Source organism: Notechis scutatus, chromosome 3 (genome assembly GCF_049901735.1).
Source record: "Notechis scutatus isolate UNSWTSFEM ecotype Mainland chromosome 3, rNotScu1.2, whole genome shotgun sequence".
In the NCBI taxonomy this organism is placed as follows: Eukaryota; Metazoa; Chordata; class Lepidosauria; order Squamata; family Elapidae; genus Notechis; species Notechis scutatus.
In genome coordinates this window covers 173248141-173392319 of record NC_142011.1, presented here as the reverse complement: position 1 = coordinate 173392319, position 144179 = coordinate 173248141, and the positions used below count along the sequence as shown (strand labels likewise).

Here is a 144179-nt window from a genome sequence, read left to right as displayed (position 1 = left end):
TTGTCTTTAGTCTAAAGATTTTAATGCACACAAATGCCATGCAATGAACAGGCATGAAGAATGCCTGGTTCCTGGACTGAATAAACTGTATAATCAGATAAAATTTCTCAACTAGTTTATACCAGGAGTATCCAACCTTGGCTTTGCTTTGCTGGCTGGGGAATTCTGGGAGTTGGGAGTCCTCCAGGCTTAAAGTGGCCAAGGTTGGAGACCCCTGGTTTATACCATTAAGAGATATTCTTTGTTCATTAACTTCAGCAAAAATGACATAAGGACATAGAATATAGAATAATAGAGTTGGAAGGGTCCTCAGAAGTCTTTGAGTCCAATCCCCATCTCAAACAGGAGATCCTATACCATTTCATACAAGTGGTTATTCAATTTCTCCCTAAAAACGTCCTATGTTGGAGCTACCACAATTTCTGGAGGCAAGTTGTTCCACTGGTTAATTGTTCTCACTGTTAGGAAGTTTTTCCTCAAGTGAGGTACTAATACCACTCTATAAAGCCTTAGAAAGTCTATACCTAGAGCAGGGGTCACCAACCTTTTGGACCTTAGGGACCGCCAACCTCATAATTTTAAATCCCAGAGACCACTAACCAGTTCTGTGAGCATGGCCTAATTTGTGGGTGTGACATGGTGGTCATGTGACTGGCTGGACATGGCATATATGTAAATATTATAAATATTTATATAAATATTGATTTTTTATTAAAAAAGAGCAACTTTTATCCAAAATCAGGCAAAGCAGGCAGGCAGATTAAGTTGCTCACAGAATCACAGATTCATTCAGGGATCTATCTATCTGCTATTGGCTAGTTCAGTCTGTCACATAAAATTTGCTTGCCCTGAGTCTGCACTGAATAATAGAACCTTCAGTCCTAAGGGAGGTTCGGCTGTGTTTAAAAGCAGAGCCAAAGATCTAAAAACTAGCTAGAAAACAAGAAGTCCAACCATTTCCTGCTTCCTATCTAATCTAAATCTTCCAGAACAGCAGAACAGCTGATGGTTGGAAAAAAAAGGAAAAATAGCAACTTAGCAGGCAAGTTTGCTGGATATGGAGTGAGTGGGTGGGAGGGTTCCTGCAGACCATGTGGGCGGTGCAGCCTTGTGTTTCTGCGCAGCCTGGATTAATTGCTTTAGGGGGTGCTCTGGGGGTGACATTTCTCCGTGGCCCACCAAACTTTTCTCGCAGCCTACCAGTGGGCCATGGCTCACCAGTTGACAACTGCTGACCTAGAGTATTGCATCCAGTTTTGGTCACCATACTATAAAAAAGATGTTGAGACTCTAGAAAAAGTACAGAGAAGGCAACCAGGATGATTAGGAGACTGGAAAACAGAGGTGGCATTCAGCAGGTTCTGACCAGTTCTGGAGAACTGGTAGTGGAAATTTTGAATAGTTTGGAGAACCGGCAAATACCAGTATCCTTCCCCTGCCATGACCACCAAGCCACACCCACAGAACCAGTAGTAAAAAAATTTGAATCCCATCTCTGCTGGAGACTAAAACATATGAAGAATGGTTACAGGAACTGGGCATGGCTAGTCTAGTGAAGGACCAGGGGAGACATGATAGCAGTGTTCAAATATTTGAGGGGATGCCACAGAGAGGAAGGGGTCAAGCTATTTTCTAAAGCACCCGAAGGCCAGACAAAGAATAATGGATGGAAACTGAACAAGGAGAGATTTAACCTGGAAATAAGGAGAAACTTTTTGACAGTGAGAACAATCAACCAATGGAATAGCTTGCCCTCAGAAGTTGTGGGAGCGCCATCACTTGAGACTTTCAAGAAAAGATTGGACTCCCATCTGCCAGAAATGGTGTAGGGTCTCCTGCTTGGACAAGGGGTTGGATTAGATGACCTACAAGGTCCCTTCCAACTCTGATTATCTGTTATCTGTTATGTCTCTCCTAGTCCTTCTTTTCACTAGATTAGCCATGCCCAGTTCCTGCAACTGTTCATTGTATATTTTAGCCTCCAGCCCCTAATCATTTTTATTACTCTTTTCTGCACTCTTTCCAAAGTCTCAACATCTTTTTTATATTGTGGTAACCAGATTTGGATGCAGCATTCCCAGTATGGTCTTACTTAGGCTTTGTAAAGCAGTACTAGAAGTTCATGTGATCTTGATTCTATCCCTCTATTAATGCAGCCTAATATTGCATTGGCTGTTTGGCTGTTGCCACACACTGTTCTCATATTTAAGTGATTGTCCATTAGGACTGCAACATCCATCTCAGAGTTACTAGTATTGAGCTAAGTTTCACCTCGTCTATTCTTATACAGTTGGTTTTTCTTGCCTGAGTATTAACCTTATGTTTATCTACACTGAATTTAATTTTGTTAGAAAGGGCCCTGTGTTCAAGTCTATCAAGATCTTTTTGGATCTTGAGTCTGTCTTCTGGGATGTTGGATATTCCTGCCAGCTTAGTGTTGTCTGCAAATTTGATGAATTCCCCTTCTATTCCCTTGTCTAGCCAGTTACAAACCTATAGCTGGCTATAGCCAGCTACAAACCGATCCATGAATCAGAGACAGAAATAATATTTCGGCTAAACATTGAGCAACAAGTATTTAATTTTCTGTTGTACAGAGATGATGAACAACAGAGATTATGTTAACACTTTTTAAAACATTATTGGGAAATCTATATTTTCAGTGTTTTTTAACTATTCTGATTCTCTGAAAGCTACAGTATATAACTGTAATCTAGTTACATAAAAAATATATTCTAAAGAGGGAGCAGTTTGGGATAAGTAAGCTCTTGGGACAAAAAAAAACATAACATGAAAACTGCCAATTTGGATCTTTGAGATGGCTCTACTGTTGGCTGTAGATCATTTAGTTCAGTTATCCCACTGGTTAAGATTTAAATGCTCATCAACCAAAACCTTGGAACCAAGAACCTGAAGCAATCACGGTTACTGTTCACTAGTTATAATGCTATTACCAGCAGAGTCTGTGTTTCAGGGTCTAGACTTGGTTTTTTATTCTAAAATATTTGTTGTAGAACATTTTTAGCCAGATGGATTGTCTCATTAGGGATTGTGTGAACATTTGAGGAAGGAGGCAAATTGGAAAGTGTTTAGGCTTAAGTATGGGCATTATTCATACTTTTAATATACATATACGTATTCATATAGCATAAGTATTTCAAGTCTGAACATCTTGTTCCTCAGGCATGGTCTGGCCTGCTTGATATATGTACGAATGCATACATCTGTGCATTGAAGATTTCCAGTTAAGGAGAAGCCAGAACTGATACTGGTAACTGATACCTTGCTTTAGTTACCCAGAGGTGGCATTCAGCAGGTTCTGACCAGTTCTGGAGGACCGGGTAGCAGAAATTTTGAGTAGTTCGGAGAATTGGCAAATGCCACCTCTGACTGGAGATTTTACAGTATCCTTCCCTGCCACGTCCACAGAACCAGTAGTAAAAAAATTTGAATTCCACCATTGTAGTTACTTTATATCCATCCTTATAATCATCCCAAATCAACCTTGTTATATAGAACTTTAGATTTAAAAAAAATCTTTTTGAGAGCAGAGAATAGATCTTTTCCCTTTTGTATATGACAGCTTTTGAGGCTGAAAAAGATACCATTCTTATTCAAGCATTCACCTGGGATAAACATCCAGTTCTTCAACATTTCCTTGTAGTTTTTGTTTTCTATAATGCTGATTTATTTTTTTTAAAAAAAATTCTGAACCTGTCTTACAGAATTGCAGAATAACAGCGTTGGAGGGACCTTTGAGGGCTTCTAGTTCAACCCCTTGCTTACTTCTTATTTTGCCTTTAGGTACTTTGGATATTAGGTTGTCCCCATCTTCGTGATAGCCTCTCCAATATTGGAAGACTGATATCATGTCATCCTTAGATCTTCTCTTTGTTAGACTAGACCAGGTGTGTCAAACTCACATTGTCATGATGGTGTCACGTGATGTATTGGGACTCCCCCCCCCTTTGCTAAACCAAGTGGGGACAGGGCCAGCATGTGATGCATTTGGCCCATGGGTCATGAGTTTGACACCCCTGGACTAGACATACAAACTGTTCATCATATGTTTTAGCCTCCAGTCCCCTAATCCTCTTTGTTGCTCTTCTCTGCATTCTTTCTAGAGTGTCAACATATTTTCTGTTTCATGATGACTACAACTGGACACAGTATTGCAAGTGTGGTTTTAGCAACTCAGCATACATCAGTACTAATGTTTCACATGATCTTGATACTATTCCTCTATTGATGCAGCCTAGGACTGCATTGGCTTTGATTGGCAGCTGCAGCACACCTCTGGCTTATACTTAAGTTATTCTGTATTAGGAGTCCTGGATCTCTCTCACAGACACTGCTTTTGAGCCAGATACCACCTATTCTATACCTGTACATTTGGTTTTTCTTATCTAAGTGTAAAACCTTACGTTTCTCACCAATGAACTGCATTTTGTTGAATAGGGCCCAGTGTTCAAGTATGCAATAAGATTTTGTTTGGCATGATCTGTTTTTGACAAACCCATGCTGGTTTCTAGTAATAGCTTTGCTAGCTTCTAGATGTGTTGTAAATTGATGTAAGGCTGATTTGTCTGTAGTTTCTTGGATCCATTTTTTTTCTTTTTGAACCTATTTCCCAGTCCTCTATAGTTCTTCAATGATCCGGGATCTTTGAAACATATGGGTCAGTGGTTCTGAAATCACGTCTGCAAGCTCCTTCAGAACTCTGGGGTTCATCTGGTCCTTGTGATTTGAACTAGTCTAGAGTGGACAGGTGTCACCTTATCATTTTCTTGCCTATTTTTACTTGCATTCCTAGCCTGTCTTTTACTATTCTGGTTTGGTAGTTGACTTTTGACTTCCAGGACATAGGCAACCTCCACTATCAAGGTCTTCTGGAAGCTTAAAGAAAATAGCGTTCCAGAGACCTTTGAGTCTTTGTTGGTGTCAGAAGTAGTAATGTCAGAAGTGTATGACTGTTTTGACTGATCACTTTCACTTAGAGGCTGCCCAACTCCAGAATGGCTCTGGGTGGATCCAAATTTTAAAAAGACAGAAAACAATTAAAAATTATCACATATATCAATTAAAATATAATGGTATATAATTGTAAGTTTCTATACTGTTATATGTTTATTATTTTTCACTAGTTCAATTCTGTTGTTGCTGTGCATACACCTTAAGGCTGAATAGTTTATATTTAAAAAAAACTAAATGAAAAAATAAATAATTTTAATTTAGTTTGGGGACTAAATCAAAGTTATAGGCTCCTGTTTGTTAGGTAATAAATATTCTAATGGCAGGCGTATTGTAGAACTTAATAAGTATAATATTTAAACCAGGATTTGTAGCATAGCACAAGTGTAAACCCATTCATTTGTGCTTAGTAATATTCAGATTAGTGTATTATATATACTCAAACAGCAAGAGCATAATATATTGGTTTTTTAAATCTTATTCATGAAACAATTCATACATACATTTCATAGACAGGGTCTTACAGCTAGCTAAGCAATAGTCATTTGGTCACCTTACACATAGGTTTCAAATTCACCTAAAACTAAATGGGTTTGCTAATCTAGAATTATGCCTACAGTGGTTTCATTATTATATTCTGTCCCCTGCTATTTTCTAACTGATGCTTGGCTGGTTAAGAACTTTTTTTCCTTTTTTTCCCAAGAATTAAAAAAATAAACAACATTTGCTGATGAAGTGGTTTCATTTAACCGAAATGATCCCTGTTAGTTACATGAAAGATCGAATGCTTGTTCTCTTTTGCTGGTATGCAGAGTCTGCTAAGTACAAAATACACATCAAGGGCCAATTACACATGAAAAACCATCGATAGTATGAGAGCTGGTTAATATTTCTGAATTATTAAGTCTGACAGCATAATCATGCTTGTTTGTTGTTTAGCCTGTTGATACCAGATGTTGAATGCACAGCAGAATGTAAGAGCATAATCGGAGATATTTTAAGGTAGCTTTATTCTGCAGAATGGAACCAACATTGCTTTGGGCTATTTCAAATGTAGAAAAGCAGATGCTGTGTTCCAATAAAGTGGGTAGTACCGTGTGGTCAACATCTTTATAGTTTACTTTTCTCTGGTTAAATCAGAGCCAGGCAAGATATATTTATTTATCAAATCTGTGCACCACCCATCTCACTAAGTGACTTTGAGTGATTTATAATTTTAAAAAAATCATAAAACCCAATAAAATTTTTACAAAGATAAAATTAAAAAGACAGAGAGAGTGGCATCAAGCCACCAATCACCCCCAATGCTGTGTATCACTCTTGGATGCCTGTGCCAGTTGACAGAGTCAGGTTTTAATGTTCTTCAGAAGGCCAGAAGAGTAGAGCAAGCCTCACCCAGAGGGCAAGATAAGATACTCTTCCTAGACCATGCCAGTTGGAAAGCTTTAACCAACAGGGTCTGTAACATGTCGTTTCTGCTTAACCAAGTAGAATGGGTCAATTTAATTGTGATGAAACAGTACCTGGGTAACTGGGACCTATGTCATGAAGGGCTTTAAAGGTCATAACCAATATCCCAAATTGGACCTGGAAGCAAATCACACCCAATGCAGTCAGTTCATGCAGCAGAGGTATTACATATGCAGTTCTAGGGATACCCAGAACTGCCCACATCGTTATATTCTGCACGGTTGTAGTTTTCAGATGCTCTTCAAGGATAGCCTAATGTAGAACATTGCAGTATATGTGATAACATTGATATTTACAAAGTTCAGAATCCAGTAGGTCTCTACCTATTGAATGATTATGGTTGTAAGTAGTGAACTGTGGTAAGTAGCTATATTATGATGCACAAATAAAATTGTCAGAGATTGAACTGTATTGCTACTATTACCTCTTATCAGCCCTTCAAGGTAGACCACATTAGAAAATCAACTCCACAGGAAGACTGATATTAAAGTTTATTAAAGTGGGGCATGAAACAGAATTTTGCAAACTTAATTGTGTTTTACTTCTCTTCCTTCATATACCCTATAAAATCAGAAAGGAGGCTGCCTGGGTCAATTCCAGATACTACCTTGCTTCCCAGAACTAAAATAATATTTCAGATCTCTTTATTTATGTAATAGTTCTTGAACATTTCCATCAAGTTTCATTAGTCACCCTTGCTCTCTATGGCTTTATTATTATTCACTTATTATTCAAAATTGGGATTACATTTGTTGTCTTATGCCATTGAAATTATATCCTGATAAAAGACAATCATAAACAATTCTGTGTTTTTTATCACTATGCCATACATAGAATTATGTAAATAAGGATGGATAGTTTTTGGCTGGAACAAACTTTATCTAACTTTGTGGAATGGTAAGTGAAGTTTGACAAAGAAATGCAAAACATCACATATGTAAATTTGGTTTGAGATTTTCTTTTATTTTTTTCATGTTGATATGCTTTTATGGCATATAATTTCCATTGGGTAAGCTGCTTTTCCAAAACATTTTTTTGGACGTATCTTAAACACAAACAGAGTCCCAATACATTGGGCAAAAATGCCAGATGCATTTTCTAGGGGCTGAATGTGGCCTGGGGACATAATTTACTTACAGTTCACCTTCAGTTGATTTAGTGAAGTTCAAGATTCTATCATATTCACTAAATTAACATTAATTTGCAGAGAGAACAATAGGATAGGACCAGATGCTTCAACTGCACAGCAGCATGTATTTATTTCCAAATTGTAAAATGAGCTCTATAAACATTCTTACATGTTGCAAAACTCTTCTTCCTGTGAGTTTGCATGGCCCTACAATAGGACTTTCCTTTTTATACAGTTGATAATGCAATGTGATGATCTGAATAGACTTTAAAATCTATCAAGATGTAATTAAAACAGTAATATATATTTATTAATAGAACATCATTAAAACAAGTAAAAAGTTACTCAAGAATAATATACTATATGATTCTTATAACTGATTCAACACCTTAGATATCACCAGATCTCAAATTTCAGTTCAGGTTTCTGCTTTTCCATTCAGAATTCCAGTCAATCAGCTATCTTTGCTAGCAAATTGACACTAACTTTACACATCCTTTCCATGCTGTTGGTCATTCTTACTCAGTGTACTGTTGTAAGCGCATATAATTATTCATCAAGATTATTCATCTGTTGCCAGCTTGCTGAGGGCAAAATCTGATGTGCTTTAATTTCATGAATGCAATTAACTTTCACATAATTTTTATGCTAATAGCAGCAGCTGAGAAATCTGAGAAGCTTCAGGACCATAAGGGGGTAGAGAAGGAAGTTTAACACTTTCTAATTCTGCAATGATTTCAAGAACAATTGATTTTTGGAAGTCCCTGTTTGCATGTTAGTAGAAATTCTATTGGTACCAGGAGATCCTAAAATGCATCTCACACATACATCAGCAAGTTTTTCTGCTCTGGACTTATCTGCAGGATTAGTAACAGTTACATTCCCTATTTTCACTGGTTTGAACTGAGGCTTCTTTGATTTTCAAGCTATCAATCCATGACTTGTATGATGAAGTATCACCATGCCATCATACCAACGAGATGTATTCATGAAGACTAGAATCTTTAGAATTCTTTTTTTAATGACCATTTACATTAAGTTGTTCTACCATCCACTATTTTTTTTTAAAAAAAAAACTCTAAAAAGTGTAGGAGTCCATCTTAGATACATTGAGCTTCCACAGTGTAAAATATTATGGAGTTACAGGGTCCATCCTAAGAAGCAACTTATGTAATATCCAGTGGAAAACAGAATCCAGTATAGCCCTACAGATTGATTAGAATGATCAGAAGGACATAATACAAACCACTAAGACATTGTTGCAATTATACTACCTAGGCAAATCTACGTATAGCTTATTTTTGTTGCCTTGCTGAAAATGCAATGACAACATGCATCTAAATTGAGCCAGTCCTTTGGATCAGTGGCCCCCAACCTTTTTTGTGCCGTGGCCCGGTACCGGCATCACAAAATGATCCGCGGCCCGGTACCGGCATCAGCACGCATGACAAGGCAAGGCGAGCCGAGCGACCGGCCAGCCAGCTGTTCCCCGCTTCTCCCTGCCACCTTCAACTCCTCCTTTGTACCTTTGTCGATGGGCTTCGCTTCGGGACGGCTTCGGGACGGTCGCTCGGCTCGCCTTGCCTTGGGTGCTGAAAGAATCCTCGCGCCTTAGTTTCGTTCGAAGCCCCCCCCCTTCGATGAAACTAAGGCGCGAGGATTCCTTCAGGACCCAAACACTGCTTTCCAACCGGAAAAGCTCACCCGGAAGCACTTTCTCATCAGACAAGATGGCGGCACCCAGCAAACCAGCGGCCCGGTAGGAAATGTTCCATGGACCGGTACCGGTCCACGGCCTGGTGGTTGGGGACCCCTGCTTTGGATGATATGCCACATATTTGCTTATAAAAATACTTCTGGTAAAAACGTATGAATACTGATTAAAAAAAGGGCTGATGTGATTTAAAAGTTGTTCATTAAATATTTTTATTGTTTTATGAAAACGGAACATTGGTGAGAAATGAATATCAAGAGCTATTTGCATGTGAAATATTACGGATGGTTATGATAGCTGATTAATATTTCTAAATTATTGAGTCTGACAATATAATCATGCATTTTTTCTTGTTGCTTCTGTTAGCACCAGATGTTTAATGCAGAGTAAAAATGAGACTGTAATATACTCTGTAATTAATGGCTAGAAAGTACAAAAGTATATATTTCAAATTTATATGGCTGTGAAGATACTGTACAGTTAACAAAACTAAACAGATGTTCGTTTGCAGAATTTTCATTTGATGTGCCTGGAAAATCCCCTGAGAAGTAAGGATTTTAGGAAATTTTCCATTACAAAAGAACTGCATTTGTAGCTAAACAGCATTCACATTCGTGGTTAGGCAGCCTTGTAACACAGGGAAAACAGGAAAATAGAAGAACAAACTGAATGTGAACCCACTATATAACTGCAACAGCAGAGAAAGTTCTTTAAGAACTAGCTTTACCCCCCCACCCCACACCCCCACACCCTTTTAACTGTGGAAAATAAAATAAAATGAAACAGTTCCAAAAAGATCTGTCCTAAATTTTTAAAAATTAAACACAAGCAGATAAATATTTTGTTGTGTCCCCATCCTTCATTTCTCCTTTGTGTAAACATAAATAGTATCTTGATTCAGCAAACCACTTGAAAATTCCTTTGACTAAAGAGTGAGGATATGCTAATTGGTTCCACCATTTGAAATGTTATGCGCATGTATCCATTCTCTAATTTGATGATGCAAATTACATAGTTTGCAATATGTATATGATGAAATCATGATAAATATGATATTAGTTGTGCCCCTGCACAATTGAGACCATTCCAGTTTGCTGTTTTCATTAAGGTTTTTGAAGGAAGGAATAGAGCACATGGGGCCAAAGTTATTAAAAGGAAAAAATAATCATGACTTTAAAAACTTAACCAAAATAAGGTAATACAAAACCATAAATGCACAAATAAAAGCTTGATACATGGCCCAGCTATGATTACCAATTCCCAATGAAACTGGTCCTTGACTGTCTTGCCTCCCACTGCACCCCCAATTTGTGCATATGACATATCTACATGTTCAAAAAATGACAGGATTAAATATTTCAATATTAATTTTGATGAAAGATACTCTGCTATCCCAGGAGGGAGGGGCTGTATTCCAGAGGAATAAGAGGCAATTCAGTTCAGATAATTCGTGTGAAAGAAAGAAGAAGACCATCCCCTCATTAATTCCTAGAGTAAATATTTCATATAGATAGCAATTTGCTTCAGTTTGGCAAGATTTTGTCAATAGGTCTGGAACAATAAAGAATGCTTGGAAGAATCACTACATGTCTTTCTTGTTTTCTGAAATCTGATATTACATTGATGAATAATACTACTATTCATTTTCTGTAAAATGAGCAATTTATCAGTAGACTAATTTGACCACTTATATTTACATAAATTATGGCATATTTCGTAAACTGCTCCTTCATATACCAACATATGCAGGGCTGGGCTTCAAATTTTTAGCAAGGGACTCTGTGCCCTAATGACTGGCTGGGTGGGCATGGCTGGGTGATGTGATTGGGTGGGTGAGGCCAACTCGACGTCAATTCTTTGCCCTAATTACCTAAAAAATGATATATACCAAAAAGTTGTTTATTATTTCATGCATTTAATATTTAAATAAAAGACTGGATGAAACCAGGCTTAATAGCAGTGACTGTGAGAGGGATCTTGGAGTCTTAATGGAGTTTCTGGTGAATTACGTGATTCTTATTATTTGGGAATTAAACCCCTCAGAGGCTAGTGGCTATGTTATCTGATTTTCTCAATGGCTCTCCCTCTCAAGCGCTGAGTGGATTGTTTATGTAGCTTGCAACACTTTTATGAGATATGAAATGTTCTTGGCTGAATGCCCAGAAATTCAATTAAGCCTATTAAGAGCTTTCCCTTGCTGCTTATCTTTCTGAGCCCCAGCTAGGGGCTCTTCCGAACCCCTGTGAGCCCTCAGAAGCCCAACCCTGAACATATACAAATATACCTTAATTCAGAGAGAAAGTCTAGAAATCCAAGTTCAGCAAGCATAAATTTTACTTATTTTGTAAATAAACTTTATTAACAACTGTCTCTTTAACCTCTGATACCCTTGCAAAGGCTGTTAGTATGCTGGAAATGGACTACTTGGTTTAATTTATCCATAGGCTGGGGAGAGTGCACTCTGGGAATGAGATCATAGGGATATCGTGCCTCATTTATTCTATGTGCAAAAAGGAAACAGATTAAAAGTCATGGATCCAGAGATACAAGAACTGATTCTGTTGAGGTAATTCCCCATTAGGAGAATGAGCACATACAGGGAGACGTATAGAGAGTAGTGTTTGAATAATACACATACAGCATACAGATACACTGTACAGTAAATGTAGGGTTTTACTTTCAATAAAGGTTTAGGCAAAGTTCAAAATAATCAGTCCAAAATCATTCACAGGTAAGATCAGTCAGTTTTCAATCCAGGAGTAATCCAGTAACAAAGTCCAGTGTCAAAAACAGTTCAGTATCAGGCTTACATCAAATCCAGTAATATCAGTCAATTAGAAGAATGGGGGAACGGCAATACTTTCCAACAGAAGGAAACAGAGATACACTCACACTCTCTTCTGAGACTCAGACTAAACAACCCAGGTTTCTGGCTCCATCTTATGGCCGTTTGAAAAAACACACCCAATTGCAGTTTTTGCAATCTCTTAAAGACACAGTACTAAAATGTCTATCCTGGCTTATATATTTCTAACCCAAATACCTGTTAGGTGACTTATCTTCCTAACAGATTCATGTATATTCTTGAGCAGATCCCATTTCATTAAAAAAAAAAAAAACCAGTGCAGGAATACTATACTTTACCCATGGAAATTTTCCTGGCATCCTTTCCTCCACTAAAAAGATTTCTCTTTCATCAATTGAATTACAGCTGAAAGGGGAAAAAATGCAGGAGGTTTAATAGGGTTAAAGAGGGTTTAGTACTGGTTTTAATATTAGCTAAATAAAATGAACAAACAGAAGCAGTAGGCACTGATTATACTGGTCAGGCACACATGTGATTATTTGATAAGCTAGAACGCTGACACGGGAACGCAAGACCGATATACATATGCATTTTTATGAAGTTCTTGTGGTGGTTTGAATGATTGCCCATGTGTGTGAGTGAAAAGTCATGCTAGCTAACTCTGTTCCCACTGACTACAGGTATCTGAAATCATCCTATGACATAACGTTTTCAATAAACAAAAAAAAAATGTCTTTCACCTTCTGTCTTTAATAATTCCAGCTTGCTAACTTTGTCTACATTTAAATAGCTCTTCCAACCCTTTATTGCACAAGCTGCTAATGGGATGGGGTGGGGGGTGGTAACAGCTGTTTGGTAGACAGCTGTTTCATTTAACAAACAACTGAGAAAACTGCTCTCTTGGATGCAGTAAACAAACAGGAAAATTTTTGATTTAAAATTGTTGGGACTTGCGCAATTGCACTGCTGTGAATGCCGTGATGAGGCATGGGAGCAAGGGTAGGCTCGTTCCCTTCCTGTTGTGTCCTAAAGCATTTTTCTCAGCAATATCTTTTTTTGCCTAGCTTTGTAACTCACTGACTTTATGAATTAGGCTTCCCACTTGAAAGGCTTTGACTAAAAGTGTTTTTTTGTTTTTGTTTTTTGGTACCCCATGCAAATCTGACATGTATGAAATCAGAAAAAAAGAATGGCTGCCTCAAATCTAGTTGAAAGAGTGTGGTAAATTCTCTTATCTCATTACAAATCTTGCCTTTGTGGAGCAAAATATTCCTGAGATCCTCTTATTCTAAGATTAGGATAAGCAAATGATTTGCTTCCTAATTGCAGACAGAGTTAATCTCCGTCCCTCCCTCCCTCCCTCTCTCTTTGTATACATTCAAATTAAATACACATCCCTGTCTCTCCAAGATCTTAAGCAAAATTATTGAAAGCACAGAGCTCTTTCCTTCATAGTTATTCTTCCACAAGTCACTATTCGAAGCAAGCAGATTGTTACAGACATGGGTCTGGATCAGGGGTGAAATTCAACCACCTCACACTGATGATTTGAATCAATTCAAAGAAGTGCTAGAGATGATTTGAATCAGTTGGCCCCACCCATGCCCGCCTGCATTCTTCCTTTTAGAGACTGAGTCCCACCAAGCCATGCCCACAGAGCCGGGAGGGAAACATTTTTGAATTTCACCCCTGGTCTGGATCCACTTTACATCTACTAGGGAGTATGCATCCCACTAATATTTCTATAATCAACTTATTAGCCACTCCAGTTCTTGAAGCCGTGTATGCCAGTTGTGCAGCACTGCCATAAAATTGTTACTTTCCTTGCATATTTTGGACAAATAGTGCTACCCTTTAGATTTTCCATGCCCTTCAGCAACTTGCTTAATTTATGGATTGGAGTAATTAGGGGTTTTGATTTTTTTTCCAATCTCATTTGTAAAAAAACCCTTCTCTCCACCCATTATACCAATTTTCATGGATATTGTGCTCACTAGTCTTTAATAGTTGACTGAAAGGATACCTGAATTATCATTAGACTGTGCCACCATATGGTCGAGATTAAAAATGAATACAACTACAGCACATCTGTCAAAAGCAACTTATTATTTAATGAGAAACAAGAACTCTGAGATAAAAAGTCTTTGTTTCCCTTGTTGCAATACAGATTTATTTCTCTTGACCATCTGGACAAATAGTATATTGTTTTAATTCAAACGTGATTGACAGAGTATCAAGGCATTAACACTGAAACACAATCCTTACATTTTGTTGGATTACACATTGTTTAAAAATACCTACATTTTAAATCAGACCAAGACCAGTGATTTTTGTTCTTGATATTATTGCAAAAATTACTGGAGATAATTTCCAATTTAGTTCAATTAATCCCAGAAACCAGACTAGAGCAAACATACCCACCAAAGTTGACTTTGGCTATCAAACATGTAGCTTGATGTTTATTTTTATTATACATCAGTAATAATAAAAAAGCTAATTGGGAAAAATGAGACAAAAGATAACAAAATACAGAGAAAGAAGGAGATGTGAACAATAATCTATCTATCTATCTATCTATCTATCTATCTATCTATCTATCTATCTATCTATCTATCTATCTATGGTTGTCTCCAAAGGCACAGAATTTTCAGAACTGTTATTGTGGATAATTAGCATGCACAATTCAAAAGGGAGTGGCTTTTGGTTATTCCAGCTTTAACCCCTTTATGTATATAATAGCAGCAGAACAAAACTGGAAAGTTGGACACCAAATGACCCTTCCTGTCTTCTGTATCTGTACAATGAAAGAAATAATTTGGTGCACAGGAATGTTATGTTTAGCACTAAGAAATGTGTAGAGAACAGTAAAAAAGGAAAGTCCTGTACAGAATAAAAAGGGATTCTTGCACATTTATAGGAAATAATTAAGTTTTATATATGCATTATGCATCATTTTGTGGATATCAGTGCATGTATTCCACAGTGAGCACCTATGCATCTATAACTTACTATAGAGGTAATATAAAAGCCACTTAAACCGATTTATATATTTATAATCTTTTGAGGGATCCTCCTATCTCTTCTGTTGATATCCCTTTGAATGTTTACACTGTGGGTAGTTCTTGATTTACAATGTCAATGGAACCTGCTCATTATGGTCCTAAGTTGTGATGGTTGTAAAGCAGATCATCACATGGCTAACCCAATTTTATTATCTTTTTTATGGCAGTCATTAAGCAAACAGAGCAGGCATAAAGCAAATATAGCAGGCATAAAGTGAACACAACGTCATTAAATGAATGCCATAGTCATTAAGCAAATGCCAGGGTTAGAATATCCAATTATTCTCTATGGGCCATGGTCTATGTTCTCTATAGCTTTTGCTGATTTCCAGAAGTAAATGCCAGTTTTCTGCAAAAATGCCATAAAACACTCTTTGTCCTACTCTGTTATAAAATCTGAAGAGGGCTTGCATCCGGACAAATACCCCTAGTATGAAAATGTTACAAGTCAAGATGATTAAACATTGCAAATATTGTTGCTATACTAAGATCCTCTCTGCTTTCCGAAAGCCTTTTGTGTATTACTACTTAATAAGCTTAACCTATCTTTTTTCCTGTAATCGATTCTGAAACTTTAAAATAAAATGTTAGAATTAGCTAAAAGTGTTATTCATTATTTTGTCTTCTCTGTGAGCTTGAAAACATGATGCAGTTGTTGTAAAAATACCATTCATTTTAATGTATGCATTTTTCAAGGTACCTAAGAAGAGTACACTGGTTCTTCAGTCATTTGAATCGCAAAACATTTCTTTCAAATAATTATCAATTTGCACACAGCCATATTGGACAATCCATTAATACAAATGAAATAAACACGTGGAACAAAATGACGTCAAACATTCTTCTCTGTTGCATTGTTTAAGGGCACATATTGTATTCTTATTAGCTGATATTATGTATGGCATAGAAAATGTTCACCTCACTTCTCAGACATCCTGGGGCTTCAAGGTATCTTGATTCGCTTTGCTAGATAGATATGCTAGAAGATATGCATTTAAAAATATGCTTAAAGTGGAAATTTATAGCTCTTCTGTTATGAACTAAGCCTTCAGTGAAAAGTTAGGCTTATCAACTTGACTGCTCTTGTGTTATTAAATAAGCAGATTGTTTACTTCATCAATTGATAATTGAAGCCAATTTCATCCAATTGGAGCTTACTTTTTTTTACTGAAGAACACTTTTTAATCATATATAGATTATGCTAATCACCTATTGGGATACTTATGTGATGGAAGAAAAATTAAAGTCTTAACTTCTCTCAAAGATTATTGATACTCTTACTGTTTACAGTGATAATGGTTAAACATATAGAAACCCTTTGTAGAATTATTCATGCTGTTCATGACTAAAAATGAAATCTACAGGTGATACTGGGGTAGCAATATTGGACTGAATATGCCCCTGCTCTGACAAACTTGGCCAAAATAGGAGCTGGTGAATGATCAGTTTCTTAGACTTCCTCTCTGGATTAAGGACAGGAAAGATTGCCCATGTTTGCCTCCATACAGATTCTCCCTGCAAAGAGGTAGTAAAATAGTGTTATCCCACAGATTTGAGAAGTTTGCAAATATTTATCATGTTTTGCTACCTTTCAAGGATACACTAGGTTTCCTTACTTCATATTTTCCTCTTCATCAGTTCCTCTTACTTTAGGAACTGATTGCTAATTACTTTGGAGTTAAGAAGCTTCCAAAGGACAAGCTGTATTATGTCACCAGAAAAGCCTCCTTCTCTCCTGGATGAAAAAAAGCTCTAATATAAGTCTAAGAATTTAGAAAAGAAAAAGAAAAACTTTATTTTTTGGAAAACAGCAAAAGTGGATCTAAGACAGTGTGGATCTTTGAAAAGCTAAAGAGCTAAATGAATTTGAAAAAATATTTTCTGTGCAGTGTTTACAAATGATTGTATGAAGTCTTTGAAATTAATTGTAAGAAATCTTCCTATGGGAAAGTTTTGTTAATTGAAAAATAAGCAGATGACAGGAGAAGAGCTGAAGGAGAGAATAAAAGATTACTCTTAAAAGAGAACAGATCTATTAATGTAATGGAGCAACACTATTTGACCATAAAAGAAATTAAGGCTGTTTGGGAACAATCTGCACAAAAATTACTTACAAGATTGTTTGATACTACAGCAGAGAATATAGAAGAGCAACAGATTTTATTTCATAAATTTATTTATTTATTTGATAAAACAGACTGAGACTGATCGGAATTTAGATTTGGAGTTTTTAAAATGCTAGATTATACAAGTTATATGAAAAAAAGATGTGGACCTGAAAATAGATTTTAAAATCTTAAAATATAGGAATGATATGTAAAACAATGTTAACATGGATTTATAAATGAAACCAGTTGTTTTAGTATTTAAAGAGGGCAGACAAATAATAAATCAGAAGAATGGCTTGGAAAGCCCTCTTATTTTAGATTTACAAAAGCAATGCGTGGAACCAAGGAAACTTACTCTGAGAAGAGACAAACAACTACTCAAGCTGTTCCAGCAAGGAAACAAAGAGAAACTACTAAGAAATCAACTTGTGGGACACTAGATGAGACTAAAGATTAAGCTTCTTAAAAATGAAAATATTATTTATAAAGTGAATCAAAAGGGTTAAGATATATATATATGTGTGTGTGTGTTATGGTTTCTAGTAGATTTTAATGGGATTTCTTTTTGAGCAGGATTGCATGACAAGGCTTTAAAGATTTGTTTGTAAGTGGGAAGACATTCGGATTATAAAACTTATTATACATATGTGTGTGTATGTGTGTACACACACACAAACATCTTTTTGATAGCTTTAATAGATTTATGTTGATCTATTCCATTGTTTTTGCAGTTTGGTTAATAATAAGAGATGAGATATGGGAACATTTTTTTTAAAGTACTAGAAAAGGTGTTAAGTTATCCAAATTGTTTATACCCTAAGGAAAGGGAGGGAAGAGGAATCTTTTATATACGGTATCTTCATTTTCTTTTTTTCTATCTCTTTGATTTTTTATTTTTATTTGCTTTTTATATTTTCTTTAGTTGTATTAATTTTTACTTTTCTATCTGTAGATTTTAATAAAATTATTATATTTTGAAAAGAGGAAATATACAGATGATGTCTTTAATTTGGATACCCTATTATAAATATAGAAAATGTTATAAACTTATATCTCTTTATATTGTTGGAAGAAATATCCTTCTGGGTTCAGTTCCAAGTGGGGAAAAAGACAATGGAAACATGGAGGCTATTTGGAAGGTTTAATGGTAGACAGGACCACATGGCCTGGAGCTCCAGAGTAAAAAGGAAGGATGATCACATGCTTCAAGCTGAAGGAAGAGATCAAGAAAAAAGGACTGAGGTGCTGAGACCGTCTGTTGGGATTTGAATTTGAGCTTGTATTCTGATTGGTTGTCAGACCCCATGGGGCCATGCAGGGGCAACTCTGTAGGCTGTCCTGAGTTCCAGGCTTGGTTGAGCCTTGCTGGATGATGCACTGAAAGGGCTTTTGAGCAATTGATATAGCTTTACCTGGAGATCCTTGTTATGTAAAGTATTCTGGCCCAGGCCTTAATGGCCCACGCATTAACAAAAGGGGGTGAGATTAATAAAGGTGGAGGTGAGTTTCTGCTTCTGAGTTTCTACTCTTTTTAAGGGAAATATTCTGCCTTTTTAATATTTCCCAGGATATTTCAATTTTCTAGGAGAGGGGTGGGTGCTAACTTCCTACAATATCCTTTTATATAAATCACTTGTTTATTTTAAGAATTCAATCTATTGCATATTTGCAAGAAGCAAGTAAAAAAAATTGAAAATACAATATGACTTCCACATCCTTTTGGCTCTTGTTCATTCTCATTTGCAGCCTATGAGAATAAGGGAATGGGGCAAATTCAAAGATTGGTGATAAAGCAGAAAGACTGGTCCTTGAGGTTAGTCATTAGCAAAGAATATATTACATTTTTAGACAACACTTTTGCTGAACTTGCTAGGCCATCTGCTCTTGAGGTTTTTAGTTTCATTTCAGGCACAACTGGCTCCAGATCATTTCTAGCAGTGGATAAAAAACAGAGTTCCTCAGAATGAATGAGTGTCTCAAAACACAAATCACTTTTTTGCAAATTTTGTGATAAACTTTCAAAAGAGCATAAAGGGAGAAACATTATGCATTCAGTCACCCTAGGAGGATACAGATATCTATTGTAACTTACTGATTCCCACCATGCAAAATTTCATCTGAATACTTCAAACTAACACTGATCACTTTTAGAAGGCAACTTCTTTAATTCTCAAATCTAATGTTACTAACCTAAAAACTCTTTGTTTGGCAGGTTTCCAAGGCTGTTGATGAGATTTTGGCAGCACAAGTAGTTTTAGGAGAACAGCCAGAATGCAGAGTTTTTGGAGGGTTGTAATTCAAAGTCACAAACAATTTACATGTTGCAATTAAAAATAGGCACAAAATGTCAGGAAGTGGTGAAGCTCAAATGAAGAAGTACAGAAAAAACTAAACTGCCTATGATTATGCTATGTGTTCAAGTCATTGCATTCATGCACAACATAGAATTAGACTTACTTTTAGTATTAAGAAAGGTTTACAGGTAAAGTGTTTCCAACTTTCTGGCTTCTGAAAAGTATCAGGTAAGTAAAATCTATTTTGTATATTTTTTTTTCTTTTCCTATCCTTTTATGCAGATTTAGGAATAGGCAACAATTCTCTTCCCACAAGGATTTGGGGCAGAAGTCTACCAATTTGTAATTCCATATATTATGCTTGATTACTCCCAGTTCTTCATTGTCATGTTACCATTTTGGGATCTGTATGGCTTTGGATATAATCTTCTAAATAAATTCCAGTGGAAAGAATGGGAGCTGTAGAATACAGGTGGCCACTTCAAATTGCCTTCTCTGCTACAATGCTAAGGTTATTTTAATCAAGTAAGTTATACTCCTCTGAGGTTAGACAAAGAGGAAGTAGAGGAGTTTCCTTCAATGATCTGTTCATATTAAAGTGTATTGTTCTCCAAAAGACTTCTTCACTTTCCTCTAACAGGAACGGTCAGTCGCTCATAAATAATGTCTTTCTTAAAAATAGTTAAAAATAAATAAATTAGGAAATGAATTTTGCATCCAGTTTGAAAGTCATTTGATATCACTGACCACAAAGTTCTATGTGTATCAATTCCAAAATGTAACTGAAACTCGTAAATTTTGCTCCCGTATAAAGGAATTTAAGGATGCAGCAATATTCCTTCTATGGCATAAATGGTTTGTGTAGAATAAAGTGTACTTTGAACTAAATAACTGTGATAATGGGTCATACTTTCTCTCATTTATTTCCCTAAGGACCATTGGTAGCTTGTTAAAATATTAAGCAAACCACAAACATTGTAATGAGCTGCAAATTTTCAAAAACTGCTCCTTCCAGCAGCTTTCACATGCTGTAGTTGCAGTTCTAATGCATGGGTAGGCAGTGCATAGAAGAGAGGTGCCAAATATGTGTAATACATTTATTAAAAAGGGGAGTTGAAGTTGAACTGAAACGAAGTCATTATCAAACTTGGGGATAATCTCTTCATCAAATTTACCTTGGCAAGAGACTGGGAGGCTCAAGATCTCCAAGTGTGATGAGATGGGTTTGCCTTAGAAGATGCAGGTAGCTGCCAAAAGAGGCATGGAATAATTTCATAATCATTATAGCTGAAGTCATAAAGATAGTCTGTTGGAGGACTCTAAATTTGCAAAATGAAAAAGTAATATTCAGCAAACCCAAATCCTCCAACCATTCTTCATATGTTTTAGTCTCCAGACCCTTTAATTGTCTTAGTTGCTCTTCTTTGTCCTTTTTCACAAAGTCTCAACATCTTTTTTGTAATGTGGTGAACAAAACTGGATGCAGTATTCCAGGTGTGGTTTTATTAAGCAATAGCAATAGCACTTAGACTTATATACCACCTTACAGTGCTTTATAGCCTTCTCTAAGCAGTTTACAGAATCAGCATATTGCCCCCAACAATTTGGCTCCTCATTTTACCCACGTTGGAAGGATGGAATGCTGAGTCAACCTTGAGCCTGGTGAGATTTGAACTGCCAAATTGCAGGCAGCCAAGAGTCAGCAGAAGTAGCCTGAAGTACTGCACTCTAACCACTGCACCACCGTGGCTCATATATAATTTAGAATTTTTACCTTTATAAGGTATAGACTTTATAATTTACTTCTTCAAAAGAAGTAGGGGAATCAAACCATAATGAGGGGATGAAGACCCAAAAGGAGGGACCCAGCAGGATGGGAAACTATACAAGTTGTGGCCCATGGGGTGGCGGAGGCTTGAGGAAGTCCACATGAAAGCCCTTCAGGACCTCCCATCCCTGGGGCACCCCATACTTCACTTAATGACCCGCAAGGTCATTTAATGACCACAACAGGAAGAACTGGGATTGTAGAACTGGGTAGTTAAGCAAGGTGTTCATGTGGGTGCCCAACTTAATGACTGTCATTAATTGCATGACCATAATTTCATGCTCAGTTATGGTCGTAGTCTGACCTACTTTTCCCCATATTAAACAATGCCCTCTTATATAAACCAGGAAGCCTGCTTCCTCTATTACCAGTGAGGTCTGGATGACCTCAAACCTGTTGTCCTTCAAGAAAGCCTTAAAAACTTGGTTTTTCCCTAGTGTGATGGAGCCACTGGTTCAAGGGAAGTGGCTCCCATCAGAGAGAGTAGAGAGATATTGCATTTGGGTGAGGAAACATCTGAGATCAAGGTCCTCGCTCTGTATTTGTCACTTCACAAGGGAAGCCAGAGAATCTGGTGAGATTTTTGTAATACACAGTAGGCGATCAACAATAAAACATCTGTTCGAACCTATTGATGAGTAGTTCTGGATGCTTTCACCTGACACATGGGCCATAAATTCTGATTGTCAGTCCTGCCTCAACTTGAACTCTTATGCAAAAATGATCCTTGACTCCATTTGTTGAGAAAGGTATAGTTTACTAAAGGTCAAGTGAAATACAGTAAAGCAAAGTGAGAACTGAAATTCATGCACCAAATCTTCAAGTGAAAATTTTCCCTCCTTAGGCTTTTCCCATTGGTGCTATCCCATTGTACAATCAATTTCCAAGAAGGTGTTTTTGAAACAGTCACTCTGAACATAGGCTGGCTTCAGTTGCATTCTTTTCATAGCAGAGAAACCTTGAAACACTTTCTTGGAAAGACACCTTCACTTTCATGACTTTCGCTTTCCCCCAAACACTTCCCTTGCCCCCAGGGTTCAAGGCAGACTGATGCCAAACAATCCTAGAGTCCAGGCATGAGGTGGTAGTTCTGACACTGATACTATCTGTTTTTTAACTATGGATCCCCCCTCCCCCATACACACAGCAATATCAGTTTGATTATTTTGTCAGTTGACTACATTAGCTGCTTTTAATCCAATGAAAATGGGTGCAATAAATTTATCAAGAAGGTGGTAATACTTGAACACTAATTTAACTATTTAGCAATACTTTTATGGGTTACCTGGTTGGTAATAACATATATAACATTGCTTTTAAGTTAGTAGAGGCTAAGGCACTTTTCTACAAATCTGATTTTTATTCTCCTTCTTTTCATCCTGCTGTGAGTTAAGAATTGGATATCATTTTTAAAGTCTGCTTTTTATTTTAGATGCTTTAATCCCACCTTTGTTATTATCTCTTATAAATAACTCAAGGTAGTGAAAATACCTAATATACCTTCTTCCTCCTGTTTTCCACCTGACAATCCTGGGAGATGAGTTGGGCTGAAATAAAATGACTGGCCCAGCTAGCTTTCGTGCCTAAGGTAGGTTTAATTTTATACAGTTAGTCCTCAATTTACGACTGTTTGTTCAGCAACTGTATTAAATTGTGATGGCACTGAGTGAAGGGATTCACAATGCCAGCCCAACGTTCTGACCATTGCAGTGCCTCGTTAATGGGATCAAAATTTGAATGCCTGGCAGTGTACCCATCCTTACAACCATTTGAAACCCCGCCTCCCCACTGTAGGATAGGAAGCCTTGCCAGCTAGGCCCACTGGCAGCTGGAAAGAATTACAGATACAGATAATCAGAGTTGGAAGGGACCTTGTAGGTCATCTAGTCCAACCCCCTGCCCAAGCGGGAGACCCTACACCATTTCTGACAAATGGCAGTCCAATCTCTTCTTGAAAGTCTCAACTGGTGGCGCGCCCACAACTTCCGAGGGCAAGCTGTTCCATTTGTTGATTGTTCTCACTGTCAGAAAGTTTCTCCTTTTTTCCAGGTTAAATCTCTCCTTGTTCAGTTTCCATCCATTATTCCTTGTCTGGCCGACAGGAGCTTTAGAAAATAGCTTGACCCCTTCCTCCCTGTGGCAGCCCCTCAAATATTGGAAGACCGCTATCATGTCTCCCCTGGTCCTTCTATTTACTAGCCAAGCCCAGTTCCTGCAACCGTTCATTGTATGTTTTAGTCTCCAGTCCCCTAATAATCCTGGTTGCTCTTCTCTGTACTTTTTCTAGAGTCTCAACATCTTTATAATGTGGTGACCAAAATTGGATGCAGTACTCTAGGTGTGGTCTTACTAAGGCTTTATAGAGTGGTATTAGTATTTCCCTTGATCTTGACTGTATCCCTGTTAACACAACTTAGGATTGCATTAGCTTTTTTGGCAGCTGCTGCACACTGCTGGCTCATATTTAGCTGGTTGTCCACTAAGACTCCAAGATCCCTCTCACAGTTACTGCTATTGAGCCTGGTTTCACCCAGTCTATATGTGTACTTTTGGTTTTTCTTGCCTAAGTGTAGGACTTTACTTTTCTCTATATTGAATTTCATTTTATTAGATATAGCCCAGTGTTCTAGTCTGTCAAGATCCATCTGGATCTTGAGCCTTTCTTCTTGGGTGTTAGCTATTCCTGCCAGCTTAGTATCATCTGCAAATTTGGTAACTTCTATTCCCCTGTCTAAGTCGTTAATGAAGATATTGAAGAGTACTGGGCCTAAGACGGAACCTTGTGGCACCCCACTGCTTACCTCCCTCCATGTAGACTTAGACCCATTAAGGACTACTCGTTCAATATGGTTTGCCAGCCAGTTGCGAATCCATCTAGTGGTGGTGCTATCTATTCCACATTTTTCTAGCTTACTAAGAAATAGGTTGTGGTCTACTTTATCGAATGCCTTGCTGAAATCTAAATATATTATGTCCACAGTATTTTGCTGGTCTACTAATTTAGTGACTGTGTTGAAGAATGAAATAAGATTGGTTTGGCATGATCTGTTCTTAACAAACCTGTGCTGACTGCTAGTTATTACTTTACTTGTTTCTAGATGTTGACAGATCTGTTTTTTTATTATCTTTTCCAGTATCTTCCCGGGTATTGATGTTAGGCTGATTGGTCTATAGTTTCCTGGCTCTGTTTTTTTCTTCCTTTTTTGAAGATGGGAACCACATCAGCTCTTTTCAAGTCCTCTGGTAGTTCCCTGGTGCTCCAGGATTTTTGAAAGATATGGTGCAGTGGTTCTGAGATGACTTCTGCCAGCTCCTTTAAAACTCTGGGATGTAATCCATCAGGCCCCGGTGATTTGTTTTCATCAAGATCAGACAGAGTATTTTTTTTGCTTATTTTAACTTTTATTTCTGGTCTGTCTATTACAGTTATGTTTTTTGTGGGTTGAGCTATATTTTCTTTTTGCGTGAAGACAGAGGCAAAGAATGAGTTAAGCAGTTATGCTTTCTCTCTGTTGCCTATTACTTCCTTGCAATCTTCTCTCTTTAGTGGACCGACTGTTTCCTTGATTTTTTTCTTGTTATTTATATGTTGGAAGAAATTTTATTATCTTTGACTTTTGTTGCAAGTCTTTGTTCGTTCTGAGCCTTTGCTATCCTGACTTTGTCTTTGCAGATTCTGGCTATCTGCTGATATTCTGCCTTAGTTGTATGTCCTTCTTTCCATTTTTTGTACTTGTCCTTTTTTTCTTTCAATTTGCCAGAGATCTTTGTGTAGCCATGCTGATTTCTTCTTGGATTTCTTGTTTTTCTTTCTCAGTGGTATTGTGCTGGTCTGGGCTTCTATGATCATACTTTTTAGAGTTTCCCAAGATTCTTGAGTTGTTTTCCCCTTTAGGATTTTCATCCATGGAATCTTTCCCAAGTTCTCTCTGAGTTTATTGAAATCAGCTCTTTTAAAATCCAAGACTCTGGTGTCATTATGTTCTGTTGCGTGTGTTTGTGTTATGTTGAATTCTAGTATGACATGGTCACTCTCACCCAAGGTTCCTGCCATTTCAACTCCCTCTATCACTTCTTCTCTGTTCGTAAGAATTAAGTCCAGTATGGCTGTCCCTCTAGTTTCACCCTCTACCTTTTGGACAACAAAGTTGTCAGCTAGGTTGGTAAGGAACTTATTTGATTTCTCACTTGGTGCAGAATTAGTTTTCCAATTGATATCAGGATAATTGAAGTCTCCCATTACTATTGTTGTGTGTTTCCTGCATATGTTTGTTAGTTGGCTGGCAAAAAGGACATCTATTTTTTCTGCTTGATTGGGTGGCCTATAATATACGCCTATGGCCATGTCATTCTTTTTTTCTTTTACATTGACCCATATGCATTCTAGGAGGTTTTCATCTTTGGTTTCATGCATTTCTGTAGCAATATAGTGGTCCTTTACATAGAGTGCAACTCCACCTCCTCTTTTATGGGGTCTGTTTTTTCTGAATAATTTATATCCTTCTACCAGTATATTCCAGTCATGGGTTTCATCCCACCAAGTTTCTGTTATTCCAACTATATCATATTTACCTTCATGTATTCGTAGTTCGAGTTCACCCTGCTTGTTCCCCAGACTTCGTGCATTTGTATATAGGCACTTGAGATCTTTATGTCTGACACTGTGTTTCCTGTCTACATAACCTGTGTTGTGCCTGCCTGCCACTACTTTCTTGCCACCTGTTTGATTAGTGCACATGGTATGGCACTCACTATTAAGTGCTTGGTTTTGGTTGGCATCAAGGTTGATAATCTTACCTGCACAAACATCTATTTTGCATGCACTGGTATCCTTATCAGTTTTAGGTTGCTGGGGACAGAGATGTTCTGAATCCATTAATTCTCTGTCCCCACTGTTCAGTTTAAATGTTTATTCAGGAAATATGTGAATTTAGTGCCAAGTAACTCAATCCCTTTCTTTGATGGATGCAAACCATCTCTTTTGTACAGTTTTTCATTGGACCAGCTGCAGACATCATGACTAATAAAACCAAAGCCTTCCCTTTTGCACCACTCCTTTAGCCACACATTAAACTCTGCTATACACTTCCCTTTCCCTTTTTGTTCCTTGTATACTGGTAGAACCTCTGAAAAGATAAGCCTACAGTCCATATTACTAAGTTAATACCCCAAGCTCTGGAAGTCTTTCTGAACAGAAAGTACATCCTTCTGGGACAGATCATTTGTACCAAGATGTATAATCGCATTAACATCACAGCATACACACAAAGAATTGGTTCTTTAATCTTCAGAAAGCTTGGTTACCTTTGCTAAGCTTTCTAGCTGAGCTCTGCATTGGTGAGAGTGCCTGTCACCAATTGCAGGGAAAGGGAAAAGAAAGTGCACCTGGGCATGGTAGGTAGAGAAAAGGCCAGACTTTTCAGGAATAGTGGTGGGGAGGGAGAAGGCCAGTGGTGGTGGGAAAGGAGTAAGCCAGGCTTTTTAGGAATGCAGATAGAGGTGGTATTCAGCAGGTTCTGACCAGTTCTGGAGAACCAGTAGCAGAAATTTTGAGTAGTTTGGAGAACTGCCAAATACCTCTATTATCTGTCTCACAAGTCCCAGCTGATTGGCTGGGTCTTCTTTTGTTGCCCTGCACAGGAGAATGGAGCTGGAAAGTAGGTTAGTGGTGTGGGGAGGAAATGGGATTTTTTTGTAACCTTCCCCCAGGAGTGGAAAAGGAATAGGCATTTTGCAGTATCCTTCCCCTGCCACGTCCAACAAGCTACGCCCACCAAGCCACACCCACAGAATGGGTAGTAAAATGTTTTGAATCCCACCACTGAGTGCAGAGGAAGAGGCAGGAGGACCATGTGCTGTTGGGCCTAATCTACTGAGGACTTCTGGGAGTGGTGAGGCAAGAGGAAGAAGGCCAGGTTCTTGGGAGAACTGGGGTCGGGGGAGAGAGAGAAAGAGGCTTTTCAGTCTGTGACAGGTTTCCACATGCTGGCAGGCACTGGGCCTCCCAATGCCTCCCCCACTGCTGGCACCGCTGCATGGTTGCTTAAGGATTGCAGCACAAAGAGTTGGGATGGTGGTTGTTGAGCAAGGCAGCCACATGTATGCATCACTTAATGACCACAACAACTTACAACCAAATTTCAGTAGTGGTCATAAGTCGAGAATTACCTGCACAGATATGAAACATTAATTGGATTCACGCAACCTGTTTAATTCGGATTATGAATTAAGCTATCTGAAGCTATTTGCACAACATATGGAATGATAAATTAATCAAACAGGCTTGGTTGCATAAAATGCTGAACCACCCAAAGAAATGTAACTAGGGTTAAAACAAAGCAAATTTACTATGTTATGTGAATGCAGCCATTAGGTCTTTAATTGGCCTGGTTAAGAATGTAATGAAAATGTACAAAAATGTTTCATATTACAAATAGCTTATATTTTTAGAAATGCAGTTTGCACCTTGCCAAATTGAAGCACATATGGTAGTTTATGGCAGCTTTCTGTCCATATACTAAAATTAAATATCAGTGCTAGACATTTAGATGTTGCTCCAGGCAAGACAGAATTGTGAGTGAAGGTTAACTTCCCCCAAATCTAAAATCCTAGAAATTAAACACTGATAACACAATGGAAAATACCTATAGTGGAGCCGAAAAGCTGCATTTGGCCATTGTCTGCTATATTTTGGTTAATAATCTATCCAACATTTTAATGACAAAATCAATTTCCCCCCCGCAGCTATAAGAATGAAGGGCTATGAGAAACTTGTTTTTCACGCTTAAATAATAACCATCTTCTGCTTGTTTGGTCCTTCTGGAAAAGCAAGCCTTGCTTTATCAAAAGGAGCTTCTGCTAATGTGCAGAAAAACTCCCTTTAAAGATAAAGAAGTGCCCCAAGGATCCACAAGGATCTAGTACTGTTAGCACTGCTCCACATCATGTCCATGAGGTGTTTACACCACCCAAATAGGTAAACCATCCAGATTTGAATGAGGATTAAGTCTTCTTCTGTTTCAGCTTTTAGTTATACAGAATGACTATCTCAAGGTTATGCAAACAATGAATAAATAATGCAAACAATGAATAAATAATAAATCTTACTGTGACAACTGCACTTTACCCTTTACTGAGGAGATATGTTGTGCATACACATTTTGGGTTAAAAGAGAGCATTATCCTTCTGACCTTATGATTTCTGATGGCTTATGAAACTTATATCTCGAGAAATGGAATGCTCCTAGCTATTACAACATAACTAGTGGGGAAAAAAGTTGTCACTCCAAGTCATGATTGTGGATTTCCTGGAGAAGGCTAATGTTTAATGGCAGAATGATAAACTTGAAGGACTAAAACATCTAAGACAGTGTTTCTTAACACTGGCAACTTTAGATGCATAAACTTCAAATCCCAGAATGCTGGCTGGGGAATTTTAGCAGTTGAAATCCACACATCCTAAAAATGTCAAGGTTGAAAAAATCTCTTCTAGGAAATCTTTACATATTTTATGTAATACGTCTATAATCTCAGTTTAGCTAATAAACTTCTATTGGTCTACTTTCCATATAAATTTCTTGAATAAATTATCTATCCAAAGAAACAATTATTTTGCATTAACATAACTCTTAATATATGGATTACCTTTGAGCAGTATTCATTTTAATGAAATTAATTTTATGCCACCAACCCAGTGAAATTTTGATCCAGATCAATATCTATGGCAATGTTCTCTAAACAATATCTAATTCACCATACATAGAAATATTGTTAGGAATAGAAAGTCCTTGATACTAAATATAAACTATATGAATTACAAACTCAAATATTTACATTGTGCTAATGACATTTATCAACTAATAAAAAACAACTCAATATGATTTTCTGTGGCCTATATTTTATGATATTTTTAATATTAGGCAATCAATCCCCCCAGCCTGGTAGATTTATATATTTGATTGACATTTAATTAATATATAATATATATCAATAGTTTCTCCTTTTTTCTGTTCTTTTTTTGTTTGTTTGCTTGCTTTGTTTTTATAGTTTACATAGTTTTGTAAAACTTGTTAAAAATAAGTGATAATAATTAAACTGCAGCTAAAATACCGCAATATAAATTCTGAGGCAGAGGTTAGCATTTCTAGTTTATAATTTTAAAAGTGGATTATCTGATCTTACTACAGTTTTGATTGTTGGACAATATCTTTCTTTTTAGCAATTTAACCTCATATTATACCATCATCAAAAAAATGAATGAGAATGATGAAATTGAGGGAATTTAAACAAGCTAACAGATGCCTATATTACGTATTACATGTTATATCCTATGGATAGACAGTTGAATTACCAATATGATACATAGCGTATCATATATTAGAATAGGTGATGACTATGGTGAGCCTACAGCACAACCATATTTAGTCTTTTCCTGAATCCATAGGGAAACTCATATTGCTGGAATGTGTGTATCATTGATAACAAAAAATTCTGGATGTGTGTATGAATGAATAGGTGATGCTACCAGGAGGAACATTAGTGGGCGTAAGGAATGCAGTGCACTTTTCATTGAGTCATGGAACAGAGAGTAAGAATGTGAAGTGCCAGGCAAGACCAGGGCACCATACACATGGATTCTGACTAAACAAGCTGGGTATAAAGAGAAGACTGGAATGAATCCAGACCCCTGAAGTGTGAGACAACTCTCGTTAGAGCAGGGGATGCCCTGAGTCTGCTTTCCAGTCCACTCTGACACAGCCTGATCACCTGTGTTGAGTGTATATGTGAGCATTGTTTGGTTGTGTAGCCTGGTTGGACAACAATACATACAGCAACTGTACTTACAGCAACAATACTTACAGCAATTTACAAACCGACCATGGGAAGCTTGGTTTCCAGAGGAGTGAATCAGCAGAACAATGTCGACCTTTCTCATCTTTTGAAAGGTTCTGGGAAATTCCTATGGGATACTGGAACTCTGCCAGGCCAAATCCCTAGCAAAGCCACAGAGCCCATCCCTAGCAAAACTCAAAATAACAAATAAAATGTCTCTCTCCTACACATTAGTTTAAAAAAACCCAGTACACCAAATACAAGCTAGGTCGAAATGACTTCGTTTAGGACCCTCACTCTGTCAAGGACCTTGGAGTACTCATATCAAATGATCAAAGCACCAGAGCTCACTGAAACAGCATTGCCAAAAAGGCATTAAGAGTTGTAAATCTAATCTTACAAAGCTTCTCCTCTAGTAATATTGAATTGCGAACTAGGGCATACAAAACCTTTGCTAGACCAATACTCGAATACAGCTCATCTGTCTGGAATCTGCACTGTATATCGGACATTAATACAATTGAGCGAGTCCAGAAGTATTTCACGAGAAGAGTTGTCCACTCCTCTGCACACAACAGAATATCCTAATCACCGGCTTGAAATTTGGGGCTTGGATAACTTAGAACTACGTTGCCTATGGGGGTTGGACTTAAGCATAGCACACAAAATTATCTGTTACAGTGTCCTACTAGTCAATGACTACTTCAGCTTCAACTGCAACAATACAAGAGCACACAACAGATACAAACCCAATGTAAACTGCTCCAAACTTGATTGCAGAAAGTAGGACTTCAGCAAGAGAGGGGTCAATGCCTGGAATGCACTACCTGACTCTATTGTTACATCCTCTTTTAACCTCAAACTATCCACTACTGACCATTCCTAAGAAGTCTGTAAGGGGGTGTGCATAAGTGCACAATGGTGCCTACCGTCCCTGTCCTATGGTCCCCATTTATTCGTACCTATTTCTTGTATTCTTACTCGTGTTTATACTTATTCCTATTATCTTGTAAGAACTTGTCAAATCAAAATAAACAAATAAATAAAAATAAATTCGAGCGCGTAAGGATGGATTAAGGTTTTAAGACCTTGTGACTTTTCCAGCGGGAAACTTTCTTCCAACTTTGGGAAACTGATTCGGACCTGGCCACCTTTCCTAAAAAGAACAATCCGTTCTTTCATTTCGCGCGGAAAGGGGCGGGGAAGGGAGGGGGAGCAGGCCTCACCCTTTCCCTTTTCCTGTGTCAACTCTTTCGGCCGATCCCAAGAGGAGGGGCCGGGAACTCCCGTACTCCAGTCGGAGCGCGGTTGCTCACTGGAGTTTGGCTTTGTTGACGTCGAGCTCCAAACTTCCCAGCACGCAGCTATTTGATTAAGCGACCGTGAGGGCGAAAGGAAGGAGCGGCTGCCCCGCAGAAACTTAGCCGAGCGCAGGAACGACCTTCGCTTTCGGTAGCTGGTGAGGAAAAAGGCTCTCCCCAACATGGGCCTCCTGGAGTGGCTGCCTGGTGGCGCGTACGGTCTGGCGCTCGCTACCGCTCTGGCTTTCGGGGCGTTGTGTGCTTTCGGCAGGAGGAAAAGGTAAGGGAAGAGTCGCTTGCCTGCGGTCTCGTAGCTCTTGCCTTTAGCTAATCGGGAGAGTAAGGCATGGTTCCGCAGTGAGCATCGTACAGAAGAAGCTCGGGCTGGAGGTGGGGGGGATATAGGAGCTTGTCCTATCTTGTAGCGGATGGTTTTTACGGAATCGCGAAGGGAAAACTACGGAAGAAGAAGAAAAAAGTTTTTCTGAGGTGCCGTCCGATATAAATGAAGACTGGTCTCCAGAGAGGAAGACAGGATATAGGTAGAACAACTCACCATTGTGCTCCAATCTGATGACAACTTACCGAGAGGTTCTAAACTAGCATTTCCTAGTTTAGGACGCCTCGGTTGGTCCTAATAAAGATATATGGATTTATAATCGAGTGAACCCAGCTATCTTCTGTACAGGTACACACATGTAAACAGATTATTGAAATCTTACTGAATTCAAATTTCAAGCTTTTAACGTGGCACAAAATTACCACTCGAACGTGAGCCTTATTTGTTCGCACAGGTATCTGGTAAACTTTAGATTAATAATCCAAATTGGACAATTATTATGACCAATCAGAACACCAGAAAGTGATGAGCCAGCTTCCTGCTCTACAAGTTGTCATCAGATTCTATATAGAAAAAGTAATGGATAAAGGATGGTTTGATTTGAAACCCAGAATGCATGTAGACTAGAATCTGATGGCTTAGACTTCAGTGCCAAGTGACAGAAATGAACATGAGCATGACTAGAAACCAAGAGACTGGGGGAATTGTAGTCCAAAGCACTAACATGTACAGCTTGTACAGTAGTACTCTTACTGTTAATTTTACTATCTTTTTCCTCAACCCACTTTCTTAGATTTGCAGAGTACACTGAACTATGTGGGTTGAATTTATATAACATGCTGTATAAAACATATTTGGCTAGTTTGTGATTCATTATGTTATGCAAACACATCATGTTCTTCAAACACAGTGCAACAATGATCCTGCAACAAACATTGTCTTCATATGAAAGTAAATAAAAAACATTATTGTTCTAGTACATTTGTGTATTTCTTGTTATCCCTTAATTGTTGAGAAGTCAGTCAGACACTTAATATATATGTTTATACTAGGGCTACCAGTTCTGTAAAATCTACACTACAGTAGGTTAAAATCTATACTACAGTAAAGAAATACAGATAATTATCCTTTTTGCTGCTATCTAGTAGTCATCTGAATTTTTGCAACCTGGATAGATAAGTACTATTAACCACCATTTAACTCAGTCTCTCTCTCCCCTCCCTCTCTCCCTTCCTCCCTCTCTCTTTCTCTCTCTCTCTTTCTCTCCCTCTTGTTTTCAGTATTTGACATATTGACCCTTAAATTTAATTATATTAATTAGACTTGGTTTATATAACTAACTAGACTAAATTGTATTAATCTACTTTGTGGATTAGTGCAGACCCAACTAATGGTTCACCCACTGCTTCCCCATAATGAAAATATAAATCCAGCAGTTATCACAATTTGTCTTCTGTCATAATTTAAATATACTTGCTCCTTGTTAAGTAGCAAACAGAAATAAGTTGGATATTCACTTCTGGTAGTCTTAACAGGACATTCTTATTATCTCATGAACTTTTGAACCAGGAGTGAATGGACAAACCTTCACTCTATTGGAGTTAGACTCTAAACTACCATGGCTGTGACTGAACTGGCATTAGATGGCATCTTCTCTGGCAGCAGGAATCTTCCAGTGAGTTCTGCATTAAAGAGCTTTATATTTTGAGCTGTTTGCTCTTTCTTACTCTTTATTGGAGAACTCACTAGGTGGCAGTTTAGGGCAATTTCACTTCACTTTTGACTTGGTTACATGAGGATACTTTAGTTTAAATAAACACAGGGTTCTCTTCTGCCTCTCTGTTGGCTGTTTTAGTTCACATAACATGTTTAGCCAGTTCTTGACTTGGTTCAATGTATTGTATGAATCTAGCTATTTCTTCCAGCAACCTATCTCAGGATTGGATTGAATCCAGAAAGGCCTATAATTTCTACCCTGTTGCTTGGAAATGGGAAAGAATACAGTACCTGATGTCTCTCATTAGGGGAGAAGTAGTTTGTGTGTGGGAACCCTGTGATTACTGCACATCCAACAAGAATCATGTCTGATACTAATTAGAAGTTAGTATTTAGGATTCAGAAGACTGAAACTCCATCTTCAAACCACAGTTGTATTGTTTTGAAAGCTATTGGTGGGACTGAAAAATTCAGCAGAAAATTAAAGAACAATGTTTTTGAAATCAATAGATGTTCTGTATTCTGTACAGTGGTAGATTTTGTCTTCTGTACAGATGCAGATAGATAAACTCAACAAAAAATTCATACAAAGTCTTTATTATTGGTTCATCAGGTGTCCTCATCTCACATTTGTGACAAAGTTTTTCTTAATGTCCAATCCTTTGCATATCTGTCTTGTAGGTTAAAAAATGGTTATCTCCTTATTCCTTTCCTCCCATCTTGTAGCGGTAGAGGTAGAGCAGCTACCATGAGTCCGTGAGTTCAGGCAAGAGTGAAGAAACCTCCCCCAACCCATCGAGGGTCAATTTAGTGACCAGTCAGGATTACAGATGTGGTCACGTGACATGGACTACATTTCCCAGGATACAGCTCACAATTGCTATCTAACTATCCAATTTCCATACACTGGCTGGACAGCACAATAGACCATGAGTTCTAGTCCAGCCTTGGGCATGAAAGTGAGCTGGATGACTTTGAGCAGGTCACTCTCAGTTGTGGAGAAAATAGGAGAAGGAAGGAGTATTAGGTATATTTGCTATCTTGAATTATTTATAAAAATAATAAAGGTGGGATATAAATAAATAAAATTAATTATACTTCAAAATGCACACACACATGCACATATTTATACATGTACTCCTCAGTAGTGATTGTCTTGTTCAATAATTGTTTAAATTTATCCCAAAAGATGGTGAATTCAAGTCCCATCTTAGCCATGAAAGCCAGTCTTGGATTAGTCATTCCCTCTCAGCCAAAGCCACCTCACAAGGTTGTTGTTGTGGGGAAAATAGGATATGTAAATATGATGGATATGTTCCCCACTCTGAGGTTTTTGTAAAAATAATAAAGGGAGAATAATCAATCAATTAAATAAATAAATAAGTTGCATGTTCTTCTATCAGATAGATAGATAGATAGATTGATTGATAGATAGATAGATAGATAGATAGATAGATAGACAGACAGACAGACAGACAGACAGACAGACAGACAGACAGACAGACAGACAGATGGCATGTTCTTCTATCAGATCCAGATACTGAATTTCAGAAAATTTCAATCATTGTTTTAGTCACCCTTACCCATCAATTTGTCTAGGCATGTAATATTAAGGCCTTTGATGTTGTAGGTCATCAAATTTCTGGATTATATATATATATATATCTGTGTGTGTATGTATGTATGTATGTATGTGTACATATATGTATATGTATATATGTGTATACCTTAGGCTAACTTTAAAAAAAAGCTTGGCTATCTCGCAATAGGGAGCAATTATTTTATCAATTCCCCATGACAGTGCCTCAAGAAAATCAAAGACCTAAAATAGAAGAGGAAATTATAATTTCATTTGAAGTTACAGTATTCTTTACATTCATAGATCCAGAAGTAAAGAATCCATGGCAGTAATACTACATAACACCTCCAACGTAGCCAAATACATTTAAGACCAAAAGACCTAGAATCATGGACCTCATCCACTTCTACTTCACTGCTTACTTTCAGTTTGATGGACAAATACAGTGGTGGGATTCAAATTTTTTTTACTACCAGTTCTGTGGGCATGGTTTGGTGGGCATAGCAGGGGACTGTAAAATCTCCACTCAGAGGTGGTATTTGCTGGTTCTCTGAACTACTAAAAATTTCCACTACTGGTTCTCCAGAACTGGTCAGAACCTGCTGAATACCACCTCTGGACAAGTATACCAGTAAATCAGAGGAACAACCATGGGATCACAGCTTCTAGAAACTACAGCACCCATGAAATAACAATATAATAACAATAACAACAACAATAACAACAACAACAATAATAATGTCTTCAAAGGGATTAAATTCTCTTTCATCCTATCCTTATCCTTATCCTAGAAGATGCCTCGTTTTATCTGAAAATTCAGTTAGAGAGCCACAGACATTAGCACGTCTTCTATTAATGTCTGTTATTTAAAATTATTGTCTGGAAAATGAATGTTTCTACAGGCTAGTAAAAAAGCTATATTCAAATATTACTCATTATTACATGCTGTATGAGATCTCAGTGATTCTGAAAGTAATGTGAGAACTTTAGAAAATAAATCATCTCATTACATGCATGTTTTTTTTAATACAGAATTCCAGGTTTTGATATTGCTTCTGGATGTGAGAAAAGAGAATGGAAGGGCAGACAGGGGAAAGTATTCTCTGGGTTAGACTTAGTGGGATAGAGGTATAAAAACATACTGTAAAAATCAAAAGGAAAATTGAAATACTGTGGTATCTTAACTACTATGGTGCTTTACTAGTACAGTAAAATGTTTGTATTCTCTTGCTGTGGGAGATAAATTACTACCATTTGTGGCCTATTACTACCATTTGTGGCCTATTATACAGCGCATAAGTCGAGGAAAAATGCAACAACATCTTTAAAAAAAAAACAGTGTTCTTTTATTTTGGTGAAAACTTTTCCTAAAAAACTTATATCAAATTCCCTACATCATTTTAAGGCAAAAAAAAAAAAATGTGCTAAAACTTTTTACCAAGAAAAAATTAAAATTGTTCTATGCACCTTTTCCTGGGAGATGTACTGCATGTGAAAGTTTCTCCATTAACGAATATCTTGAACATAAACTTCTTTTCTGTTCTCTTGAAAAGTATTCTGTGTGTGTGTGTGTGTGTGTGTGTGTGTTTGCAGAAAACCATCTTGTGCAGACAAAAGGACATTGTACATTAACATTCTGGGCAGAACTTCAACTTTTGGAAACATACAGTGTTCTAGGATTTCGCAAGAGTTTTGCTGCAGTACAAATGAGGAGGATGGTGAAATAGACAGGGTAGTCATCCAACAGTATGAACAAGCCATAGAGTTTGTTAGAAAAATTGAATTGCCTGAAGCTAAAGGGGAATTTCCAAATCTCTTGTTTTTCCCATGAACATGATGAAAATAGTCAATACGTAATATTAACAATTCAGTCACTGGATGCCTCCTACAGAATGGGAACACAGCCTTGGTGGTAGCAGGGAAATAGCCATTTTTAAATTGTCTTAATGCTTTTTCCAATCAGTGGGGCTGCAGCTTTTTGGCGAAGAGATACGATGAGTACAAAAGATCATACATTTAATCACACATGTAATATCTCATCTCTGAAATCCTGGAGAGCTGACAGCTTGATTTATTATAAGACAGTTACTCATATTTATTATGTCTGCATCATCTCATTAAGGTGGCTGCCCAAAGAAGTCTGAATGTCAACTGGACAGTGAGTGTAAAAAATGGAAATGAAGATAGTGGTATCTAAATTCACTAGTTAATCTGCTTGGAGCCAGTGGTATGGTGCAGGTTGGACAAGAAGCAGAGAAACGGAGGTTCAAGTCTACTCTCAGCCATGGAGTCTTGCTGGTACCTCTAGAACAGTCACTCTCAGCCAGGGGTGGGATTCAAATTTTTTAACAACTGGTTCTGTGGGCATGGCTTAGGTGGTGGACATGGCTTGGTGGTCATGTTATTAGCTGGGCTCAACTCAACATCACTCACATTGAGGCACGCATCTCCTCGCCTGGCCTCTCATGACTGTGGGGATGCTGCAACAGTGGTAAGTGTGAAAAATGGTCATAGATCACTTTTTTCAGTGCCATTGTAACGTTAAATGGTCACTCCACACAAGCAAAGTACCTGCAAAGGAGGAGGAAAAACTCCAGAGAAGTTCCTGAGACAGGAAGTCTAGTCCTGCCAAGAATGTAATAAGGGTTAACAGAGAGGCAGTTTCTGTAAACAACACCAGGATGTTTCCTTCCTGCCTTCCTTACAGGATTAGGCCAGTAATTTCTTCTAACAACCGGTTCTCCAAACTGCTTAGAATGTTAACAATAGGTTCTAGCAAATAGGTGCAAACTGGTAGAATCCCACCCCTGCTCTCAACCCAATTGTGTCTCATAAGAAGAAGGACTGCTGTTTACTGTTTTCAGGTCTTAAATGAGAAATGGGATATAAATCTAATAAATAGTAATAAATTAAAGGACGGCCTGGTTTATATAACATGTTGAAGCCAAACTATGCAACTAAATTATGACCAAAACTGGACACCACACTGTAAAAAAGATGTTGAGACTCTAGAAAGAGTGCAGAGAAGAGCAACCAGGATGATTAAATGTAGCTTGCCATCTTTCTACTGGCTGTGGAATTTTTTGGTGCTGTAACTATCCTGAAAAATTACAGTGGCCGTTGTTTCTCAGTTGAACAGCAGAGGGCATATACTAATCCAGAATTTCTCTCCTGGTCTATTTTGTCCCCAGGCTTAATAATTGAACATTCTCTGTGGTCACATCACCAGTTATAATTGAAAAGGACATTGTCATCCTCTTCAAAGAGCTTACTGTCACTTTTAGGCCAATTTGAGAATATGACTGTGGGAATTAAATGTCTACGTTTAGATTGTAAAACCCATGGCATAAAAAAAAAAGACTGTTTGAACTGCTACTTCTACATAAGGATTATTATATCTGTTGAATTCTGTATGGGACAACCATTCTCTTTTTGGTGAACTACTGTTATAGTTGAGGTGTACTCCAAAGATCCATATTTTTTTAAAAAAATCTTAAACTCAAGTGGAGAAACAGTTTAGGGTTCTAAGATCACAATTCTCTCTATCTATAAGAACTCACTTCCATATACATACATACAGCTGAAACTTTATTTTCACATGAAGGAAGTTGGTATCTCTCTAAGACATACCTGCCTCCTGCAATAGTTGAAACAGTGTATTTCAGCTGGACAGAATCCTTAACAGGTTCTGAAATAGGCTGGAATCATTGTCACATGTGATTAACTCAGTAGGATAAAATGGTGAAGATTAAAAGAAACATTCTTTTTAATTTCCCTCACTTCCTTCTTCCTGAAATACATGCAAGATCAAAAAGAGACAGTTCTGACTTTTAAAAAAATCTTGGATTATTTATATTGATGATCACATTTTTTTACTTCTAAACTGAGTTACTTTATCATTATGTAAATCAAACTTTCTTCTGGTTAACAATGGTAAGTCTGAGTCATATGAATAAATGTGAGAAATGAATTACTCATGAGTTCTGCAAGATTTTATAATGGCATTTTCACTGCCAATTTTATCTAGTAATTTTTAATTACTAAAAATAATCCTAGGTTTTGAATGGTTCAGATGAATGGTTCTAGGAGTAATTTCTTTTCAATATACAAGAAAGTATTTGAATTCAGAATGACACTGATACTGAATTTACTAATTTTAGCATTCTGACCTTTGAGAAGCTATTCCAACAGGTTTGGTGACTGAATTTGTACATTGCTCTAAACCAGGGCTGGCAAATTTGCAGCCTGCGGGCCAGAAGCGTCAAGCGCTGGCCACGCCCATGCCTGGTTTAGCGAAGGGGGGAAAAGTCATGTTATGTCACGTGACGATGCCATGATGACGCAAGTTTGACACCCCTGCTCTAAACCATGATGAAGTTTGTTTGGTTTAGCTTAGAATGTTCAGTGCAATATGGAAAGTTGTGATCTTTTGTGGGGGGAAATGTTTTACTTATGTTCTAAAGACTCATCTCTGTTCTTGTCTTGTAGTGGTTAAGGCAGCAGTCTAGAAACCAGGAGACTAAATTCTAGCCATGCTTTAGGCCGAAAGCCAGCAGGATCACTTTGACCAAGTCACTCACTCTCGGCCCTAGGAAGGAGACAATGGCAATCCATTTTTGAAAAACCTTGCCAATAAAATTGCGGGGATTAGTGCAGGAAGTCCTCAGGAGTCAAAAACTAACTTGAAGGTACCAAAGAACACCCCCCCACAACCCCAACCCCCAAATTGCTTCTTTAAATGTCCTTTCTCATAATAGTACATTTGCCTATGAAGAATTAATAATAGAAAAAAATGTGAAAAATTAATGAAGTTTCTTGGTTTAGAGGAAGCATATGATAAACTGCATAGATCTGAATTTTAGAATGTTCTGCCTGAAGATGAAATGGAAAGTTGTCTTTTGAATGCAACATGAGCAGTATGAGTTAGAAATAAAGTATGTGGAAGAATGAATGAAATGTTTGTTGAATGTTTCCACATGGAATAGAGACTAAGACCTGTGCAATGTTCCTTTGTGTTAGAATGCATTCTCTAACTAATAAAAGTTGTAATAAATGATGTAAATATGCTGTAAGGCAGCCATAGATGGTTTTCTATTTTTATGCCCTCCTATCCCCACTTCCAGCTGTTGATGAAGAGATGGGAGGAGATTCAGCACAATCAGACTTGCAAGAACTGTTATTATAGCCAACTCAATAAAAGTAGTTTTAGCCTTCCTGCTGAGCTGATTCCATGGTCTGGAACTGACAGTGACATAACTATAAAGTAATGCTTGAAAGAAGATGTACTGGTTGCAATTCTTGTGGTGTCACCTTAGCTTGTTTTGTAATAAATCTAACTAATCAGGCCTCCAGTGTGATTTGTTACTACAGGGTTTGACACCTTGGTTGTTTATCAACTTTATGGATAAATATATAAGGAATGCCTGTGAGGTTGGAAATATGTTGGTGTATTCTTAATGCCCTGCTATGGATGAGAATATGAATGATTTGCAGAGAATGTTGGATAGATTGTACAATAAAACAAGGAATATGGAACTGAAAATTAAAATCTTAAAACACCAAGATAAGTGTGCTTAACAAGAAAAATTGAATGAACAATTGTAATTTACACATGCACATGGCAAACAGCTAGAACAAAATAATGAAGCTGTGTACTATGGTAAACCAATCACTACAAATGAAGAAATTGAGGTATTCTAAGATATGAAAATAATGGTGGTAGGTAGATTAGTGGCTGCAAGGAATGACTTTTTGTCAAAAGGAGCAAAAAAGGATATGCCCACTTTATTATATGAAAGTGAGAGTTGGAAATATTAAGAGAAACATAAAAGTACGTTGAATTCAAAGAGGATGGAGTAAAACAAGAAACAGGGTAAAAATACATGTCTAATTAATTAATAGGGACTGAAAGTGAGGAACTGAAAGTTATGGAAGAAGTACTCAGCAAAACAAATATATGAAGTAAATTGCATCAGACTGATTGTCTGCATTAAGATATGGGGAAAAGTGGGTATTATGTGTATGAAGACATCATAACAAAATGTTATCCTATACTATATGTCATTCATGTTATGGTGCAACTAATATAAGTTACATAATTATCATTTGCACAACAGTCATGATACCAATGTTTCTTCCAGATGGGCAAGAAGAAGAGAAAGAGTAAGAAAGTTGTGTTGAATAGAATTGATAAGATCCTATAAAAGAGACAGGAAAGAGAATTTTATAGAACAAACATGTTAACCTTTTTTTTTTTGCTTAGTCTATTTTGCACTCTACATAAGTTTACTTTGAAAGAGAATAGTATATGTTAATACTTGTAGAAGTATTAACATAGCATGTTAATACTTCAGTATTTAGTATGATTTATATCTTACTCTTTTAAACATATATTACTTATCGTGCTTTAAGATAATAGAGACAATAGAAAAACAATTTAACAGATTGTGTGAACCTAGCCAGACAGAAGACAGAGGAGCAGAGGTATGTGCTCATGTCACACTAATCTGTACATCTGAATCTCTAGTGTCTGGAAAGTCTGCAAAAGGCATTCACACTTAGGTATCCCACCAATGAATAAATAATCTGTTTTCAAACCTTCCAAATAACAGAAAGAGGTCAGAAGATAGACTTAATTCTGAAGGCAACTTCTGAAAGGAACTGCAGATCATCAGTGGCGCTGAAATATCTACATCTCTGAAAGACCAAAGCTGAGTGTGGATCTGTGGATACTAAGATGTAAGAGCCAAAAATATAAACAAGATAGATGGAACAGTAACAAAATATTAGATGTTATTGTGTGGACCATTCATATTTTATGTAGATATCAAAGCTGAATCAATATAATAAAACTTCACTAGGAGACTGAAACCTGAAATATAGGGCTCCCTATGCAGTTTTCTTATTTCTCGGTTTACTCCAATAAGATAAGATGGGTATCTTTTTCTCCCTAAATGCCACATGTATGTTGAATTATATGCTAGATTTGGACAGGACTAACATCCCTCCGTACCCATACAAATCCTCCCCTCATTCTGTCTTATCTGATTTGCACACTGATATGCTCACAAACACCAAGAGGACATGTGATAAGATAACTAACTCTTGTTGGATGATATTCCAGCATTATATTCCTGCTAGCGTGTTTGATGGACTATGACAAAGAGCAGTACTCACTAGAATTATGTATCTTTATATTAATATTTACATTTAGCATTATTTCTGAATATTAGCTTGCTGTTGTGTGATTTTAGTAGTAGAGAAAAAGTCATGGGTGTCTGGGCAATATGAATCACAGTGAAGGCAATTCAGGTGCTTGGCAATTGGCTTGCATTTATGACAGGTTGCAGCATCATGCGATCATGTGATCATGATTTGTTACCTTTTTGCCAATTTCTTCCCCATTGGGGAAGTTGGATTCACGTAATGACTTCATTGCATTAATGACTGTGTGATTGACGCAATGATTTGCATAATTACCACTGTAAAAATTGTAACATTCAGTCTGACTTGACTTAGATCACAATAACCTATCCCAATTGTGGTTGTAAGTTGAGGATTACTTGTATTTCTTGCTAAAGCATTCTGAAGTGGTACAGCTTACAAAGCCTGAAACTGCTGTGAAATCAGAACTATTATCAGATTTTTATGTAAAATTGTAAGCTTCCAAGAGTCTCATTTTGATTGTGGTAGGATAGAAATGTGTTTAAATAAAATAAATATTTTTTAAAAATAATGCCTTTGATATAAACAATGAAGATAAATAGAATTTTTAAATGATTTTTGAGGGACTAACAATATTAATTGGCACTTATACCTGTCCTTTGTATTGACATCTAAGTAGTTGGCTTGAGTATGGCTTTACATGCTAGTTGTATGACAGAACTAGAAACCATAGGAAGAGTGGTGTGTGACACAGAATGATTCAAGCACACAAGATAGGATGAAGTAAAGGAGATAAAAAGAATGGCAAAGCAAAATATAATAAAAGAAAGAAAATTTCAAAATGCTGAAAAGATGAGGGGTGTTTATTGTTTGAGTGATCTCAATAAAACTATTGTCTTCCTATTGCATTTTATCCCAAAGCAGCTTTAAGCAGCATAAAGTAGACAATAAGGGTTAAAAACTTCTTTGAGTAAGTAATAAGTATCATAAATAACAAAGGCACCAACCAACAGAGGCAGATCCTAAAATGAAACGTCCTCCAAATATTCTCTAAGTACTTTCCCCTTTCAGAAACTCAATAAATAGGAAGACATTCTTCTAAGGGAGGGCATGTTGCTCTTGCAGAAGAAATGCCACCTTGAAGGGACCTCTCTCAGATCCTGCAAGATTGTAGATTCACTTTGGGATAGTTATCTTTTTCCTCTGAGAAATCAAGGCGCACACATGTGGAAAAACAGGAAAAACAGACTCACCCACAGATTTTATTCCTACCAAAGGAGTTATATGAAGATTGGTAAAATGACTAAGCCAAAATTATCCAGTAAGATGTATGCTGGAATGGGGATTTGAACATAGGTCTTCTGGGTTCAGTTCCAACAAATTATGCATTACTTCAGAAGGCCAGAAAAGGTCAGATCCTGAAGCTGATGTCACTAGGCATTATTTCAAAGTAATGTTTTGTGTCAGGGTTGTTAGGAATGTAATACATCTACTTAGAGTCAAATGCAATGAACTCAATGAGTCTTACGTTGATACATTTTGCACTATTCATTAGGGCTGTACAGCACCTTACATTTAAAGGGAAAAGTAGTATATGGAGGCACATAGCACAATTTCTTGAAACGGTTGGTGTCTTTTCTGGGATTGTTCAGCTGATCTCAGCAACTGTTCCCAATCGCAAGAAAAAGACCCATTTGATCTGGAGACTGTATCCAAATCTTGTGAAATTCAAATGTGGTTTTCCCAATCATGGCTCAATATTTTTAAGATTGTAATTTTTAATATAAGATTTAACCCATTTCAGTCTTAACGCTTCCTAAATGTATAAAAAAAGTGCTGCCTTTGTTTTCAGTACAGATAGTCCTCAACTTGTGACTGAAATTGAGCTCAGAATTATGGTCATAAGTCATGGTGGTCATTAAGCAGGTCACCATGTGACTGTGCCCAATTTTACAATCTTTTCTGGTGTGGTTGTTAAGTGGACACCATGCTTGTTAAACAAATGCCACCATTGTTATTCTATTATACCCAATGGATTTTTTTCCAGAAACTGGAAGTAAGTGCCAGAAATTGGCAAAAATAATAATTATTATTATTAGAGTCACATGAACATGGAATGCTACAAGCAGCCATAAATACAAGTCAGTTGCAAGAGCTAAAAATGCAATCATATGACCATGTGTGTATCGTGTGGCCATCAGAACTTTGAAAGCTTTGAGGATTTTAAGAAGATACTGGACAGCCATTTGTCTGAAATGGTATAGGGAAGGATGTCAAACTAGTGTCATCATGTAATGTATTGTGACATATTTCCCCTTTGCTAAACCAGACAAGGGCTTGGCCAGTGTGTGACGCATCTGGCTGGCGGGCTGTGAGTTTTGACAGCCCTGATTTAGGATCTCCTGCCAGAGGGGGCTGGACTAGAAGGCCTACTCTACTCTACTCTACTCTACTCTACTCTACTCTACTCTACTCTACTCTACTCTACTCTACTCTACTAGAAGGCCTATTCTACTCTACTCTACTCTACTCTACTCTATTCTACTCGAAGGCCTATTCTACTCTACTCTACTCAAGAGTTTTTGCCTGTCTGAGAGAAATTAGGAAAAAGAAGGGCCTACACCTGTGTGCTCAGTGAAAAGGCAGTTGCTGTCATTTCAAAGGAATCTCCAGTGTTGGGATAGTGGAACTCATGCTTGGAAGACATGCACCCACTGTGCCAAAGTACATTTTCCTAGGAACTTATGCTCCAGTCTATTAAATGAAAATCTATACAATAAAATATGACGTTAGATCTTCTGTTGTTTTTAAAGGTTTAAAAACAGCCAGATATGATGTTTGAGACATCCTTATGCCTCATGTTACTGTTTGGTAGTTGAGTTTGGTAGTTGTATGCTTTAGGCAAGCACCATAATTTTCACAATGCAACCATATCAATTTGGTTTTAAAAAAACACAACCCAGCATTTTAGTGCTCAAAATATGTTAATTGTATTCCTTGACATCTAAAAAAAGTCTACATATATTCTCCGATATCTCTGATTGGAACAATTTTTAAAGGTATTGTTAGCTTGTAGCTTTAGGAAATAGTTCTTTTTATGAGCGTGATGATAAGATATCTTGAATAGCCGACTCTGGGGTTTTCACTAAACTGCCCGTGAATGCTGTAACCATCTGTTTTTCTGGACGTTTGTCAGGGGGAGTGTGGCAGAGGCAGCTGTCTGAAAAAGGGATACTTTGGATAATGAAGCGGGCCATTGTTTTGGAGCAATTCTCTTGCATTCAGAGATTCTACCCAAGCGTGCTCTAGAGCAATCAAAATCAAACTATTGTTTGTACCAATCATATTGATCTGAAAAGAAGATGGTGGGATGACCCCCATTGTCAATACAAAGACTGCTTCAGAGCAGCTGTATTCTGGCCAAGGTCCAGCCTTAGAAGAAAACATTCGGGGAAGCTAGAGGGCTTATGCTCCCTACTGGGGAAAAAGAAAAGATCATGCCAGACTAAGGTCTTGTTTAAAGCAAAAAATAAAGATACAGATCTACTTGGCATTGCTAGCAATTTGCTTTTGCAAAAATGGTTGACATTACTACTGTGTTGCCACTTATTAATCAATTAAAGCTGATTGGTTTCGCTAAATGAAGCCTAGAATTGTTCATAAGAAGGATAATTGCTAGATATATTTGTATGCATTTTAAATGTCAGCAAAGGGGCGGGGGGTTATTTTATTTATTTTGATGGTACCATAGAAAGATGACATTTGTATTGCTTATTAAAAAAGTATTCATTCTAGTTTCATGCACAATTTAAAGATTTCACCATTTATTTAGGATAGACACTGAATGAGTGAAACAAAACTTATTGTGATGTTAATTGTTCTATTAAATATGACTTTTTATATACATAATCTCCTAAAAAGACCATCTTTTATCTTGAAATAAATGTTATAGATTTTAGTTTAGCACTCAGTCGCACTTTCATCCATTAGCATTTTAAGCTTTTTCAGTTGGCTTTATCATTTCATTGCACACATATGAATATTGTTTAGTATAAAATTAAATATGTTGAACTAAATTAAGACTGTAGTATCTGGAAGATATCTTTCATTAAGCAATTAACAAATCTCTGTAAAAATCTACAGAAGCATATGTGTTTATATTTAATAAGTTTTTATACAATCAGCCAAATTTTCAGTTCAAATTCACATGGCAATAATTAAAAGATTAAACTATGTTGGTCAACAATTTTAGCTGGAAGCAACATAATTTTCAAATTAACTTTAAAACAGATAAAAATTAATTAATGTATAGTCCTAACCCTAAATGAGAATATATCCTTAAATCATTATATTCAATTACAAGATAGTAAGCTGTCTTGTGTCCACTGGATTTTCTTCCAATAGGTTTATATTATTACTTCTTTTCCATCAGACCTTTTATCTATGTTGAATGAAAATCAATTCAAAAGACAAGTAATGGTTGAGATATTATTTATATGATACCAGACTCCATGAAGACCTCCCTCAAAAGTCTTATATAGGTGTTTCACAAATTTGGCAGCTTTAAGATTTTCAGGAGTCGTGGACTTTTAACTGCCAGAATTTCCAAATATTAAAGTTTGAATATTGAAACAAATATTGAAATTGCCAAATTGGAAAAAACATTGTCTTAAATGCAACAATAACTCTATGAAGTCCCCCAAAACTTTAAATTCAACCTTCAGAGATCTTCCCAAATAATCACCTTGTAGTTTTAAACATATAGTAAAAATAAACACCTGAAAAATATTCAAATAACATGCTGATTAAATTTGTGTTAAATCACATTTAGTTTTTGTTTTGACTTCATCCACTTCTTTAACTTGCTTTTGCTTACTTTTGCAAACAAACAAACACGCACACACACACAGCATGGCACGCTACCCAAAGGCCAAGTGTGGCCCTTAGCATGAAAAATGCATCTCCCTGGTTATGTGTCAAGCAGGCTGCTATGGCTTGTTCAACAGACCATGCTAAAAACAGAGATTTGAAGAGCAAAACACTGGAATCTATTTAGTTTTATTAATTAAATTGTAGCTGGCTGCCTCTAACAGTACACATGGCCTCAAAGCTGCAAGAGAAGAGTACAACTAATTCAACAATAACTTATTCAGAAATTCTGGACTCATTTAAGTCAATTTATTTTGAAGTACCCATTAAAAATTTTCATACTTTGATAAATCAGCACACAGAATAACTTTTAGATAAATATGGTATCCTCACAATCTTCCTTAGAAGCCCTATTGATATCTGTCTAGGCTAATCTACACACCGAAGAAAAGTATGATATGAACTTTTGGTGTGATGGTATGGCTGGTAAATGAGAAGCAGGTACATAAATGTGTGACATGTTGAAGAGCATCAGGAAGAAAAGGCAGCATGGTCTGGTTGGCTACAATAAAAACTGAAACCTAATCATAATAAATACAGCAATAAAATTTAAAGTACTCTTGCTGTGAGTAATAAAAAAGGTAGAAAGTAATAAAAAGTTAACATAATATGGCATTTAAAATAATTTTATAAATGCTTCTTATAATCTACTAATATGATATGTCTTTTTCTATGAAAAAGCTGTGTAGTTTATATGGAAGGAATTGTTATTTATTATTTGCAAACATAATTAATATGCAAACATAATTAACAAGGGAAGCAACTCTTATAGTTTTATTTATTGCATGTCTTTATTGAATTGTTGGTGATGATTTCTACGTGTATCTAGTACAGCTGTATCAACTAAATCAGGATGGAATTCTACATCAAATATTAATTGGCAAAGTAATAGTTTTCTAGGTTTGGTGATAATTTTTTTCTCCATACATTTCCAAAAGATTGTCTTCCAGCTTTTTAGCCACGTCCACAATCAATTCAATCTAGTTATTAATATATTTAACAAACTGTAGGGGATATCACCTCACATATTCTGCCTGGTGTTTTTGGGAAAAGTAAGTTTTGGCTGTTGGCAGCTATATATACAAGTTCCTGCAGTTATCAAGGTAACCTTTCAATAACAAATTGTCCATTGTCTTCTTCCTAAGGTTGAGGAAGATTGCCTGGCCCAAGGTCACCCAGCTGGCTTTTGCACCTAGAGCAGATCTACAACTCAGGTTTCCCCACTGCTTGTCCAGCATCTCAATCACTCAATTAAATTGGTTCTCATTTTCCATTTTGGGAATATCATTTTTAAAAGCCCTCCAGAATGATACATATATGTAGAATCTATCAAAGTGGCTTTAGTCATTGGTTCTGTCCAAGGACTTCTTAAAAGATTATTCTGTCACATCTTTGCTCCTGGTAAGTGAGATTTTTTTTTCTTTTTCTTCTAATCAATGAGGCAGTTACAAGTTCACTCGGAGCACTAGGTTTAGGAAGTCTGAGAAGTCTTCTCAAGTAGGGTCAGGCTGTGCTCTTTGTTTTCCCTGACACTATTTTTTCAGATGAATTGTAATCGACTTTCCAGTATCAGTTAAAGTGAACTTCCTTCCTTGAGTCTTGATGGGAGTTGACATTTCTTTCTACCAGAAGAGAAGTTTCCTCCTATAAATCTTGTTCTGTAGAATTACACTACATTTCTATGGAACAGAAAGTATTACATTTGGGTCCAGAAAGAAACAACAATAATCCTGAATTATCAATCCTTTCTGAATGTGGTGGATCACTGAATTCACAAGAACTTTATAACCTGCACAGGGTATGGGTTTAGTAGATACTGTTTCTGATTTACATGGGCCTTAACAGTGGGACCCATTGCCTGAAGTTGGTTTTTTCTGAGACAGGCATTGCTTATCTGGCAGTTCTGGCTGTTTTGCTTCAGAAAATATGCTTAGATTACTTTTTCTGTCCTTTCTTTACTGTGCAGAGGAGTTAGAAGTGTATGTATATCTCTTATAAATAAACCACACTCTCATTCTTTGATATTCAACTCACTTTTATTTGGTTTCAGACCATAACAAAGTCACTCTAGCCAGTTTCATGATAGAGTCCATTCTGCCCAAGAAATGAGTGGGGGTTTGGCAGCCAGCGGAAGCCTCCCAAATTATTTCTCTGATCAAAATAAAAGTCGCTTCTACAATATATTTGTGTCTCAGATTCTTCTAGGTCAGCAGTACAGATCACGATCTTAATTTACAGTGTTGGTATAAGTTTATTTCCCTTGACTGTGACAAAAAGGTTGAATAATGGAGTTGAGGAGGCACCAGGGTCATCAAACCTTACCCTCTGTTCAGTGCAGGTTTCCAAATTAAAGCATCTATGACAGATGGCCATTAAGCCTCTGCTTGAACACATGCACCAAAGGAAATTCCACCACCTTTAGGGGGAATTGATTCTACAGCTCCTGTTTTAGAAAGTTTTCCCCAAGATTCCACTGGAATTTTATTTCCAGTAAATGTTAGACATCTTAATGCATTTTGTATTTTGGGTCAATAGAGACCAGGTCATGAAGAGTTTAACCATATTCTTTCAGGCACTCTTTCTCCCCTTGTTTCCTCTTCCATGCATCTTGGCAGCATCTGTTTTGTGCTGTCTTTTTCAATGCTGTTTGATCAGAAAGGGAGGGAGCAGAGGAGGAGAATAAGAGAAAGATGTGGCTTCACCTTTTCCCCAAAGACTCCTTTCTCTGCCAAATTCATCCCCAGCTGCTTTTCTTCTTGTAACAGAAAGAATCCCATATGGTTTTTCCATATGGATGGAAATCTGTACGTTTTAACACTGCTAGAATGGGATCCTGGCCCATAGAAGCTGTGTGCCTTGAGATGGATTTTTTGGGCTTCCGGAGATGGTGTTTTGATCTCTCTTGTTTGCCAACATGCTGGCCACTGGTCCTTTTTTCTTCACCTTGCTTTTTTCAAAGGAGACTATTTAGCAGGCAGGATCCCTGCCAAATTCTGACCATGTTGCATAGCACCTGCAGCCCTGTTCATGAAACAGTGAAGCTTGGGGGGGGCACCTCTGCTATCTCAGTTTTGAAATTCGATTAATTTCTTTTATAGAATTCCGCTAAATATTGACATTGTTCTCTTTTTATAAGCACATATTTAATTTTTGAGGTGAAGGTTATGTTAGAAAAGCCAGAAATGTTTGGGTGGCAGGTCATCTTACATCCAAAGTGAAGTAAATCTTTTAAAAAGGGTAGATGAACCAAAATTATTCTAGATTCCTCCTAGATTAGTATTTAGAACATTAGCAATTTAACTCTAGCATTGAAAAAGAAAATTCAGAATGGAGATCATAATATTATGAATTAGCTAACTTACAAGCTATTCTAATAAATGATAAGAAGCTTGGTAAAATATTAACAAATTCAAATGGATAGAAAACAAAGCTTGCCAGAAGAAAGCCAATTTCTGCAAGGGCAAATTGTGATTTACCAACTTTTTAGACTTATTTCAGAATTTTAAATAAGTTTTAAGTAATTTTGAAGTCAATATAGTTTGCTTGATTTTTAAAATAAGCTATGGTGGCGCAGTGGTTAGAATGCAGGCTACTTCTGCTGACTGTCGGCTGCCTGCAGTTCGATTCTCACCAGGCTCAAGGTTGACTCAGCCTTCCATCCTTCCCAGGTCAGTAAAATGAGGACCCAGATCGCTGGGGGCAATATGCTGACTCTGTAAACCACTTTAGAGAGTGCTTTAAAGCACTATGAAACAGTATATAAGTCTAAGTATATTGCTATTGCTAAAGAGTAATAAAGAATCAGAGAAAAGCTCAGTCATAGGATTGTTATGAAACAGTTATTAGTAAATAAATAGGAAGTGTGATTCAGGAATAAATTTAAAAACAGGATAAGAATGAATATGTCTTACCTACAACACTATCCATACCACAAGTAGAGACCATTCATATGTTTCTGAATTATAACTGCAGGCATCTCTTGTAATTGGCAATTAGAACTTTTAGGATTAGTTTAGGACTACCAGGAATTGCAGAGAACTAATTTAGTTAAGGCATCAAGCCAGGGGTGGGATTCTATCAGTTTGGACCAGTTCTATACAACCGGTTGTTATGATTCTGCACAGTTTGGAGAACCGGAAAATCATGCCCCTGGCTGGCTCTGCCCCTCTCTGCCCGCCCAGTCAGTCCTTATTGTGCACGTGCAACATCGTGCGCATGCCCGACATTGCTGACTGTGTTCTTCCATGCCCAGTCACTCCTTTAAGATATTCCTTTTTTTCCCTTTCTGAAAAACAGCTGTTCCTACAATCAGCTGTGCTGCGATTTACCTCGCTGTCTTACTGCTTCACCCAGGAGGCTTCCCTGAGGCCCAGGAAAGCAAAAAAGGGAGGGGGGCCAGCTCTCCCACCTCCCACTTCTAACCCCCTCAGCCCCCAGCCCCCGTGCTCTGTTTTTTTTTCATTCCTGGGCCCTAGGGAAGCCGCCTGGGAGCAAAAACACTCCCCAGGAGGCTCCGCTGAGGCCCAGAAGGCCAAAAAAATGGGGGGGGGGAGTGCAAAAAAGAGAGAAGCCATGCCCACCCAGTCACATGGCCATGCCCACCTAGCCACACCCACAGACCCAGTTGTTAAAACATTTGAATCCCACCCCTGTATCAAGCTAGAAAGTGGGAGAGAGCAAGTTCTAGTCCCATTTTTGGCATGAAGTCAGGTGGGTGACCTTGAGCCAGTCACCTTTTCTCAAGCCTAAGAAGGAGGCAATGGCACACCACTTCTGAAAAACCTTGCCAAAAAAACTTCTGCAAGAACCTGTCCAAATAACCTCTGAGAATTGGACATGATTAAGCAGAAGAGAAAAACCCTAGAAGTGTGATGTAGCAAAAATTGTTCCTGCTCTTAATTCTGTTAATTGAAGATCAATTTTCACCTTAAGATCTCACGTTTCTGAAGTACTATCTCTATTTTAATTCCTCTGTGTTGAATCCTGTATGAATCAGTATTTCTCTTCACTTTTTGTAGGGCCATGTCATTTCCCCCCTTTTCAATGAAACAGAAATCCTGTGGTATATGTTTCATTTTGATAATAGGCTAATTAAAGTAAATTCTATAAAGTAAAGTAAATTCTATTCCATTTAAATTCTATATCTAAGGAACAGATGAAAAGAATAGATCTTTCCTGTAATCTAGGATAATTTTTAATGTAACCAAGTTATATATGAGATGTTATATAATTCTTATCATTAACAATACTGGTTATTATGTTGGAATGATTAGATTTAGGATGCCAAAATCTGGACATTCATTAAATGGCAGGAAAAAGGTACTGTATCCAGATTTTTATAGCTCAGATAGGGTATTTTTAAAATTATTTTTACATTTATTTTATTAGTAAAAGTTTGCAAAATAGATATAATAATCTTAAGTCATTGATTTAACTGTGGCAAGTTAACAGAACTTTCAACCTAATTTTATGAGTATCTTGACCTGTCCCAAAAGCCTTGGGAAATGATACTTTTCCCCTTCTGTGCTCTTTAGTAATTATAGCGAATACCCCAAAAAACTATTTTCTTACAAATGATACACAGCTAAAAGTTGTTAAACAAAATATTGGTCAATATTAAGTTCCTGAACTGAAGAAGGATTGGAATAGTTCTATTTTGTGCAATTCATAAATATTTTTTCACTTTTTTTTACTTTTTGGATATATTGTATGCACAGAACATCGTCAAGGACATGTATCCTCTTATCGCCCAGTATTAAATTTAACTAGGACTCGGAAGACCAGATTCAAGTTCAGTCCTAGTCATGGAAGTATACTTAGAAGATTTTAGACCAATTACTATTTCCCAAAGTGTAATCATCTTGGCAGATAGGAAGAAGAGCTGCTGTCTTGACAGCTGTCTGATGAACTAAATGTGAGTCAATAGGAAGGATGGGGGTCAAGAAAGCATCTCAGAAGGGGCTGTTTCTCATTTTGGGGAGAGTAAAAGCAAGGGAGAGGAGTGGTACTTTCAGACCTGCAAGATTAAATACTATAACCTTACAATAAAGGTAGTGTTAGCACTCATGGTTGGTGCTTCTTCTCTGGACTACCATAAGGGGCTGACATAAGCCAACCTGGGAGTGGGGTAGACATTGAAGGCAGACATATATGCTGCCTTAAACACATGGAGGAAAAGTGAGATAATAACGAAGAAAATATTTTATTCTTTTAGTTTAGGAGAATAAAATCACCCTTAATCAGTTGCTTGATATCTGAGAAGGAAAAAAATGTGTTGATTACCAGTGGTGTCATTCTTCATAATGGTTTGCACATTCACACACACACATACACACCTTCTTCCAAAGCATTTTTCAAGCTTGTTAAAGGTTTAAACAGCATGGCTATTTATTCCATTGGTTGAGAGCTAATGAATGAATGGTTTATTAATCCAATGTATGTTGTTGAAAAAAGCCAAGTACTGTTCACTTACAATTGAGATTTAACCCTGTTTTTAACATATTTTAATGAGCTACAGATTTGAATGTGGGCTTTGTTCATCTGTTGCTTCCACTCAATTGCAGTCTCACCCTAAGAAGACACAAGACAGATTGATCAGGCTTCCCTTCATTGTGAGACTTAAATGAAGTGAACAGGGCCTTATGTTTCAAAACTAAATGAGACAATTAAAAAAGCATCCTATCTGTCTGATGTTCTTAAATTTGATTAAGCTACTGCTAGTAAATGTTTTTACTATATTGTAAATAGTCTCTAAGCACACTTTTTCAGTACCACAGCTACCAATTAACAGGAGTAACTGTGTATATAACTTGCACTATGCCGTGCCATTTCACAGCAGAAAACTTGTTTTTCCAAAGCATACTTCAGTACAGATGCCAGATTCACCACCTCATCCTAGCCTTCTGCTTAAAAAACTTTTCAGGTGGTTGATAAACAGTACATGGAATGCATTTGGAAATTGCAAGCAGCACTCAAAGAACAAGTTTAGGTTTTTTCCTATATAATATATGAATACGGAAAAAAAACACAAAATTATTTCTTGTGTTCACTGACAGAGGTTCAGCTCCTGAAGTCCCAGGGCTTTTATATAAACTCCAGGAACCTTAAGGATGTCCCTGAAACTCTTGCAAGCACTAGATTCTTTCTTAAAGTAACAAAAGGGAGAAATTGTGAGTTGTACTGATTTTAACAGTATAAATTAAACTGAGTAAAAGTTGAATTTCAGTTACATATACCTTATTCATTTTTTTTAATTCATTTGCCTCCATTCCAGTTATCTTTATTCATGAGGCGTCAAGCTTATTATTGGATGCAATCCGAAGCATGCCACTCAAGGCCAATTGTGGACTTTGTCATCCCTAGTATGAGATAGCACTAGTGGAATAGAAAGCCCAGAATGCACAATCACATGTCATCCCCAACTCCTTGGGCAAGAGTGAAGTTGCAAGACTGCTCCAAAGTTACCATTCTTAATTGGAAGAAGGAACCAATTGTAAAATACAGATATTTTTTTTCCAAATTTCCAACATATCTATTTTTCAGATGCAGATTTTAGAACATTGGCTTCATGGTGAAAAATTAGGAAAAAAATACAAAGAAGAAATTAAGAGCCTTCTAGGCTCGTCATGAGGTCAACTCTCTTAGAAGACACAACAGTCTTTGCAGAAGTATCCATGCTCTTGTTTCTTCATTTTGGAACGGTAAAAGTATGAAAAGAAAATTCTGCCAAGAAGCTTGTAGAAACTTCTGTAATTCTAGATCTGTGTATTAACCGAGTTTCAGTCATGGAGGGGCATTTCCTGAACTTTTACCAAATTGGAAAAGAGCCTTTTACATTGCATATTGTTTTGAGAGTAATATGAGGGAGTTTCCTAAGAAGGATTTTCATTTCTGCAGTATTTCTTCCTTTACTCCAGAGTACCCATTGAAACTGTTTTGGAACATTTCCTAACCCTTTGAACAGATCTAGTGGGCATATGGACTCAGTAGATTTATAATAAGTGGGAAGGCAATAATATTAAGGTGTATTTTCTGCCTTGAGCTGACAATATATGTGGGTATGTACATTAAATTCCTTCTTGCCCCTATGAATGTGTGTGTCTTCCTCAATCTTGGTCCTCTACCACAGGACAGTAGTATCCTCTGGTATTACAGTATCTTAGCTGTTCCTAACACCACACTGTTCTGAATGAAATGTTGTTTTAATGTTGTTCTTTGGATATATTGGAGCCACTTTCTCAGCTTAGGAGTCACAGTCCTGAATGTTTCTACCTCACTTTGACCTTTATTTTCCACATCCACTTCTTTATACCCTGGCACTTCTCCAGGTTCTCCAACTTTTTCTTCCTGATGTTGCTATCATTGGCGCCACTACATTTATCACCACTAGTATTTTCTAATCCCTGTCTAATACCATGATGTCCGGTTGATTAGCTAATACCTGCTTGTCCCTGTTCCTTTCCACAACTTCTATGAAATCCCACCTGAACTGAGCGGATCTAGCTCATACATTGTGCAGATATTTCTGTACAAACGGCAGCTACTCAGTTGTATCATTCACGTATGCTGTTCCTGCTTGATGTCCAGCCCTTTCCAGACACTGGTACGATTTCCAGATGCCGGTAGGAGCTGTGGTGGCACAGTGGTTAGAATGCAGTATTTCAGACTAACCAGTGGTGGAATTCAATTTTTTTTACTACAAGTTCTGTGGGCGTGGCTTGGTGGGCGTGGCAGAGGAAGGATACTGCAAAATCCCCATTCCCTCCCCACTCCTGGAGGAAGGTTACTGCAAAATCCCATTCCATCCCCACCCCACTAACCTGCTTTCCAGCTCCATTCTCCTGTACAGGGCAACAAAAGAAGATCCAGCTGAGAATAGATGGGAGCGGGGCCAGTCAGAGGTGGTATTTGCCGGTTCTCCGAACTACTCAAAATTTCTGCTACCGGTTCTCCAGAACTGGTCAGAACCTGCTGAATACCACTCTGAGACTAACTCTGCCAACTGTCAGGAGATCAGTCCTCACTGGTACAAGGTTCTCTCAGCATTCCATCCTTCAGAGGTCAGTAAAATGACAACCCAGATAGTTGGAGGCAATATGCTGACTCTGTAAACCATGTAGAGAGTGCTGTAAAGCACTATGAAGCTATATATAAATCTCGAAGTGCTATTGCTATTGCTAATTCTCAGTGTCAGCCATGTCAGTAATCTGTCAATGGTACATCCCATGCAGGAGCTTGTCTACCCATGGCACTTCCTCTGCTTCATCTTTTTCTCGTGTCTTATGCTGCTTGTGGTATTCTCTCAGCATCTCATCTTTGGGTGCCATCTTAATGATGTACTCATGGATGCTCTGATTTTGTACGGGACAGTGGCTTTGACATTCACCAAACTCCACTTGCCTTCTTTCCAGCTAGAGTATGGTCTCTGGCTGTTGGACTGGGGTGGAAACCTTTGTACGTTGTGAGGAGCTTCTGGGTCTTCACTCTGGCAGTTTCCGTGTTCTCCTTTGACCAGGTCAGTACACTGGCAGGTTATCTAATGGCTGACAAGGCAGACATGTTGATGGTATGGTCTTGTTCTTCCCATTATCCTTTGATGATACTTGGATGTTGCTGGTGTGTGTGTGTGTGTGTGTGTGTGTGTGTGTGTGTGTGTGTGTAAAGAACAGATAAAAATCTGATAATAAAAGGTGGATGTTTTTGCCTTGGTAATTGGCCAAAGTGAGATTTATTGCATAATGTTTTGCCTTTTGTAAGTATTTGGTGACAGTTTCATTTTAAGTTGTTAATTGAGTAATGTAATAATATGCAAATGAGATTTAGGTATGTTTTTATTAAAAGAACAGTTGTTAAATATTGTAATTACATGTACAATAGTATAATCCAATAATAATTATAATATATTTATCATTTGTGTTTCTAAGTTACTTAAAAACAGTATTACTGACTTGTTTCTATGTGATAAACCACTCTGTTGCTGTTCCATTGCGGTCTTGAATGCCTATATTTATGCATGTGTAACTCCTTAAAGATATGCTATACTGAATTTTTAATATTTTTTTTCTTTACTGTCAAAATGTTGGGTAGCTGAGTCAAGGAATATTTATATGCAGTTGCACAATATTAAACAAATTTTTCTTGACATTCAATAAATATAAGAAACTGAGAATATAGTTCATTTCATTTATTGTTCAATCATCAACATACATTTAGAATAATATTAACCTTGATTGTTTTCGATAGCTTGCATGCTGTGTGCTAAAAAATAGTTTCCATGCAGTTTAGATTACTCAGTGTGTTTTTTTTATATTATTATTACCCTCATAATAAGTTCAAGGTGAGTAAGTTGCAAGTCAGTTTGCATATAACTCTTTAGAATAGCTTGACGTTTACTCCTTATGCACTCTTCCATCTATAATGCAAATGACTACACCTGTATTATGTTCAGCCTCTTCTGTTACTTAGAGGACAATTGTTTAATGTGAAAGAAGGTTTTAAAAATTCTGTACAAATACATGTGAAAGCAGCCCTCGTCATTCTCCAGTCACCCAGATAAAAGAGATGTCATTGAAAGGAAAAACATAAAAGGTCTTACTGTCTGCAGTAAAGACTGAATTCCTATTATGTTTTCAGAGCCTCAAAAAGACATGGGAAGGAACCAAGGTTTTAAGTCAAATAAAAAGTACTTAAGCTAAGATCACATGAATGTATAGCTGGGTAATGGACCTTTCATCTTTGAAATAAAAACAGTTCAATTCAATTGGAGCTGAGGGTATCCCCTTTTGAAAAAGTCTGTTTTAATGAGTTTCCATTTTATGCGTGGGTTGCTTTTTAAATGATGCTGCTCTATTGAAGTTTTACCCCAATGAAGACACAAGACAGATTGTCCAAGCTTGCGGCTATTGTTGAGAGTTGATGAAGTGTGTGGGCCCTTATGGCTGATAACAGAAGTAGATGGTCAAAGCCAATAAATAAAACTTTAACTCAGATTGTTGGGAGCTTTCCACTGAAAAAGCTTTCTATTAGCATGAATCTTTGGTTTTGAAGGACTTGTGAACCCAAAGGCAGCTCATAGCTCTGTCACACAACTAAGTTGGTCAGACAAGCAGCAATCTGTCCCATCTGATAAACATTGTTTTGTCTTTTAGAATTCTCGACTTCTCTTCAGGAGTCAACACTGTTAATGTCTTGATAGACTATTAACTTCCTAATGCCTGGCTGTTGGATTATTGATTTTGCTCAAAGATATGTTTTGATGTTTTACAGAAGTGTAATTGTTTTGCCTTTGGTAAGAGCTTAATGATGTAAATATGAGGATGCACCATTTAATCATTGCCAAAACCTGTTATTTCTAGACAGAATTCGTCTAAGCACTTTAGTGATAGTACCAATGAGCATAGCAAGTAGGGAAAAAAAGAGTGACATAGAGAGGGGCCCATTAGGATACTGAGTCTGATCTTATTTTAGTAAGAAACCTGAAGAGCAACCTACTGTTTCAGTGGTAGATATGGTAGTCCTGGCACTGCTACTGCTGGTCAGCTTTGCTTGTCTCTTGGATTGAATCGATTATGTAGAATAAGAAGGCAAACAGAATGGTCTTCCCCACAAGAGAAATGAGCTACAGTACTTTAAAAACAGAACTGGATTTCTGTATTCTGATGGCTTCAGCTGTTTTATAGAAACAAATTAATTTGCTTCCAGCTCAACAGTGATATAGTTGTGATTGAAAAGTTGGCATGTTTTGGAGTGATGACATTAGAAAGTCTCCATTAACCTTCTTTTGGTAACTCTTGCTTTACCATTTCTTCCATTGCTTGAACTTCAGGTTCTGAAAGAACTTGGTGGAAGGTTTGTAAAGCTCTGGGACTTTGCAGCTCTCTGCCAATAGTCCAGCGGAGGGAAAATAGGAGGGAAATTGAGTACTGTTTTGACTATTTCTGCTTTCTGTTCACTTCCTGACTGGCGTAAACATGCCAGGTTACTAATTCTTATTTTACTCTTTTATCTTTTGTGTGGAGTGGTGGTGAGGGGAAACTATCAGTAGAAGTTGCAGTGTTCAACATCCTATTTATTTAATTATTTTTAATTAAAAGGGTTTTAAAAACCCTTAAGTGAAGAATGGGAGTCTAATGAGCGCCAAGGGAGGTGTCTGCCTGGACCCCAGGTGCCAGTGGAATATTACTTTGCTGAAAATAAATGAAGCACTTTATGTGGCACTGGCTGTTGCCATATAACCTCTGATTCATTCATACATCTGATTCATTCATATATCTTTTATATTCATGATCAATTTTTGACATCAGTTGAAGAAGGATTTTGGATATCTTTGTCTATAAAGCAGAACAAAAATAAAAACGATTTCCTGTTTGGATATACAAAGGGAATTACTGTGAAAATCACCAGGCTTCAATTTTGCACCGTTATTTCTTCCTTGTACTTTTCTTTGGAATTGTATTTACAAATTTTAAAATGGTTGAAAGATGGCTGGATAGATAGATATGAAACTAATGTTATCCCAGGTGATCAAAATACAAGTGAACATAGCGTGAGACAATGCTGCAAAGCTGTCCACTATACTTTTTACACGATGCTCAATGAGTGCTCAGAAACTTCTCTTTGCCCCTTTTTATTCTTATAAATTCTATTAATTAAAGTATATACATAACAATCTCTCTTCCTAGTTTTTTTCCACTGTAATAAACTTGTAAGGTAGGGTGAGTTGAGGTGCGGTGACTGATCTAAAATTACTCAGAGATTTTCCATGGCTGGGGATGGAGTCAGCAACAAAATTAGATAATGGATGAGCTTGTTTAAGACTCTAGTTGAGGATATTGGAATGTTTGCAGTTTAAATATAGAATAAAAGATACTAAAAGTAGAACTAGTTATTGTGGTTGTATTTCTAAAGCTCCATAGCTGCAAGTCTTTTTTCCTCCCCTGTTATTTTTAATTTTAATTTTGCTTTTCTCTAGCAGGCATATCAGAACTTGGGAAAAAATCTATTTCCTGATTCACAGTTGCAGATATTTTATATGAGCTTTCTGAATTGCAATTTAATTCTGATGTATTCAGCTTTCTAGGCAATCAATATATTATTGTAATGTTTAGTTTGGGTAGTTGCATTTTATATTTACCTCTTTGCTAAATCCTGCTTGATTCTGTACTTTTGTAGTTTTGGATTGTATCTTATCTCTAATCAAAGTAGAATATCTTTGTTGAAATGGCCTATGTTGAGACTGCATTTTGTCAAATGGATTACTTGGCATATTGTATAACAGTGTGTGCTGGCACACTTCCTACATCTAATACTGTCCAGGACTACTCCACAAGGTTCATAGACTCCTCCTTTGGCTTTATATGTGTAGTTCCCAAACACCTGGATACACTTTTCCATTTTCATTTATCATAAATTAAATTTGCTGGCCAAAAGGCTACTGCTTTGGACATGTCATCCTGTCATTACTATTTATCTGATCCATTTCCCAGATATATCTGTAGCATATACCACATTCATCAAAATTATATGGATAGTTTATCTATTCAACTAAAGAATAGGATGGGAAGGCATAGCTGAGTCTTTATAGAAAAGCCAATTTGCTCTTCACTAGCAGCTTGAAGAAAGTCTTTTCCCCTATTTTTCAAAGCAAATGTTCCAAGAATTTATCCTTTAAAAATGTACTGTAAAATTATGAGTAATTTTACAAGAAAAAGAAAGCATTCACTTTTCTTCCTAGATCCACCAGGATGATATTTTCCATGATGATTTTTTTTTTTTGCTTCCAAAGTATAATCACTAATATTTTCAAGGATATTTAGAGACAAACTAAATGGATAAGATCACCATGGATAGATGAACATAATTTATTTGTAGGTAAAATAATGACATTGACCTTCTTTTGTTTTGATGAATGCATCATTTTTTCTTAATTTATTTATACAACTCTTATTGCTGCCAAATATGGGTCAGAAAGGTAGGGTCAATGTCCCTTTGTGCCCAAGCATTGGAATAATGAGGACATCTGTTTTCATATGGTTCTTGACATATACTACCAGAAATTTGGTGTTCTGCTGTCTAACCTTGTACATCACTGCAGAACAGCATAAGATTTTCTGATTGATTCTGACAAGTCACTGACAGTTTTTGAGGTGAAATACATACATGATAAAGGGCAAGCAGAAGCTGTATGTGTCAGCTACAACTCTCTCTTGTTGATTTAAAGAGGTAAAACTGAAAATTGCCTGTTTGCATTTGCCCCTGCTTGATATTTAACCTTTCCAATGCATACTTCTTACATCACTTACCACTTAATGTCATCGTGTCATAGAATGGACTTAATAATTATCTAGGTAGAAATGCATTATTGCAAGATTAAATTTCTACGTGAAACATTTTTCCCAGAGTGCATATTTAAGCTCCGGGTTTTTGTCCAGGTTGTTACCTTTTTCAAAGGGTTTGAAGCTACAGAAGGCTTTCTCTCACTGTGTTCCAATTTTCCTGGCAAGGCCTAGGACGAACAATACAATAGCAATAGTTAAATATGATAATATGCAATTTGTGTCAGGAGAGAAAGATTAGGGAAATTTTGCTGAACTCCAACTCTTAGGAATCTTCACCATTTGTATTTGCTCAGTTGGACAGTTCAGTGATAGCTAGGGGCATATAGCAGTGGTGGGATTCAAAAAAATTTAGTACCATTTCTGTGGCTTGGTGGGCATGGTGTGGCTTGGTGAGCATGGCAGGGGAAGGTTACTGCAAAATTCCATTCCCTCCCCATCCCATTAACCTGCTTTCTAGCTCCGTTTTCCTGTGCAGGGCAACAAAAGAAGACCCAGTCAATCAGCTGGGACTTGCGAGGCAGAGAATAGATGGGGGCGGGACCAGTCAGAGGTAGTATTTGCCAGTTCTCTGAACTACTCAAAATTTCCACTATCAGTTCTCCAGAACCTGATGTCTCCCATCTCTGGACCATAGGTTTCTCATCTCCTATAGTAAATAAGTACTCCTGGTTTAAAAATAAGCTTACAAGCTTGAAAATAGTTAATAAAGTCATATGCAGAACTTACAAAATGTTATGTTTTATACAGTAGTCTGTTGTATATTTTCAGTCAGAGGAGTTAACTGAGTAAATGAAACATATTGTTAATTCATCCTAGTAAATCAATGACATTGTGAAACATATGAAAAAGGGGAATATAAGAAAAATAACCTAGGAATGAATCTGCCAGAGATAAATCGGAACAATACCAATTTTCAAAGTAGTTTACAATTAACAGTTGGAATGATTAGAATCAGACAAGCAATAATTTTTGGCATTTACCTCACATGGTTTCATTGGGAGATATTTCATTGACATAGCTGTAACAAGTGTTGCATGAATGTGGTTATCATTTTTTCACTGATGTATTAGGAGCAATGTTTAAGTGTGGAGCTACGTGTAAAGGGTAATCATATCAGAAACCCTTTAAATAGGATTTTGTCAGTTTATTATCATATTATGTGGGGTTTGGATTTTTTTTGGTACTTCTGCTTATCTTTCTTGAATATTAAAAATAATCAGCATATACCTTCTTAGATATTTTCTTTTATACTGCTGATTTTATCATATTGAATAGTTCACAGATTGCATTCATGTTATGACTTCTGAACCAGCAAAAATTCTTCTAACTTGCAGAAGCACTATCAGTTATTGAAATTAACTAACTGGTACGAAGGAGAAATTTCACAGTGACAATAGTTAAGCAATGAACAGTTTGCCTCCCAACGTTGTGGGTGCTTTATCATTCACGGTTTTCAAGAAAAGGTTGGACAACTATTTGTCTGGGATGGAATAATCACTCTTGCCCTGGACAGGAGTTATACTCCAAAGTCCCTATCAGCTCTATGAGTCTATGAAACCTACTTATAAATTTTAGTGCCAACAAAAAACAAATGAGAAATCTATGTGATAACAGGTCTGGATCATGACAGAGTACATCTGCTAACATACCATTTTATCCAACCACTGTTGCTTTGAATGAAACACACCTTTCTGTACTTAATTCTGAATTATAACTCAATATATTGCTTTCTAGATGCATTGAGACTGTTGATATGCTAGTTGGGACTGCTGATGATATCTAGCAGGAATCTGGTTAGAGAAATCAGATTTATAGTTAATCCATTTGCCACTGTCAATCTTCATGTCATTAGCTTTTTAGGTTTGAATATTTGTTTGTATGTTTCATCTAATCTGTTATCAACCTCTCATTTTAAGACAAGGTCTAATTTTTAAGGAATTTTTGCTATTGGGGTAGAGTGATTCTGATATTAAACAAACAAATAAGCAAACAGACAAAGCAGTTGATCTCTAGTTTCTCCATATCCCTTCAAATCATGTTCTTCTAGCCAGAGGCAAACTACAGATTGGCAGATGCACAAGACCCCGAAGACTTTGCCAAAGAGAAAAGGCCTGGTAGTTCATTTGAAAGCTTTGCCGAGTGGCTCCAAATCCTTGGCCCTCTGAGATTTGTTTAAAAGGTTTGCCTCTTAGTGTGGTGAATCAGGGACAAAAGATTTGGACAATGTTTGTGCTTTGATTCCTGTTTTACTTATTTTTTGTTCTGATGACTGGGAAAAATGGCTCTGATTCCTAGGCCTAATAATAGAACTAATTATATAAACAATTTCACATTTTTGTCTTTTTATTTTATTCTTTTTCTGTGTGCAGAACAATATGTTTAGTCATTTGGTTTTTAAAAAAATCAAAATTTCCCAACAGTAGGGATTTCCCACATATTCTAATGTTTAGGTCAATATTGATATAGTTCAGGATTTATATATTTCAGATTATTCAATTTGCTTGAAGGGATATTGATATATATTTTTAACATTGTGCAACTATATATATATATATATATATATATATATATATATATATATATATAATATGTATGTATGTATGTATGTATGTATGTATGTATGTATGTATGTATGTATGTGTATGTATATGTATATGTATATGTATATGTATATGTATATGTATATGTATATGTATATATATGTGTGTGTATATAAAAGTTATAGTGAGCATGTTTACGTATCAATTTGTTTTCTGCTTTGACACAAAACTGTTGTTTGGCAACTCTGATCTTGCTTGCAGCTAATCTTTAGAATGCCCTTGACTTTTATTTATTGCCAGCACAAGCATTTTTTGGTTTCCATATGGTTTGCTCAAGCTTACCCACAAAGTAGGATGATTAGGAAGAAGAATATATAATGTACAAAATTCTTCTTCATGAAAATATGCAAAATTTGTATCAGGTATTTTAAAAATAAAACTTATTTTTATGTCTCTAATATGATTTTGTTAATCTGAAGGATTCATGCACATGAGGCAAGAATAGAGTTTTTAAAATGACCCTTGAAAATCATTTTGAGCCTTAGGATATGTTAGATTTTTCTTTTAGCAAATGCAGGGGTTGAAGAGAAGTATCAGAAACTCAGTCCTGTTCCCATTTCTCTATTTCTTCTGCCAACTGATAAAGTATGTGCGTTTGTATCTACACAAGGGAGAAGCTAATTAAGAGGTGAGCTAATTGCATAAAAACAAGACTGAAGTAATGAAGAGGCAGAATGATGGTCACCATTAGGGATTAGACTTGGATTCAAGACTTAAGCATTCTGAAGTTGTCATTATCAGGAGTGTGCCTTTTTAAAACTTCCTGTAAAATAGGAACTATGTTAACATTTTTCTAACATTTGCCGAATCTGTTCTCTGGAAGGGGTAGTAGAATTCCTTAAAATCCTATGCTGACTCAGGACATAAAAGGTACAGATTCTCCAGTACAAATGAATATTAATAAGGAAAGAGGTAGAATTAATTTATTTAGAAGTTATTCTAATGAATCAGATATGAATAAATGGAGAAACAAAATTACTTTCATGTAGATGTATAAATGCTTTTGTAGATACAGAATCAAGGAATCACTGAGTTGGAAGGGATTGTTTACATGGGTGTCAAACTTGCTGCCCATGTGCCGGATGCGTCATGTGCTGACCATGCTTCCCTCCAGTTTAGCAAAGGGGAAAAAGTCACGATACATCATGTGACAACAATGTGATGTCACAAATTTTGACACCTGAAGCCGAAATCTGTTCAGAGTTAAACTATCGATAAAGGATATTTGTAGCTTAGGGAAATGAAGGATCCTTGATGATCTCTGAGCTTGGTTGTTTTGTTGCAGACATTTTATTACCCATACTAGGTAACATCACCAGTGCACTGATAATGTTACCTAGTTTGAATAATGAAATATCTGCAATAAAACAAGCTCAAAGAGATAAACTATTCCAGGCACAGGGCTATTTAACCTCCATTACACAACACATCTGGCTCTTCACAATTTCTGGTGGAATACATTTTTGTTATGAAAGAAGACCTATTTGTTGTTTTATTGTTGTTTGAGAAGACAACTCTGCCATTTCTTCAGTCATCTTCTTCGATTAATTGGTGCAATGATTTTTTTAATTTCTTTTTTTTCCTTTTGAATTAGCCAAAAAGCCCTTTTGATGTCAAGCTCACAGAATGATTATGTTCAGCTTTAGTTTCCCTTAAAATGTTGAATTCCAATTTTAGATGGTCAGTTTTCCTCAGTGTTTCTGCTATTTCCCCATCAAAGTCTTCCCCGTTAGTTTGAGTCAAGTTATGAATGTCAGATCATCTTGATTTTTTTGTCCACCTACTGAAGGAGAAAATTAACAACAGGGAAAACCAGCCATTTCCTGGAAAAAGGTTGTCTAGAAGAATTTATCTCCTAACAGTTTTGGGCTACAAACCGAAGTCTCATCCCTATGATTTCATGTACCTTTGATAGTCTGCACTTTGTTTTTAGAAAATGTTATCTATATCTTTTTGGATAGGTGATCGTTGACATATAGCCAATAGTTAATAAGAATTGACCAAATCTAGTCCTATGAGTTGTAGACCAACCATCGAGTGGACTTACATCAGGTTGGAAAAAGCTGTTAAGTGTTTTGTTATATTTAGCTAATGAAACTGTTGTATATTTCAATTTTATTTAAAACAGTTTTATGCCAACATTTGTTTTGTATATAATTTCATGATAATATGCAATCAAAAATCAATATAAACTATTAATTACTGAATTTCAAAATATGTACATGTTTAAAAATTATGATGAATTAAATTTTTCTAGTACCAAGAAAAACTGTAGTTTCAGCACTGCAATAGTCTTCATGAGATATGCATTCTGCAGTTGACAAACTTTGGGATTCCATGGAAACAGTGTTTGCTTCTTTAATTTGGACTTTTAATTTGGACTTTTAATTTGGAGTGGACTTTGTCTCCCAGAATGGCTCCCTGCTGCCAGCTAAATATAATGCTATGTTCTGAAGCATAAAGTCCCAAAAATCTCGATGACCAAAAAGCCAAAGATATGTGTATGTGATTTAGCAATATGATTTTGTAGGGTGATAAATTGCAACTAACTAAATAAAAACTTAATGATGAACTTTAAGGCTGAAGTGGGTAGTCTCAGTGATCTTCTTTTATACAAAGAATTAAATAGAAGAAGGATCAGCACAATTAATCCTTGAATTACTGCTAGCCTGTTGCTTCATAATATGTTTCACTGAAATCACAGCACAACTTTGACTGTTTCCCAGTAAGTAATAAGGATATGAATAGAGTAGACTTACAGTACAACCATTTGTTTAACTTCTATTCAAAGGTTCAGATGGTGCTTAAAAAAGGTGATCAAACCAGCTTGGCAACTGACGTTTATTTATGACAGTTGCATATCCCTGGGTCATGTGATCACCATTTGTGATTTTCCTAGGGAGCTATTGACAAACAAAATCAATGAGGAAGTTAGATTCACTTAATAACCATAGTGATTTGCTTAATGATTATGGCATAGGTCATAAAATCAGGCAGACTCACTTAATGATCACATCACTTAGTGATAGAAGCTCCTATCTCAGTTGTGGTCATAACTCAAGTACTACCTGTAGAAGATAAAGAAATTCTATGTACTAGGAAATACTGACATCCTTACCTGAATCTTGTACAATTTTCCAGACCGTTCTCTTCTGTCAAGTTGAAAGTTCTGAAGCATTTATTAAAGTTAACCTTACATTGTGAAAAGTCTGAAATTCAACTCAATTCACCTGTATAGATTTTCTAGGGTTGAATATCCTGGAAGCAGCCTGGGATAAACCAGAATATATAATAATAACTCTATGACCATCATGATCAAGACAAAATAGGAAGCAGAGTCAAGAACTCAAACAGAAAGCATTGATACAGTTGGATCTATGAAGTACAAAACACTTGGAAATCTTAATACACAAAAACATTAGAATAAATGGTTCTCTTGCAAACCAAATAACTGGTATTGAATATAATATAATACACTAAATGTAAATTGATTCAGAACTGCATGATTTTGCCAGGAAAGTTAACTAGCCACTGTTTTTAGGAGCCCTTTCTTTAAGGAAAAAAACTCATAAACATTTATACAGATTATTTAAAATTATTGCATGTACAGAACATTAGTAGCTGCAACATAGATGTGTGGAAACTTAAAACAAGGTAGAAAAACATGATCATTTCTGCTGACTTCACCCCTATATTTTCCTTCCCATTTGTTATATATTTCCCCACTTTTTTCTGGTTTTGCTTTGTTAAATTGTGTAATCTAACAGGATTACATAATCTTATTAGTATAACTCTTCCTCCCAATTGTGAAATTACTTTGCTATTAAGAGAGGCTTCCAGTGAACAGAGTTTATGTTTATATATAGGAAGGTCATACCAATGGCAGACTCTTCAATTTACCAAATATCAAATTCTCTCTTGTTAAGCATTTCTTGAAGGAAATGCTAATCAAGGTTGTTGTTGGATACAGAAAAACTTTGCTAGAAAGGAAATTTTTATAAGCTTCTTGAAGCCAAGAATCAGGTTAGGATATGGAGATACTTCATTAAATAACTATCTTCAGGATATAGTTCATTGATCTAGGCATGGAACAGCAATTCTTGACAAAATTAAAAGCTCCATCATTGCCATGAACGGTTCACAAAAATAAATCCAATAATTTATTTTTCTGGAAAAAAAGAATCAGATCATTTTGGAGTTTTTTCTGTTCAAAACTTGAATAAATGAGTAGGAACATAAGAAAATGATATTGGAGTTAATTTTCTCTACTAGTTATTAGCGAATGGATAAATGGAAAGAAAATATGCCATGTTTGTAAGGACATGGTGGCTACTATGCACTTACATATTCAGTAGTTAGTATCATCTAATCACTAGTGGAATATTAGCTTCAAAGGCTATAACATTTTCACTCAATGAAATCGATATTCTCATATAGAAAATAACTTGTCTTCTAATAAGTAGATAGTTCTTTTCTTCAGATAAATTTATATGGTATATTTCCTCTTGAACATTTATCGTGGAATCAACTGCTCTTTAAATGTGACCATTATTATGTTTATGGCCCTTTTCCGTCCCTAAACATACATTGTTACAAAATACATGTTAATATAATAAATCTTCTTCTCCAGATAAACTGTATTCAATTTCATCATCATCAGATAATGTAACCAAAGGCTGTGTTCTCTGGAAGATTAAGGAAATTATAATCCAACAGATCTAACGACTGCAAATTTAGACAAGATTGATTCAACATTTTTTTTGTACTGTTTAGATATCTCTACTCTATTACATTACAGGCTTGTTCTGTAATGAATTCAAGAATATCCTAAAGCTATAACTAGCTACCTGTTTTGTCCTCTACTTTTATATTTATTAAATTATTTTTATATAACAATGTCAGGACTGCTATTCTTCGTTTATCTACCATGGTTATAAAATAGTTTGTCCAATTAATCTCAACCAAAATTACTATTCAGCTACTCAAGACAGTTTGAGAGCAAAACTTCATCACATCCTTGTCACTCTTTAAGCTTCTATCTACTGCATATGTGTACTGTTGCCCATTAAGTATAAGAATAGCTGCCAATCAATATCACCTCAATGGATTGGCATAGAATCAGTCAATATGCCATCACCTTCTTCGTTTGCTCTCCATCATTTCTTTCTTAGCTGAACTGATGCTAAGATCATTAAGATGCAGCAGAATAAGTAATTACAAATGAAGATCACTTGCGGAAGAAAAGTTTAAATTAGTAAAAATAAATCTAGTTGGGCTACGGTCTGATTTAAACTTGATATATTTTTGTATTTTGTTCTTCACTGCTTTCTCACTTCATTGCTTCCTTATCTCTCTTATCTTCTGTTCAGTATACCTTAAACTGTTGTGCTGGCATGGATTCCTTCATATTTTTAGGTGGCAAGTTCTTTCTCCCTGTGGCTAGACAGCTCAAAGTGAGACATTACTGTTGAGCTGTAAAGGTCAGAAAAGGAGAAAAGAGTCTTAGTTGGCTATTTTCTTACATAGGTACCCAACACCTTTCTCTTTGTGAATGGAAATTTACTAAGAATGCAAACAAATGTATGAGGATGGAACTTGCATAAGGTTGAGCTTAGATACAGGTATGGATATAGATGACGTAAATAGCTATAGATTTTAGCAGATGCTAGCCTAGCTCAATGCTGGGTAGCATTTGCTAGTCCAGTGATTAGCATCCTTCAAATCAAGCAATTTCCAAACAACATAGCTGAGAAAGGATACATATTTAAATCATGCCATCGCTGGGCAGAGAAATTTTCTTACTCTTTTTTTTCTACCAGTTCTCATGCAATTTGATGGAGGCTTTTGCTTCAGAATTTCTTTCGTAGGAGGTGCAATTACACAGAAATTCTCATGGGTAGAATGTAATGGACTTTGATTTTTTTTCAAAAAATTACAAGACAGTTAAGACCTCCAGGGATCTATAGCCTTGCATGTTTCAGTGATAATTCAAGAAAGAAGTCATGTTAGCAGGTCCCACGTTGGGAACTTTATCTTGCTTAGGAGGAAGCCTTGCTTATACGCTTTTTTTTTTTTTTTAGAATTTTTTTCAGATGCTGAATAGATTAAGTGAAAATGTCTTACAAATTTCCCTTTCTACATATTTAGTGGTCAATTTCAGAAGTCCATTCATATCCAGCTGTATATTACGCTGTTGATTTCCTTGGCCAGAAAAACATTTCTAGATGAAATAAATCACTAGAATCTTGGGAGAAATTTTTTTGTCCCTGGTATCAGATCATTTCATCTGGAGATGTTGGGAATTAAATAGATATTCTTTGGTACACAAAACACATGTTGCACTGTACTGCTATCAGTAAGCTACTGTCTGTCCCCTAGATACAGAGGGGGATTGTCATAAAGGAACTTTGCTTGACCAATCAAATTTGAGGTTAGGCCAGTTATGACACTTACATAACAAGGAAGTTGCATTTAGCAGGGAATACAACACGCACATTTTTCAAGCTCTTTTTTAAAATATGAAAATAACCACAAATTAAACCATATTTCTATGGTTAGAGTTAAATGTCCCAGAAAACATAAATAGCATTGCTCATGCCCGAGCTTCTTTCTGGACCTGATGACATTGCTGAGCCTCTCTGTCATCCACATATTTACAGTTTATTTTTCTCTCCTCAATAAAGGAACTAATTTTTTTCTGAAGAAAAAAAAGAAGATACAGATATATAAAATAGCTGGTTACAGGTTGTGTTCTATTTAAGCCTTGATTGAAACGTATTGCTCCTCAGTATCTTTTAGCTATGAAAATTATAATATGGAACGGAGATTAGAATGAAATTATCATGGCTTGAAGGCATTTACTCAGTACTATAGTGGCAGCCACATAAACCTGGGCCCTGAGAATGATGATAATACATTAGGTTCTGCATGCCCTGATATTATTGCTGTACATTATGTATGTTTCATTTATACTATTTCGCATACACCAGCAATGCTGACAGATAGGTAATTACTCTATGCGCCAATGAGCACTTATCAGCACTGCCGCTGTTTATTGCTGGAATGAAGTGCGCTTGTCATTCAAGGTCACTTGTTTGTGTGTCCTCTTTAATAGTTCTTTCACAGTTGTTGAACTTTGCATATAGTTCTTCTGCCAAGGTTTTCAGGGATTACTTTGCTCCGTAATGTGTTGCTTGTGTTATCAAAGTCACTTATATTTATCACTTTAATTGATAAGCAACTGGGCTGCAGATAGCAGAACTAAAGATGTGAAAAAGCATATTTTGCTACTCAGCTGATCTCAGCAAGCACTAAGTAATGAATGCCTCAGAGAAATGGAGATATTCTATTGTCTCAGACATACTTCAGTGGATTTTCATAATCAGGGTGTTGCAGTGGGAACTTCAGAGGATTTTCTAGTAAAGTTAAACTTTATCCTCGTGTTGGTGAGAAAATGTGATATTTCAATCATTGCATCATTGTGTTGTGGATATTTGTGCATACTCAAACATCTGAATCAATCTGCATCTTAGTACATTTCCCTAATAGAAACCATCCTTTTCTATATACTTGCAAAATCAATGTAATATTCTAAGAATCTATGATCATTGTTTTAATGATGGTATATTATGTCTTATAGATAATCTTATTTTGTGCCACATCAGTGGTTTTCTCCTTTAAACATGCCACACCTCCCCCCCCACCTTCTTTTGACGTCAAGGCAATCACAAAGGCATTATGTCAAGCTTGTAATTTCATGGTTACAAAAGAGAGTGAAATTCTTGAGCATTTTTCAGACCTCCCTTTGCATTTGCCCTCACTCATTCTCCTCCCCCAACTATTAGAAAATCTGAAACAACCTTTAGGATATAATTTATCCAGTCAAGATAGCTGTAGCTATTTCCTTTAGTCTGTAATCAGCCTGAGTTTGTATGGTGTGAGATTTATATTGCAGTTGGTGGGTGACCAAGAGGAGAAGGAGAGATTTAGAGAATTTATGAAGATCATATTTTGCTTGGGTATGCAGTTTTGGACTGAGCATAGATATTTTTATTCATTGTGCTAGCATATGGGTAGAGGTTGGTGTGTATACAAGTCAACCATGAAATACAGATAGTAAGATGAAATCACAATAAAAGTTTTTATATTGTAACGCCTCATGCTCTGTATAGCATGAGGACTTAGTTTGGAAAAAAATATAACATTTCAATACCAGAAGCTTTCATGATCTGTGAGGGTACATTGAAGTATTGATTAATTTGATTACAGCAATAGAAAATAATTTGTCATTTGTTGAAAGCAGTAAGTCTTGATAATCTGAATAGGTATGGATGTCAACAAACACACCTAATCTTTTTTTTAAATGTGGTTTGAGTGGATGACCAGAAGAAACTCCTTGGACATGAATGGAACTTGTACAACAACAAAGTGCTTGGCACTGGGCATCTTTTATAGATATTTAACATTTGATACCAATCTGGTTCTTTTAAATCTCTCATACTCTAGTTTCCCTATTTTGTAATCTATGCCCTGCCTTGGTTCTTAGTTACTAGAATGTTACAAAGGAAGGGTTTTGATCTCATGTAGATAGCATAGCATTAATTACCCTGACACTAATTAAACTGCATCAAACAAATACCACCGTGTTCCTCAGGGGGACAACAGAAGGCAGTTTAAAATAATTACTAGAGCTTCATGCATGTGTGAAGTTTTCATTACTCTTAGGACACAAGGAAAAGAGATTTGATATCATTAAAATCCCCCTTCTTTCATTTCTTTAGTGTTTGCAAAAAAAAAATATCCAACCAGTAAAATTTCCTTGGAGCATATTGATGTCTAAATAGTAGCAGTTTTCACTTCTTGCGAACACTAACTTTTTAAAAGAGACATAAGACTGGGAAGTGAGAACAGGTGTTCCTGTCCACATTCTGGTATGATTATGTATTAGCTTATGTTTGTCAGACCATTTCATTAACCACCCACCGTTATCACATATACATATACTTTGTTCTTTCTGAACCATGAAATGAAATGCATATATCTTCACTAATGCTTGCTATCAATGTAAATGAGAAAAGGAAGCTTATTACCAATCTCTGCTGCTGTGAAGCACACACCTCTGGACAGTTACAGGTAATAAACATCTTTTCATAAGTAGGAAGTAAGATATATTGAGGTCTATGTACAGTAAAACACTGATTCTTTCAGCCCTGCTTCAGTATTAATAGTTAGTAATGTCTCTGTATATTACACATTAAACAGGGCACAGAAAAGCTTTCTGCTTTTTTTTTTGTTTTGTTTTCTATAGAAGGCACCATATAAACTACACAATGCTTTAAATGCAATAAAACCTTGCTGGTCAAGGATTAAGAGATCTACTTTTCAGACATATGTCTGTGCCACTGGTTCCTATGTTGCCATCATGTTTTTCAAGGATGCATACCAAATAATTAACAAAAGATCCAGCAGATCACTTCATTGCATTCATGAAGCCATGTATTATATTTTATGCAGAAGATAATTATCTTGAATGCAATGCAAGTATATTTCTTCTCACAAGTGAGGCAACAATATGATTTTTTAAAAAAGGTTTGGATTCTAGGTTGGAAATGGGGTAGAAAAACACTAGAATAATCATAGGAGGGGTCACAAGAAATAAATAAGATTACTAAAATCTATGAATCAACTAGACAGAACTGGCACCTAAATTTAGGGACAGTGATAGGTTGTTATATAAATAAATAAAATGCTCAGTGGTGTTCATCTTTTGCTGGCAGTCAAACAAGGACAGTTTCAACAGCTTTGTCCTGAATTTTAAAAAGGCACATTTAAAGCATAAAAGAGTGTATTTCAGATACAGAAAACATTTTTGATAGAACTTTGGTATAGGTATGCAGAACTGAACATATGCAAGAGCCCAAATGATACTCTAAGCCAGGGGTGTCAAACTCGTGGCCCGTAGGCTGGATGTGTCATGTGCTGGCCACACCCACGCCACATTTAACGAAGGAGAAAAAGTCACAATACATCACATGATGTAGCCGTACAACGTGAGTTTGACACTCGTGTTCTAAGCCAGTGATCCCCAACCTTTTTACGCCGGTCCCGGTCCAGCGGAACAAGTCCTACCGGGCTGCTGGCTTGCTGGGTGCCGCCATCTTTTTGATGAAAAAGTGCTTCCGGTGAGCTTTCTACCGGAAAGCTCACCGAAGCACTTTCATCAAAAAGATAAGCGGCACTCACGCTTTCGATGAGCTTTCGGGTAGAAAGCCATTTCTACCGGAAAAGCTCACCGGCATCAGCAGCGCCGCCATCTTTTTGATGAAAAGTGCTTCGGTGACATCACCGGAAGCACTTTTCATCAAGATAAGCGCGCCAACGCTTCGTGAGCTTTTCGGGTGAAAGCCATTTTCTGGGTGAAAGCTTTCTACCGGAAAAGCTCACGGAAGCTTTTTCATCAAAAAAGATGGCGGCACCCAGCAAGCCAGCGGCCCGGTAGGACTTGTTCCGCGGACCGTGCCGGTCCAGCGGACCGTGGTTGGGGACCCCTGTTCTAAGCAATCTCTGCGGTTTCTACTCATCCAATCTAGTCTGCCAAGATGGAAATGCTCTAAGTCCCATTAGCCAAGGAAGGCTCTTTGGTGAGGCTCAGGTGACATGCCTTCTCTGCTGTTGCCTGACTCCCATGTTGTACGTTCCTGACTGAAAAGCTGAAGAGAGCATGACAGACTAGATCAGGGGTGTCCAACCTTGGCAACTTTAAGACTTGTGGACTTCAACTCCCAGAATTCCTCAGCCAGCTTTGCTTAGTCTTAAAGTTGCCAAGGTTGGACACCCCTGGACTAGATGATACTATGGCTATCTAATGGCTTTGCCTATAGCCACTAATTTTCTCTATGGGTCTACATAGAATTGGGTAATACTTCCTAGAGGCTTCCAGAGCACTCTCCATCTTATTCTTCCATTAGAGACTAGAAAAAAGTGGGTAGGATTAATTAAGCTCTTTGTGGCTAGTCTTACCATGCACTTACCAGAAGTTGTCACCATTCTCAAAGTTTCCTTTTTAGGGCTAAGTGTTTCATTTTGACTACTTATTCTTTCATTAGAACCAGAATTTGAAATCAGAGTTATGAGCAAGTTTGAAATCATATTCTATTCTGAATTTTAAAACTTTTTTCACTAACCACATTTCAATCTTTAATTTAGAAAAGATTCTGTTAGTTTCTGCTTAATGCATGCATAATGATCGCAAAAGTTATTTCTCATACTGGTTATCTATCTCATACTGTATTATCTATCAAGAAAGTGAACAGATGGAACTGTCTCTCCTTCATAAAAGAGAGGAGCATCCAGCTTTCTGCATAGAAAAAGTGGGAGGAAGTAAGCAAAAGTGTTACCACCCTAAAATTATTTATATATAAGTGTGCGAAAATAGGGTACTCACTGGAATTCTTACATTGTAACTCTTACCTTCCTTCTAATAAGTAAGACTTTCATTACTTGGTTTAATTGCTTCCACTTGAAACTGCAATAATCAATATTCTCATTGGTAGGCAAATGGAAAGGAGAGAGAAGAAAAAGCAATGTTTTAAATGTTTAAATGTTTTAAATATAGTTTAGGAACAGAACAAAATCTGGTTTGGTTCACAAAGCTTGCTAAGCAATAAAATGGTTTGTTTAATTTGGGCCCAGCTATAGTTGTTTGTAAGCCATAGTTTATGGCTTAGTGCATGGGTGTCAAACTCATTGCATCACATTGCTATCATGTGATGTTTTGTGATGGTTTTTTCCCCTTTGCCGAGCTGGGGTGGGCGTGGCCTGTGTATTACACATCCAGCCCGTGGACTGCCAGTTTGATACCCCTGGCATAGCGTATTGAGTGAGAATCAACTAATATGTGAGGTGTCCTTGGTGCTTGCTGACCTTGGTTGCTTTCTTGCAGAGGTTTCATTACTCAAACTAGGTAACATCATCAGTGCTGGTAAGGAGTGGGGTTTGCTCTCTGTTTCTATACAGTGACTTGCCTTTCAGTATTGGTGGGAATGGTCTTGCTGATTCTTTGGTTGCCCAATTTATTGTTAGCTTGTCTGGAAGTTTCTTAATTTGGGTTTTGTTTACTTCTTGACTGCTGGTCTGTTGTTAATCACTCCTCATCTGGGTGTTGATTGCTGATGGGGATGTGTTTTGGTCTCCCCCCCGACCTTTTTGACTTGTTGATTGTCTTTTTTGAACAATATGTAGATTCTGTTTATGTCTGTGTGCCTATTGATGGCCAATTTGTCATAGTGTCATGCTTCCAAGAATACTCTAGCATTTCTTGACTTGGTCTAGGATGGTCAGTTTGCCAATTGAAACTATGGATAAGTCTGTTGATGTGCTGTGAAATTAAGAGTTTTCATCATGTTTTCTGATTGCTAGTTGATGTTCGTTGATATGTACTGCTAATCTTCTGCCTGTTTGTCCCATGTAGTGGTTGTTGCAGTCTTTACATTATAGAATAACTTCTATTTTTTTCTTCTTCTGGAGCTGCTGGGCCTTTTGGTTTACTTAGGATGTTTAGGAGATTGGTTTGTATGCTACTCTGATGCCATGTGGTCGTATTAGTCTTTTGGTGACTTCTGAGATCTTTTTGATGTATGCTATTCCTTTTACAGCTTATGTTGGTTGGGTTGAGTGGTAAGGTACTTTTTGATGAAGGTGCATGGATATCCATTTTGTTGGAAGATGTTGTATAAGTGATCTGTTTCTTTTTTCTGATATACCAGGTTGCTGCAGTAAGTTTATGCTTGTCTAAATAGCACCATTGATATGAGTGGACAGCACACATGCAAGCCACTTGCACAAACGGAACTTGTGCTGTGTGCATGCGCCTGCCACTCATACCCCTCGCTCTGCGCCGAGCTGGGCTGCCAAGCTGGAAATGTTGGGGACAGCTGGTCTAAATAGTATCACAACCAATATATTACAGAGTTTATGCAATAAACTGTTAAACTAAGTGATAGATTAGCCCTGCATAAGCCTGTGAGAAGATACATGATTTAAATGATTTTTCCCTTCAAGTAGAGTACTGCACTAATATTCCAGTATTTGAGAGGCTGTCACAAAGAGGAGGGGGTCAATTTATTTCCCAGTGCACCAGAAGGCAAGACAAGAAACAATGGATGGAAACTAATCAAGAAGAGAAGCAACCTGGAATTAAGGAGAAACTTCCTATCAGTAGGACAATGGCTTCAGAAGTTCAGAAGTTGTGGGTGCTTCATCACTGCAGGTTTTTAAGAAGAGACTGGACAGTCACTTGTCTGAAATGGTATTGAATCTCCTGCTTGAGCAGGGGGCTGGACTAGAAGACCTCCAAAGTCCCTTACAGCTCTGTTCTGATTCTAATTAGGTGGAGAACATTCAGACATCACTGGTTCATTTACAACCACTGCAAATGTATTGCACAGAGAACTTGTAACTTCCAAAAGCTTGGCTTCTCTCCAGAACATCTGATTGGGACATGTTTGTACTTTTCCAATCTATTACAGTGGTCCTTTCTGTTTATCACATTGGAATTCATTGCTGCAAAAGTATCGATGGCCCCTAACTTGGATGGCTGTAAAGGAGTTTAGATAAATTCATGGAGAACAGATATACCAATGGCTTTTTCTTACCTCAGAGTTGGAAAATCATGTCACTATCAGCTGCAGGGAAAAAGTGGCTAGAGAGGGTTATATGTTGTTACCTCTTTGTGAGGCATCTGGTTGGTCACTGTGCTAAACAAAATGCTGGCTTAAGGAAGCCCTTGGCTACACCGTTGTGTACTTATTTTGTGTCCGGCAACATTTGTCAGGAAATTCTGTATGTCTGAATGTTTTGCCATTGACAAAGTGTAAATAGAAAGTTCTGTTGCCCCAAAAAGATGGTTGTGAGCTGTTGTGCCCATCCCTGCCTTAACACAGTATTCTAAAATGTGAACAAACTCAAACCAATCCTTCTGAACTGAAACAGATCAGTGTCAAGCTAGGAGGATTCATACAGGTAATCCTCGATTTATGACTACAATTGAGCCCAACATTTCTGTTGTTAAGCGAGATGTTTGTTAAGCAAATTTTGCCTCATTTTACAACTTTTCTTTTCTTAGTTGTTAAGTGAATCACTGGCAGTTGATAAATTAGTAACCCGGTTGTTAAGTGAACCTGGCTTCCTCTTTAACTTTGGTTGTCGGAAGATCGCAAAGGGGTGTGTGTGTCACATGACTTTGGGACACAGCAACGATCATAAATATGAACCAGTTGCCAAGCATCTGAATTTTGATCACATGACCATGGGGATGCTGCAAAAGTTGTAACTGTGAAAACGGTCATAACGGTCACTTTTTTGTTGTAACTTTAAATGAACTGTTGTTAGTCGAGGACTACCTTTATAATAAAGAAATAATTAAAAAGAAACAAAATTAATGCACTGAAGTTCCGATTTAAAGAAGATATGTAATATTCTAGCCTGAATGAGACGATTGCTCAGCTCTTTTCCTGAGGTAAAGCATTGAGTCCATCATGGGAAATTGATTCACTGACAATAAATATACGGAAGGAATTCTGAGAATCCAAACTAACTCTCAGGCTAGAGTATTTTCTGTATTATTATTTTTTTAGAGCCAGATGGTTTGTCCTATTTTAAACTGATAGATACTTCATATACTCCCTTTGGATGTCAGTGATTTTAACTGCCAGACAGTATCTATAGTAGAACTTGGTTATTCCTAGAATATTATAAATGTATTTTTTTCACATATTGGATATCATACTGTATGTGCAGCTAATTTTTTTCTTTACACTTTAGTTCATACTTAGAAAAAAAGTGTTTTATATAATATTTTTAAAAACTGTCTGAAATGAACAGTTCATTTCTCCCCACACCCTCCTTTTTTCTTTTTCTTTTTCTGTTTTTTTTTTTTTTTTTTGACATGATGTTGGCAGGAGTCGCTTTGATGTAGTTTAGAGTCATAAATCTTCTATCTGTTCAGTTTTTTTCCTGGGGCTCCATCTATTCAGAAATCCTGAACTGTCATTTTGCAACACTTTGTGAGATGCTTGACAGAGAGTGGTTTTGACAAGTGCTGGACAGCAGAGGCAACTCAGAACAAGCAGTGTATATTTCTCCAGGTAACATGGCAGAATGTCCAGAAGTGTAAGAAAACCTCTTCTGTCTTCAATTGCATTATTTGTTATAAAAAGACACATATACCTTATCAAAATACTGTTTTCCATCCTTCTTCTAGTACTGTTTTGGATTGGATATCAAAATTGTTTTTCGAGAGACTGAATCTTTGGAAATTATTTAATTCAATCTCAACTGTTAATCAGGGAACCTTGAATGGCTTCACTTTGATTTGATTCAGCGTACCCAAATAATCAAGAAAAGGATATTCATGTGCTATTTTGTACTGGTTTACTTCATTGTACATTGCCATTAGATCACATCCTTTCCTTTGTGCAGTACTCATTCAGTACTGAAAAAGTGTGGGTTTTTTTGTTCTTATGTTGTGTCTGTATTCACTCAAGAAACAGCTGCTAAAAGTTATGGGGAAAATTTAAATGGCACTGCCTTAAGTGGTTCCTGCTCGTTCAGCTAACTCTTTTTTGATGTGATAACTACTGGCAGAGTGGTGTGGTGAATTCAAGTTCCTTGACAGTCATCAGTCCCACTGGCTAGCAGTAGTTTTAGATTTTGTACTGGACCAGGAAAGCAAAGGGGAGGGGGAGGGTTTCCATAATTTAGATATTTTCTTCAGCTGCTGGATCAAAAGTGCTGCCAACAGCTATCTAAATCAACACCATGCCAACATGTTCTGTAGTCCGAAGGTCATTCAAACATCTGGCCTCACAATCTTGTTCTTTAAAGTTTGTCACTGGGTAGCATCTGTTTATAGATTTTTTCCCTCTATCTCTTTGATCACTTTGACAGCAAAAAGAAGCTTCTATCATCCTTGATATGTTAAGGAAAAATATTGAGAACATCAACTGTTTTAAATACAAATATGATATGTTAAGGAAGAATATTGAGAACATCAACTGTTTTAAATACAAATTGGACAGCATTGAGTGTATTAAAACATAATTGTACAGTGTGTGTAATGCTGCAAATTATTTTGAATATTCTTGAGCTTATTCATGAGTCTCTTTTGAGACCCTTTGAGATTTTTGCTTTACAGTTCTAATCAGCCAGCACAAGGAGGTGTTGCCAATTATGGCTTATCACTGTTGTTTTTTTTAAAATAAAATAAGTTAAGAGCTAAATACAACACCACGTACACATATATTTCTCCCTAGAATTTCAATCAAGTAAGCACCCTATGCACTGGCTGTGCTCAGCAACATACTTAACTTGTTTACTTAATTTATAATTTTTTTTCAGTTTCCATAATATACTGAGAGGTAAACTAACCAAATTAGCTGAGTTTACACAATACCCTAAGCACAGGGGGTATTCAGCAGGTTCTGACCAGTTCTGGAGAACTGGTAGCAGAAATTTTGAATAGTTTGGAGAACTGGCAAATACCACCTCTGACTAGAGGTTTTACAGTATCCTTCCCCTGCCATGCCCACCAAGCCATGCCCAAAGAACCGGTAGTAAAAAATATTGAATCCCACCACTGACCCTAAGTGACAAAAAGCATATGAGAAAGTATTTTGCAACTTCTGTATGAGAGTGATGGATACTCAAATATAAAAGACAGAGGGAGTGGCCTTTGAGGGACAGGAAGAAGAGCTGCTGCCAATGCAACAGTCAGATAAAAAGGGTTGATCTTAGAATAAGAAAGTAATGCCATAAATAAGATAAGCCCCTCTGTACTTCACATGAAATCAAAGTGAGGAAGAGAAGAAACACATTCAGGCTTATAATTTTACAATAATAGTAGTATGGACCTACATGGCATTGGTTTCCTAGTTCGATCTATCTTGAAAAGCTACCATTGATATATGCTTTTTTTTTTAAAGGAAAAAAGATATTGAGATTTAGCACTAAACAACTGAAAGACTCTACTTTAATCTAGGGCACATAAAAATGTGCTTGTGATGGGGAAATGTGTTAAGGTGGTCCTCAACTTGCAGCTATTTGTCTGTGACTATTTAAAGTTACAATAGTCCTGAAAAAAGTGACTTAGAACCATTGCCGCATCCCTATGGTCACGTGATCAAAATTTGGAGTTGCCATGCAATTGCCATGCATTTATGATAGTTGCAGTGTCCCAGGGCCATGTGATCACGTTTTTGTGACCTTCTGACAAGTATATTCAATGGGAAAGCCAGATTTATTTAAAAACCATGTTACTAACCTAACAACTGCAGTAATTCCTTTAACAACTATGGCAAGAAAGATAAAATGGGGCAACTTAACAACATTGTATTTTAGCAACAGAGATTTTGGGCTCAGTTGAGGTCATACGTTGAGGACTACCTGTACTTTATTTACATTATTTTTGTTTTAAATTTAAATTAGAATTTTAGATCTAAAAAGACTAAAAATGCTTTCTGAATATTATTAGTATTACAGCTTCATTTGTTTCTTTAGTCCAGTGGAAAAACAGTCAACTCAATTAAACTCTGTTCTGCAGTTCATAAAATTCAATGTAGTGTGTATTAACAAACAAGTATGTGATCAAATAGGCATTAGAACAAACATGCCACCTGTTTTCAAATTTAGTTTCATCCAGGCATAATCACTTAAATCTCAAGCTGCACAACATTAGCATTTAAACGGTCCCTGATGATCAAGCTCAACCGAAAACTTCAATAGCCTACATTGCTCTGAGTGAAATTGGATGTAACTGTAAACCAGTCTAAAAGTGAATGAGGTGAAACCCCACCAGCAGGACTTTAGTCCTCTTCTTTACCTAGTTTCTAGCAAGCCAGAGGCAGCCCTGGGAGCATACTTGCACACTACCCAGTCATTCTAGTTGGCATTGAATTATTTCCATGGTCATGTGTTTGAATAAAATTGCAGTGTATAGAACAGATGTTCCATGTACTTGACACTGATTGGGAAAAAATAGATGATGGTACCAGAGCTGATTATTTAGCACCTGCCTCAGGCTTAAGGCTAACTTAGTATCCCATAAGGCGTCATTGAAACAATTAAGCAGAACCATAAGATGCATTCCTTGGCTTTTTGCATGTGTTGTTACGGGCATGAGGTAGGTTCACTTTTCAGCTGCTGTTTATGGTCTTTTGACTTATTATTTAACAGAAAATTAGCTTTTGTTCTTGGGACGATATATTTACATTTTGTGTTTGGAGAGTTTCAGATTTGTTGACAAATTCATAAAAATAAAGGTACCCAATTATTGGCTCCTTGGGAAGTTTGAGATTGTACAGCAGTAAATGTTAACAAGATAGAGAGGTTAATGTCTTTCACAAGATTTCAGTTAGTGAAATTGGGTACACAGCCATGTATGTTTATGGTCATGAATTCTGTTCCTTATATTACGTAAGCATAGAGTTCTTTTCATAGAATTTCAAAATTAAAGATTGTGCTATTTCAGCTAATTTATTCCAAATTTCTGTGATTTAACATATAATTAATAATACCTTTTGTGTCTGTGGCTTTACCGATTTCCCATGTGTTCCTGTTATTAGTGACTGCTACTTTATTTAATCTACCCTTCCAAATACTGAGGGTCTATTGAATTGTCTATTGTGTCCCCAATCCTGTCATCTTCTCCAACCAGAAACTGTCCAGACTGTTTACCCAGCATGGAATTTTCTTAATATGTGTTTGACTATGATGCTTTATAACAAGAAAGATTGACCCCCTATAAATATCTGTTGTCATTTCAGACTTTTTTAATTTATTCAGGAGAATTACTGATATATTGCAGAGTGGTGTCTTCACTGGAGGGCTTTTTTAAGTATTCTATAGAATTCAAAATTATGCTAAGATGCTAGTCATCACATGCTGATAGTGGATTTGCTAAATTTAGGACAGGAGACTAGAGGATAAAGGTTAAGAATAAATAGGCTGCAACAGAGATTATCATAAGTAATGAATTCTGTGTATGTATGTGTGTGTATGCATGTGTGTGGGTTGTAAACAGATTTGGATTAATGTTTATCCCAAACAAGAGATTATTACATATCTGTTTCTGGTTGTAAACAGATATTCTAAAACAGAAGGTTTATGTTTGTGAAAAGCAGTTACAGGTGTTCTGCATTGATGATATGTTATATTTTAAGAAAATTCATCTGTTTGGTTATTTCATCAAACATTGAATGGGGATGAATTTGGCACCTTTTAGTCCTTTGCTAAACAATTATTGACACAAATGCATTCTCTATGGAACGGTTCATGAAGACCATCCAGAAGTTCTTTGGGAGATTTGAGGTTTTCCCATTATTTATTAATTTTCTGATTGTCCTTTAAAGACAATGATTGAGACCTGGACCTTCTCCCAATGGTTTTCATCCTAATACTAAGTTCTCATCTTCATGGGCCAGGAGAACATGTCTTCTCAATCCAAACCTTCCTTGTTAAACAGCATGATCTCCAGAACTTATATTGTATCTCACATTGCTAATTTTTAGAAAGTTCATTAAAATGAAAATGAAAGCTTCTCCAGAAAGCCTCAGAGATAGAATGAGTATATCATTACATTTTAACTATTTTCCTCAAGGTGCTCTGGCATCCTGCCTGATTTGTAACTCTGGCTTGCAGGTATTTTTAATCTAATGATTGGTATTTAGGGCAGCTTTTTGCAAACAAAGAAGCTTTTTGTATTTTTGTACAGGTAATCCTTGACTTACAACAGTTCATTTAGTGACCATTCAAAGTTACAGTGGCACCGAAAAAGTGACTTATGACCATTTTCCACACTTCTGACCGTTGCAGCATCCCCACTGTCATGAGAGGCCAGGCGAGGAGAAACACCCCTTGACATGAGTGATGTCGAGTTGGCTATGCCCACCCAGTCACATGACCCACCAACTAAGCCACGCCCACAGAACCGGTTGTTAAAAAAACTGAATCCTACCCACGGTTGTACTGCATAAATGTTTTTCCTGAGGGACTCAAGCATCAGAGCCATTTATTTTGCTTCTGTTGGTATTTATGAAACCAGTTGCAGAAGGCTAAGCATGGGATGCCACAGACCCAGGCTTCCCTTTCATTTGAAAAGTTGATAATATATTAGGATTTCTAAAATACCGGAAATGCCGAAACAGGGCCATTTTTTGGCCTCCAAGGTTGCAGAGGCTTGCTTTGAGCCCCTGGGAGGGTGAAATTTTTCAGCATTTCAGGCTCCACAGGCCCTCCGGAGGCTGAAAATGGGTACTTCCGATATTTCTGGAAGGCCCATTTTTGGACCTCCCAAGGCTGCAGAGGCTTCCCTCAAGCCTCTGGGAGGGCGAAAAAGGCCTCAAATGGGCCTCAAATCAGCTGGGAGGCATGCGCATGCGCATTGCAGGTAAGGGGGCGGGGGTGTTGCGTGTGCATGCACGGGGGGTAGGGCGCATTGTATTGTGGGTGCCGGCACACGCGCACGCTTTCAGCACACCACAACAAAAAGGTTCGCCATCACTGTTCTAGGAAGATATAAGTATTTAGAAATAAGAATGACAAAGGTTGGCATCAATTTACTAATATGATTATGATTATCTTCTATGCAAGATTAAAATGGAATAAGTCATGGCAGAATCTTTCATTATCATTGTTTGGTAGGAAAACACACTTAAAAAGACAAATCTTCATAAAATTAGATTTTTGTTTCAAACACTTTCAGTTCCATGATGTACTGCTTAATTTGGTATAAGGGAAGAATTTTTAAAATTTATTTTTAGAATTCATTTTTATATAACTATAAAAAAATTAATGGGCAAAATACATAATATGTGCAAAAGCATTATGGGCAGAGGTGGTATTCAGCAGGTTCTGACCAGTTCTGGAGAACCGGTAATGGAAATTTTGAGTAGTTCAGAGAACCGGCAAATGCCACCTCTAACTGGCCCTGCCCCAATCTATTCTCTGCCTCCCAAGTTCCAGCTGATCGTCTGGGTCTTCTTTTGTTTCCCTGCACAGGAGAACAGAACTGGAAAGCAGGTTAATGGGGTGGGGAGGGAATGGGGTTTTTGCAGTAATCTTCCCATGCCATGCCCATCAAGCCACGCCCACCAAGCCACGCCCACAGAACCAGTAGTAAAACATGTTAAACATGTTAAAATGTTGATGCTTGTCAATTAAGACAATCCATGTAATTAGGAAGGAAAATAGTTTTATAGAATTATTTCAGATAGAGGTTCTGTTAGCTTTGGATGCGGTACTATTCCCTCTGATTATATACTGTATATTCTATCATTTCAAATGCCTAATAAGTTTTTAAAAGGTGAAAACAAATTTTGGTTTCTAATATTTTCCTTTCCTGCCATTCTTCTCATCTTCTTTTTAACATGAGAATAAATATATTTAAGACAAGAAAGAGAAGGTAGATTTTACAGAGTAGATTTATAAAAGTGATCTTAAGGATCAACTTGCTTTCAGATAGCTCAAGGTTTCCTTCATGAAAGTCTCAACTATCAGAAATTGATGTTCATGTATTTCAGGTAGCATCTAAGGAATCATATCAGTGATATTTAATACTCTTTAAATAAGCATTGAATAGTTCATTAATGTTGATGGGGAAGGCAAACAATAAAAAGTACATCATGATGAAAGCTTTTCCTCTTATATATTACTAGCTGGATACCCGTGCTTCGTGATGAAACTGTGTGATCAGGCTATGCAGGAACCTGGGCTTTCCTTCTTCACTTCCTCCTTTCCCTTCCTCTTTTCCCATCCTTTTCTTTCCTTCTTTCCTTCCTTCCTTTCTCTTCCTCCTTTCCTTCTTTCCGCCTTTCCTTTCGCTTCCTTTCCTTTCCTTCTTTTCTTTCCCTTCCTCCTTCCTCCTTTCTCCTTTCCATTCCTTTATAATCTATCTATCTATCTATCTATCTATCTATCTATCTATCTATCTATCTATCTATCTATCTATCATCTATCTATCCATTCAGCAAAAGTGTTGTAAAATGCAATCCTTCAACTGCTGTCCCAAAGGTGTATTTTTTCAGGAGGCAACTGGACTTTCTGGTTTTTCTTTGAAGATGTTTTGCTTCTCATCCAAGGAGCTTTTTCAGCTCTGACTGGATACTAAAAATACTGCAACCTTTGATGCCAAAATAGCTTCCTGTTTGGAAGTGTAGTTTGCATCCTTTTAGAGAGTCATTGAGGCAACATGGAGGTTTGTCTGTATTCTCGAGTTACCTGAGTGGTGCAAATGCCTGTGGAGTTACTAAGGTAACGGAAGGTGAGGTAACGGAATGTGAGGCAACTGGCAGTTGGAACAGATTTCTTTTCAGGTGGGGAGGGGGATTAGAACTCCTTAGCATCAGAGTGTGTTAATTACTGAATTAAGAAATACTAATGATCGGATGGTCATTTCGAAAAATCCTTTCTTAACAAGCACCTAGAAACCAAGAAGAACATATGTGCCAAATTTCAAGTTTGTAGGCTTTATGGTTCTGGAGATTTTGTGATGCTGCATGAGTGGTCTTTCGCTTTTGTATATATAGGTACTTGAATGGGATGTTGTAACTCAAATATGAACCTGTGGAACTAGCCTTGGCATGTCACAAGCATTTCACCATTTCATCAGCATGATTAGGAATGGATGCCTAAGCATTCTCTTGAAGAATTCTGGAAAGATGATTTAGAATTTGAACTTGATAAATCTTGATAAAATAAAGTTTTGGGTATGGAAATTGTTACTTAATCAGAGAAAACTGCTCAGGGAATAATGATTGTTCTGCATGTTCCAAAGGTGCATTTTCAAGAGGCAACTGGTTTTGTGTTTTTTCTTTGAAGACGTTTTCACTTCTCATCCAAGAAGCTTCTTCAGCTCTGAAGAAGCTTCTTGGATGAGAAGTGAAACATCAAAAAACAGAAAGTCCAGTTGTCTCTTGAAAAAGCACCTTTGGGACAATTATGATCTGGTTGATTAAGAATCTCCATAGTTGGATTGCTTTGAATGATATTTTGTGCTTTGATTTACTCTTATAGAGTTAATGGATTTCAAATACAAGGCAGCTAGAATTTCTAGTGGAGATGGTAAATCTATGTGTATTTCAGTTAATCAGTCAATTGGATTGGATTGGATTATGGCATGCACAAAAGTATTTATTTCAGCAAGTCCTTGAAAACTGACCATGAAAATAAAGTCCATTTTAGCTTATGAAATTGATTGATATCTTGTTGTTAGCTACTATGGTATATTTGTTATAAATGATTGAAATATTAGAATGCATATTTCATTGAATCAATGGTATTGCAGAATAATGTGCAATTGAAAACTTAATGCAATTGAAAAACCTTCTGGAGAAGAATTAGTTCAGTTATATTCTCTATGTCCTTCCTAAATTACTTTCATGTATATAAGGTTACCTTTGGACAGAAATATTAAATACAGAGGTTTGAAATGTAATTGTCTTTAAGAATATATAATTCATATAGATGCAGATGCCCATATTTGTGTTTTTTTTAGTTAGGTTTTTTATTATTATTTATTTATGATTTGAATTGGGATGATGTTTTAGACTTTAAAAATACTAAATCTGACTATTTGACTGCTTTACTTTGGATGCTTGGGTAGTGTCCTATTATAGATACATTTTACGATGAATCAGTTCCCTAACTGAACATTTAAACCAATTTGTATTGATTTTACAATATAGTCAAAATAAGTGGCAAAATATATGGATGTAGACACTTTGGCACCTAAGGAATTAAAAAAAAAATCTCAGGGTGTAACTGCCAAGCTTTTACATTTTCAAATATAATATACTTTGATCATATTAAGCAATGTATCAAGTAACAGTGCTTCCTTTTTATTTTTCAGGCACACTGGAGAACCTCCCTTAATAAATGGTTGGATTCCTTTCTTGGGAGTGGCCCTGGACTTTAGAAAAAATGCTACAAATTTTTTATTAACTTTGAATAAAAAACATGGAGATATTTTTACCATACACATGGCTGGTGAGCAACATTTTGTTTTGTTTGCTTATTAAGAGTATTTTTAGTAGATTAAAATAATAGCACAAAGGAATATAGATTGTATGTATGCCTATATATATGTGTGTGTATCCTTCCATCCATCCATCCATCATTCAGTTTAAACACTGCCTACTCTAGATGATTCTGGGCAGTTTGCATTTAATAAGTAAGAATACTTAAAGTAATATAGGTACTTTATTTCATCCTCAATCTCCCATATTTAGGTTTAACAAATACAATTCTACAGTAACATTTTCCCCTACATTTTCCATACCATGACTGATTTTCAATATTTTTGCTATGTCTTCCCTTCCTTTTCCAACTGAAATGTTCAAACACTATCACTTTTTGTAGAGGATTAGATTGTAGGAAACTATAATATTTGTGTAATAAAATTTCAAGTTTTCATTTCAAATATCTTGAAAGTTCAACACAAGAATTCCAAACTAGCCGTGGATTTGGGGACTTATAGTCCTAACATATCTGGAAGGAATCAGGTAGAGTATACTGACAGCCCTTAACTGACATGATTAATGTGGTTGTTTCAATCAAGCCAATAATAACATTGTTTTGGTGTATTTTTGTAATCGCATTTTCTTCCTTTTATGTTTTACTTTTACTTTTTATTGTTTTACTTGTGTACTGTAATTTTTCCCCTTTGCAATGTTACTTTATTGACAGTTTATGATGTTGGCAAGATTGGAGAAATTGGTAGATGGCAAGGCTTGTCACCTTTGGAATAATCAGAGGAGGCTTCAGAGATTCTAAGGAAGATCATTCCTGTGCAGCTTCCTGCAATTCAAGGCCTCTAAGCTTAGCCCTCTCTTAATAGCTCCATCAAGCCTTGCTGGATGTTTCCCCAAAATATAATATCTAATTATTTCAATTAATATATAAGTTTGTACAAGAAAAAAAGGAATCCAATTATTTTTAATAATTTTTAATATCTGAGCCAGAATGGACATCCTACGTTGCACAGCACAGATGCACCTCATCTGTAGTCAATAATGCAGAAATTTCTGACATTCTGTGAATTGGTATGGTGTGGGGAAGTAAGGGTGAACAATTCTGATGGCTACCAAAAATTTTCTGGCCTGTTTTTCCAAGTCGTTGGATCTTTTTGTTTGCTTCTCCCCCAAAATCTATCACAAAGTCCTATCAACAGCCTTCAACCATCAAACAGCTGCAAGATCAGAGGTGGTATTCAGCAGGTTCTGACCAGTTCTGGAAAACCGGTAGTGGAAATTTTGAGTAGTTCGGAGAACCGGCAAATACCACCTCTGACTGGAGATTTTACAGTATCCTTTCCCTGCCATGCCCACCAAGCCATGCCCACAGAACTGGTAGTAAAAAAATATGAATCCCACCACTGTATAGTGCAAGGGGAGGGCAAAAAAGATCACATATCTCTGGGTCAACATATTGTATTTTGACTTATAAAACAGCAGAAGAAAAGGCACATTATAGTTTATGGTTTTTGTTCATTTACCTTTTCCATATTTCTTATTAATTATTGGAAGGTCATTGTTGAGATAATTCCCCATTAGGAGAATGAGCGCATACAGGGAGACGTATTTGAGAGTAGTGTTTGAATAATACACATACAGCACACAGATACACTGTACAGTAAATGTAGGTTTTTACTTCCAGACAGTTTAAGCAAAGTTCAAGATAAGCAGTCCAAAAGTCATTCACAGGTAAATCAGTCAGTTTTTCAATCCAGGGATAATCCAAATATCAAAGTCCAGTGTGAAAAAACAGTTCAGTATCAGACTTACATTAAATCCAGAAATAGCAGTCAATTAGGAAAAATGGAGGAACGGCAACACTTTCCAACAGAAGGAAACAGAGATACACTCACGCTCTCTTCTGAGACTCAGACTAAACAACCCAGGTTTCTGGCTCCATCTTATGGCCATTTGAGAAACCACACCTAATTACAGTTTTGCATTTTCTTAAAGATACAGTTTTAAAATGTTTATCCTGGTTTATATATTTCTAACCCAAATAGCTGTTAGGTGACTCATATTCCTAACAGTCATGGAGATACCATAAGAATTGCAAACCCTCATTACTTCAGGTACTAATATTTCAGGGAGCCTTTCAGAACTGGCAAAATAGAGGGATTCAGAAATGCCAAACTATCTAGAGCATCTCTGCACTAGCTTTACCTTTTCCTCTTGATGTGCCACTATAAAGTCTTGTCAAAAATAGTGCCAATATATAATGTTCTCCTTATTAATTCTCAGATTAGTTCATTTGGAAAACACAGGCTGATGCTTGGAGTTTCTGGCATTGCCTCAGATTGGTGACGTGATTTCACTGATTGTACTTTCCTGTATGATAAGCAAATGATTGTCATTCCAAAAAGCAATAATGGACATGGATGTCACCTTAATAAAGAAATTATTCTCCACAAGAAACAATGGAAATTCCTGACCTGTCGTGGAAAATAGTTCTCTAATTGGTTTTGTGTGGTGGTGCAGCAGAATCATTTTCCCTAAACGTCATTCCAGTGAGTCACTACTGTACATCATTGTCAACTTTTCAGCAAAATCTTTCTAATAAGAAAGACCAGTGTGTTACATAAATGGAATCAGCAATCACTCCCTTTTATGTCCCAAAAAACCTATTTCTACATGTTGTATTCTCTCTCCCTCCTCCCCCCGCCTCTCTCTCCCTCTCTCATCCTGCAGTTCTAGGCAACACTATTCTTAATTGCAATTGCTTCACCCCATGAAGAATTCAAAGTGAATCTGAGCTAACATGACGCTAGTGTAGGAAATTAAAATAATTGTTGCTGTGGAAAATAATTGTTGTATGGAGACCTGCTCTGACCTCACAAGGGCTTTGAAAGTAGGAGACTTATCCCGGCTTCAATCTCTTAATACCACTTAACAAAAACAAAAAACAAAAAAAATAATCAGAACATCTGATCTTTCATATCTACCCAGCTAAAATACATTGTCACAGCTATTTCCAGCTGTATATTCTGTTCTAAGCATGTCTAATAAAGAAATGTGCAATGGAGATATACTTCATCAGCCAATAAAGAAATAACATTTGAATGAAAAGCACTTTTTTCAGTCCCGGAGAATTTATTCCATTAAATTTGATATTGGGCCAACTTGATTAGAAATAAGTTTGTATTTCACTATCATATAGATAGCAGCATTTTGGGATTGCATATCCCATGCATTTCACAGTATATTTCAATATTTTATATGTATTCTCACTGTCGCAATCATATGGTTTGTTTTATTTTATTTATTTATTTTTGAAAATTTTATTTGGGTTTTCACAAAAAGAACATAATACAAATAAAACATCTCTTTTTGAAAATAGCATGGTCCCGGTTACACTTCCTCATATAGACACAAACTCAATTTCATGCTCATTTTTGTGTTCTATTCCATATCTTATTACTGTTTTACATTTTCTACATAGTTTTTCCCCTCTTTTAATTTTCTCAACTTTATTTTGATTATCTCATCTCAGTTCAAATCATTATATTTATACTTTTGTCTGTCCTGTTTCAATTTCATATAACTCCCTAAGGGGGTCTTTAAACCGCCCGAAAAGGTCTTTTTGTTGGACACTACAAAGAGCGCCTCCCACCCGACGGTTCCTTTTTTTCCCCCCCCCCCCCCCCCCCCCCCCCCCCCTCCGAAACTTGGCACCCCCCCGGGGCCTGCCACACAAAAAGGGCCGGGGGGGCCGGTATCTTTTCTCATTAAACAAATTTTCCGCTGTCGTTACTAACTGGAGTATGACACCTTTATATCTTTTAATTTTATCCATTCAACTCTTATTTCAGCTTCAATGTATACCTTTAAGATTATAACATTCAATATAATACATAACTTCCAATCAAAAGTGAGAAGCACAGAGCTGAAGACAGAAGCCTGAAGATGATGAATGAGACTTCATCGAAACGTTGCCTAGATACTTCCAATCTTACGCGGGAGAAAACCCGAATAACCAAAGATCCATATATATATATATATATAACACTCATTCCATTCCAATTCAATTCTATCATTAATATTTATTAAAATCTTAACATCTTTAACCTTTCTTTTCAATTAAATATCATACTTCCTTGGGAACACATAAACTTTTCATAATTAATTTTTTTCCATATTTCTCTTTACTTATATTTTATAAATCATTAATAATAATTAAAATATTCCCATCCTTTTCTAATTTAATTCTCTCATTCACTTTATTTCATTTGTTTATTAACAAACATTCCACTAGATTACAATAAATATTTTATCCATTGTTTTAAGCATATTTTCAAAAAGTATTTCTATTTGTAATATAACAATACTATCTTATGTACCTTTGCAGAATCCCTATTACAATTAAGTTTTCACCCATTATCTCTAAACAGGCTTATACTTTGAATTCTTATACCTTTGCCCTGTTTCTCTATATCTTGTTTCTGTCCTTTATAACTTCTTTTCCTTTCCTTCTTCCCTCTCTTCTTCTCCCTCCCCTTTTTACCCCTTTGTCTCTCTACTTCTAATTCTCTCTTCTGTAATCCCCTCTTCTGTTGCTTTCTAATATTATACTTATTTTTTAAACTATTCTTCTTTTTTGGGGTTGTTATTTCAAATCTTAAACTTTTCATTCTCTTTTCCCCCTTTTCTTTTTTCCCCCACATAAAGTTACTTGATCATTAAAGATGGCTTCTTCTTTGTCCCAATCTTCTTGTTCTGCAAATGTTTCTTGTTATTTGTCATAGTTCCAGCTCTCCATTTCTAAGAGTTGAAATACGAAGCCAAAAGAACCTCTCCCTTCTTGTGCATCTTCTTTGTACTTTTTAAGTTCCATTTTCAATTCTTCTAAAAGTGGTGCCATTTTAAACACTTTTAAACAACCACCCGATTGATTTTAGTCATTTAAATGCAAATAACCAAAAATCCAGAGATCACCAAATAATCCAAATAATTCCAAGCTATTTCTTCTTACTTCTTTTTTCCACTTTCTCTTCCTGGGGTTCTACTATTTTGTTGCCAAGTTTCAGTTAAAATGTATCTTTTAGGAATATTGTTGAGGTTTTAGTTCCAGGCAGTCTCCTCCATTTTTCCAGATCCTGCCCTTTTATTCTTTTTCTCTCCTTTCCTGCTTTTAAAAGCTTTTAAGTGTCCAGAAATCTTTATTATCCCTTTGACGTTTTATTTTCAGCTTAAATGCCTGTTGATGTCAAAGTGGATTTTTTTTCAATTTCTTGCTTAAGTCCCTTAGCTGTCAGTATATGGAAGGGAAGAGAAATGAAAACCAAACCAAATCCTTTCCCTTCCTTCTCTCCTTCGCTGCTTCAAAATCTTCTTTGGGAACAATGTTATTTTTTTTATAGTTTAAATTCCAGGGTACCATGTGTTGTTGCTTTTGCAGTTTGACCTAGTCAACCAAGACTTTCTCTTCTTATCTTCCTCCTGCACATTCTTTCCAGTCAAGTTCTTCTTTGAGGTGGCCATTTATGATCACCGCTGCAACCGCCTTCAGGAAAGGGAGTAATGGCCAGCTGAGGAGGAGAGATGCGGCTCTCCTCAACCCTGCTGGCAGTCACCCCCCTCTTCACCACCTCTACAGGGTGGCTTAGCTCCGATACCAGCTGGCTCAGGGCGCTCTGGCAGCGAGCATGGATCAAAACCGTGCACGATCGCGGTTTCGGTCTGTCAGCGAAGGGACTCAGACCGGAAGTTTGGTTTGTTTTATTGAATAAACTGCTTTAAACTGTACATTTCTTGAACAATCTGAGATTATCAGAGTATCCTACATTTTTCACATTTTCTTCTTGATTTTTATATTATTCCTGTTTTTTTACAAAGATTCATTGTGAAGTGAATGGTCATCCAAAGCGTTCATATGTAAACAAAAATTAGAATTTTCATAGTATATGTGCAATATTGTTAAATTAACCAATTCTAAAAGATTGTCATTATAAGATTTGTAAATACTGTATGGATGTTTAATTTCATGCAACTGGGGAAGCTAACTGTTTACTGAGCAGCAAGGAGTATTTAGTTTTTAAATTCCCAAGCAAACCCAAGAAGATGAGTTATGTAGATAAATTACATAAAATTAGTCAGGAATATATACAAGAAGATATGCCTCTAAGGTCTCATAAGGTGGTATGTTTTAGTGAGCAGACCTGAAGTATGTTGGATGTTCTTGGGAGCAGTACCACGAATATGTAAAATATTACATAAGAGTTTCAGTAACAGATGCCATATTTCATGTATACATGTACCTATATTATGATGTATAGTTTAATAATTCAGGCATTTCACAATGTACAACCATTTGTTTAGAACCATTCAAAGTTACAACAACATTGAAAAAGGTGTCTTAAAATCAGTCCTACCACTTACGTTGCAATGTCCTTATAGTCACATAATTGCAATTTGGCCCTTGGCAACTCGCATGTATTTACAGTGGTTCAGTACCCCAGGCCCAGAGTCATGTGATTGCCATTAGCAACCTTGTCAGCTGGCTTTCAACAAGAAAGGTCAATGGGAAAAGCCAGCTTTGTTTAATGATCTAGTGATTCACTTAACAACTGTTGCAAAAAAGATTGTAAATCACCCAATCACATGCTGACTGGTGCATCCCTTAGTGACAGAAATTCCAGTCCCAATTTTGATCATAAGTCAAGGACTACTTGTATTGCTCAATGAATACATAGTCTAGCAATAAACTATGGAAAGTTTCTTGCTGAATATTAACATACTGAAAACCAGGGCTGGGCTGCTGGGGGTTCACAGGGGTTCGGGAGAACCCCTAGCTAAGAATCTGCACAGTTCAGAGAACCCCCAAATCCCACACCTGGCTGGCCCCACCCACCCCGCCCCTCCCAGGAGTCCTCACACAGTCCATTTTAGATGTAGGTAAGTGCAGGTTGCGTGCGGAGGCTCCGGGAGGGCGAAAAACAGGCCTCCCAAAAATTCAGGAAGGCTGGAAACAGGAGAGCCTCTGGAGCCCAGGGAGGCTGTTTTCGCCCTCCCAGAGGCTCGAGGAAAGCCTCCGGAGCCCAAGGAGGGCAAAAATGCCCCCACCCCCTGCCATGGTGCAGGAGGCCATGCCCACCATGGCCATTCCCACCCAGCAACTGGGCAGAGAACCCCTTGCTAAAAATTTTGAAGCCCACCCCTGCTGAGAACCCTCTGCTCTGTTTCTCATTGGTGATTGTATCCTTGATCAGATGACATAAGGATAGATGATTTCCAGTTAGATCCAAAACTAATGAATGACAAATGAATAGCACATGAAAATGTTTTTAACCAGCTGATGCCCAGCCTTAAACAGGAAGGCCACAATCCTGATAATGTACAGGGACAAAAGTTTGTGCTATTGTTTAAATGCTCAATTCTTGAGCTGCATCCCTTTGTCTTGAATTTTCAGATGTTGAGATGTAATAAAGGGGATGATAGAGGAAAAGCAAATACAAGGAGTGTATGATTGTAACTCTGATCAAAACTTTTATTGAACAACACTGTACTTTATAATCAAGAGACTGTGTATTTCTACCATGGCCCAGATAGTAACTGGACTCTTACGCAGAAAAAAAATCACAGAATTTATAAAATCTTGTAGGATTAACCCCCCTCCTCAGTTATACATCAGCATATAAAATAAAAATTTAGCAGTAGTTAATTATATTGAACTTTCTTCCTCTTCTTCTTCACTTCCTCTTTTACCACTTCAGATGTCAAGGAAGTATATTAAGTACATTATATTATATTGACATTCATGATGATCATTGATATAAATATTGATAATATTCAATATATTGAAGTATACTTTATTAATAAATATCTTATTTCAATGACTTGCTTTTGTAAGTCAATGTTATGTCATTCAATTTGTACTGGATTTGAATTCTATGGGTATTTTGTTTTCTCCCCACCCCCCTCCTTTCTTCTTATCTTTTGTTACTTGAGTAGTGATTTTGCAAATGGGGTGTTGCTTTTTGGCATGAAGTGAAATTAATTGGACTAATAGAGGTGTTGATTTCGTGACACTTTGTCAGAAGTATATTGCGTGTAGCATTACACTTCAGTGGGCTTACATAGAATAAGCTTATATAATTGTACAGGTCATAACAAATTTATTTGGAAATAAATCCAAATGATTCCTAAGGGACCATAGATCATGGGCATGTATTAGGATGATGTTTCAAACAATTGAGCTCAGAGAATGGAAGAACTTTGTTCCAATACTTAAATGATAATTTATTTTATATTGGTAATTAAATATATAAGAATTGGGGATTGTTTTGCAAAATGTTGGAGTCAAGATCACAAAGAAAACAGCTCATATTTTTCATCTGAAAATAGCAGATGGTGGACAGATGGTTTAAATTAATATTAATTAATTTTTAAAGAAATCTTAAATTGTTTACCCTGAATGCTCAGAGTTGGAAAGCTAGCTGACATCTTCAGGTTAATAGCATTCAAAATCGTCTTGTTAAATAATATCAGGGCAGAGTGTAGTATTTCCAGTCTTTTGGTCACTGGTGCTTATAATAAAAAGTGACTCCCAAGATGATTTCTTTGTGATAGATTGGCCTGTAGCCAGAGGGGGGAAAATACTGAAATCTCTGAACAGTTTATGGCTATATTATGAAGACAGTAATTATTTTTTACCTTTGTTTACAAACTGTTCAAAACTAGAGAGAGGAGGTACTTTGTGAACTTTTATCTGAAAGATAATCAACAATTAGAAAATTGTCCACAGTGGTGTAATATTATAAATCCAATATATTTCCAAAAGTAAATCTTCTTGAGTTCTATAGAAATCTGATTCCTAAGTACGTAAAAGTCAAGCCAGGAGAGTCCCAGTATAACTGCATCTGTCATTTGGGGGGGGACTACTAATTGAATCATTTCCCATGTTTCCAAAATGAGTTTTCAGCCTTAATTTATAAAACTGGGAACAATGTTTCAAAAATTTCACACCACTGAAATTATTTTTATAGTTTCAGTGACTGTTCATGCACCCAAAAGAGAAACTTCCAGTTAGGCATAATTTTGTCAACTTCTTTGACTTTTCAAGGATGAAACATGATTGCTACCTTGGACAATGAAAACACATTCAGTTTCTCTAATGTGTATATCACTCAGTGTTGTCCATAGTAATTTGCCCCTTTCACCTGAATGATAAGTGCAGCATCATGCTACAAGCTCTGGCTCTTTGGTACATATGTGTGATACAGCAACACATGTAGAAAAGGGGAGAAACATGTATTGTGGTGCTGCTGGGATCACTCTGACCACACTGTCTCCCACCCATCTCAAGATGCCTCTGGTTCTACTTAATATTGGACAATGATAAAGGATTCCATCTTGCTTATCAAGTAGGAAATACAAGTATTGCAAGCAAGTTCTAATAGTTCTCCCTCCCTCTCTCTCTCTCACACACACATACATCAAAACTGATAGCTGTGTCTAATGTTTGTTTGAAAAGAGGTGGGAATCTCAACAGTATTTAGTTAGAAAATGAGAGAAGATGAGCCAGTATTAAGATTGTGGTGACCATAATTTGGCCAGAACTTTTAACTTTTAAGTCTTCCAAAAAAAGGAAAATTAAGTTCCTCTGAGATGTGATTGTGGACTAACAGAAGGCACTGCCAAATTAGAACTTTCCGTACCACTTGTTAAATATTCAAAGTATGCATGTTTTTATGAGTAGATATGAAACTTGTTTGTATTTTTGCAGGCTACATTACTGTATTTCCTGTGTTACCCTTAAGCAGGGGTGGGATTCAATTTTTTAAACAATTGGTTCTGTGGGTGTGGCTAGGTGGCCATTGTCATGTGACTGGGTGGGCATGGCTGGTTTTTTGTTTCTTTTGCAGCAACCCTCCCCCCAATTTTTTTGGCTCCTGGGCCTCAGGGAAGCCTCCTGGAGACAATTTTTCTCCCAGGATGCTTCCCTGAGGCCCAGGAAGGCAAAAAAAAAAAAAAAAGAGTACCGGGGAGCACAGCATTTCTCCTCCAAGCACCACTTTTTGCCTCCTGGGTCTCAGGGAAGCCTCCTGGGTGAAGCAGTAAGACAGCGAGTGGGATCCCAACACAGCTGATTGTCGGAACAGCTGGTCTTTGGGAGGAAGAAAAGGGAATAGGGGCCAGCCAGGGGCACAATTTGCCAGTTGTCCGAACTGCGCAGAATCGTAATCAGTTCTATAGAACCAGTCTGAACCAGGAGAACCCCACCCCTGCCCTTGAGGTTCTGATGTAATTAAGCATCCTTAAGTACGTACAAATTTAAATATTCACAAGGTAACTGATCTTTATTGGGCCAATGCTGAGTTAGAATTAAGCTTTCTAATGCCATGTCAAACTAATATCCAGAAAACACAGTGCAGTGATATTACCTGTGCATCAAGAACATCAAATGGTGGCCAGACTGAAATTGTTGGCTTAGGTCAGAGGCAAAAGTTTAGACTGTAAAACTCTATGCAATTATGTTACCTAGAAGTCATGGGGCTCAGCAAAATCTCTAAATATAGACATCTCCATGAGTTTCAATGGTGAGAAAAGTAAAGTTCTATATTTAGGCAAGAAAAACCAAATGCACAGATATAGAATAGGTGATACCTGGCTCAATAGTACTAACAGTGAGAGGAATCTTGGAGTCCTAGTGTGCAATCACTTAAATATGAGCCAGCAGTGTGCTGCAGCTGCCAAAAAAGCCAACACAGTTCTAGACTGCATAAACAGAGGGATAGAATCAAAATCACACGAAGTGTTAATACCATTTTATAATGCCTTGGTAAGACCACACTTGGAATATTGCATCCAGTTTTGGTCACCATGATATAAAAAAAGATGTTGAGACTCTAGAAAGAGTGCAGAGAAGAGCAACAAAGATCATTAGGGGACTGGAGACCAAAACATATGCAGAATAGTTGTCAGAATTGGGTATGTCTAGTTTAATGAAAATGACTAGGGATGATATGATAGCAGTGTTCAAATATTTAAGGGGATGAACCTATTTTCCAAAGCACATGAAGGCAGGAGAAGAAGCAATAGATGGGAACTAATCAAGGAGAAGAAGCAAGGAGAAATTTCCTGTGGAACAACTTGTCTCCAGAAGTTGTAAATGCTCCAACACTGGAGGTTTTTAAGAAGAGATTGTTTGAAATGGTACAGGGTTTCCTGCTTGAGCACAGGGTTGGACTAGGGGGCGTGCATAAGCGCACCAACGTGCCTACCGTCCCTGTCCTATTGTTTCTCTTATTCTTCTTTTATTTTTCTTATATGTACCCATTTCATGTATTCACAACTATGTATACACTTATACTTATTATCTTGTAAACAATTGGCAAATCAAATAAATAAATAAATAAATAGATCCAACTCTGTTATTCTGTTATATTCTGGAAATAAGAAATAAACAACTCTTATGTTTTTATATAGCTGGAAAATAACTTATGTTTGTGGGCTTTAAAAAGATGAATATGGAGAAATGTGCGTAGGAGAATATATTTTTATGTAATGAAAGATTCAAGCATGTAATTTTTAGATTTAAAAAAAATCTGTGTATGTAATATCTACAAATATGTATCCATGAAATAGAATTAATAGCATTAATGAATGGCACCCATGAGTTTCTGTGCCCATATATTTCTCAACATATCAAATCTGATTTATAACAATAATAATACCAATAATGTATCCTATAACACATTTATTAATTTATACACATTTATTGACAGAGAAATTTTATCTGCCCTCTGGGCTTGTCTCCTAAGTCACAAAATTATTCTGTTGCAGTCCTTAAAACACACAAGCTAAAGACTTGCTAATATTGAATATTATCAAATAGAATTTAGAGTTTCCAGTTTTGAAAGGAAATAGATGGTACAAAATTTAATAAATAAATAGGTGACTGCAGGATCTACAGTCCCTGGTTCCTACTGACATTGGAGATTGTTTCTGAATTTGGGCTGCCTTATAAGCTTTTTCATAATTGGACAAGTTTATTTCTTCTTTTTAAGTGACATCTGCTTGTGAATGCATCATGGCCCAAAACAAAATGCCAGAGAAAGCAATCACCTCCACATTCCAGGCATCATTTTGAAGAAAGAAAAAAAAAAACTGTAATTAAACAATCTTCCTATCTCAGAGGAATTGCAAGGAGTGATTTTAAACTCCTGACTTGTCAGATATTCCAGACATTGGGAAAGTGTCTGATTTTGAATTGCTTCTAATTTTCTGCCTCATTATTTAAAGAGCTATAAAACTAAGAGTTTCAGTAATTAAAAACTATATAGATGCTCCACTGTAGCTTGATTCTCTTAATAAGATGTGGCAAACTTGAAAATGATAGTTGCTGTCTCCCAAGAGAAAAGCAACCATTTGAAAGTGCATGAGTTTCATAATGAAAGCACTCATATTCAAGTCTGTTATATAGGAATAACCTATGATTTCTGAGTATTCCCTATATTGAATGAAGGCAAATATACATTGTAGGATCCAACCTGGGTTGGTCACCAGAACCAGAGGTTTAGTCTTCCAAGTTTTCGGACTATTGCTGGAGTCCATTCTCAGGGAACTTCTCTCTACTGGAATTCCCTATAATACTGCGCAAGATCACTCCTTGGTCTTGTTTATGGGAACATTCCTAAATGAGCATTTTTGGGTACAGATGTAATGAATTAGAAATTAAAACTGCATATTGTTCAGATTTCTTCTTTCACTAAACTAATATTTTGGGTTAAACTTCTTAGATCTATGATTATCTCATGATAATATTTCCAATCCAAAGTAAAGGCAAGCTGGATTTTTAGATAAAAAAACCTAAGAGCTTTCTTTATAGAGTATAATGTGGCTTTTGTCTAGCAGCAAACTAAGTCAGAAAGGTTTATTTCAGAGGTGGTATTCAGCAGGTTCTGACCAATTCTGGAGAACCGGTAGCGGAAATTTGAGTAGTTCGGAGAACCGGCAAACCACCTCTGACTGGAGATTTTACAGTATCCTTCCCCTGCCACACCCACCAAGCCACGCCCACAGAACCAGAAGTAAAAAAAATTGAATTCCACCAGTGGTTTATTTATCTATTTTTGTTTCTGTTGTTTATTCTGAGATACAATAAATACATTATCAGGCCTCAAAGCTGTTGACAATTGTATTCAGTTGGGATCGCAAGAAGAAAGGTTGTAGCATTTCATTTATATTCACTACTGTATATTTACAACGTTTCAGCTGAAGGTGAATTTCATAGCTGGTGTTGGGGGAGGAACCTTTGTACTGTACATTATTTGGGGAATGTCTCTTCTAGACTCCACATAGCTTTTCCCATTATACTTTTTATTTTATATATTAAAAATAAAATTCTTTATTTTTGCTTTTTTACAGTGTTTTGGGTACTCTATAAATGCTTTATAGTTTTAAAATTACTGTTTTGTTCAAATGAATTTCAGACGTTTCCAAAGCTATATTTTGCTGAAGATAGAGATGAAAAACCTGCAAGGTACCTTGAAAAGAATGGAAATGTTTTGTTTTAACAAAATATTTCCACAAAATATTCTTTGTTATGTTTATTGGCCAATTCAGAAGAAGTTTTGCAGGTTTTAGTCTTTAGAAGTGAAAGAATAGTGATTTTTAAAGCTTTAGCAAGTGTACCATTTTCGTTAAATTTATGATGCTGGGAAATGAAATAAGATTTTAAACCTGGACTTGTTGATGAATTATGTACCAAAAAATGTGGACTTTCTCAACTTTGGATTTGTTGTGGAAATATTTAAACTAACTTTTAGTTTATATATTAGTGAATAAAGCATAGGAAACATTTTAGAAACATTCACAAATTATATTGTTAAACTATCGTATTTTTCATTCCATAAGACACACTTTTTTCCCCCAAAAAATGTCTGTGCATCTTATGGAGTGAAAAACGCAGGCTGCAGCAGCGGGGTCTTTTTACAGTGCTGAACCCCGCCTCTTCTGTCTTTGTCATTGCCCCTTTTCCTCCTCTAAACCTATGTACATTTTATGGTCAGGTGCGTCTTATAGTGCAAAAAATATGGTAATTACCTCAGGAGACACCATAATAAAAATGAATAATTTGTTACTGGAACCAGAATGCAAAACATTATAGCATTATAGCAAATTATTTTATGTGGTCCACAAATATTAATAGAAATATAATAAAAAGCCAGGAATGTAAAAGGATTGGGGAAAATAAAAAAATAATGCTGTTTATCTGTATAAAGCAAAGCATTAATTCTGTTATGACGTATTTCTGGTGATTGGGAGAAAGAAAGAAATTTGAGGCACAGTATTGCAACTTTTTCTGCATAGCAATGCTATCAGGGTTTATCAATGCTGCCATGGTTTATTTGCTATTTTTTCATACCTCAAAACCCAATATAGTAGTTTGTTGTAATTTCCTTTTTTGTAATGTACATATAAAATGTATGCCATATTTTTATATATACAAATATATGACTGTTTTTCTTCAGTATTTTTGAAAGATCTCCCTTCTGGTGCTGTGAGGATTCTGAGACTGCCATGTTTTACTATAATTTGGAAAGAAACACCAGAAAAATGATTTTGACTACATCAGATTTCTCAAACGTATTGTTTTCTAGATCAGTATCAGCCACCATATGTCTTGTGTTAGAGATGATGGGGAGCTATTGTATATGATCCCTCTAAGGCATTGTTTCTCAATGGACTTCAACTCCTAAAATTCCCCAGCCAACCATGGCTAGGTGGTGAATTGTGGGAGTTGAAGTCCAAACATCTTAAAGTTGCTGAGATAGAGAAGCACTACTCTAAGACAACAGGTTGCAGAATGTTGGCATAAATTATCATGTGGGTCTTGACCAAATTCTTTTTTCTTTTTCTTTCAGGCAAATATATTACATTTATAATAAACCCCCTACAATATCCTCTTATGACCAAGAACAGCAAGTATCTGGGATTTACAGAATTTGCAGATCAAATATCAAGCCAAGCATTTGATCATCCGCCAATTGTAAATGGAAATTTCCCTGACTTAAATGAACATGTACACAGGAATTATCAATATATTCTTGGCAAATCATTGGACACACTCTCCGATAACATGATGAAGAACCTCCAAAATATATTTAAGAGAAAGATTTCACAAATGGTAGATTGGGAGATGGAAAAAATGCACAAGTTCTGCTTCTCTATAATATTTGAAGCCAGTTTTAAAACTTTCTTTGGAAGGGATCCTCATAATGATGGCTATAATGTTACTGATGAAATTGGAGAAAAATTTCTCAAGTTTGATGCCAATTTTTCCTATTTGGCTCTAAATGTACCAATTACATTGCTGGGAGCAACCAAGAATATTCGGAGAGAACTCATAAACTTTTTAAATCCAAAAAAGATGGAGAAATGGTTAGATGTTTCTAAAGTGGTCCAAGACAGAAAAGATATCCTTGAAAACTATAAAGTGCTTAGCGATTATGACAAAGCAGGTAGCAAACTTTTGAATGATTGCTTAGGTCGAATCAGATAATTTACTAGAGTCCTTTGAAATAAAATGGCAAAACTGTGACCTTGAAATTTTTATGTTTTTTCTCTAATTGGGTAATGATAAAATGTTTTACTCTGAAACAATCCTGTCTGATAATTGATTCTTTCTTTCTCTCTCTTTTTTTGGCTGAAGTGGTAAAACAAGATACTTAATGGTGATAATGAGCGAGATTATAACTGAGCTGCATTTCCTCCCTTTATTTCACCCCCACCCCCCACCCTGAAATTACATTTCAAACTATTCTCATTAAGCAGAAAATTAGACTTTCAGAAGCCTATTGGTCCTCATTAGCATTCACTGATCCTTGGCTGGGTCTGTGTCCTAACATCTTTTAATTAGCACACTGCAAATCTAATCAGTGTAATAAATGCTATTAATCTTCCTTTTCACTTATTTTCTCCCAGCACATCATTTCGCCTTTCTGTGGGCCTCGGTGGGAAACACCATTCCTGTTATATTCTGGACGATGTATTATCTGTTGAGGCACCCAGAAGCTTTTGCAGTGGTGCATGACGAAATTGACCATTTACTGCAGTCAACAGGTCAAGAGAAGAGACCAGGATACAACATCTACCTCAGCAGAGAACAATTGGACAACCTGGTCTACCTAGGTAATTTATTTTATCCTTTCTGAAGAAAAGTAGGCATCTCCATGTAAATGTTTATCACTCATTCTGTTTAGTGAGAAGGTGGAGAACCCAGCTGCTTAATTGACATAATAACAATCATTTACATCAATTATAAATTATGTACTTTATAGCTAGAGATACACTAACTGCATGTAAACATAAAAGCCCAGGTAATTAACTAGCAAAGTATGGAAAAGGTTGAACCAAAGCTTTGCAGTTATTTAAACAATGTGTACACATATTAAGTCTGAGTCTAAACATCTGCTGAAGTGGAGAATACATTTCAGAGGCATTGCTCACAAGATGGAAGAGCAGGGCCTTCTCATGAATTGAAAGGAAATATTTGGAACAATCAACTTCTCTAAATATCATTGGCCTGTACAGCATCCTTTTAAAACATAAAACAGGATACATTCTCATTTTTCTACAGATTGGCAGCTTGTTAGCGATGTAGTAAAAGATGCAAATGCTTTAAAATCAAAACAGTTGTTTCCAAAGAAGAAGAGATATACGTAGAATGTTGTATAGTTGTCAAACATCCCACTTTTAAAGCAATTTTCAAGTAAAAATAGGTTTAGTGGAATTTATGTGTAGTGTATTGATAGTAGAAGCAGTAGCAACAGTCATTGCTTTTCATAATAGGGGTGAACACTTGGTTTATAAATGATAATCAATTGTCATATCCACAACAATCTATCCTACATATCTTGCTTGAATTTGCACTACCTTAAAATTCATGTGCAAAATTGTTCTTTTAAAAAAGTTACTTCTTTACCTTATTGCTTTTTTAAAAAAAACAACAACCTTATTTTTCTAGAAAAAGCATGTTATGAATTGTGGAAAAAGCTAAGCTAAGAGGACTATGCTGGAGAAAATCTAATTATGTGGTTGCTAAGAGTCAACACCGACATGATGGTACTAGGTTTTAGAATTTAGAATAACAGAGTTTGAAGGGACCTTGGAGGTCTTCTAGTCCAACTTAAACAGAAACCCTACACCACTTCAGACAAATGGTTATCTAATCTCTTCTTAAAAACTTCCAGTGTTGGAGCATTTACAACTTGAGGCAAGTTGTTCCACTGATTAATTGTTCTAACTGTCAGGAAATTTCTCCTTAGTTGCTTCTCTATTTGATTAGTTTCCACCCATTGCTTCTTGTTCTACCCTCAGGTGCTTTGGGGAATAGTTTGACTACCTCTTCTTTGTGGCAACCTCTGAGATATCAGAACACTGCTATCATGTCACCCTAGTCCTTCTTTTCATAAGACTAGACATATCCAATTCCAGCAACCATTCTTTATGTTTTAGCCTCCAGTCCCCTAATCATCTTTGTTGTTCTTATCTATACTCTTTCTAGAGTCTCGACATCTTTTTTACATTGTGGAGACCAAAATTGGATGCAGTATTCCAAGCGTGGCCTTACCAAGGCATTATAAAGTGATATTAACACTTCACATGATCTTGATTCTGTCCCTCTGTTTATGCAGCCTAGAACTATGTTGGGTTTTTTTTTGCAGCTGCATCACACTGCTGGCTCATATTTAAATGATTGTCCACTAGGACTCCAAGATCCCTCACTCAGTCACCAATATTGTGCAAGGCACCACATATACTGTACCTGTGCATTTTATTTTTCTTGCCCAAATCTACCTTGCTTTTTTCACCATTGAATTCATTTTGTGAGATAGCGCCCAATGTTCAAGTCTGTCAAGATCCTTCTGTATCTTAAGCTTATCTTCCGGAGTGTAGGATATTCCTGCTAGCTTAGTGTCGTCTGTAAATTTGATCAGTTTCCCATCTATTCCCTTGAACAAATAATTGATGAATATGTTGAAGAGTACTGGGCCTATAACAGAGCCCTGGGGTGCCCCACTGCATATCTCCCTCCATGTAGATGCAGTTTCGTTGAGGACTACACCTTGAGTGTAGTTGGTGAGCCAGTTACAAATCCATCTGGTGGTGATGCTGTCTAGCCCACATTTTTCTATTTTATCAAGTAGTAGGGTATGGTCTACTTTGTCAAATGCCTTACTGAAGTCCAAGTAAATTATATCAACAGCATTCCTTTGGTCCATTAATTTTATCACTTTGTCAAAAAATGCAATAAAATTAGTCTGGTATGATCTGTTTTTGACAAACCCATTTTGATTATTACTTTGTTTGCTTCTAGGTGTTCACTGAATCGTTGCTTGATTATCTTTTCCAAAATCTTCCCTGATATTCAGATCAGGATGATAGGTCTGTAGTTTTGTGGATCTATTGTCTTTCCTTTTTTGAATATGGGAACCACATCAGCTTTTTTCCAGTCCTCTGGTAGTTCCCCAGTGCTCTAGGATCTTTGAAAGATATAATTCAGTGGTTCTGAGATCACATCTGCCAGTTCCTTCAGAACTTTGGGATATAATCCATCTGGTCCTGGTGATTTGAACTCGTCTAGCATAGACAGGTGCTCACTTACCATTTTCTTCCCTATTTTAACTTGTGTTCCTAATCTGTTTTTTGTGGTGCTGTTTTTGACAGGTTGGACTGTTTTTTCCCTTTGTGTAAAGACAAATGCAAAAGATGAGTTAAGTAGTTCTGCTTTCTCCCTGTTGCTTGTCACCTTCTTGCCACTTTCTCCCAGCAGTAAACCAATTGTTTCCTTAACTTTTTTTCTTGTTTTTAACATATTAGAAGAAGCTTTTTTTGCTATTTTTTTACTTTTGTCACAAGCCTTTGTTTGCTGCAAGCCTTAGCTTTCCTCACTCCATCTTTGCAGGCTCAGGCTATTTGCTGATAATCTGTCTTACTTATGTGCCCCTCTTTCCACTATTTATACTTGGCCAATTTGCCAGAGAGTTCTTTATGCAGCCATGCTGGTTTCAGTCAGGATAGGTAAGGATTCACAGACACAGAAATTAACTTCAGTTTACAATGGTGCTTAAAAGTTTGTGAACTCATATTTCTGTATAAATATTATTTAAAATAATACCTGTTTTCCTTATGTAGTTTTGGATAATTGTCTTCAGTACAAAAAAAATGAACAGACATAAGGCTTTTCACTCATTTGATCTAATTTTAGATCTAATTTTATACAAAAATATTGAAAACTCGAGAGTTCACAAACTTTTAAACACCATTATAAATATATTTGGTCTAAGTATATCATACATAGTCACATATTTTAATTACATGCAAAAGAACACTCTTTACTATTACTTATGAGAATTATGTTACACATACCAATTTCATCATGAAAATTGCACTTAAAATCTTTTCTATATAAAGAACAACGGGAAGTTGAGAGGAGGGATAGATAGAACATACAGTATAATGGTATACGAGAAGTGTTATGCTACTCCATGCATTTTTACTAGCTTCATCATTAATTGAGATTTATTTATGTGGCAAAATTTGTGACCTGCCTTAATAGTCAGGTCAGGCTAAAGGCACAATAAAATAGGACAGCTTTCACTTCCTTATTCTTAACTTGCTTATTTATAGTTCTAAAACGATGTCAATAAATAGTAATTTTTTTTAGAACAAATTTTATTAATTTTCAAAAACAATACACAAACCAATAAAACGTAAGAACATAGAACATCTTTTAAGAAAGCAAATAAAACATCTTATTTAAGTACAGCATAGTTCCGAATTATCCCATTTCCATACAAACACAATTTAATATGCATCTTATATATTCAGCTTCATATCTTATTACTCTTTTTCTAATTTCTCACTATTTTTCCCTTTACTTCTATTCAATTTTATTCATTAAACTTATAATTTCATCTATCTTATTTACAATTTCATATGTTCTCATCCAACAATCTTAATTCTCAATAAGCAAACATAAACAAACAAAACACGTAACATGAAAACGTAAAACTTCTTTTTAGAAAGCGGCTTAACCCCGGGTTACATCTTTTTGTACAGACATAGATCAAATTCATGCTCACCTTATATACTATTTCAATCTTATTTAACATTCTATACTTTCTATATGTCTTCTCCCCTCTTTTCACTCTCTTAATTCTATTTTATTTACTTCATCTCAATTTAAATCATTATACTTGTATCTTTTGTCCGTTCTTTTTCAATTGTCTATTTATCTTTTCTCTTTAATACAAATTTTTTCCTGTAATCAGTGGTTGAAGTATGACGCCTTTCTATCTTTCCCCCAATTTAACACTTAAAATACTACATAATTTCCATTCTGATTCTGCTTAGTACATTCTAAATAACATTTTAAAATAAATTAAAAAACATAATAAGCTTATAATATAGTAAAATAAATAGTAATTTTTAATGTGACAGAAGAAGAAAGTTCTTGGAAAATAATTTCAATACAATATAATATAATTTTTTGTCATGGACTCACCTATTGATTTCCCTCGATTCCAATTACTTTTGGAATCTGTCCACCAATATGGCATTCAATGACTATTCAGAGTATAAACATAAAGTATAAACATTCTCTTTGACCTAGCAAGATAACAAATGCAGGGCAGGAAACTTGATTGTATGAATATCACATGTGTGTGAACATCTCCTAATGTACATTGTATGTGGGAGTGGATGGATGGAGTTTAAATAGATAGACATCCAACCACCAGAATTTGAGGGCCCACATAGACTAATAAGTATGGTAAGCAACAAAGCCTAGCACTTGCTTTGGTGAAGTACTATTGGCTAGGGAAGGGAAGCAAAGTGAAGCGAAGGGACAAGCTCCACATGGAGAACTGTGCTGTCCCCAGAAATGTCTGTTGAAAATGATTTGATTTTAATGGCATATAAGGAAGTAACCAAACATTATGGAATATGAAGAGGGACAAGCTTTGGTTGGACTGAATAAAGAGAACAAAGGTGAGATTAAGGAGGCATTAGAATGGAAAAATGAGTAAAAAACCTTTATACAGAGATTTTGGTGTGAAATAAAAGAATAACAGGAGTTTAGGGTGATTTGGAAAGATATGGTGACTAAGTGTATATTATATGCTGGGGATGTAACATGGTGAAAGACTAGATTCAGGATATTTTGGGCTTGTTTGTAGTTTTGGGAGAAAAGTTACTTTTATTTCTATTATATCCACTTGCCTTTTTTGTGTTTGGTTGGGCAATGGTGGCCAACTTTATAACTTCTACAAGAAGGGTAAAGACATGCCTAATATGATTTATAACATAGTCCACATATTTAATAGTCCACATAGTTAATATTTGTTTTAGAAAAGATAGACAATGTGTCAGGACTCCAACAAATCCCCCTCATTCAAAGCAAAAGTCTCTAGCCGCATCTCAGAAAAAGTAAATTGTAAAAGTAAAAAGTAAATTTTTAGTTGGCACAATGCTTTCCTGGCAGATAATATTATTCAATGTGGTTTACCAACAGTAGAAATCATTATATGTAAACTCAGACCACATAAAAACGCATAGATAAGGAATCCTCAGTAAGAAGTGAATCTAAGTTACAATGAGGATTGGGATTCTTTAGCTTTCTAAATATTGCTATACTACAAGTGACAGGTCAATATACTGGTAGATGCTGGTCAGAGTTGGATCTCCAATATTATTGATGATTGTCAATCCCTTTTCACCTTTTCCTTGTTCCCAATCTGATCTTTTTCTCTGCCATCCTTGTTTTATGTTTCTTCTGTTGTTTCATGTTTTTAAATGTTTTGAACAACTTATAAACTGTCACTGGGAGTTGGATGGCATATACATTTAATGAATTATTATTAGCTGATCACGACAATATTAAATCATAGCTGCCAGTTCTTTAGCTAGTAGTGGCCTTTCAATGCGTCAAATTCTTCTCAGGTATTTAGGATGTTGTAGTAGTGTATAGGCATAGTATGTGAGCAGACCCAGGCAGTGTGGCCTTTTTTAAGTGACAGAGGGAAATGTTGTCTATGTGCAGATTTTCTGAGTGCAGTCCAAGATTTCTTGGTACGGCACCCAGTGTGCCAATAATCACTGGGACCACCATGGCTGGTTTATGCCATAATCTTTTAGTTTGAATTTTCAGATCTTGTTACTTTGTGGTCTTTTCTAATTCTTTGCCTTCTATTTTGCTATCTCCTGGTAATGCTACATCAATTATTCACACTTTCTTTCTTTCAACTACACTTATATCTGGGTTGTTATGCCCAAGACTTCTTATCAATTTGTATTTGGAAATCCCAAAATATTCTAACCTGCTTATTTTGATTCTTGATGAATGTATCTTTTCTTTTTATGTACACTGAGAGCATATGCACCAAGACAAATTCCTTGTGAGTCTAATCACAATTGGCCAATAAAGAATTCATTCATTCATTCATTTTCAACTACTCTTTCAACTCTTCCGTTTCAAGGACTGAAATTGAAACCTTGTGTATACAAAATGCTCTACCTCAGGGGTAAAATGTTCCAAAGAACAGGTGCGATGCAGAAAATGGTCTCCAGGACTGCGCCATCTGGAATTCCTTGACTGTTGAGGTCTGCAGCATGCCTCCTCTGCCAGTGCAGGTGGCGTGGGGCAGTCCCATTAGAGTGCGATGACTCCTTAACTAGAATAGAATAAAATAACAGAGTTGGAAGGGACCTTGTAGATTATCTGGATTCTAGTCCAACTATCTGCTCAAGCAGGAGACCCTACACCATTTCTGACAGATGATAGTCCAGTCTCTTCTTGAAAGCTTCCAGTGATGAAGCACCCACAACTTCCGAAGGCAAGCTGTTCCATTGGTTGATTGCTCTGTCAGAAAATTTCTCCTTATTTCTAGGTTGAATCTCTCCTTGATCAGTTTCCATCCATTATTCCTTGTCTTGTCTTCAAGGACAAGGCCTGCAGGGCTGTAAAGGTAATAACCAGTACCTTGAATTATACCTGGAAACAAACCAGCAACCAGTGCAGCTTGTGGAGCAGTGGTGTAATATGGATCAGTTTGGGGGCCCAAAGAACTGCCCATGCCATTGCACTTTATGCCAGCTGAAGTTTCTGAATATTCTCCAAGGACAGCCCCATGTAGAGTTCATTGTAGTAGTCCAGATATGAAACGACCAAAACTTGAATGACTGAGTTCAGAAACTCCCGATCCAGGAAAAGTCCCAACTGGCAACAACAAGAAACTGTGCAAAGGCTGTCCTAGGTGTGACTGAAACCTGCTCTTCAAGTCCCGAGTGCAGAAGAAACCCCAGTTGCAAACCAGACCTGAGAGGGGTAGTGCAACCCTATCCAGAACTAAGTTGAAATCCTGTATCCTGAAATTCCATGCACCCAAAGCCATGCGGTCTTGCCAAAATTCAGCCAAAGCCTACTGTCCCCCATCCAGCCTCCACAGCCTCCAGGCACTGCGAGGGGGCAATAACAGCATCTTTAGTATCTTGGGGGATTTTTTTTTATGGACTGTTTTCACAATAGTAATCATTCAGACTTTCTCATATATTGTTTGCATCTTTCTTTCCTTGTTATCTATCTCTTTACAAACTTGACAGCCTAGATTTACATTATTTAATTCCTGATTCCAGCAATTTAGCTTTGATCCCTCCCGTCAAATCTACAAATCCATAAATCACAATACTAGTCATACATTTCTTTGATGAAATTTGAGAAGTGCATTGCTAGCATATGTTCTTGAAAATAAAGATACGCTAGGAAAAAAATTGATAGAAAAAAAACAGTTTTTCCATTTCTGAAGAAAGTAATTTCACATACATGTGAGCCTTTTCTTTTGGACTGTTTTATTGTATTTTTTCTTGCAAGAAAAACAGTGTGTTCTCCTTTCCACCTCTCCCATTTGTCCCCTTTCCAATTATCCATGTCCTCCTTTTGCCTGCTTATATATCTGATAGCCCTACATATCAATGAAATATCAGTTGCCCTTCTTAACTAAGTTGGTCTAGGTTGAAAGGAGCATCAGCTGCTGGGTTAAGAATATACACATGCACACATTCCCAGAGATATCATACGGACTGTCTATCATAGATCTCCATCTACCACAGATTCTATTCATCTCTCCTCCAGTATCTTAAATGTAAAATAGTAGGCATATTCATTGATACACATAATGCATACACATAGTGTACATACTGGGTATTTACATCCTAAATCCTCCTGTCTTAGGAAGGAAATTTCAAGCCACTTCCTGTCTCTGTAGCATTGAGTCTTGTGTCGAAGGAAATCTGCCGCTTTTCTCTTTGGCAGAAAGAAAGATCAAACAAAAGAAAAACAACTTTTATTTAAAAGGGAAATGGGAAAAGAAATTGTAGTTCTTTTTTAACTTTAATTAGTCACACAATTCTTCATTAACAAAGGAAATACAATTATAGAGGTATTCATATCTGAAAACATCTAATAGAAAAATATATAGGACAGTGACAAGCTCTGCCAAAATTCCAAAGTAATCCATTCTACTAATGGAGAAGCAGCTGAAATATAAAGAGATATCTGCATAAAACATACAAGGATTGGGCTTGTGGAAAGGTAATAAGTTCCAGATGCAATAAAGTGGTCTTAAAAAAAATTAAACAGGGCAATGTCTTCACTAACATTTTCCTTTTCTTTTCAGTCAGTGACTCTTGAAACTACCTCTGTGCCAATTTGTTATCTAGATTCTAGAAAACCTTCCTGCCTTGAATTGCTAGCTATAATCAGGAGATTCTTAGCTTTCTTTTTTTTCTTACCCTGCCTGATTATAAAACTTCTGGCTTTTTTTGTCCTGGAGTTCTGCTTTGTTTTTTCCAAAGGACCCAGATTGTATGTCTCTGGCACAGAAGGAGGCACTGAGAGATTTTTGAAATTGTTGTTGCCTGTGTGGTGAAAATCATGCCCAAGACAAGGTTTTATTTTGAATGGCTAAGCTATCCTGCATATCAGTAATTTACACTAAAGACAACATTGCATGGGATATTGTTGACTAGCAGATAGAAAAACTAAAATTAAACAGTGCAAGGATACAAACTATCTTGAAAGATACACACTACCATTAAACATCACTGTTTTAAGACTGAAGGAAGTTGGAGAAAGTAGATATTTTATCTTTGTATCCTGTTATTAATTTGGTTCTGTTCATTCCTGCAAACTACAGGCGTGTGGCATTTCATAATTATAATCATAGAGCTCTGAAAAGAGTAGATGTATCCAAAATATTTGCATATTGAACAACTATTTTTCTTTCCTATACCCTTGACACTTACAGGGTTCCTATTACCTGCTTAATATAGAATTAAAAAACCATTATTTGTAGCGGGTTTTTTTTTATTAAACAGTAACAGATCAAAATCATGTTTAATTAAAATTAACTTGCTTACCAAAGCCAAATGTACTAATGATTCACAATGACCTTTTATTACCTGCAGTCCCTTGTTTTGGCTGGATGATTGACAGCTTGCTGTTTGGCTCCGTGTTGTATTTCAGCTGACAAGACTTTTCATTTTAACTCAATTTGCCTGCCTATCACAAGCTGGTGGCGGGCCAGGCGCAAGTCGGCCAGCTTTGCCTCAGCAGCTTGCTCCATTTCTCATTAGTACGCATTTATTCAGTGGAAATTGGAAGACAAATGCTTGAAGGCATGTGAACTAAGTATAGCAAATTAGGTTTAAAGACTGAATATTTATAAGTATATTGAAATGGCTTCGACTTTTAAAAAAAGATTGTGGATGAATTGGAAGCAGAGAATATAAGAGAAAAGGGGAGTGGGAAGACTCTAAAAATAATACTCTGGGAAATCTGAAGGCCCCCTCTTCCGCCCTCCCTTTCTCTCTTTCCCTCCTTAGAAAATATGTCAACTTTACTGACAATCTCTCTTCATGTGTTGAAGTTTCAGCATCTCATGTGTGTAGGAAGTGGGAAAACATGAGGGTCATGTTCATTTGCTGCTTGGTTATCTTTTGCTTTGCTTTAAATTGCCTTGTTTGTTCAGCACTAGCACAGAAACAGATGTTGTTCTCCAGAGCTGGATCATTTGCCATACCTCATGGTGCAAAATGGGAGGCCTCCCAGGCTATCCAGCTGGTCTTACAGGAGTGCTGGCTTATGCCTACTGAAGTATGACAACCACAAGTACTGTACAGGCTGCTGTTTTATCATCTAGTTGTCATTCAGTGTCTAAATCCAGTGTATAAGAACTGTTGGGGAGGGGAGGAGGGGAGGAGGGACTGGGAAAGAGTGTCATTTTTTGTTTGTTTATTTTCATGGTCGGCCGCCACAAACCCATACAAATTCCCTCCTCCGTTGCTGATCATAATGTGACTCTTTACCTTTGTCATCTAAGGATTATCAGCAAGATCGCTCAGAGCAAGAGCCGCGGCTCTTTTTTCCCCACATAGCTGGTACTGGAAGGTAAAATAGATTTGTCATTTATGATCTGACCGCTAAGTCGTGCTCTGAGCTCCATTACTGTGATTAAATTCTCAATAAGAGAAGGTTGCCCGATTGTCATTTGGGATATGACAGTGGTCAACAGACTGCCATGCTTCCTTTCAAAATGTCAGCCAATCCGATATGACTTTGTGGCTTGTGCTACTCAAGTGGAAACCTGCTATTTCAGCAGCAGCAGCAACACTTGCCTGATGATTTTGCTTATCGTTGCTGTGTGTTTTGTGCTTTACTCCCTTCCCCTCACTTGTCCCCAACCAGGATTTGGTTTCGTTGGTGTCCAGTGGTCCTACATATGTCAGTTACCATTTCTGTACTGCAGCCTACTATGCTCTAATCAGCTTCATTATGCCTAGGCTGCATAAAGCCAAGAAATGGAGCCTGGATCTTTCTTTTGCATTGGGGGAAGTTTTCTCTTGCCAGAATGCAGCCATTTGACATCTATTGTGCCTTGTGGCTATCTGCAAGAGAGGCCATATTCTGGAATCACAGGTTTTTTTTCTGGCTTCATCATCAACAAGCCGATTTGATTCTCCATGATTATAGTAACGAAGGCAGTCCAAAAAAAATATGCACAGCCTCACTGTACGTCACATTGAATCACAGTGTTGGCCACACAGAACTGACCGCAGCCTCATTTCTTTAGACAAATACATGCTTAAGGAAAAAAAAAAAACTCTTGCAGAAAAGCATCTAAATCAGCTTTATTTGCCATGCACTGTTTTTAATTTTTGTTAAAAAAAACAAAACAAAACAACCATTTGTAATGGTCTTTTTCAAATATGTCTAGGCTAGGTTTGCTGCACTTTCTTGTAAATTAGCCTTTAGATTCTAGAGAATCGCCAAAGTTGACCTGGCAAAGAGAGGATTTTAATGTGGATAGTCCAAAATGCATATAAGCAACTCTCTATGCTTGATCTTATGGAGGGGGAGGGTGCTCTGGTTTTTGCATTGCTAAGGCTTGTTTTCACACCGATAGCTTAAAGGAGTCATGCTGTCTCCTACAGGACCCTGCCATGCTGGTGGAGAAATAGTCAGTTTTGATTACTAAGTGAGAGATGCAGCCCCAGACAGGAGGTACATGCTGGTATGCATGCTATCAGAATGATTTATGCAAATTATGCATATTATTCCCAAAGGAATTTCTCCTCAAACTGCCAGGATAAATTGCCGGAAATTAGCCATAAAATCTGTCATGCTAGGAGCAAAAGGTGAAGGCTACTGGGATGGCAAGGACATTTGCCTTCCCAAGCTTTCCAGGTTATGGTGGGCGTCTGGAAAAGGTTTGGGATTTGTGTCAAAGCATTACATGGGATATGGGTTTCCCCCCATTAACTTGTCAAAGTGCCACGCATAATTTGAATTTGCTCAGCCAACAGTAGAAATTACGATGTGATGATGATATTGCTAAGGAGTCCGTAATTCCTAGCATCCTAACTTCACAGTTCACTGTATAGTTATTTGAGTGCTTCATTTTGTAGTGCGTGATTGAAGCCTAGCACAAGGCCTTTGGAGGAGAGCTCTGAATCTTGAAGCTGGTATTGTAACTCTCACAATGTATATAAATGCCTAAAAATATTCCTTTCTCTGATGGTGGCTTTTAGTGAGATGTACAAATAATGGTTTTCCACCCAAAATCTACTACATTGTCTTGAGCTTAACTAAATTCATCAACTCTTATCAGTTAATTATTAATTGCATTTGTGCTCCATTTTTGGTTCTTCCCCACCACCCTATTTTCCCCCACTGCCTATTTTTCTCTCCACCTTTTTTTTTTCTAACCACATCTAATAAACTAATTCAGTGGCTACTGTAGGAACTTGTAAGATCGTCATCTTCAGTAGTTTTAACATTTACGTCTTGTTTTGTTCTGTTTTTCTCTTTATTTAAATTCAGAAAGTGCTATAAATGAGAGCTTGCGAATGTGTTCCTCATCAATTAATATCCGTCAAATCAAAGAAAATTTTATTTTCAAGTTTGAAGAAAATCGTGAAGTCTGTTTGAGAAAAGGAGATTTTTTAGCAATTTTTCCTCCGGTTCTGCACAGGGACCCTGAAATCTACGAAGATCCTCAAGTAAGAGTTGACTTCTATTGCACATATGATCACAGATATATATTTCTGCTACCAGGCTCTTTATAATACAGATTATTTTTTTTTAGGAGAATGGGGGGGGGGGGGGAACTGTGGAACAAATCTTCCTACTTTCAGTTCTTTTCAAGATGCCTGCTGCAGGTCAAAGGATTCAAGGTCTAAAGGGAGAAATAATGACAACGAGACTGACTGCTTACTCCCTTTCAGATGAACTAACAATTGTTCACTGACTACCATAAACTTGAGGCTAAATGTGGGCTTTGTTTGGAAGTGGATCATTGGATGCCCAAAGAAGGCAGAATAATGGAAGGTGGCTTAAAGAGCAAATAATGTGGGCTATTTAGTTAAGTGGCCCCCAAAGCATCACTGATTCTCTAAAGCCCCAATAATAGCAGTGTCTTCTTAAGACATATGGTTTTTCACCTCTCTTTATAGGGATTGGTCTTTTTGTAGTCAATTAGTGTGGCATTGCGAACTCAGGATTGTAAAGCTGTTGCTCTGCAATGAAGCTTTGAGGGTGTCATCTCCGTGTATTTTCCCTTTTCTGAGGCTAAAGTTAATGAATATCAAAGACTGCAAATTAATCCTGTCTAGTTCAGCTTAATGCAGCTCCAGAAGTTCATTACCTGCATGCAAACTGGAGGGCTGTTCCCTCAGTTTTTACTGAAATATTTTGCAGCTGGCTTGGAGATGCTGTAGAGGCAGAATTGCAAGTCGCAAAGCTTTACAAAAATTCTGCTTTTTACTGAATTCCATGAAGTCCAGGGATAGTATGATAAGTTGCAGTTATGGTTTATAGGGCCTATAAACCAGAGGTGGTATTCAGCAGGTTCTGACCAGTTCGGGAGAACCGGTAGCGGAAATTTTGAGTAGTTCATAGAACTGACAAATACCACCTCTGACTGGAGATTTTACAGTCCTCTGACATGCCCACCAAGCCACGCCCACAGCACTGGTAGTAAAAAAAATTGAAACCCACCACTGATACATACCCTTCAGAAACATCCAAGATACAGTTTTTACTGGCTGTGCAGGACGTATTCATTGTTGCCTCATTCTATACTAACTTAAGTTTTTGTATCATTTCAAGGGCAGCTCCAGCTCAGCAGTTCCACTTAATGTAGACATGAATTTTTGCTACCTAAGGAACTGCTTCCAGTCAGAGTTGGAGGAAAAAAATGATAGCGCATGTTTCTGCCAATTTGAGATAGAAAGCCTACAAAAACTACAGTTGGAAAGCCTGATTCAGGCTTTGCACAATCTAAAACAAATCTCCCAATTGCCTCCTCCTTCAGCCCACAAAAAGATGAAAGCCAAATTCTTGGCTCTCTTATTTGCATAACATGGCTTCCTGGCTGAATCACAGTTGAATCTGCTAGTGTACAGAATTTAAAAGATGGGCTTTCAATAGGGATGAGGTGAGAGTGCACATAAGTGTGTATGAAGGACCATCTGTAAGTTATGCTTTAATGCATTCACTCTGAAGTCCCTAGTCTGTATTCTTTAATGATTTCCTGGTTGCAACATACTTTAAACAGATGGGCCCTTTATCAATTACTAAAACTATAAACAAGGACAGTGTGCCCTTCTAGTTTTGATTCCAATCATCCCAGATTTTTTTGTATGAACATATTGCAAGGTTTCCTCAGTAGTGCATGTTAATGCATTTAGACTTGCCTTCACAAGTTAGAAGGCTTTCCAGGAAGGAATTCCTGGTTCTGGAATAATTCTTAATAATTTAAGGAATTATTTAGAATGATCATTATTGTTGTGGTTTGTGTTAATGGTGGTAATTAGTGAGGTTGTCGTGTTTATTTTGCTGTTGCACATTCTCCCTAAAACACCAAGGTCACACCATGAGCAGTACCTTCAGCATGGCCTGGCTTCTGAGTGTTATGTCAAATTTAATAAGCAGGGAATTGAAACTGAAACTAGGAAATGGAGCAGAGGAAAATGATATGGTGGTGCTTAAGAAATATATTGCTCAGATTTAGAGAAAGGGAGGTGCCGTGCAGCCCTGAACAACAAAAGTGAAGAAAGGAAGTCACACTAACCTGAGGGAAGTGAGTAATTTTACCTCCCCTTATTTTAGTTAGAAGAAGCAAATGCCAATATATAGTGTTTCTTTTATTACGGTATGTTTCTTGTAGTTTGTCTCAATATACGATCTTTGTGTTTCTGTATCATCACCTATACAGTATATCCACATGGAATTCAAAATCAGTAAGCAGATGAATAGCAGATAATCCAATGTGTTTTAAATGAAACCCAAAAGGAAATGAAACCCAAAAGGAAAGGTATCCAAAGGTGTAAAACATAGGAAACTGGTTCATAAAGTAGGATACAGAGCTGTAGGGCCTGATTTGAGACAAGAAGACCACATTTTAAGCACAAGTGTGGTCTTACTTGCCTTCCAGAAGTACTAGGAACAAAGAAGTTTTTCCTGCTTCTTATAGCCATGTAGCATCTGTGTAACCACTTAGTTTTCATTTTTCTTCCAGACATATAAATTTGACCGCTACGTGGAGAACGGCAAGAAGAAAACAACCTTCTTCAAACAGGGAAAGAAGCTGAAATATTTTCTAATGCCATTTGGCTCTGGAGTCAACATGTGTCCTGGCAGATTCTTTGCAATGAGTGAAATTAAACTCTTTGTGGTTTTAGCATCGGTTTATTTTGATATGGATATAATGGAGGACAAACAACTTGGACAGGACAAGGATAGAATAGGCTTGGGTATTTTACTGCCAGATTCTGACATTCTTTTTCGTTATAAGCTTCGGTCTTAGTACAGAACCTCTATTGCTTATTTATATTACTCAAATTAGTTCTGTCTTTCACTAAATGTAATGTAGCATTTGTATTTCTGGGTATATTTACAGGTTTACTGTACTTTCATTGTTAAGTGTTTTAAATATTATCATAGACTGTGCTTTTCTGTGCAAAAATGAATGAGAGGTAGATAAATCCATGTAAATTCTTTTTATGATACTTGAGTTCTAGGATCTGGGGTCCCACAAGTAATCCAGGGATTCATTGGTCTTCTAAAGAGAATTTGATACTAAAAGTAAAATCCTAAACATCTTTTGGGAAAGGTAAAATCTACTCATCCTGGTGACACATAATTCAGAGTAAACATAAATAAGGGTCACTTTTTCTGTTGATTCTGGAAAAGTCCCAATAATAAGTATTGCTTTTACTTGTATCCTTCTATTGCCAGCCTGAGGCATGATAACAAGGATTTATCTTTCATTCCTACATTCACACAGAAAACAAAATGTCAAAAAAGCTAAATGCTTTTCTGTGCCAACAGTTTCCTTCTACTGGGGGGTCTTCCACTAGGCTGCAGCATTTTGCAAAAGTTGGGAAACTTGCTAAAAATATAAACTCTGACAAACCCCTTCACCATCCTCTTTATATATTGTCTATAACTACTTTGGTATGAAGAAGATAGGAAATACTCAAAAAACTCTGCTAGTTTAGTTTAGTTTACTTTATTGTCATTGCACCTCGTATAACGAAATCAAACACCGTCTTCAGTGCACATCATGACCATGAAAATAAACACAAACACACATCCTTCACACTTCACACATTGAATTGAAAACCCCCGACACCGCACCAACACTGCATTATATAGCAGAATTCAACAGAGCTACTGCCCTGGGATAGAAGCTGTTTTTCAGCCTATTTGTCCTTGTTTTTATTATTCTGTACTGTCTGCCAGATGGTAATAGTTCAAAAAAAGGGTGCCCAGGATAAAATGGATAGTTGAGAATGGTTTGAACTTTCTTGAGGCAGCGAGAGCTATAAAGCTCTTCCAAAGAGGGGAGAGGGCAACCAATGATTTTTTGGCAAATTTAATCCTCTAGAGTGCTTTCCTATCTGCCACTGTGCGATTGGCAAACCATACAGAGGTGCAGTAAGTTAAGATATTCTCTATGGTGCAGCGGTAGATGATCACCAGCAGTTTTTCATTCAGTTGTTGTTTTCTGAGAAGTCTCAGATAGTATAATCTCTGCTGGGCCCTTTTGACCAGTGTTGCAATGTGAGCATCCCAGGTCAGGTCCTTTTTTATGGTAACACCCAGAAACTTAAAACTGACCACTTGCTCCACTTGGTCTCCATTGATAAGTAAGGGCTGGATGTCTGATCTGTTCCTTCTATAGTTGACTATAAGCTCCTTGGTCTTATTGGTGTTGAGGACCAAGTTATTGTCTCTACACCACGAAAGCAACCAGTCCATCTCATCTTGGTAGGCAGACTCATCCCCACCCCGGAGATAAGTCCCACCACTGTTGTATCATCTGCAAATTTATATGGATATCCTTATATGGATACTGCAATAAAGTAAAGTGGCTTGAAAAATATGACCAAAACAGTAATATGACCTCTTCATCTCAGCAAGGCACTTCATTTTGCAGAGATGAAGAGTTTCTGCTCATCACGGAAAGAAGGAACACAATTCTCTCTGATGCACTTTATGATGCTTCAACACTTTGACCATCAGTTCCATAACCAGAATTGGTTCTGCACATATTGTGCTGGGTTTTTTTCCCTCTTCAATCCTGCCAAATTCTCAGAGACTCCCTGGACAAGTCCCTGCAGTTTACTTGGCAAAGTTTTTTCAGAAAAATTTGCCATCGCTTTCTTCCGAGGGCTAGAGGCAGTGACTGACTGAAGGTCATCCAGCTGGTTTTGTGCCCAGGCTGGGTTAGAACTCCCAGTCTCCTTATTTCCAGCCTGATGCCTTAACCATTACACCAAACTGTCCCAATACATGCACAACTTCTCTTTCCTAGAAACAGGGATAAGTGACTTTACAAAGCAACTTCACCGAAATGTTTTGTCCAAAACATTATACAACTCTAGTAGATGATCTGCAATGTAACATAATTTATGAAGCATTGATGAATTAGATAAGCTACCTGTCTGTGCTGTTGATACTCATATATGGGAGGAAATAAACTTTTTTTTTAAATTAATCTGTCAGATTTATTTTAGGTGGTGATGGTGCACACTGTGGGCAAATGCATTGCATAGTCAGTTGAAGCTCAAAATCTAGATATTTTTTTACAGAATGATAAGCAAAAGTAATATTATTACAATGTCGTACAGACATGCTTGCAGAAATGTGAGCTGAAACATACCCTACAGTTGTGAGGATTCCTCCTTTGGCAATCTTTTGATATCAACTGTGGGGTGAATTAAAAGCAGGTTATTTGATTAAAACATGGGTTGCATTTTGATTCAAGTTGTGATTTTACATTTTGAAATTGTAAATATTGTGTGTTGAATGATAAAAATGTAATGGTGCCTTGTTAAATAGGACAGCAACACATAACCCCAGAATAATCACTGCTCTATAGCTGATGTGTCTCTCTGGGAACCAAGAGCAGACAACACTTATAAATGTACAATTGAGACCTATGAACGGGGAAAATGCTCAACTTTCACTGGATATAGGGAGAAAAAAGGCAACTGAGAGGCTATGTCCAAACCCTGCACTACATTATAGACTTGATGGATCTTCAAACATATTTTTCTGCAAAGTTTATAACAAAGTCGTGTTCGGGAGGAACAGTTGTTGTTTTTTTCAACTGGAACTAATAAATTGGTGGAAATTCTTGCAGCCCATCTCCCCTTCTCCACTTCTCTAAAATAATTCTCTGGTTTGGGTTTTGCCCAGCAAAGCTATTCATGACCAAGTAGCATCATTCTTCTAGAATTGACAGGATAAAATAGTACAAAATATTATTAATGAAAAAGATTAAGGGGACTCTTCTTCCTAGTTTTAAACCCTAACCCCACTCACCCTTAACCACAACGCAACCATATCATGACAATATCATTGTGAAATTGCCCTTATTCTATGCCCAGGAACCAAGAGAGACTTAGATACAAGATACTTAGATGGAATAAAACTAGTATTTTCCTTTTTAAGGTGGCATTCTTCCATCGTAGCTTCAATGTGTATAAAATTTATAATGCTTTATTATACATTATCTTGGAACTGTGGTCAGCTGGGATCTCCTTAAGATGGCATCCTCAGCAGGTTGTGTTTTTTTAACTGGCTCTTTGGCAGTACGCTTTGAACAGGAGCTACTAGGAATGAGTCAAGATGACCATTGGGTAACTATGGACCTACTTGAGAAGAGGAGCTAGAAGGTAGCAATTCTCAGTGAGAGAAGTCGGAGGGTAGAGTCTCCATCTTTTCCTTTCCAGCTTCCTGCTGTTTTAAGAATACCTGGGTTTTAACAGCACATTTTGATTTTCTTTTCCTTTTGATTTTTACTTTCAACTATTAATCAGCTGGTTGAATGCTGATTTAATTTAACCCCCTACTGAATCTTAGTTTTATTTATGTTCTTTTTATTGTTTTATTAGCTGTTGTACATCACTTCTGCCTTTTCCATATGGAAGATTCAGCAAGCTTTGGATAGTGATAAAAATGATTAGATTTACATTAGTATCAAACTTTCACTGCAGGGATTTTGTATTTTATACTTTAAAAAAAACATGTCTTAATTTTTTAAAAATTCTGACAGAAATCTCTCTTGCTAAAAGTTCTCAATGCTTTTTGAGGCTAATTTGTTATGGTGCTTTCCCTGTCTTTGAGAGGAGCTGTTTATGACTAGCTGTAAAAGTTTCAGCCGTAAAAATTTAACTGCTAAGTATTTTGGACTATATCAAAATAGTCAAAATGCAAGCAATATATCAAGACAAAATTTATTGGGTAAGCTGGGCAGAAATAATACTTTTCAACTTACAAGTTCAACTTGAAAATTTGGATAAGAAGCTTGATAAAGTAACAATGGCTTTAAAAAATCTGTAACCAGATGCAAATGACAGTGCTAAAACAAGATTTACAATTAGATGGATTAGAATGTAATTTAATGCTGGCAGATCTGAAAGATGAGGTGGACTTGGAAAATGCAAGTTGGTTAGAGGACTCCAACAAAGGTATATATACTAAAGACTCAAAATTGATAGAATTGATCAATGATAAACTCAACTTTTTGAGGAAGATTGGGGAACATATTTATTATACCCAATCGGAAAACAAATGTTAAGAGGTGTTATGATACAATTTACAGGAGACTGTTTTGTACAACAAATACACACAACAGAGACTTCTGACTTTGGGGAATAAAATCCAACTGCTAGAAATTAATATCTTAAAGGAAAACCTTATTATTAAAAATCAGTTGAGGATATTTGATCCTGGATAAATCAGAGACAGTGACTGTGGTGAATTATAGTAGATCAGAAGCCATTGTTGACTTTCTGCAAGTGAAATACAATAAATGGATTGTTAACAGAAGGTTTTGAAGTTTAATTTAGCTGTTAGTTTTACCTTTTAACTATGTTTTCATAGTAGATAGATGACAGGCTAAGTGGGTTAGGTAAACAGTGTTGTAGAAATTTATAGATTGTGTGCCTCCTTTGCAAGGCAGGAACAGTTATTATTTTTGAAAGATATCAGTGTGAACCAGGGGAGACAATTTAGGTATGGGTTTTTTCCCCTTTTATGCACTTCTTTGCATAATCTGTTTAGCTTTGGTTTTGTTTGTTTTTTGGTTTTTTGAGTTTGTATTTTAATATTTTGAATAAAATAAAAAATGAGAATCAGGGAAGTGTGGCCAGTTGAAGTATTGTGTATCAGATGTGTGCTTTGGGTATGTTGAGAAGTGTTGGTGCACGATCATCCCACTGGTTGTTAGCCAGCTTCTCTTCCTGCTGATTGTTAGCCTACTTCTGCCTTAGTTGATTGTTCTCACCATTAGCACTTGGCTTCCTCCATTTCTTTCATGCCCATCCACATTCTTCTTTTCTGTTCTGGATATCAGCTTCTCTCCAGGCTTCCTAAAAGGAAACAAGGAGAGCAGACCCCAACTATTTTTTAATCAGAAGAGGACATGTCCCCCCCCCCTTAACTGTTCTAACAGTATTCTGAAATGGAACTTTATTTTAGTTTGCCACAATCCTGCTTTTCCTGATTGTAGTGTCCAGAGAATAATGAGTGAGATGGAACTAGGTATTCCATAAGTGGAAATAAGAAACCTAGTAGCAACCAGTTAGTTTCATTCACCTGGGTTTATAGCAGGATTCAAATATTTAAAAGACACAACCTATTAGTTAAAACCAAATTCTGTTCAAGGGGGAGGCTGATCAAGAGAAAAACTCCAGAAACAGAAAAATTGCCTCTTTCAAGGGAACTTTTTTTGCCCTTAATCTATAATGGGACTTAGCAAGTACTCACAGAATCCTAGGGCTCTGCCAAATAGAGTTTAAAAACACTGCTTTGTGGGACCTAGCAAGTTGCCCAATCATAGGACCTGCTTGCCTTCTCTCTGGCATCCTCCATACATTTCTTTATTTCGCATTTTTAAAACTTGGAAGATGTAGAAATGTAGGAGAGGACAGACAAACCAGCTTAGAGAAAACGGGCAGAGATCTGAAATCCCAGGCCTGTTCCTTTTGCTGCAGTGCCCTGATTTATGTATGCTTTTTCCTTCAGGACTAGGATGTCTTGAGACAAATCAGTTTCTCACTGAACAACGTACACTCAGAAACCATTACAAGACTGTTTGGCAATCTCTTGGAAGGGCAGGAAATGACAGCGAGGAGAATAAGTGTTATGCCAGCATTGTTTTATGCCACCTCAAGCACAGAGAGAAAGTACTTCCATTTAGTAATGGGAAAAGATTTTCATATTTTCTCAAGGGTACTGGTCAGTATTCCACAAAAATGAAATCAAATGAACATCTCTTGAAGAAGCATGCAAATTGAATAGTCCAAGACACAATTATAAAAGTTTTATATATTTGTTCCGATCTTGGAAACTGTTGTCCTTCATGAAATAGGACTAGCTAATGGTTCCAGACTTATTGGTAATATTAAAAGAAGTAGCCATCTGCTAAGGAATAGATTCAATTCATTTTCAATAGGTTCTATTTCCTTTGGCAATGGAAAGGAAATAATTTTGATCAATTTCAACAGGACTGATTTTCTTTGAAAGTTTCCAGGATTGTTTCCAGAAAGTTAAACAACCTTTTAAAATTCAAGAAACAGTGAGATTCATATATATTAGAATTACATTGATTTTTAATTGATGTACAGCTGACCTGTTATGCTTTACATTAGCTAGATTGTGCCCTCTCATTTTACCTTTTTTTACCCAAACCAGGGGCAGTGGGATATTTTTAATGGATTAACATAAGTGGATCATATATTTGTAATGGTCAAATAATGCAATTGTTTTTTAATTTACTAGTTTTGCATTAATGATCTTTTACCTTTTGTGCATTAGATGCCTGACTTATACCTATTCTAGTTTTTAAAGTGGTGTTTGATTTTTTTTCATTGCATCATGACAAAATAGTACAATTTAATATTTTTTCTAAAATATATTTACAAATCTAATAGGGTTTTTTTGTGAGACACTAATATATCTTAATTCCAATTAATTATCCTGCTGCTTCTAACTGCTACTAGTTGTCTAGTTTGTATAACAATAATAATGTATACAATTTCAGAAAGATATCAGAAATTTTAAAACAAAATGAATGGTGAAAAAAACCTGCTTGGTGAGCACAGTGAAAACTGCAGATTGATCCTCTCCCTAAGGTTCCATTCTACCTATAATCTTAAATTGATAAGTGTATCACTGTCCTGGTCACAATGACTAGTTATGAAGAGAAGGAAGGACTTGTGACTTGTTCTTTTTAATCTTATTAGTCATGTTATTCTGCACAGGCTAAAATGAGAATTGAATACAATGATACATTTCTTCCGACAACATGATTCTGGAGGACTATTTTGTAGCTCGTTATGTTTCTTTTGAGGCTTTGCATGTTTTTCTTATATATACACGTACATATGTACATACTTACATACAGAGAGAGAGAGAGGTCAAGACAGTTTGGTGTAGAGGTTATGGCATCAGACTAGAAACAGACCATGAATTCTGTCCGACCTTAGGTACAAAGTCACCTGGGTAACCTTGGGGCAGTTACTTTTTTTCAGTCCTAGGAAAGAGGCCATTGCAAACTACTTTTGAAAAACCTTAGAAAACTACAAGGGCTTGTCCAGGTAGTCTCCAAGGATCAGACATTATTGAATGCAAGGGAAAAATGGTTCTGTATAAAGAATATTTATGTTTAGGAGTTAAAAGAAATACACAACTTTGGGGCTATGTCATCCATTTGTAAATATCTCCTTATTTTATTCTTTTTAACAACTTGTTCAACTTGTTGCTGGGGCTTTTCTTTTTAAAAAAATTGACATTTTTGTCTTTATATACTGTACTTTTTGACACATTTTATCCTCTTTGTTTTATTCTGCTTCTCCAATTTTATGGCTTTTAAATGTGTGTGTGGATTTATGGCATGCACCCATATAAAAATGCTAACTGATCATTCTAAACCACCTTGGAAATATTTGCTTATAAACATGTATTCAAAAACTATTGATTGCTGGGGAAAACACCATACATGAGATTAAACATCTACCAGATAGATTGCCTACTTTGCCTCTTGTATGGTGTTTCACAGTGGTCACATATTGGACAACTATTGTTCTTATTATCTAAGATTTTCTGATATACTGTTAGTAATTTAAGAAATTACAAAATTAACCAACAACCTACAGTTCCAACTAAGCAACAATAACTTACAATTCCAACTAACATATTGGTGATGATGATGTTGTCCCCAAGCTAATCCACTCTGGAGTCCTTGGATTACAAAATCAATGACTGAAATAAAAGTGGCCCATTAGGAATCTAGTCATGATCAGCTGATTAACAGCTTTTTCTAGGCCTGGTGCCTTTGTACCAGGCATTGTCTCTCAGCCTAAGTTATATCAAGGAATCATTTTGGCAGGAATAATTAAACCTATCACCTAAAGGTCCACGAAGAAAAGGTACAAATCTAATAAACTGTTCTTCATAGCAGTATGAAGTCATGTAGCCATATTATTATAACTGATGTATGCTAAATAATAACAAAGGACAATGCAAACCTAACTGCATAACTTTATAACAATTGGAACATTGACTAATATTTTGAAAGCCAGTGAATGTTGACTATTTTATTAAGCTCAAACATTAATATTGCATTAAGATGTCAACTGCTGATGAATTCTTAATAACTGTTTTGTTTGCTCTTAAACCATATATACTAGAAATCCTCATAGTAATAGCTAATAATAGGAAAAATTAATATTTTCCTGAAACAATACATATCTGTATAATATATGACATGGAAGTAAAGATCATTTAACTTAATTTTCATTTAAAGATAATCATGTGCCTACATATTTCAAACATCTCAATGTCTGCAAAAAAAATAACATGTATACAATATTCATACTGGAAATAGTAAATATCCTGGTTAAAGATTTTCCCTGTAATCATGAGGTTTCACGGATTATTTATCAAATATATCATAGTGCGCAAAGCATTTGTATTTCTCTTTGTAAACTTTTGGTAAGGTACTCATTAATTTGTGAAAATAGAGATTTTAAAAAATGAAAATGTCATAATTAGGTACCCGTATTTTTAAATTATATCAAAGTAATGAAATCATGTTTAGATATTAATGCAGTGTTCTAAATCTTGATCTATTTGTACCTGTATAATTTTGTATAATAAGAATAATATACTTGAATTATAATTTGAAATCCATGTATCTATATTAATAAATAAATTTCATTGTATTTGCTTTATAAATAAGATATACTTGTCTTGTTGAAATGCTTTGTAAAAATGCAGGTTATCTGTTATGGATTAGTAAATAAATGACTATCACTGAAGAATGTGTTCACCACTTGCCCTTATTGTATTAATCTGGAGGAGGCAGGAAGTCAATATTTCTGTTATTTCTTGCCTTGTGACTACTCTAACACTTATTCAACATTACCCATGTTCAAACCAATTTCTCAAAGTAATTTATATAAATAAGTAGAACTAAAGTCAGCTGGCTGTTTTTTGTAATATCCTACAAAAATGTTTCTTAGGATTTCAGGTCCTCTTATAGATGAACTGATTCATATGAAAGACAACTTGCTTATAATTTATAATTTTCTTTTAGCTGATTATTAAGACTATAATGAAATTGTATTATGTGATAGCACATCTCAAAGTACAGTTCATACACATATTTAAGATTTGACTTTCAAGTAATCCTATGATCTTCATGCCAAGCTAGACTGTAGTGATAAGGCCATAGATCAGTCATTTTTAGATGCAGGACATTTTTATACAGCAATGTAGAAAAACTAACGCTGCCTGCCAAAATGCTGTCACTTAATGAGTATGCATAAACATATCAATGAAAAGTGGGGGAATGAAAGGCAGTAAAAATAGGAAATGTTTGCTGAAAGCAATGCAAACAGTAACGCCTTCTTGTTAAATTATTTGAATACAAAATTTAAAGATAATCTTAAATTTCTTGCATCGACATCCCCCCAAAAAAAATTAAGTTAGCCTCAAGGAGTCCCATTCCCAAATACATGAACACTGAAATGAATGTAAAAAGAAGCATTTTTTTAAAAAAAATGTTCATTAGTTACATAAAGCACTTTTAGATACACTTTTTTTTTTCCCAACTACCATTTCAAATTATTCACCCTGCTAAGTTCCTATGTCTCCACACACACACACCCCGCATTTTAAAATGCAGGAATAAAAATGCTCTGAACACACAACTTCAAATGCCTTTTTTTTTTTTTTTTTTTGCACATCTCTTGTGTCCTGCTGAACAGGCAAGGGCGATTGTCAAATCTCTCTGCTGGGAGATTTTAACCCCTTTCGAGTCAAGGCGTTCCTAAATGAACGCTCAGCCCAATAGGGAACGCTTTCTCTTACCAGCAGACTGCAAGGGAAGAAAGGGGGGGGGCTTTCCTTCTTTCCCACCCCCCAGTCCCCAGGAAATGCTTTCAAATACATTAGCAAAAGCTATCAATCTGCCTCAGTTGCGCTTGACCAGGAAACGGGCACTAACCGTGAAAACGCGACCCATTTTGGCCCAAACCCGGGAACTAATTAACCCCTTAGGATACGACGCCAAGTGGGACGCGGCTTTTGACTCCGGGGTCCAGAAGCGCTTGGTTGAAAAGATGCGAGAAGCTTTGGGAGAAGGAAGTTTTCAACCGGAGCCTACACAGAATCAGAGACGGCTGGCTGCCCATCCCTGTCGAACCGGGCGAGGAACGTTTGGATCGGATGCCGAAAGAGGGCGGCCTCGGTTCCGTTGGCTTTAGAACGTCCTTCTCTTTGAAATCAGCCGTGCCTCCTGCCTGTAGCAAGCGCCCGCGGGGAGAGGCCTTTCTCCGCGGTAAACCTATCGGAACCGGGGGTGGGGGAAACGGACGGACTTCCCTACACTCATCCCGAAAGTAAGAGGACGCCTTGATCGCGGGAAAAGAAGCTGCCCGGTCTCGGAAGCAACGCTGAAGCGGGAAAGAAGTTTGGCGAAGCGGAGCAACTCGGCTCCTCCGAGCGGGTTTTCCTGGGCTGCCGCCCTTTGCTTAACCCTGGCGGGAAGAAGGGGCGGGGTCCCGGCGCCTGGATACCAGAAGACTCTCCCGAGCGCAGGACCGAAGGGGTGGCTCCGCTCGCGTTCCAAGGGGCGGGAAAGAGACGCTTTTCCGGCGGCCTCATTGGAGGAGCTTGAAAGGCGAGGCGAGGCGAGGCGAGACTGAAGGGACCCTTCGAATCTCCGGGGCAATTAGCAGCGCCGGCGGCGCTGGAGACGGCGGGGAGGGAGTCCGTCGCTTAACCGCGTCCCAAAAGAGAGCGCAAAACCATGAGGATGTGGCCCACTCGCAAATGTGGGAAGCGATTATATTAATTAAAAAAAAAAAAATCACCTCAGAGCCTCCAACCGTTCGCTCTTATGTTGAACCATACAATAAATTTGAACTCTTAAGGCATTTATTTACAGAAAAGTCGCCGAGTCTCGGCTGTTTGGTTAGAAGGTCATTTAAAGTAAAGTAATGCCCATAGAAATGGCCCAATTGCAAAAGAACACTTTTTTTTTTATTTAAAGAAGCGCGAATATCTTGGTCTTCGGGTATTACATCTCCCATCTCCTACACGTCTCGCTTTTCCTGTGGTAGAATCGACTATGCTAATTCTGCAAACTTTTTAGCACGCGCCTAATTCCTTTAAACATTTTTTTTAAATGAGAATAAATACGGTTTGGCCTTTACTTGCTCTCTTGTAATGACGCGTAGAGGCCGTTTTCTACACGTTCTCTCCTCTTCTGTTTCTCCTCCCCTCCCAATCCTAAATCACTTTTTCATTAAAGATTTTTAATAAGAAAAACCACTTGATCGCTAGTCATTATCTCATCCCTCCCGTGCACACAAGTTCACTTACCCATCCTTTCATTTATTCACTTACTCATTCCAGCAGATCCGCCGCAACTGACTGCTAGCAGGGATGTGAACACTCATAATTATTTGTCAAAGTCTGCAAAGTGTATTATCCTTTTTTCTACTGGTAATTAGTTACCATAGCATCTAATACGTAAATGTGCCCAGAGCACACCATTAACAGTTAAACGGAGGATTCAATTTAACACATGATTATATCTTTCATAAGTCATTACATTGGGAAAGTCAATGTCACTCACGCTGGGACAACCGCGGGATTAGAACTGGGGCGAGGGGGAGAGAGAGGGGAGGAGAGAAGAAAGGGAGGGAGGGAGGGAGGGAGGGAGTTCGCCTTGGCAGCCAAGGTGAAAAAGAAAGGAGGGGTATGTCGGGATGGGATGGGCGTCCCTAGTTTGGCGGGTTGGCTTCAGTAAAAGCGAGGCTCTTGAAGGGGAATCTTCATTTCTGATGAAGTGATCCGTCAAATAAGGCAGGGAAGGGGGAGGGGTGGCACGCAGGGCGGCGGGCAAGGAAGGGGGTGGGGGGTGGAACAAGATCAACTGGTCCTCTCACGTTTTGGAGCCCGGCTCAGGGATTGCGGGTGGGTCCTTGATGGTTAGGCTTGGTTAGGAGCGGTGGGTTTAAAACACCCAAGTCGCTATCACTTGTCTCGCATTTCTACGCAGGGAGTTAACGCGCCAGGAATTCCAGGAGAGGCAAAAGGGAAAGTGCGTCGAACGAGGCTTTGGGAAAGAGATCAGAAACTTTCTTCTTCCCGGTTTTTTAACCCCTCCCACCTAACTGTCAAGAAGAGGAAGTGAAAGTGGAAAAGGAACAATCTTGTCTCCCCTCTCCCGGCACATCTGAAACTTTCGACCGAAAGTTGGTGGTACATTTATTATCTCAGCTGACAATTGTCACCACCCTGAGCTCTGCCGTCGCAAAAACAACTAGAAGACAAGTCCATTGAGTACTTAGTGGAAAGGAGAGAAGAAAAGAAAGGCAAAGGGAGCGAGAAACTCCTCGCTGAGCTGATGAAAAACCAGCTTCTCTTGTTCCAGTTCTGGAACTTTTACTTCCTGCTGCTGCAAAAAACCGACCTGAACCGAAAGGACTGAGAGAAAGGGAAACGAAGGGGGAAATGCAAATGTGGTCTATCCCAAAAATTACGGCTCTGTTGACAGCATCCCGGAAAAAGAAAAGGCTCAAGCCCTAAGGGACTCTCCTGGTCCTCACAATCTAAACTCAGCGGAGCCGTAAGCTAAGAAAAGCTCGCGATCCGATCCTGCCACAGTTACTTTTGTTCTCGCGTATTGTGAGAGGAGAAAGTTGCTTCCTAAAACTGATAACGCCACCCGTTTCTAACCTTCAGAAAGAGAAAAGACTGTAACGAGAAACTGCAAAAGCAGCTTTCCCGGAATCTTTTGGTTTGAACAAGATGCTATTCGCTAAACGTTTCTTGCCCCCTTCCCAATTTTCCCCTTTCTTTTAGCCTTTCGCTCCATTTTCTCTCCACCCGCACCCCCCCAAGCTTTTCCTACAGGGGGGAATCCAGAAGATTTAAATCTGCCTACGCCTGTCATGTGTGGGGATGTCTGGTGGTGGAAGGTACAGGCAGGCTTTCGGCTGCGTTTGATTCCTAATCAGGATGATGGACAGCAGGAACAGAACAATACAAACTAATGGCTGTTCTGCTGATCACTTTACCCCTTGATTAAAGACACCCAATTACGGCGCAGAACAGTGTCGTAATTATGTTCCTTAATCACATCCAGGAGGTCTAATTGCCTTAACGACGTGTTTCATTACATGAATTTAAGTATTATAGTCGACAGTTTTCATACACAGTTGTTTTCAAATTAACATAATATTAGACACCGTCATGGAAATTGTTTTAATAATCATAATCAGGCGCACCCAAGCTTTGTCTGGTAAATATTGACAGACAGTTTCTCCTGACGCCCAAGGGTGAGTTGCTCACCCTGGTCTGGCTACCTTCACTTCACTATACAGTTATTATTCCTGAAAAGTTACAGGTTCTGATTAATTAATCTTTTTATTTTTAAAGTGAAGTGGAGCAGAAAATCTTTATCCGGTCTTCCTTCCTCTTCATCACCACCACCCCCCTTCATTCCCTGGAGCCTTTGAGGGCATTCGCAAGAAGAAGGCGGTAGGGAGGTACGAATGCTGACCCAGTCGAGGTAGACACTGAGCCCACTTCCCCGGAACATCTCGGGACCGCAGGCGCGTGGGCACGTGGGAAACGTTCACCCCTCCTAGTCGAATGGGCTGGCACGCTTCCCTGGGGGAAATGTGGCTCTGATCTGATCCAGGGATTCGATAGGACGCAGAAACCCACACGCCTGCAGCACTTTCCAAAGTTTTGCCAGGTATGTCCACCTTAGCGCGAGAATCCGGAACTTTTCCGTACGAAACCGGAGCACAATCCTATGGACAAAACGAAGGTTTCCCTCAGCGGTCCTTGTTAGAGCCCAACCTTTTCTCTTCCAGGAAGCCAGGGTGAAGGCTCACCTGCACGCAGCCTTCTGAGTACAGTAGAGATGCAGAGTAAAGGTAGGTTGGCGCTTTGCTCTTCTGAACGACTCTATGGACTTTTTGCCGGTATCTGAACAAAGCAAAGGAGAAGAATTTCGGGGGTGCTTGATTTTTTCCCCCCACTCCTCTTACAAATAAAAGTGGGATGAAGACTTGTTCAAAATATTTTAATAAAAACTTATTTTTCCGACACAGATATATACATACAACCGACCATACACCACTGACGTCCTCTTACTGACCTATTTTCATGTAGAATGTAGATCACTCTTTATACGTCCATGACCTGCCAAGGAGCTTTCACAGCATTCGTTTTGCCTATTCAAAGCTGACAGACCAAATCTGGATTATAGGAAGTAGTTGGAAATACCAAGTCTCAAAGATTCCAGGGCTGAAGCAGAGAAGATAAAGGTTTTCAGGAACTGTTCTTATTAAGAGCTGCATCTATGAACCAGTTCTGTCCAACAACAGTTCAAATCCCACTATTTGTCCTAGCCACAAACCATATACGGTAAATGTAAGCAGAGAGAGAGTTAGATTTAGGCCCAGTTCTAAATTAAACGTTTCATTAGGTTTAATTCATTGGAATTACTTTTACAGTTGGAAACAAAATTGCTTAAATAAAACCCTAGTTACTGATCAGTCTGTTTGGTTGATACAAAGTTATTTTTCATCTTACAACCCCAAAGCATGCTTAACCAAAGGGTGGGGGGGAAATACTAGAATCAATGGAGCACCTACAGACGTGGATAGGATTAAAAGGAACACTGGGTTTCATTTAACTGAATCAGTTTAAAATTCATGCACTTCAGCTTCAATTGGTTTGAATTGTATGAGAAAACAAATCTACAGTAGTAATTCAAATATATTTTTGAGGTAAACACGCCTTTACTTTTCCAATTTCTATCAATCTGAACTTAAAATATATGTAACCATCCTTACAAACACTGAAATGTCTACTTTCACCTAAAATAACGTCTACATTTTTTAAAAAAACCCTAGCTTTATTCTGGAAAAACCAAACACTGCCAATGTGGAAAAGCTTTCTTTGGCATATTCTTGACAAGAACTATTGCCTGGTGCCTTATGGTGATAGTAATTAAAACATTTTTTGCATGTTGCAAAAGTTTTAGTTACCACAGTCCAGTTCATTCAGCAATTAAGAAAAGACTTCTCATTTTTGGACTGAAGCAATTTATTAAAGCTCAATTTATAAATACAGGGATGATGCAACTTAAAAATCCAGATGACCTTTCATAAACCTCAGCAGTTTGGATACATCAACATTTCTGGTTCAAACATCCTTGGCAAATCAAATGTTTTAAACACTTGGCACAAAGTTTAAGTGAATGAGATTTTTAAGCATTTGAAAAGTAAACAGCACACATAACTTTTAACACAGGATGAATATTGTCGTGAAAAGATCACTGAAATAAATATGTGTTCTGGTACACATAGCATTGCAAAGTGAAAAGAAACAAGGTGCACATCTTTAAAAATAATAGTCAACTTGTAATACTCCAGCCATGTGAACAATTTTTACATCTTCTTAAGTAAACACTCTCTGCCAAAACTTTGCTCATTTTCACAGGCTCAAAAGTTCAGAACAAATAAAAACACAAGGAATATCAGAGCAATTTTTGCACATATCTAATTTCAGGAAGTCTACATTTCAAGTTTGCATGTTCTCTGGCTCAGAAGCAATGAAATAAAATAACATTTTTAAAAAATCCCTTTTAAGTGCCCTTCTTGATTTGTCTGAGTTTACAATCCAGTCTGCTCTCTGCCACCTGTTTCCCTTGCTGAAACCCAACCGAGCAATCTTCCAAACCTTGGTTGCCCATAGCAAAAGTTCTCCGAAGTTTGAAGTCCTAAAGAAACAATGTGGCATACAGATTTTCTCCCAATCTCCGAGTTCTCCCTGGTCACATTTCATTTCACCCCCCGCCCCCGCCCCCACACCTTCTCGAGAAAAAAAATGCGACCGTTGTGTTAAACTTCGCTGAGGTCTCGGTTGCACGTAACTTCCCACACCAACCCCCTATTGACCACCATCCCCCTCAGGGTGGCTGCAGCAAAGTCCGGCCAATGAAGCACTTTAACGGACGACGAAGGGATCGGACAGAAGTTCGTCTCTCTTTTAAGGCTTCTCCGTGCACTGTTTGCAGAGACTGGACGAGACGCTGTTGAAAATGGCACATTTTTCCGGGCAAGAGGTGGCGGGCGGCAAGCCGGCACTGAAAGGGTAGCTTGCCGCCGCCTGCTCATAGGCCCCGAGAGCCGGGTGCAAAGCAGCCGCTGCAGCCGCCGCGGCCGCCGCCGAAGAGGGCAGCGAGGCCGCCGAAATCGCCTGGCCCTGGTTGAGATAAGCGACAAGGCGGCGCATCTCGTCGAGGGCCTGCGCCTGCATCAGGATATAGTTCTTGGCCAGGAGAAGCGTGGCGATCTTGGAGAGCTTCCGCACCGAGGGGCTGTGGGCGTAAGGGATGACGGCCCTCAGCTCGTCCAGCGCGTCGTTCAGGTCGTGCATGCGCCTCCGCTCGCGGGCGTTGATGTTGAGCCGCAGCGCCTTCTGCTCCTTGGACTTCTTGCCCCCGCCGCCGCCGCCGCCGTGGTGGCTATTGGAGCAGGCGCCGCCCTCCGGCGCCTTGAGTAGGGCGCCCCCAGAGCTGACGACGACTCCGGAGCCGCTGCCTCCGCCGGGGCCCCGTAGCAGTAACTCGCAGCGCCCGTCGCTGTCGTCGTCCGGGCTTTGCTCGCCGCCGCTGCTCTCGGCTACCGAGCTGCGGCTGGTCGTGCTCTGCCCGTACTTGACGCAGACCGAGCCGCCCAGCGGGTCCCCGGCCACCAGTGCCCCGGCCGCGCTTTCCCTCAGCAGCACCTCGGAGTCAGCCGGCTCGTAGCAGCTCAGAGGCGACGGCGCTTGCCGCGACTCGCGCTGCTGTTGCTGGTGGGCGGCCAGGTCGAGCCCCGGGGGTGAACGAAAGGCAGACTCCATTCTCTTGGCCGAGGCGCTGTAGCTCTTGTGGAATAAGTCTTCGTCTGTAGGCAGGTTTAGCGCCCTCTCCATAGTTCCGACCGGCGGGTTCCCCTCCTCCAACTCCTCCCTCTCCCGCGCCCCCTCCCCGCTCTGGTCCTTCAACGCCCCGGGTCGGGGGCTTGCCTGGGTCGAGGTCCTCTCCCCGAGAGCGCGGCTCCTCGTTCTGCCCCTGTCACCTTCTTCTCCCCGCTGTTCCAGTGTCTCGGAGGCAGGCCGCTTTGGCGCGCGTTCTTTCTCTCTTCCCCTCAGTGCGCGTCTGTCTCGCTCGTCGCCTCGCTTGCTCTCAGCGCTTCTCTCCTACCACCAGCCCGCGCAGGGCTAAAGGCATTGTGAGCTGCCAGCGGCCACTCGGCACCTTTTCTCTTGCTCGGATTCACCTTCGGGAGATTCCCCGGACCCATCAAGTGAGAGAGAAAAGAGGCAAAGAAGAAAGCGAGCCGGAGCGCTCTCTACTCGCTCGCTCGCTCGCTGAAGGCGGCGGCGGCGGCGGCGGCAGCGGCGGCGGCTGCTAGTACTCCCGCTGTTGCTGTTGCTGTTGCTGCCGCCACCGCCGCCGCTGCTAACTGCCGCCACCACAGACGGGGGAAGTCTTTTACCTCATTATCTCGCGGAGAAGGTTATTATGAAGAAGCCTCGCCTGTTGGGACCGAGCTTTCTACCCAATCAGGTTAACGTTTTAATTAATAGGATTAAAACGGTAACAAACGAGCCCAGGCGCTAGGCTTGGCCCTGAGTCTGAAGAGTTTGCATTTCACACCGGTCTGGAGGAGGAGGAGGAGGAGGAGGAGACAGGCGGTAGCTCACGCTTTATAAAAGGCTCCTGCTCCATTATTCTCCCTGCCATCTGTGGGCGCAGCTTAACCCATATGTTTGCAAGGCGTTGGGTCCTATTAGGAAGCCAACAACTGCCTTTACAGTCTGACAGGTGTGGCGACTTTCACTCCTCAATGAGCACATTTAAAAGCCCGGGCTGGGGCGAAGGAGGATGCTCTTTCCCTCCTTCAGCAAATTACGGGGCGGCGATGGCTGGGGGTGGGGGTGGGGGTGGGGGTTGACGATCTTGCTTGCACACTTCGCCCCTCCACCCCTCCACCCACCCACCCACGAAGACTGGCTGCCAGCGGACTTCAGCGAACTTTGCGCCGTCGCCAGACTGACGTTCGGCCGCGCCAACCTTCTTCACGCCCCGCTCCTCTCTCTGCGAAGGAGGAGGTGGACCTGCTTGCTTGTCATCTGACTTCACCTTGGCCTCAACCCATTTATCTCGCTGGGGTTCACTTCAAGCGCGTTTCTTTCGCTCCCTCTTTTGGGCAAGACGTTTCCATCTTTTCCTCAAAACTCTTCCACTCCCCCCCCCCCCACACACATTTCCCCCCTCTCCCAGAGTCATCGCAGTCTCTCCGTTTTCTATATGGAGCGGATGTACAATTAACAGTTAAGCTTTTAATTAATTAATGGGGGAGTTGATCCCCTCCAGCTCCTCCCGCTCACAACTTTCAAATCACTTCTAACCAACGAGAACTTGGAGGCCAGCCAAATTTATTCTAAACTCCTAATTTAGTAGACACCCCGTCTCTCAGAATTGTGAGACCAATTCTGTCACCTAGCTCTGAAGTTACAGGTGTTTTATTAGTGTGACTTTCTACATAGGTATTATTTTTGAAGGACAGGATTTATTTCATTTTAGAAGAAAGTTGTATCTCAGTGCTCTTTGGAACCCTGAGTGTGAAATGAAATGTTTACTTTATTTAAGATTTATATCTTTATTCTGTGACTCTGCACTCTTTCTGAGTGGCTGGTGTGGAACAATAAAGTCTTGGAGCCAAATCCTATATCTAGTGTGTAACCCATCTGATCCCCACCATGGAACACAAACCACTTTTGTTTTTATTTCATGCTCTTTCTTTAAGGGAGGATTTTCTCTCCTTTTTCTCACTTTTTATGACATCATCGAAGAATATTTCTAATGCTTTCATCAGATCTTATGTGATAGAATAACCAAAGGTTATGAGATGTTCAGTTTCTCTGGTTTCATTAAAAAAAATATCCTTTAATTGTGTCTTTCTCAGTTGGCCCCAGGTGCTGGACTCTTTTCATTACATTTTGCTCTAATGTGATGAAATTCTAATTTTCTCTTACCATATGGTTAAATTTCCCCACTGAGAATTAGTTGAAAAAGAAGAAATAATCTATTAATCTCTGTAATAGATTCACAAATGAGGTTTGCCACAGAACCTTGCTTTTGAATGGCAGCATGAGAACAGTTGGGTGCCTTGTTTTAGCAAAGGAGGCGACAGCCGACTCTGTCTGGGTTTTTCACCTGGAAGAGGAGGAGAAGCCACGCACCAATAAAACCTCGCTAGCTTGCAACAACCGAGGGCAGAGCTTTCCCTCTAGTTCGGACTCCGTGAACATGGGAGTCGCTATTGAAGCCATATCCTGAATAAGGAACAAGATAAACTTATCAAAAAGCCTTCTGCTTCTCTTGTAGCGCTGAACCCACTCACATTAAGGCACTGGCCCTGAATCCTATTCGGCTGTCCCCGTCCATTGGGTTTTCTTAGAAAACCACTCCATTTTCACTAGGATCCTAAAACTGAGGTTTTGTTCCCTGCATCCTATATTACCCCCAACGTGCATGCAGGATCATGATTTGCTTCTGCGACTTGATTTTGGGTAGAGAGGCACTTTGCTGGGGAATCACCTCTGAAAAGTGGGGGAGCTTCATCAATTTCAGTAGAGGATTTCCTTGTAGTAATGGCTGCTGAGTGATTGACGCTGATTCACTCTTTGGGCAGGTGGATCTGTCCAAATGGAGAAGGCAAGGGCATGCCTTAAATGAGATTTGCGGGAAGAGGTGTCTCCCAGGTTTCTCCTTGTTGGTCCATTCCCTAAGGTGGTCATTGACTTCCTCCTCAAACACACGGAATTCCCCCCTTCCTACCTTCCACTCCCTCAATTACCTGTCCGACTCTGCCTTCCCAACCCCGACAACCGCCTCTCCGTTTGGCAATACCCGCTCGTCTTGCCTCCCATCAAACGTTCAAGTTTTCGCGAAACTTCTCTGTTCAACCCATCCCTAGAAACAGGGTTATGGTCCTCAATTCAATCTTTTTTTTTTCCCCTAAGAGATGTCGTTTCCACGGCTGCAGTGTTTTTGCAGTCTCCGAAGAATGAGAGCTGTTTAATAGTCGCCCCCAAGTTTAGCTTGAAAGTCGGTAGAATTTATAGATGGTTTAAATGCGGGATTTATAAAAAATACCCGAGGAAGGGTCTTTGTGGTTTATGCAGTCATAAACTTTTGCTGATTGCGTCTGGGAAGTTGTCAGGCTTTTAAAACTGCGTTTCACTTATGGTGCAATGAAAACACATCTGCCCAACGTCTCGTTACCTGACTTAATGTAACTCAGCCCCGTGCCGTTGCCGAAATCAAATGCCCACTTTTTCATTACCTCGACTGCGAGCCACCGAGTCTTTAGGGCGAACAAGGGAAGCCTCTAACAAATCAAGCAACTTGATCATTATGTCGAAGAAACGTAAACTGCCGGTGAACTTTCCTAGACTGCGGGGCGGTACTTCAATTTGCAAATGTGGCCGGCAGGCGAGGCTGGGAGAATTATGTAGCGTTACAAAAGCAGGAACTTCAAGTCAAGGCTTGCAAAGTATCTCCTAGGCAGGCTCTGGTCTGCCCTGACGTTTGGCTTGGCTAAAAGGAGGCCACTCGGGCTGGGCGTGGGACGGGTGGGGAGGTTGACCTTTACAGATTTAAAGGCAGCGTTTAGGCTCCAATCCTTTCCATCCTTTCAATATTAACAATATGGCATGTCACTAAAAGAGCACCTGATTAGTGAAAGACGGGAAGCCCAACTGGTGTTTAAAATAGGTCTCTTGCCATCTACTTCAGACTATTTTTATGTTCTTAGTATCTTTTCTGTGTTTATTCTAGAAACTTTGTGTCCCATATCACCTAATTCAGAATTGTGTGTTTGTATCTTTATAAAGGTAAAATTACTTCTGCTTATGAAAAAGGTCATCAGTATGTCATTGCATCCACAGTAAGGGTTCCAAATCCCCTCCAATAACATATCAGCCAAAGAATAAGATTTCCCCCTTTTCCCACAAGTGTACAGAACAATGAGATATCAACGCATAACATTTGTCAATATGTATATCAGACTCCTGTAGGTTACTCCAGTGAATTCAGCTAATATGCTGAATTAATTCTAAGTAAGGAAGGAAGGAAGGAAGTAAGGAAGGAAGGAAGGAAGGAAGGAAGGAAGTGTCTTTTTGAAATCAAGAGATATTATTTATTTTGGAACCTTTGAGCCAATCTTAACTTCTGGTGCTTACACTAGTTTCTGTAGTTTTCTTGGCAAGATTTTCAGATAGTGGCTTGCCATTTTCTGTTTATAGGGCTGAGAGAGAGTGACTGGCCCAAGGTCACCCACTTGGCCTCATGCCTTAAGGGGACTAGAACTCATGATCTCCAGATTTACTGCAGGTTAAATGATAGTCAAGAAACACCTCATAACAGTTCAATAGATTATTGAACTATCTGCAGTTTATAGATTATTGAACTGTCTGCAGGTTCAGACTAAGATCACAATACTCCTTTTGCAGTTTCACTATAATATCAGATAGTTGAGTATTTTAAAATAACAAAAAACCAAAACATTACCACATATTACCAATAGTCTGGAAGTCATCCTTCCCATCTATACAATCTCCCACGAGTGTATAGTACAAGAGCACAGCATATTTTATAAAAATTAAAGAGCTTCAGAGCAACAGGGTCTATTCCAAAATCTCTACATAATTTGGAAAACACTCATAATTTCTTTGACACATCCACAAGTAACAAAATAAATAATAGATTCAGTCTGTTATCTTCTTTTTCTAAGAGAATTTTATTTCATCTGGTCATTATCTGACCTAATAATCTCGATTCCTTTTTCAACAGCTTAAATGAAATGTGGCATTCCTAGTTTTATCACGTTTATTTGCAGAAGCACCACTGATATATGAAGAAAATTAGCATATCTAAAAGTAGCCAGTCTTATTCCCAAGTGCAGTTAAGGTTAGAGTGTTTGATATCTAAATCTGTGAGTTTACTGAGATGGGCTTTAAATAAAACACTGAGATTTAATTTCAGTTTTCATTCAGATGCAACTTAATCTCCTTCTTCCTGCAGATTATACTAACTACAGTATCTTGGGGAATCAAAAGCTGACACTTTTTGACCTGACCCAAAGTCAGTTGGGATTAATACTGAGCTCTTCTATCCATTTTCTTGGGAAGATTTCATTTTGCACATCTGAATCAGCAGGCTTAGGATCTGGATCCACCTTTCCTAGAAGCCAAAGAAACAAGTGCATTGACACAAGAGTAATTGATTTCCGGCCAGTAAGGTGTAGGATTGGATTGGGGCCAGAAACAACGGTCCTTTTGCCTGCTTACAGAGATAGAGAGAGGGTAGCAGAGAGAAAAGAGAAACCTTCAAGGAACCCATCCCCATCATTGGGACCCTTTGGGACCTATCCCCATCAACTTTGTCTTCACTAGAGTCCACAGCCAAATGTTACCTGGGGCGAAAGCTGACGGACAAAAGCTGGCGGTGAGAAAATGACAGAAAGCGCCAAATAAACGTTCGAGCGCACTTTCCTCCCGTCACTTTCAGGTACGTTTCAAATAGAATACAAAGCAATGGCCTTTGCTCATCGACGTCTTTGAGACACAGAAGAAAAGTTGCAGAGGGTCACAGGAAAGTCACCGCAGGAAAGGGCGAGGCCAAAAGTTGCGTGGCTCTAAGGGGTTTCCTTTTTATCTGCCCCTCTAAATGGACTGCGTCTATATGATCCTGTAGATCTGATCCCGCAGTTAAAATTAACGTCCCCTTATCCAAACTTCAAAATCACGGCAGAGCAATTTTCAAGTAGATAGAGAAATAAAACTTTGGAAGCCAGACACGATTTTTTTTTTTTTTTTGTAAAAGCATTTCAGCAGTCAATCCACCAAGAACTCAAAAAGAACTCCCTGGTTTTATGCTAATTCGCATTTCCTGCCCCCAGGGAGCACAAATCCACACCAGAAAGACAAGCGAGCCTATAAAGTCATCCAGAAACAAGATCCGCTGAAAAGTTTACTGCGTTGATGTCCCAGTCGGACGCAGTGAGACTCCGCTTGGCTTCTAGATCTGTTGAAAATTCTCGCGACTCCCTTTGTGTGGGAATGACCGGAAGAAAGCGATGGAGGCAACCTGACAGAGGTCGGGAAAGTAAGAACCGACAGACAGGTCGAAAAGTCTCCCTCTCACTATTGTCAGAGGTCATTTATCTACAATTTTTGCCCCTCCTTTAAAGCAACGATGAATAAAAGAATCAAGTTTAAGGACATTCTGCAGATCACTCATATACAAAAATACATTAGTTCAAGTAGAAAATCACAATAGATAAAGCCCCCAGATGGCTACGTTTGCCCAGGGCTTATAAATGGGATGGGTCACAAAGTGCTTCCTTTTTTAATCTCTCTCCTACAGCTAATCACCTTCATCTTCTCTGTAGTATATACAGAGAAAGGTATGCATTGTCCATGTGTTGGTAAACATAAAGGAAGGTCTTGAGTCAATGACAGGCATTTCTATAGGAAGACACTGAACTATTATCTCCCTCTCCCTCCCTCTTTCTCTCCCCCTCCCCCACCCTCTCCAAGAGGACACACAAGTTCATTCACACATAGACCCACAAACAGCCTGAAGATAACACACAATGGAAATAACATGCTGTTGCATTTTTGTTTTAAAATATTTAGAGATTATCTGCTTATTTTTAGTCTACTATCCCTACTGTTAAGTGCAGAAATGGGCACCTTTCAGTTCATATTAAAATTGCACAGTAGCATTTTTCTTTTTAAAATGTCTGTGAGAAAGAAACTTGGGTGTAGGATGTGCCTAGAGTCTCTTCTTATAAGTTCCAGCCTACAATTTAAAATCCACAGCTCCATCTCCTGGAAAAATGAGAGAATAGTTTCATTTAAAGGAGACAATATATTATAAGACATCTCTACTAAAGTTCATTTACTGATCTTTTTTTTTTAACCAAGTTTCATTTTGTTTCACATTTTAAAACACATTATTCTGACTATAGAGAATGTTGTATTATTTAACTCAAAGAGACTTTCCCCACTTGCACCAAACATACACTGGTAACTTTCCCTGCAATCTTGCTTGCAGCTCATCTACAACCTATGAATGAGATATTATTGAGACAGTCCTAAATCATATCATTTGTTTATCATTGTAAGAAAGCATAATATGCAACTGTGACATCATTTGTCTTCACAATTTGGTTTGTGAAGGCAGTATCTGAAACTCCTGAACTGCTATC

At 37.6% G+C, this 144179-nt stretch overlaps 2 protein-coding genes across 2 annotated transcripts; one reads left to right on the top strand and one right to left on the bottom strand.

Moving 5' to 3' along the window:
• The first annotated feature begins 31442 nt into the window (after positions 1–31442).
• On the top strand, positions 31443–128558 carry CYP7B1 (cytochrome P450 family 7 subfamily B member 1). The gene is made up of 6 exons (XM_026692109.2): positions 31443–31795; positions 88079–88215; positions 103106–103702; positions 104166–104372; positions 116623–116801; positions 119321–128558. Exons 1-6 carry the CDS (start codon positions 31698–31700, stop codon positions 119606–119608), a joined length of 1506 nt encoding a protein of 501 aa, XP_026547894.1. The 5' UTR covers positions 31443–31697; the 3' UTR covers positions 119609–128558.
• A 4756-nt stretch (positions 128559–133314) lies between these two features.
• On the bottom strand, positions 133315–137734 carry BHLHE22 (basic helix-loop-helix family member e22). The gene has a single exon (XM_087961787.1). It carries the CDS (start codon positions 136825–136827, stop codon positions 135898–135900), a length of 930 nt encoding a protein of 309 aa, XP_087817913.1. The 5' UTR covers positions 136828–137734; the 3' UTR covers positions 133315–135897.
• Positions 137735–144179: the final 6445 nt, after the last annotated feature.

Excerpts from the sequence above, each read along its gene's own strand:
- CYP7B1 (XM_026692109.2), top strand. The coding sequence starts at position 31,698 with ATGGGCCTCCTGGAGTGGCTGCCTGGTGGCGCGTACGGTCTGGCGCTC. Across the intron at positions 31,796-88,078 it reads GCTTTCGGCAGGAGGAAAAG|GCACACTGGAGAACCTCCCT; the intron begins GTAAGGGAAGAG and ends TTTATTTTTCAG. Across the intron at positions 104,373-116,622 it reads GGACAACCTGGTCTACCTAG|AAAGTGCTATAAATGAGAGC; the intron begins GTAATTTATTTT and ends ATTTAAATTCAG.
- BHLHE22 (XM_087961787.1), bottom strand. The coding sequence starts at position 136,827 with ATGGAGAGGGCGCTAAACCTGCCTACAGACGAAGACTTATTCCACAAG.